The following is a 104,722-nucleotide window of genomic DNA, read 5'->3' as shown; positions in this document are numbered from 1 at the left end:
TAGCGTACTCTCCGTAGGGCTTAATAGAAGCTAAAGATCGGACGTACACTACCTATTCTTACAAGATTCTGGAATACTGGCCGGGAGAGAAGCTCTTTGAGAGCAGATGCTCTGGAAAGCAGACCAGCAGGAGAAAAGCTGGCATCCCGTTGCACCAATGAGAAACCCAGCAGGCTTCTCCCCCGGGAGAGACTCATTCCGTCTCTAAACGAAGGCATGGTGTAGGGTTCCTAGGCTAGAATTAGATTAAAGAACAACTTTGACGACAAACCTTGGTCAAATCCAATAAATTTCTGTGTCACAGAATATAGACAAGATGATTTTGGAAAGTCTCAATTGTCAGGCCATGGCTATAATGAGTAACTGTCTTTAGAGATACCATCTGGAAACATTCATTAACAAACCTACGTATTGAATAGTTACAATAAATTTACTATTATCTTGTGGCTGTGTGGAGCGGCTTAATATTTTTTTGAGTCTTTTGGGGAAACAGTGGAATACATATAATATATACTAGGGAAAATTCATTGGCAATTAGAAGGAAAAGAAAAAACATGGCAAAAAATAACTTGGGACTAAACATCATCATAGGTGATGAAATCCAGGCTACGATGGTGATGAGGAGGAGGACGGCAATGACATTGATGATCATGGCTGAGGCTTCATCAACTCCTCCTATGTGCCAGGCACCGTTCTAAGTGCTTGGCAGACCATATGCCATCAATTCTAAATGGGTAATGTTCCCTCGGAGTGACTACTCTGTGTCCAGCACTTTGTCCGGACATCAAATCTAGGATGTCAATTTGCACTTATCTCATTCTCATTCCACAGATGAGGAAACCGAGCCTTAGCATAGTAGCTATTTCCTTGTACCTGAGGAGCTGGGATTTGAACAGCCATCCATCCTCCTCCTGAGCCCACGCCCTGAGACCACACTCTATGCTATAAAACATATACTTGTATGTGCATAAAATTTTATAGGAAAATTTTCTTTTAAAAAAGATGACTTAGAGATTTATTTCTTGTGAATAAATTGCCCGCGGTAATTGCTCTGCTGAGCGGTGAAGTGGGGATGATATCTATATCCTTTAGCAAGGGGGAGGGAAAGCAAGGCCCCGATGAGTCATTCCCTGTGCCGGGCCAGCTCCTCATTCTTTGGTGCCGAGAGGAAAAAGATCTGACCCAGAATCACCAAACTGTTTGACTCTCTGCTCAACTGATTCCCAACAAAACCATTGTCTGGGCCATGTCCCACATCACCTGATTTATCTCAGGCATCGGATCGTGCTCTTTCTTCCCACTCCTCTCTCCAAACCCACTCTTACTCCTCTGCCCTTTGAATTCTTTGTCCCTTCCTCCCCCAGCCTGTCCAGGGGTTTTTCTGGCATCTCAAGTTCATTGTCAGAGAAGGTCACATTGAGCCCTCAACGACGTAACATGGAGCGTGAGTCACGTTCTTGCAAGCAGGGCTTTCATTGTTCCCTGGTGGCCTGGGCGGCACCGTCTCCCATCACAGCTCTCATGTCAGGATGTTTAGAGAGCAACCTCAGAGCTATTTCCATCCACTTCGGTGGACGAAGCAGGAGTCTGGAGGAGTAGCTGCAGTATCTGGGGTAAGTTCCCTTTTGCCAAAATGAAAGAACAAAAGTTTGGTATCTGTTCTACGCAGTATTTTCAAATACCATTTTGTTCTTTAAAGTTGTGTACTTCGGCTCTAGCTGGTTGGGCTCAGTGGATAGAGCAATTAGAAGGAAAAGGAAAAGCATGACAAAAAGTAACTGGGGGCAAGCAGACCCAAGGATCCCCAGTTCGGTTCCGGTCAAGAGCACATACCGTGGTTGCAGGCTCCTCCCTGGCCTGGGCCCTGGTCACGCAGGAGGCAATCAATCCATGTGTTTCTCTCACATAGATATTTCTCGCTGTCTTTCCCTTTCTCTAAAAATCAATGGAAAAATATCCTTGGGTGAGGGTTAAAAAAAAAAAAAAAAAGTTGTACACTTCCTACTGTCTGGGGCCCGTGGCAGGCTGCCCCAGGATATCCCACAAGGGCATATAATTATTTCAAGCTAAAATCTCCTGGGAAGAAGCAGGAATGAAAGGAGCTCTCTGACTCTCCTCCATTCCCCGAAAGCAGGCAATAAATCTCATGTGATAGGTGTCCTCTCCACTCGTGAGGGCTGAGAGATGGCAACCTTATCACAGAGTTATAAAATCCAGAGTCGAACAGCCTGTATAAACAAACCTTGTAACGTCATTACTAATTTACTACCTGAGCCCAAACCTTGCTTAGCTTCCCTTCTAATGAGCACTCATTTTCTTTGTCCTGTCAATTTCTCAACAAAGTATTGTTTCTTTGGCTGAAAAGGTATAAAAAGGTGCCTAGTTCAATCATTTCTTTGAGCCTCATTTTATGATCTGAATAGCATATTATAATTCTCCCGTGTGCATGTATTAAATTGTTTTTTTCCCCCTGGTTAAGCTACCCTTGTGTCAATTTTAGTATTTTATTATTAGTCCAACCGTAAGAACTAAAGAAGGGAGTGGGGAATTGTCCCCCTCCAAACACCATTGGTAGGCACCATTGAAGAACAAGCAAATAAAAGTACATGAAGAGCCTGGCCAGTGGTTGAACATCAACCCTGGAACCAAGAGGTTGCAGGTTTGATTCTTGGTCAGGGCACATGTCCCAGTTGCAGGCTCAGTCCCCAGTAGGGGTGTGCAGGAGGCAGCTGGTTGATGATGTTCCTCTCCATCATTGATGTTTCTCTCTCTCTATCCCTCTCCCTTCTCTCTCTCTAAAAATAAATAATAAATAAATAAAAATAAATCCTATACAATAAAAGGCTAATATCCAAATAACCACCAGGGGCCAGACGCTTAACTCAGGAGCCAGGCTCACAGCTGGCAGAGTGCACTGGTGGTGGCAGGAGCCTCTTCTGCCTCCATGGTGGTCAGACATCCCCTGAGGGCTCCCAGATTGCGAGAGGGTGCAGGCCGGGCTGAGGTACACCCTCCCTCCAGTGCACGATTTTCATGCACCGGGCCTCTAGTAAAAACATATTTTTTAAAAAGCACATGAAGAATAAAATCCAAGTAATTTATGATATCTAAAAACACCTCGGAAGACATTTGTTAGTTATTTAGTTTAAAATATAGATTCTATAGTATGCTGTTCCAAGATTTAATTTAAAAAAATAACAATAAAGCCCAGAATGTTCTGAGCTGTGATTATGGAGCTGTACTTTGCAACCCTTCTATATTATCCATCACAGAGCAAACGGAGATTTGTCCTCATCCTGTCTTCCGTCTAGCCTGACATTCCATATCTGCCTTCACTTCCATTCTAAGCAGACAGTCTATAAGGTTTGCCCCTCTTTCTCTGAAGCAGTATCACTTAAATCTGTTAAGAAAATCACCTAATATAAAAGGGTGGAAGAGCACAAATATTTATAGCAAACTTATTCCATGCCAGGCAATTTCACATTTTACAAATGTTATCTCACTTAATCTTCAGTAGTAGCCCATTAAGCTCTCCCTCATCCTCCTTTTGATAGGGGAGGAAATTTAGGCCCCAAATCTTTAAGTAATTCACCGCAAGTCATACAACCAGTTCACGGTGAGCCAGGATTTGAACCAAGTCTATCCAACTCCAAAGCCTGTGCTCTTTCTTCTCTATCCGTGGCTCTCAAGCCCGGCTTCAGACCACTCTCACCTGGGGAGCTTCTAAGACCATACTGACACCTGAGCCCCACTCTAACCCACTTACAGGATCTCTGAGATTCTTAAAGCTCCCAGGTTATTCTAATGTGCAGTGAAGGTTGAAAAAATCTGTGCTCTCTGCTCAGCTTAACGTTAAATGTCAAGGTTGGAGAATGAACCAGCTGTTACAGAGCCAAAAGTCTGTATGTCTAACTGCGACAACTTGTGTAGGATAAGTTGTTTTGACACTTATTCCCAAAGAGCTTTATTTCCCATTTGACTTGCTGCTGCTAGAAATGCAATCAGCATTGTCTTCTCCACCTTGAACTCAGGGTAGGAGCTGAAGCTATTTCCTCCAGGTGGCCTCGGGAGCAGACAGAGAGCTTGGCGGGAGAGTCAGAGAGCTCCCAGCCTTTTGTGCGATCCCCGGAGCCCCGCAGCTTCTCCTGACCCCTGCCCGCCCAGTGTGGCCCCGCAGCCTGACTCCCAAGCACCAGGGGCAAGCGCATCTTAAAGGCGGGACCAGGCAGGAGTGGCTTCCCAGTGACAAGGAGAACCTTGTTTCAACACCCCCGTTTCTGAAAGACTTACTCAAAGCTAAGGAAACGATGCCCCGGCTTGCAACAAAAATGTCCCGATAAGGACGAGAGAGCTAACGAGTTCTACCAACTGTGGGTGCACAGAGATGGAGGCTGTTGCAGAAGGCCCCATGAGGCTGTGTGTGAGTCCTCGGAGGCGGGAAGGTACTGACGTTCCTCTCATGTCATCTTTCCTTCTCGGGACCTTTCGAAGGCGTGCGGGTATAGAAGCCAAAGATCCTTGAGGTGGGACCGCTCTGCGGCCTGCAGATGTCAGGCAGGGGGAGCCTAGAGGAGGGATTGCCATGGGGACGAGAGGACTCCTTTCGAGGAGCAGAGAACACCTTCCAGCATCCAGTTCCCAGTCCTTCCCCCAGTTCCTGGGACTGCCCTTCACTCCGCAGGGGCCAGGAAGAGACAAACAGCATTTGGAAGAGCTTGGTCTTCTCGTGGAGTGAAGGCAGGGTCCTTCAACGTATGTCTTCTGAACCAAAGAAGTGAGTCCGAGGAAGGGGTGGCCAGGCGGCAGCAGGCTGGGGAGGAAAATGCCTGGAGCGGGCAGGGCCTCCTAATCGCCCTCCAATCATCTCCGTGGGAGCATCTGCTTTGCCTCCCGTACAGCCAGGTGTGCTGTCAGAAGAAGGTCACGGGCGGCTGTCAGAAGAAGGTCACAGGAGGTGTCAGGCCGGAGCCCAGGGCTAGAGAGGCCTAGCGACCAGGGTGGCAGCTGAGTTAGAGCCATCGCCCTGTCTCCGAAGGCAGGAAAATGCACCTCCCCTACCTGTACCCATGGGGTAAGTTGCCCCCACTCCCAATAGCTCAACATAAAACAGCCCAACGACTCGAAGCATCTTGATTTCCCCGAGAGAAAAGGAGTATTTGTAACGGGCAGAAATATCACAGGCCATAAAAGCTAGATAAAAGGGGCTATCAACAAACACTTTGAAATACATCTTTGTAATTGGAAAAAAAAAAAGAACACTTTTTGGTTTGTTTGTTGTTAGAAGAGGGGTCATTTAGACTCAACAACAAAACAGAAAGCGGTGAGTCCATTTTTGGGGTGGACCTACCTAGTCTTTTCCCCCAGTAGTTTCCGATCCTGCACGGCTTCCCGCCCCTTCCGTCTGGCTCCCTTCCGTCTGGCTTTGGCGTTTTAAAGGTGCAGTCCCGAGAGGGAGGGGCCCAGAGATCCCCAAGACACCTTGGTAGGATTGAAGTGAGACGGTGAGGGGAACAGAGGTCTTTCCCAGGTGAGTCCCCAGAGGACGGCAGACAGTGACGGCGAAGGGGCAGCATGGACTGTCTGGGCCTCTGGGCTGGGGGCCCAGAATAGCCCACTGATGCTACTGAGCCCGCCTGGCACAGAGCCGAGGAATCAGCCCACAGGCCCCCTAGCTGCACCCAAGCACATAGGGTCTTAGCAGCACAGCACTGCTTTCCTGCGCCCACATGGCTTAGATGCCGCAGAACGTTTCCAAGAGAATGTAAGAGAACCACTGACGGGACCTTGCAGACTGGAAGGGAAAACCGAGCAGCCCAAAGCCCCCATGCCCTCTCATGTATCCTCCCCACCCCAACGTGTGGCACAGCTGGTGTGCGGCTGCAACTCCTAGGAAAGGTGGGATCCCTGAGTAGACCGAGGTTACACTTCTTTATTATTATTATTATTATTATTGAAGGGAGAGGGATAGAGAGTTAGAAACATCGATGAGAGAGAAACATCAATCAGCTGCCTCCTGCACACCTCCTACTGGGGATGTGCCCACAATCAAGGTACGTGCCCCCTGTCGGAATCGAACCCAGGACCCTTCAGTCCGCAGGCTGACGCTCTATCCACCGAGCCAAACTGGTTTCGGCAAGATTACATTTCTCCCACCTGCACCAATGAAGACTACATTGCCATCAAAAGTAGAACTTGGAAAGAAAATGGTTACATTTCTCGAATGCCTGTTTGCAGGCTGATCTTCGTACCAGCTGCGGTGTTAGGCCTCACCATTTCCCATGTGAACTCAGAATCTGCCACCGTATGTGATTATTATGATGCCCAGCTGTCCAGGGCTTCTCGGCCTCTCCCTGCCGTGGGAAACATACCTTTAGTGGAATTCAGAGGCGTTTGGGCAAAAACAGAAAAATACAGTCTGCTCTTTATCTGCTCACATTTTCATATACAAAGGAGAAAACATTTTCACATCCTATAATTTGGGTCTATATTATGGTGAAAACATCTGTGTTAGGAATTATTACATTTCCAGAAATCGACCTTCATAATCTTTCCACAAAGTCGGGAGAATGCTTTGCTTCTTTTTCTCGCTCTAAATTCTTTAAAATCACAGCACGACCCATTGCAGCATTCTGGGCTTACGGCTTCCTTGTCCTAATAGTTGCGTGGAAGCTTTAACATGGTCCTTCTTTCCTGAGTTATCGCCTGGAATATCTTATCTCTCCTCGCTGAATGATTTCTCTAGGTCTAAATAGCTCTGCTTCCTTTGGGGCTAGGTCTTCTGGCCAAGAGGCAGATTCCCACAGCTCTGTATCAATAGTTAAGTTCCTAGAAACCTGTGTACAGTCCAGGGGGTCCAGAGGCCTTCAGATATAGGATTGTTGCCTGGAAAGTTGAGATTGCAGGCCAGTTGATATCAGAGTCCTGGGTTTAAAAAGTGGCTAATTATATGACCTTACCCAAGCTATGCAACAACTCTTTTTTTTTTTTTTAATTATTTTTTTCAATTATATATGACTTTGTATTCATTTCAGGTGTGCAGTCTAGTGGTTAGACAATCATATACTTGACAAAGTGTTCCCCCTGATATTCCCAGTGCCCAAATGGCACCATTATGCAACAACCCTTAACTTTCCTCACCTATAATGACATCCCACAATATCTCTGACAATGAGATAATGTATATACATTGCTTGGACCTTAGTAGGCATTCAACAATAAAGAATTCCTTGCTTCTTTTTCTAAGCTAATACGGCTGGGTTTGTGTATTTAAATGTTGGTATTTTACAAAGACTAATGTCAAATCTTTTAAGCCATTTTATTATAATCAGTAATAAAGTATTTTTATTCGTGTTTATTCATCTGCTGACTCCCTATTATGTATTTGTCACATTATATTGTAGCTGTCTGATTATGCCAGGGGATCATTCAGAGTTGGAACTCTGTCTAAAATTCTCCCTATATCTCCAGAACTTAGAAAGCACGCAGTAAATGTTTCATAAATGAACAAAGAAATTAATGGATTCCTAATTAAGCATGTAGGTCATGGACTTTGCTAATGCCTTACGTCCCACGAGTGCTTTCAATCGAATAAACATTTTCTGAGCAAATAGAATGCTCAACATCATGTGTTCCATGCAGTTAAGAGAGTTCTTACAATAAAGTGAAGTATCATAATCATGTCATAGACAAGCACAAGAATGTCTATACCATGTATATAACTATAACATGGAGAGAGAGAGAGAGAGAGAGAGAGAGAGAGAGAGAGAGAGAGAGAGCGAGCTGGGCATTAAGGGGAGAGAGAGATTGTGTCTGGGTAAGAGGATTAAGAAATTTTCACTGAGGACTGAGGTACCACTGGGGCTGACCTCCGGAGAGGAATGAGATCCCAACAGCAGTGGGGAGAGGATGCTCCAGCGGGGATTTGTGCCAAAGGCAGACAGTGCGATGGGCAGTCAGAGGGCTGCAAGTAGTCCAGTTTGAAGGACAAAATATGTGCAAGTTGGTTAGAGCTGTAAGCAGGGAGGTCTTGGAGGACCAGCCAGACTGAGAAATTGATTCTCTGCGATTATTTTTCATTATAGTTGACATACAATGTTATATTCGTTTTCCAGTGTAAAACGTAGGGATGCGACATTTATATACCTTACAAAATGATCACCCCAATCAGTCTGTTAGCATCTATCACTGTATGTGGTTATTACAACGTTATTGACTCTATTTCCTATGCTGCACATCACACGCCCATGACTTATTTTATGATGGGAAGCTTGCACTTAATTCTCTTCCCCCGTTTCCACCCAGAAATGAATTCTTAAATGAGGCAATGGGTGCTACAGAAAATTTAGAACAGGGTAGGTTCAGATTTAATGAATGTTTAGCAAGTGCCCTTATTTTACAGATTATGCAAAGGAGGCTCAGACAGATGAAATGATTTGGTCCCTGATACTTCCAGCACATGATGGGGACTCCTTTGGAACAGTGGTCAGCAAATCGCGGCTCGCGAGCCACATGCGGCTCTTTGGCCCCTTGAGTGTGGCTCTTCCACAAAATACCATGGCCTGGGCGAGTCTGTTTTGAAGAAGTGGCGTTAGAAGAAGTTTAAGTTTAAAAAATTTGGCTCTCAAAAGATATTTCAATCATTGTACTGTTGATATTTGGCTCTGTTGACTAATGAGTTTGCCGACCACTGCTCTGGAAGATCACTGTGCAGCAGGGTAGGCTGGACTGGAGGGAGAGAGATGGAAGCTAAGGGGATTTTTTTTTTAAAGGGGATTTTCTTAAGTCATCTCGTGGGCCACTGCCACAAACAGAGCAATCCCAGACAGAAGGTTCTCTCTCCTTTTCCCAGTGAGAAGATTCAAAAACAGTTTCTGATCTGATGTAGACACTGACCCAAGGCGATGGGAGGAACCAGGTTGTGAAGCAGGTATTTAGAAGCCAGGCTGATTGCAGTCTCCATTTTGAGGACAGCTAGTGCTCTGGTCAGATATGTGTTTTAGAAAGGCAATTTTGTCAGCAGTGTGGAGTCTGGATTAGAGGCAGGTTGGGAGGCAGAGAGGTAAGGAGACTTCTGCAGAAATCCAGGAGGTGTGGTGACCAAGTGAAGGCGGTGGTTGTGAGACACTGAGCAGAAAAGGCAGATGGAGAGAGAGTTGGAAAGTGGATGAGGCAGGATTTGAAAACAGAGTTTCTGTTATGAGCAGTTTGGTGAAGAGTGGGCCATGGACTGTGAGATGCAAGGCCCATGGATGAGGACAAATGTACAGGGCTAGGAAGCGGTATTAGGAAGGGAGAGATAAAGGCCGAGGGTGGGGGAGAAAGGATGTTACAGCATTATGAGCAGAAGAGTCAGGAGGAGTAGCTGCTCAGGAGGAGTAGCTGAGGTGGGGAGAGGCAGCTCTGTTTGGGGAACTTTATTGTCTCCTGCCCCTCTCCTACCAGCTTAGATTTCAACACTGTCGTCGGGGTTAATCATGTGGCACCATCAGAATGACTCTCCTTGCTGCTCTGATTATTCCAGGGGGAGCAGGAAAAAGATGGCAATTACTGCTTCGTAATTTCCTCTCAGGAAAAGCTGTAGCTCCTTCTAAATGAATCATAACATTTCATTGACAGGAAAAAAAAATTGAACAGAATGAAAACAATCTTCCTTTGAAGACAAGAATAAACAAAGTCACTGACTGTAATCACTTCCGTCTCAGCTGCCATCACCAAAGGAGAAAACGGCTAGAAGATCATTGGTCCAGGAATAATAGGTGATCAGTTGACCTTGCGTGGTTTTAGCACTGAAAATCCCACATCCCACCATCCTTCCTCGGTCACCCTCCCCAGGAATTAGAGGGTCATAGAGGTGAAGGTTAGCAGGGCTTAGCCAGGCAGGGCGAACAGAAGCGTGGTCGGGGAGGTGGGGCAGGGCTGGGCAGCAGGAAAAGGGTGAGCATACAGTCCTTCGCCTGTGTATCCAAGGACTGCTTGGGGCATTGGCAGAACAGAGAGGTCCCTGGTTGCCATGGTTTCCCTCACCTGTAGGTCTCAGCAGCAGTTCTGAGGGGTGCAAGTCCAATCCTTCGAAGTCTCTCTTCTTTCTGATCTTCATTAAAGTCTCCCTGTCACAGTAGGTCAGAGTCACCCCTCTTGGGAGCGGGGATAAGAGAGCCTGAGCCACACACAAAACCCCTCAAGAGCTCCCTAGCCCTCTCCAGTTACTGCCGCCACCCCCTTAGACTTGGGATCAGTGTTGTGTCCGGCTCCGTGACAACCCCCCCCCCCACCCCCACCCCACATGGCTGAGTCTCCCAGCCATGCCAGCCCTTCTTGCCAGGAGAGGTACCATGTTATATGGTGGGAAAAGCACTGGATTTGCAGACCAACTTCCCTCACTTGCATCTGCTCCATCACTTACCGGTTGAGTGGACCATAAATACCTGTATAGCTGTAACTTGGCGCTAACAGTGTTCTCTTTACCACCTCACAAGGCCTTTTGGAGGAGTCATAGGGATCACTTATGCGAAAGGTCTTTGCTTAAACGTGAAAAAAAATCTAAGCATCTCTACATACAAATGTAAGGTCTCAGTAAAGATTCTTCGTAACTGTCCATATGTTTGAAATTGATGACTTTATTGACACAAACTTTGCAATAGAAAGTGTTATGCTAATAGGGTAGTAAGAGTCAGTTCCCATATCACATACACATGAAAAGATTGCCAGACAAATTTCCCGTAACATTCCAGAAATGGTCTTGGTGACATCCAGATTGCTCTGCAGAGGGGCGGGTCACATATGCCGTTTACCCGCTTCTGCCCCAGGAGTGAGAAACTGTCTCTATGTGAAACGGAGACACCCTCTCAAGCTGATCAATCCCAAGCAACATGGAGCAGGTAAGTGATGAACATCAAGGTTGTGCAGAGAAACGAGGCTTAGCCTGTGGCTGACAGCAGTGCCGGGTGAAGGAACACCCTCCACACACACACAAGGCAGGTGCCCTGGGACAGGGAGCCCTTGAACTTGCAGGAGAGACGCCCACCTGTGGCAGTCGGGGCTCCTGCTCCGTGATGCCGGTGGGGACGTAGGAGTCACAGGTTTTGCTTTTATTATTATTATTATTATTATTATTATTTAACATTTCAAAACATGAAGTTGCTGAAAAGCCCTTTCTCAAAGAATCAGAAAGTGACAGAGATTTGAGGAAACTGTCATTTTGAGTATGGTGAAAGTCTCGTGTGATCAGAGTTTAAGACAGAAACCTGCCCTGAATATACAAGTGAGATCACACTGCAGGGCGATTCACAATACACGAGACCTCAGCGTCTCCGTCCGTCTCTGCTTATTAAGCCCACGGTCAGGCCCGGAATATACGATGGTGACTGGCCAGACGCCAATCTCTCAGCATCTGCGAGGTGCCTGGCTCCGGGCTGGCATTTAATGTTTAATGAATAAATATACAATCTCCTGAAGGAGAGGAGGAGGAAGTGACGCTGCCCATTTGTGTCTGAGGAGTAACAGAGTTGGCAGGTAAGGAGACTGAGGATCTGGACTGGAACCTGCTGATGCCAATTGTCTGGACTGTGTGGTATAAGCACACAGCAGCAGGCTGCCAGTTTCTGCTCCACATGGAGCGTACTGGTATCATTTGGTACAACTTCAGGCCTATCTTTCCCAAGCCCTTGCTACATGACTTTGGAGGCAAATACTCCATTTAACCCTTTAAAGAAATTCTAGAAATGTGGATTCCTAGAAAAACCTTTTTTTTTTTTTTTTTTTTGCTGCATCAGCTACCGATTTCTAACACAGTGCATATCAATCTAATGTCAATGTGATTGCACGTCCACCAGGTACTGACTTTCTAAAGTGATTCCTCTGCAGATGCCAAAATGGCAAAGTCCTGGGGCTGCGTACAGAGAGGGTAGGGGAAGCCCTGTGTGCAGCCAACATGGTCTGATAATCTCCCACTCGTGATCAGCGTCCGCTCTTTCAATAACAATTGCAAATGACCCGATTGTGAGAGAGAACACTCGAGAGCACAAGCAAAGGGAACTGGAAAGCTATGAAAAATGCAATGTCTGGCTGAGCCCGCAGGGGTGTCCTTGGTTGGATGCACCAACCACAGCGGCTGTGATATTACAGTTCAAAGGCTGCTGTGGACACCAGCATGGGGGCGGGGGCATGGAAGGCTGAGACATGGGTGTGACTGCATCATAGAGACCACCCCCCAAAGACACGCCAGGGTGTCGGTGGGCTTTGAGCTCAGGAAACAAGAATAACAGGGAGTTTTCCTGTTTCTTGATTTCTCATGCATCTTGGCTTCAAGTTAGGTGAGAGCCAACTTTTAATCGCACACAGTAAGCTTGGTGATGGCGGCATTCAAAAAGAAAGAAATGAACAGGCTTGCCAGAAACGATGCACATTCCCGTGGCCAGGAGAGCGTGGAGCTGACACGTGACTCCCACCCTTTCTACTTTATCTGCTTCATAAGCCGGCCTGTGGCTTTAGCTCAGCCCTTCCAAGCCAGACCTAAGCGCAGGCATTGCAAGGCAGCAAACTGAGCTGCTCATTTGCAGCTTATTAGCCTATGTGAGCACTGTGCCAATACATTTATGCGAAAACCAGGAGGCTGAGAATGTCCGGAGAGCTCAGGCAGCTGTCGGTTGCCAGGCCAGACAGTCTCTCAAGGCACTCAGCTGCGTTCACATTCAGCAGGGGACCCTCCTCTTCAAGGTTCCTTGTGGGATCCAGTATGTGATGGGCACCAAAGAAGTCCATCTGCCCTAGTGGGCACAGTTCTCTGTGATTCCTCGACTTCCTCCACCTGTCGGATGCTGCTCTGTGACACTGATGGTGACTTCTTTTGCAGGCATGCGCTTAGCATCTCGTTTAGCCTGTTAAAAAGTGTAGCACAGTGAACTGAGTTACTGGGAGATAGCCAAAGGCCTCCCATTGCATTCGTCTCCCGAGAGGGTTGCACACACAGACACACGCATGCACACGCAGAGGCAGGAAGAATGGCCCCCGGGAACACATGCGCGTGTGCTCCTTCTCATGGGAATCTCTAACACCACAGAGCCTGGCACGAGGCGTGCTCAGTAAAACACTGTCGAGTGAATGAACGAATAAGCTAAGGTCCATCAGAGGGTAACGTGAAAGGTTTCAGTAGAGTAGTTAAGGGTTTGAGCCTTGGAGTCAGGCAGACTTTGGCTATGTAATCCTGACTATGTAATTTCACAATGGACAGGTTTTTCCTAACATCTCTAACCTGTAGTTTCCTCGCCTGTAAAACGGGGAATAATAATAGTACCTTTCACAGAAGGCTATTAGAAGGATTAAATAAGATAATTCACGGAAGGTGCCTAGGCCAATGCCTGTAACTTAGGCCATGCCTGTAACTCAGTGGTTCTCAACCTCCCGCATGCCGCGACCCTTTCATACAGTTCCTCATGTGGTGGTGACCCCCAACCATAAAATTATTTTCTTTGCTACTTCATAACTGTAATTTTGCTACTGTTAATGAATCGTCATGCAAATATCTGTGTTTTCCAATATCAGGTTGAGAACCGCTAGCAGGGTCGCCTAAGACCATTGGAAAACACAGATATTTACATGATGATTCATTAACAGTAGCAAAATGACAGTTATGAAGTAGCAACGAAAATAATTTTATGGTTGGGGGTCACCACAGCATGAGGAACTGTATTAAAGGGTCGCGGCATTAGGAAGGTTGAGAACCACTGCTGTAACTGAATAAAAATGAAAAAAAAAAAAAAAAAAAGACTTAGTAAGTATAATAAGTAAAAAATAGGACAGCGTATCCCCTTCTAAGTGAAGATACCCAAGGATAAAATTCCAGACTTCGTATTAAATACTAAGGCATTGACTAAACTGTAAGTTCTTCAACCATATGCGCCACCTCCCCCCCGTCCCTTCGAGAGGAAACAACTTTAACTAGTGAGGGGCATCTGTGCCATCCCACTCACTGGCCATGTGCTTGGAGCGAGTGTGAGACGCGCCCTGTGATGCCTTCATCGAGGGCGGACAGAGACGTGCCACCAATCCCAACCCAGGAAGGACCTGCTGTCCAGCTGCAGGGGATACAGTCAGCAAAGAGCCTCCAGTTGTCCCTCCAGAGTGGCCTCAGCTGCAGAGCCATGTGACCCAGGGCCTTGCCCTTCCCAAGGTGGACCAAGGAGGGGGGTGGGCCGCGAAGGCAGGCGTTCAAAAGCCTGGCTATTTGGCCCAGAGCAGGCCAGCTCCGACAGGCCGATTATCTCCAGAGCTCCGCATGGGGTGGGGCCGGTGGGGTCGGCCGAGGCTGCCCTCAGGTCTGCATTGTGGCTCAGCTTCTCCCTCCGCCCGCTCCTGCTTCCAGCTCTCCCTCCCCCGGTGTTGACAGGGAGCTTCCCAGTGAACATCCTGTCTCATGTCATCTCAGAGTCTGCTTCCTGGGAAGCTCAGTCAGGCTCTGATCTGCAGGAGCATCTCCCAAGGCGTGAGCCTCTCCCCGTGCGGGTGTGAGTTACCGACGACAGACGCGTGCTGTTTATGCAATACAGCCCCCGCACGCAAGGCAACTGCTTCCTCTGTAGTGCTTCCAAAGAAACGGTGGGCTGTGCACCCCTGGAGCAAAAGAAATTGCTCTGTTGTCTTTATTAACAGATGGCGTGCAGGCTTCTGTCATGTCACACAGACCCCGCGAGGTGGCTGCTGGTGATGGCCCTTGACGTGGCAGGTCCATCCATCCCCCCGGCTGCTGTGAGTTTCGGCTGCCAACTGCTCACAGCAGCACCCTGCCTGCATCTGATGGGAGCCACTTCGCCAGAGATTCCCAAGAGGTTTCACCCTAATTCCTGGACACAGCCCCGAGCCAATGCCTGATTGTAGGGGACACAAAAGGCCGCCCCCTTTGCCTCAAGGGGGTATAGATCTCTGATGCCACTCATGCTCCGGAGTTCCCGTGGGATCAGGCTGAGGCTGCGCTATAGCCGTTCAGCTGGGCTGATGTGTTTGCTGAACTTGGTCCTCGGCCCCACCCTGCTTCCCCACTCGTACCGGTTTCACCTGAGACTTTCAATCACTTGGTGAGAATCCTGATCGCAGGCCCTGCTTCTAAGGAACCTGACCTAAGGTCATACTCTATAGGTGATTTAAGAAAAAATTTTTTTTATTTTTTTTTATTGATTTCAGAGAGGAAGGGAGAGGGAGAGAGAGAGAAAAACATCAATGATGACAGAGAATCATTGATCAGCTGCCTCCTGGACACCCCCCACTGGGGATTGAGCCTGCAACCTGGGCATGTTCCCTGACTGGGAATTGAACCCGTGACCTCCTGGTTCATAGATCGGCGCTCAACCACTGAGCTACCCACCGGCCAGGCTAGGTGATTTGAGGGATATTTAAGGATAATTTGACTACATGCAATTTTAGCCTTATTCATTGACCGCATGAGAAAGGATTTCAGTTTTCCTCTTCATGCCCCCAGGGCCCAGCTCGGTCTGAGACACAGTAGGCTCTCTGTTTAACTCTGGCTGAGGACATGGATGAAGGGGCACACAAGCACCACACGTGTCCGTGTCCCCTTGCTTTAACACCCGTGGTCGGTGCTGTCTAAGGAGTCAGCCTACACTCAGCTCTTTCACGCCTGAGCTGGCACCGGGGCCAGCGGTGCCGTCTATGGTTTTATTTTTCCCTAAACGCAGGAAAGTCATAAAGTCCCACAACCACACTTGTTTCCTAAAGAAAAGTGTGGCAGTTATGGGGCTGATTCCATGTGAGTTCAGGTGTTCTCGAAGGGACGCGGTGAGGACGGGGCACGGCAGAGAGACACAGAGGCCTTGTTGAAGCGGGCCGAGTGGACGGCAGCGTTCCCCTAAACTGGTGGGCGGGCCGAGAGCTTTCCAGAACGGAAATGTAAAGTTTCTGAACGGCCTAACTGCTTTCCTTCGAGTTGTTGGCAAGATTTCACAAACGGTTAGTAAAGATTATACACAGAAAATGTTCTGCTCTATATTTCAGTCTGTTTTTCTAAGCTTAAATATCCCAGCAAATATTCAGTAGTCGGTTGATTCTTAATTTCCCAACCTAAGTAAAGAGTCAAAGGCTATGAAATAGTCATTCCCAGAACAGCCAGAGAACATGTGTGGTGTGAACCTCAAGTACAACGGGGCGATTTCTTAAATCTGTACATCAAAAGCCTGCACAAGGGAACTATTCAAGGGACAAGTTTTGGGCCAGGCAGACCTAGATTTAGCACAAGGCTTTGCCACCCATCCCTTTGCTGTCACAAGACCTGTTGCTCTAAACTCTGAAACTCAGTCAGTCCCCTTCCCTGAAATTGGGGAAATAATGCTCGCTTCTTAGTGTGTTTTTTCTGAGAGAATTATGCATGTCACTTAGCATTAATAGGGTGACCAGCTTCTCCCGGTTTACCCAAGACTGACCTGTTTTAAACGGAAAGTCCCAGGCCCTGGACAGGTGGCTAAGTTGGCTGGAGCATGGTCCCGCACACCGAAAGGTTTTGGGTTTGATTCCTGGTCAGGGCACATACCTAGGTTGTGGATTTGATCCCAAATCAGAGTGTATATTGGGAGGCAACCAATTGATGTTTCTCTCACATCAATGTTTCCCTCTCCCTCCCTCCCTCCCTCCCTTAGTCCCTCCCTTCCTCCCTCCTTTCTTCTCTCTGAAAATCAATAAGAACATATCCTCAGGTGAGAATTAAAAAAAACTGGCAGTCCCACATTCTGGGAGCCTCCCCAGGACAGCGAATCCCCCCAATGATAGCCATCAACATTAATTATACTCGCAAAAGGATGTCAGGCAAACAGACCAAATTTATGTAGAAAACTCTAATTCTTCTGAAACTATGACTATTGCTACTACTTCCTTTTCCTCTGTGTGTGTGTGTGTGTGTGTGTGTGTGTGTGTGTGTGTGTGTGTGAATCTTCACCTGAGGATATTTTCCCGTTGATTTTCAGAAAGTGGAAGGGAAGGGGGAGAGACAGAGAGAGAAACACCGATGTGAGAGAGACACAACAACTACTACTTTTAAATAACATCAATAATCGCAACTCTAGAAGACATGCACTTGGATCAGGGACCAACTGGAGTTCTGTCTTCCCATGATGGGCACAGAAGGTTCCATGCCACAAGTAAATCCATTCTCAAATGATGACAGTGCATTGCATTTCGAAAATTAAACACCTGGGATGACAATGCGTTTTCTCGGAAGCATTTTATAAAGGAGAAGCTTTCACGTCTGAGGCCTCAGGGGGAAGGTGCCCACCCCTTTAACAGCAGCTCCCCTATTCAGGGGTCGGTCGTCCCTGCAATGTGGTTACAACCTGGACACCTCAGGCTTCAAGCCCAAATGAGAGGGAGAGAGAGAAGACAAGGAAGGGAACTACAATGCCAGATTATTTTCTCTAGGAGTTCCGAGAAGTACGTTGCTCTGCCCTCCTATGAGAAAAAAGCAATACAGATACACGAAATAATTATACCATTCTGTTCCTCCGGGTCTATGGCATCTTGTATATCACATATGTTTTCCCCTCTGATGTGGTTTCCAGCCAGCCAAACCTTTTTATGTAACATCCCACCCTCTTGACTTAATGACAGGAAAAGAAAACGTGTCCTTATTGTAATTACTGGCTTAAAAAAATCTGATGGTTCCCAACTCAGTGATGACAGAAGCCTGTTTGGCACCTTGAGCTTTTTCAGCCTTGTCTGCTAATTCAATCCTTCTCCCACTTCTAAAAGTCTTATTTTGTGAGTTTCAGCACCACCAACTCTTGTTAATGGGCCACCTCCTGTTTCTCACCCAGTTTTACAGCGTTTCCATTCTTCCCGGGCCTCATTTTAATTTCTGCAGGTTTAGTCCTCTGTGAATCATTGATTTTAGTCCTCTTAATCCTGCCTCTTTAATGAGGAGTAATTCATAGGCTGAGGTCTCTCAAGGGGAACCAGATTGACTGTGATATCTTCCCCGTAGCCTCAAACCCAGATTGGACTTTTTTTCTTGGGGTTTAAAGTCAAGGCCCCAGCTCATTCGGGTGGAAGTGGGGATGGACTGGCTGCTCCGGGGAGGCCTGGACTCAAGACTGGCCTAAACCTGCTCAGCCTCTTCTCTCACTTTCCCCCAAAATGGAAGCAGACGTGCTCAGCTTAACGCTGACTCTGCAAATATATCTCTACCTAACATGGTATGACCCCTTTCAGTCCCTTGCAGACAACTAAGAAAAAAAGGCCGAGATTACAATTTATCAGACAACAATTTTTCTGTGTAACTAGTATTCTAATGATAAAAGCAATACATAGCTATGCTAAAGGAAATTCAGAGTGGAGAAGGGCACAGTGAAAAGCAACACTTGCTCGCCCTGGCCGGTATGGCTCAGTTGGTTGACTGTCATCCCGTGCACCGAAAGGTCGCCAGTTCGATTCTTGGTCAGGACACATGTCTAGGTTGCAGGTTCGATCCCCACTTGGGGTTCGTACAGGAGGCAACCAATCAAAGTTTCTCTTTCCTTCTCCCTCCCTCTCTCTCTAAAATCAGTAAAAACTTACACTTGCTCCCACGCTTTGGCCACCCTTGGCCTCCCCAGAGGTGTTCGGTGCGTGATTTTATGGAATATGGCTGGGTTTCCTAGGACATAGGAGCGGAGGACCATCTCACTCTCTCTCACACTCTGTACTCCCTGGTTTTTAACCGTGGCTTGATTATACACTGAGTGGCCAGATTATTATGATCTCTGAACACATAATAATCTGGCCACTCAGTATATATATATATTAGAGGCCCAGTGCATGAATTTGTGCATGGGTGGGGTCTGGCCAGCCTGGCCAGGGGGAGGGGACATGGGTGGTTGGCCGGCCTGCCTGCTGGTCAAACTCCTGGTCGAGGGGACAATTTGCATATTAGCCTTTTATTATATAGGACTAGAGGCCCGGTGCACGAAATTCGTGCACGGAGGGGGTGTTGTCCCTCAGCCCAGCCTGTACCCTATCCAATCTGGGACCCCTGGAGGGATGTCCGACTGCCCGTTTAGGCCCGATCCCGGGCAGTCGGACATCCCTCTCACAATCCAGGACTGCTGGCTCCCAAGTGCTTGCCTGCCTGCCTTCCTGATTGCCCCTAACTGCTTCTGCCTACCAGCCTGATCACCCCCTAACCACTGCTGCCAGCCTGTTTGCCCCCAACTTCCCTCCTCTGCCGGCCTGGTCACCCCTAACTGCCCTCTCCTGCAGGGTTGATCACCTCCAACTGCCCTCCCTTGCAGGCCTGGTCCCTCTCAACTGCCCTCACTTGCAGGCAGGGTGCCTCCCAACTGCCCTCTCCTGCTGGCCATCTTGTGGTGGCCATCTTGTGTCCACATGGGGGCAGGATCTTTGACCACATGGGGGCAGCTATATTGTGTGTTGCAGTGATGATCAATCTGCATATTACTCTTGTATTAGATAGGATAGAGGCCTGGTACAGGGGTGGAGGCCAGCTGGTTTGCCCTGAAGGGTGTCCCTGATCAGGGTGGGGTTCCCTTGGGGCATGGAGCGGCCTGAGCGAGGGGCCTGTGGTGGTTTGCAGGCCAGCCATGCCCCCTGGCAACCCAAGTGGAGGCCCTGGTATCTGGAATTTATTTTCCTTCTACAATTGAAACTTTGTAGCCTGGAGCGGAGCCAAGCCTGGGGCTCCCTCTGCGGCCAGCAGCCATTTCTGTTGGGGTTATAATCGAAACTTTGTAGCCTTAAGCAGAGGCCTGGGCCTGGCCAGGGTGTGCAGAAAGCTTTGCTTCCCCTGTTGCCGAGGGCAACCCTGGCCTGCTCTCTCAAGCTCCATTCTGCTGCCATTTCTGTTTCGATTTGTTTACCTTCTATAATTGAAACTTTGTAGCTTGAGTGGAGGCTTAGGCCTGGCAAGGGCAGGCGGAAAGCTTGGCTTCCTCTGTTACCTAGGAAACCTTGTTCTCTGTGGCTGTAGCCATCTTGGTTGGGTTGATTTGCATACTCGCTCTGATTGGATGGTGGGCGTGGCTTGTGGGTGTGTCAGAGGTATGGTCAATTTGCATATTTGTCTATTATTAGGTAGGATATACACTGAGTGGCCAGATTATTATGTGTTCAGAGATCATAATAATCTGGCCACTCAGTGTATATTTATTATTCACTTGCTTGCTTATTTTCTATGTCCTTATGAGATTATAAACTTCAAGAAGGTAGGGACCCAGTCTGTTGTGTTCACCGCAGTATCCCAGAGTCTAACTTAGTGCCTGTTGCAGAACAGACACCCAACAAGTAATCTGATGAAGAACGCATGTGTGAAGATAAATCTTCAGAGAGAGAGAGAGAGAGAATCCCTAGAAACAGACCTGTTTACATTGCCCTGACTAAACCTCAGCTTCCCCACAGGGTTTCAGTTATGCTCCTGATTGTCCCTGGCACTGCCCCCCTTGGATGACTGGGAACGGTACGGTGCCCCCTTTCCTGACGAGGCAGCTGAAGTCACCCAGGCCGTACCATTCGCCCAAGGCCAATGTCAATATAGGTGGTGAGTTGAACTAAAAATGGTGGCTCTGGGTCCCACATCCAGCCTCCCACAACTGCCAGAGCTCACCCCAAATCCTCCGCCATCTGGTTCCAGGTAGTGGGAAGGAGGAGCATGGGGTCTGGCGTCGGACGGACCTGGGTGTGTATACCCCAACACAGCCACGTCCCGACTCCCTGCGCCGTGCTGGCCGAATACCACCTTCTGCGCCTGTTTTCCCAGGTGGGGAGGGACCTGCTCACCTCTTAGAGTTCTGAGGGTTAAAGGTAACACCAAACAGAGTGTGTGTTTGGCTCAGAGTAGACCCTCTGAAAAGGTCAGTTTCCTCCTCTCCTCCTTCCCAGAAGGTTAACAACTGAGCCTTGTCAGCTGTAACTCAAGAGAGTTTTCTTCTTTTCAGTCAAATCCCGTTCAAGAGAGACACACGATAACAGACCTCTAGCTGTTCCTGAATCCCATGACTTACTTGCTGCTGCTGCTTCATCAATTGTAGGGCATTCACGCGAGGTTGGTCAGGAAACATTTCATCTCAGCACATCCACCGAGGGCCAGGCTGCTGGCCTCCAGAGGCAGGGCTCAGAGCACACTGCAGGCAAACCCCTCCAGAACGCCCCAGGCCGGAGCAATCCTGCGCAGTGTGCCGCCCCACACAAGGCGCTCGCCTAGGCTAACAGCCTGAGGTTTTTCCTCTATCAGGTATCAGGTGTCCCAAGCAGGTGTTGCTGTGCAACTTGAACCTCAGATCCAACAGCAAGAAGGGAGGAGAACCTGCTTTGGGAAAGCAACTGGGCTCCCACAGAATCGCCATCCATCATGTGATGGTGGTGCTGGAGCGGGGATGGGTGGGAGGGGAGCCGTGGGAAACCTTTCTAGTTTTAGAGAAGTATTAGGCTGGTCTCAGTCAATCAACATGTAGTCAGTGAGCACATACGAGGCAGGAGTGTAACTCGGAAGTAGGCTCAGCGGGCAAGGGAAGAATACAAAGAAGGAGGTTTCTAATAGAATTGGTTCCTCATAGAGGTTCCTAATAGAATTGAGTCTTGCAATTCTTCATCTACATAAGGAAGCAGCCAATATAAAGATACTCCGTGGAAATCCCTACACATACACATACACCCTACATCTTTAGACTGCCAGGATGGAACTAGTGAGTACCCCCAAGTACCTTCTAAAGGTCTCCCTCTCTTTGGTTTTCCCCAATAGTTTATTCTCGTCTCCCCCTCCATTTAATGTCTTGCTTTTGTTTTCCTAGGAGACACTCATATTTACTTTCCAAACTCTTCTCAGATATCTCCTATTACTGCCATCCAGGAGAAACGGGGCTGGCCCTCGCCTCCTTTCTGGGTCAGGCCTCCCTCTCTGGCCACAGCCATCTTTCCTGGATGGACCAAGCCTTGCCTGCGGTCAGACACTGCAGGCTGGGAGGGAGGGAGGTTGAGAGGGAGGCCGAGGAGGACGCTTAGGTGAGAACAGTCCGGGCACTGGCTAATTCCATTAAGTGTGGGCTGGTCACGTTGCCAGGAATAATCAGGCAACTCGGACAGATGCGGTTCCTGATGACATGAAGCTCACTGGGAGGCCAGCACATGTGCGGGGCTTCGTCTACTCGGAGCTACAGCCACATCGATTTCTGCCCCAGCTGAATACTTGAGGAGGTCGTTCTGGGAGAGAAAAACAAGTCCAAAGCCTGAGGAAAGGGGACGTTCAAGATGCGGAGTGGATAATCTTTGGAGGCAGCCAGCGTCCCCGAACAATTCATTAGCAAGAGAGAGCAAGCAGCGACCGCGCTTCCTCTCGTGTTGTTTGCTGAGCTCAGGAGAGGAGCTGGGGGAAGGAGACCCAGGCAATGATGTATCGATGCTGGGGAGTGGGAGAGTCCCAAGTGGCCAGAGGAAATCAAGGTGCCACGGGGAAAGAGCAGGAGCTCCCACTGAGAGAGCCCGTTCCAATTTGTGGAAGGTCGTTTTTGTCACATTCTTTTAGCCAGTTAGCACCGAGGAACAGCAGGCATAAGGCAGGGGCCAGAGAAAACGGACGGAGGGGAGGCGAGGCTTGTTTGGTGGAACCCGAAGAGGAGAAGGGCTCTGAACATGAGATGCCCTTGCTCACAGGCATTAGCAGCCCCTCATCACCCTTCAGAGAGCGACTGGACCTGTGGGCGATTGTATCTATGTTAAGCAGAGTGGTTGCTATTACCTACCAGTGGCCTTTTATCTCCGTCCCAGCACCACTTAGTTTATATTATCTGGGACCCCACCCTCACCCCTCATTAACACGGCAGCTACTTCAGAGCAAAGGACCCGCGTGCCTTTTCCACTCCTCGGTGGTTGGCACTGGAACCTGGATGGTGCCTGGTACCTAGACGGTGCTCAACAATGAACATTCGATGAATGAGCCCAAAGAGTGCTTCCAGAAACTGGTGGGGAAATTCCCAGGCCTAGCAAGGGTCACCTGTAACGCACAGGCGTGCTGGAAATCTGAACAGGGTGCTGCAGTAGGCACCTACGCCCATGAGGACGCATGCTCCATGAAGGGTTCCTCTGGAGAAGGGAAGCTTTAAAAAAGTGACAAAGGACCGTCAGCCAGGTGGGGCCAGGTGATGTCCAGGGGAAAGCTGTGAAATGCTAACAGGTCATCTTGGGGGAGCAGAGGAAGACAGGGAAGAGGTGAGTGGATACTGCCTGAGCCAGATGCTGAAAATGCAGGAAGCTTTGGTCCAGAGGCTAAGAGACAAGCCAGGAAGAAACAGTATGTCCAAGGCCCTGGATGGATTAGGAGGAAAACCAAGTTCCTTGGACAGATTCTAGGTAGCCGAGAGCTGTTTTGGTATGAGATGGCTCTGCTGAAAAGAAACGGAAATCCGAGGTAAACCTGTCTTGTGAACTGACACCTTAGATGGAAAACCTTTGCCACGCCAGTCAGGGACCCAGGACATCTGGTGGCTGGTGAGCTCGCAGCATAGGAAGACCGCTGATGCATTTAGCAGCGCTTACAACTAAAGCTATCTGCTCCCTGATCTTAGTTTGGAAATAGCTCAATGTAGCCATTGTTCATTGAATTGTGAACACAAAAGCAGCCTGGCTGGCTTATCAGTATGAGCCATCTGCCCTCTGGTGCTTTGTGTGTGGTCCTCACTCCCCGGCAATAGTTTACGCTGCTGCTGTGGTCCCAGGGTCTGGCTCCGCTTGGCCAGACTTTAATAACAACACGAGATCCCAGAGTGCATGTGAGTGTGGACTGAGGAAGTGCTCTCCCTCGCTACCTCAGGGTCTCCATTTCCATTTGTGGACTGGAGACAACAATATCAACATTTCAGAGTCACCGTGAGGATTGAGTGAGATAATATCGCAATGTCCTAGCGGCCTAAGCCATGTCTAAGAGGACTAAGCACAACTAACTGGCTTTAAACGCTTATGTTCCATAACCAGAATTCATATGCTGCTGGTGAGCGTGTAAGCTGGTGTAACCACTTTGGAAAACTGTTTGTTAGTGTCTATTAAAGTTGCATATATCCCCATCCTATGAGCCAGCAATGTCACTCCACGTATATACCCCAAAGAAGTGTATGCCCACAGAAGGGCATGCACAAGAATGTTACATGGAAACAACCTAGGTGTCCTTCAACATATGATGTGGTATATACAAGGGAAGACTCCTCAGCCATAAAAACAATGAAATGTTGCCATTTTCGATAACATGGGTGGATCCTGAGAGTATCATACTAAGTGAAATAAAGTCAGATGGAAAAAGACAAGAACAGTATGATTTCACTCAGATGTGGTATGTAAAACAGAAAGCAGCAATGAACAAACAAACAAACTCATAGATACAGACAATAGAACGGTGATTACAGAGGGGAAAAGGGTATGGGGAGGATGAAGAGGGTAAAGGGGGGGTCAAATGTATGGTGATGAAAGCACACTAGGCGTGGGCCGGTGAGCACAATGGAGTATAGAGATGTATTATAAAGTTGTACACCTGAAACTTACATAATGGTATTAACCAATGTTACCCCAATAAATCTCAATTTTTAAAAGGCTTAAAATTTAAAAAATACACATATAAACAACAACAAAATATTAATAGCTGCATTGTTCATAATAGCCCCAACTGAAAATAATCCAAATGTCCTTCCAGTAGAATGAAATATACATACGAAAATGAGGAAATGTTGCCACTCACAACAACATGGATAATTCCCACTGGCATAATATCGAGCAAAAGAAGCCAGACACCAAAGAGTGCATGTTGTATAATTCCCTTTATAAAAATCTTGAAAATAAACAAGTGCTGGAAAGTGGTTATGTTGGGGGGAGGGGGTGGTGGTGACTGGGGAAGGGCATAGGAGGATTTCTGGGGTAGTGATAATATCTTCATATGGAAGATGGTTACATGGGTGTGTCACCTCATAAAATTCATTGAACTATGACTTGTGCGTTTTTCTGTATGTATGTTATATGTGGTAGGTTGCATTATTGCTCCTATCTTTCCACCAGGGACAGAGTGTACTTCCTTGCCCTATTGCTGTAGAGCTTGTCCCATGTGTTGTGCTTTGGCCAACAGGAGGTTGGTTGGTAGGATGTGAACAGAGACGTAAACGTGTTTGAACAGTTTGATTTCGCCCTCTTGGGTTTCTGCTGTCAGGGAGGAAAATATTTTCCTTCCGCCCTTCCGGGTTCTTCTGGCTGGTTTAAGAATCAAATGGACATGAGACAGATTGACAGGAGGAAATCAAGTTTGTACCTATTGGGGTCTCACAGATATGCAACCTGAAGAAATGACCAAAGCAGGCAGCTTTTATACTTTTTTTTTTTTTACAAAGAAACCATAAATTCATGAAGAACTGACAAGACTAAGAAACTTAAGCTTAGGTGCTCAATTAGTGAAGAATCTAAGCAATGCTGTTCACACAGCCCTCGCAGCCCCGATTTTCCTGTCTCGGCGATGAGGAGTCTCCCTGCCTCCCGGTGGGGAGGGCACCTTTCACACAGGAGATTTATTTCCTGCTTTCAGAGACCAAGGACAGTCAGCGTGCTCTTTTAGCACCATCTGTTTCTTAAGTAACTTTAATTAAAAATAATCAATATAGCCCTAGTCGGTTTGGCTCAGTGGATAGAGCGTCAGCCTTCAGACTAAAGGGTCCCAGGTTTGATTCCGGCCAAGGGCACATGCCCAGGTTGCGGGCTTGATCCCCAGTAGGGGGCATGCAGGAGGCAGTCTATCAGTGATTCTCTCTCATCATTGATGTTTCTATCTGTCTCTCCCTCTCTCTTCCTCTCTGAAATCAATAAATTTATTTTTATTTTTTAAATTACTTTATTGATTAAGGTATCACATATTTGTCATCAACCCCCCCCCCCTGAAATCAATAAATAAAAAAAATAAAAATAAATAAATAAATAAAAATAATCAATATGCCCAAGTGGCATATTTTGGGGCAGCCTGCCCTGAGCCCCAACACAGTCAGAGTCTTGAGGAGAATATACCTCAGAATGCTTCTGCGCTTTTGGCCCGATTCCCAGAACAATACACGTGGAAAAGAAGGTTCCGCGAGACCCGGAGCCTGGAGCCTGAAGTCAGGCCGGGATCGGTCAAGTTACCACTGATTATGAGGAGGAAAAGGATTGCTATTTTAAGCCAGTGGCTGTTGAAGTGCTTTGTCATGCAGCATTATTACGACAATAGCTGACTAATACACATTATTCTTCAGCAAAAAAAGTACTTTCTGATCTCTATGCTCCCCCGTTCTAATAGTCGCCTGTTTCAATTTAAAGTTACTGGCACCCACCTCCAGCACTTAAACAGCCAATTCCTGTCAGACAATTACTAAATGCAGCCCAGTTTCCTTGTCTATCAAATAAGGATGACGCTTACTTCGCAAAATGCTCTTGGGAAGATTTACCGAACCAGTAGATCCAAAAGCACTCTGTAACTCACAGAACACAATGTTAAAGTGATGGATGATGGGGCAGGCAGGGAGGTGGGAAATCAAACGTGTGTGCCACGTCACGCACCAGGCAAAGCGGCTTCCTCCCTACCATGCACATCCTGGCTCAAAGGGAAAGGGCACAAGTGTGGGGAGGAGGCTAGGGGGCAGATGGCAGGGCCCATACTGGAGCTTCTGAGTGTAATTCTGTGGGGCCCAGTCTGCCTTGGGAGATAGCAATGATGATTAGTCTTCTAGAAGGCCAGCTGATGCACAGGCGAAGTAGGCACTAGGAATCCCAGGAAGGGCCACTGTGATCCTCAAATCTTCTCCCTACCCATTACCGTCTACTGTATCTGAATGGCCACCATCGGTTTTGCATAATTGGGTTATGGGCCCGGCCAGCATTGCTCAGTGGTTGAGCATTGACTTATGGACCAGGAGATCATGGATTGATTCCTGGTTGGGGCACATGCCTGGGTTGCAGGCTCAATCTCCAGTGTGGGGTCTGCAGGAGGCAGCTGATCGATGATTCTCTCTCATCATTGATATTTCTCTCCCTCTCTCTCTCTCTCTATCTTTCTCTCTCTCCCCTCTCCCTTCCTCTCTGAAATCAATAAAAATATATTTAAAAAATAATAATAATTGGGAAATGGCACTGTGTGCCTAACCATCCCTGTTAATCCATCCCGCCTTTCTGATAATGCTTCTCAGTTTACAAAGAGCAGGCCCATCTGCTCTCTCATTTTGGCATTATTTCCATTGTGTGGATAAGGAACCTGAGACTCTGAGAGATTAAGTGATTCCTGCAAGGCTACTTCCTTAATGAGAGTTAGAGCTGAAGTTGCAACAGGTTTTTTGACCAAAGCTTAGAGAGGTAATGCACTGATGTGAGCAGAAATTCCATCATTAGATGACCAGTTGTGCCCTCAGAAAGCAGGTGTCATTGGCTTGAGAAACAGGACCAGTAAGTTATAACAGGGAAGAGGGGAAAAATGAGTTTGGAGCATGCAGTAAGCAGTGGACTTTGAACGGAGGTGGGAGATGGGAAAGATGAGGAAGTGGGAGGGAGACAGAGAGTGGAAGGAGGAAGAGGCTGCAGAGTCTGGGCTGGCCTCCCAAGGGCATTCGTTCCCATGGGAGGAGCACTTCCCAACAAGAGCTCAGAGAGGGAAGCAAGGATCAGAAAGGATGCCAGCGAGGCCAGGGACCCCGCAGCCCTACTTCCTTTCCAACAGCAACATTCTGTGGCAAGAGTCCCCCTTAGGGGCTTCGCACAGCCCGCCTGGTCCTCTCTCTCCTTCCCTATCTACTCCCCATGCTGCCAACCCCTAAGACGGGCCGACTGCCTGGCCTAAGACTGGTTGCTCCAGCCAGCACAGTCCTCATGATCAAGATGGTGAGACCTGACACGGGAAAGGAGATCCTTGAACAAAGCTGTCTTTAAGCAAACACACTTCCGTTAGAATGCCAACATCAAGGACCCATTTCAGCTGATTCAGCTAAACCTAGCAACCCTCAAGGCAGGGGCTGGGGTAGGTATTGGGTCTTGCTATTTTGTTTGCAGCAATGTTCACATGGGTGAGGCAGAGAATTGCCATTAGCAAGGCGAACCTTCCCTGTCTTTCCCAAGGGCACAGTCTCTCCCTTTCTCCAGGCCCAAGTTGGTGTGTGGCTGTGACCTACCTACCTCTGTGGTCCGAAGGCCGTTGTGTTTCTGGGTCAAAGTGCCTGAGCTGAGGCTCTGAGGATTCGAGCACTGGGTCCCACAGCTCGTCTTCTTCTCTGGGTTGGATATTCCACCTGGGGCTGTAGATCGGGGCACGCCATTGGAGGACAGTCCATCTTCCAGCACCCCTGGGGGAGGGAGACAGAGCATGGCGCTAGAGTCTTGCCACAAACAATCCCCAAGAGCGTGGAAAACTTTCAGCCAAAAAGAAGAAAGGAGAGTCACCAGAAACCCCACCACGCCAAGTGACCCTTTTCGATAAGAACATGCGTGTTGTTGTTTTGTTTTTACAAAGATGAAATGTTTAAAAAAAAAATTTTCATAACCTGATCATTTTACTTAATACATCCATGGCATTTCCCCATGCCATTAAATGTTGTCATACTGCTTTTTACACGGTCTGCTGTTATGGGAATATGTCACCATTTACTTTACTAATCCCTCCTAGTGGAATATATGTTTTCAAAATAAATGTTACTGTGACGAAACTCTTCGTAGTTAAAGCTTTACTTTTAATTACTTCCTTAGGATGAATTCCTAGAAGTGGATTACTGGTTCGAAGGTTATACAGGTTTTTACCATAATTCCATCTCAAGGTGTTGGAGTATGTCCCTCCCATAACAAATGCCAAGAAATGATAGAATATGTATAAACACACAGCCTCACTGAAACACCAGAGGAGGACTACAGTGAGGAATTCACGGATAAAGAGCAGCATACAGCACGAGGGAGAGTCCGAGAGGGAGACCGGAAGTGGGCAGGGGCTGTGCGATAGGAAGGCCAGGGGCAGCCTGGTGTGCTGGCCACTCTGCTCCCCCACCAGCTGAGGCCAGTCAGCAAGCATGGAGCAGTCTATGTGATATAATGATATGTATTTGGTCTTCATCCCTAGTTCTTGGCACAGAACACCTAAAACCCTTGTAATTTCCTGAGTGATGGAATGATAGAGCACCTTTGGTTATGACCGTTGTCTTTGCTCCTGGCTCCTAATATCCTTGGAACTTTGGGAGTAATAGGCAAATTTGTTCTAATGAGGCAACACATGCCCCGATTCCCACAGCTTCAGGATGAGGGCTGGTTGCCAGAAAGACTTAACCTTGATCAGGAGCTTGGAACCTTCAGTCTCACCTCCCACCTCTCGGGAGGGGAAGAGGAGCTAGAGATTGAGTTAATAATTGATCACACCTAATGCTCAAACCTCCATGAAACCTCCTAAATGATGATGTGTAGGGAAGCTTTAAGGTTGGTAAAAGCACCCCCATGTGCCAGGAGGGTAGTGCACCTCAACCCCAGGGGGACAGATGCTCCTGCATTTGTGACTCTTCTGGACCTCGCCCTATGTTACCTCTTCATCTGGCTTTCCATCTGTACCCTTTACATTGTCCTCTACCGCAAGTGTAAGTAAAGTGTCCCTGGGTTCTGTGAGTCATTCCAGCAAATTATCTGGCTTAAGTAAGTATTTCTCAGAACAGAAGAACAATGTGAAACTGAAATAGCCTACCAAGTACTTGGCAGGATAAATAAAAAGAAAACTAACCTAGATAGATCTTAGTGAAATTTCAGAACGTCACTGAGAACAAGAAACGCTTCAGAAGAGGACAAAAATCAAGAATGAGGCTGACATCACCGTTTGCATCAGCAACCAATGGATGTAAGAAGACTGAAACACTGTGTTCAAGATTTCAAAGGATACGCACATGTTAAGGTCTTTTGCAATGTATTGCTACGTTTATCCCTATCAATCTCCAATTACCCCATTGCCCTTTTGCTAAGAGTACATGAAATGCAATATTACCCAATCCCTCACAGACACTGAATATTTCCTTTTTTGCTTCCCATCTTTGCCAGGTTAAGAGGCAAAATAAAGCATCTCATTGCCTGGATTTACACTTCTTGACTTAGTAGAGATATTACATTATTTGTATGCCTATTAGCTAATTAGGTGTTTGTTTTAAATTGTCAAATCATTTGCCTATCTTTCCTTTGGGGCGTTTGCCTGGGTTTGTTTGCTTTTCATCACACTTAAGGAAAACAAACAAAACCCTTTCCCAGAGTGTTGAGGCGGGCATCAGAAGCACAGTGTGTCTATACTGAGGGAGGGAGGGGTGGCTGACTACACCGAGTTGATGAGGCTCCAGTCCCAACACTGAGGAAGCAATGAGCCAAATGTCACATGTCACCAGTGAGTCCATGTGTTACCCACCTACTCTGCAAACTGCTAAGAGGCTCTCGATTGTGGCCATGGAGAAAAATCAGAATTCAAAACGTTGGAAGTCACAGCAGAAAATGCCTGGCCCAGAGTTCCTGACTGGCAGGCCCTAGTACATGGGAACACTGTAAATGGGTTCCAGATGTACAGAGAAATGGGTTCCTTCAGCTGGGCGTACCCCAAATCTTTGCACCCCCTTCCTCCACCAGCCAGCAGTCTGAACCCCTTTTCTTCCCATCTCCCCTCCATCTGGCACCAACAGGGCCTCAGATGCCTGCGTATGGACAGCCCAGCACACATATTCAATCTTCATCTTTGCTGCTCCCTCTAACAGCTGGCCCTTGGCCCAGGGGTGTGCAAACCTTGAGAATGAATCAGGAGACGAGGCCCATGAAGAACCTGGAAACAGGCGTGCTGTGACTTGGGCTGGTGACTCCAGGGCCCGGAACCCACATGAGAGTCTAGAACAGAGCTTCTCAGTGTGGCCTGGGCAATAGTTGGGGAGAAAGAATGACTAATGGACTTACACAGTCTAGAAGGACAACTGCAGCACTAGCCTGTCAGTCCCCAAAGGCCATGGGTCCTGACCAGGAGGGCTACAGTCCCTGAGATGAATCACCAGCCTGTCCTACCCGCACTTGGCCGTGGGGGTTGGTGGTGGAAATGGCATCCCCTCGTACCCAGCAGCGTGCAAGAAAGACGCCTGCCGAGAGCAACAGCTGGAACAGAAAGGACAGCAGGAAGGAGCATGCAGAGTCCTGTCTGTCCTTGGGGAAATCAGGCCTGAAGTCTTTTCTCCCCAAACAGACACCCAGGAGGTAAGAAACAAGCTGATAAACTGGGAGGCAGCCACAAGGGAAAGTCAACATCTCACCTTTCTGTCCCCTGCAGACACCCTCAGAATCTCCCCGTGTTCTCCGAGGGCTCACCTTCCCTGTCGCCCTTTGATCAGATCGGCGGCACCTTCCTTTCTTGAAGTTTCCACCTCTGCTGTTTTATTTCTTGAAATTTAAAAATGGTCCAAACCAATCAATCCATCCTCTAGCCTCTATCTACTAGAGCCTACCCTGGGCCTAGCACTGTGTGCCATGAGAGGATACAAAACACTTACGCCAACCCCCTCTGCTTCTGTAGTTTAATTGGGAACTTGACAGGTTATGTAAGGACGACGGAAAAATAGAGCCATGCAAACTTTCAATAACAAGATATCATTTCTTACCCACCAGAATGGCAAAAGTTAAGAAGTCTGCTAATATTACACGTTGAAAGGGTGTGGGTTAATGGGTCCTCTCACATATTTCTGGTGGGAGTACAAAGAGAACTATCTATCTTGGAGGACAACTGGCAGAATCTGTTTTGAGCTGCACACCTTGATGCCTTGGCATTCCAGTCCTCTGTGCCTCCCCTAGAAAACCTCCCTCCATTGCAGAGCCTGTGGGGGACGCTCTCTAGGCCACTGTACGAGTGAAGAGTGGAATCGATGTAGCCACTCGTCAGTTAGATAATTAAATAAGCTGTGGTTTCCCTAGATTATGGAATTCTACTGTCGGAGCCCGGAGCAGGCTACCCCAAATGATCTCACAGTGGGATGTGGGTGACTTTGATTTAAAGTTTCTTGACAAGCAGCCAGGGCCAGAGGGCAGGCTGGCCCTCCCTTGTCTCCTTGATGCAGGAAATACATCTCCCCTGGGGAAGGTGCCCTCCCTGCTCCAGGGGGACTAAGAGAGACACCCTTTGGTGAAGGCCTGGGGTGTGTGGTGGGGGCAGGCTAGAAGGGGTCAATGGGGGAAAGGGGACATATGCAATACTTTCAACAATGAAGATTTAATAAAAATGAAAAAAAGCTAGCGTGAAGGAATCCAGGGCCAAAAAGCTGACATAAACAAACCTTGTTACTCCTTTTCTAACTTACTACCCAGGCCCAAACCGTGTTGAGACTCCTCACTAATGAGCACCCAAACCTAAGTGTCTTTGTCCTATCAACGCTGCACAAATTTATGGTTTCTTTGTTTAAAAAGGATAACAAGGCAACTTGTTCATTTCTCTGAGCCTAATTTATGATCTCCTGTGGGCATGCATTAAATTGTATTTTTTTTCCTGTTAATCTGGTCTTGTGTGAATTTTATTATTAGTCCAGCTAGAAGAACTCAAGAAGGGTAGAGGGTAGACTTCCCCCTGCCCAACACTACACAACAACCTAAAAGTATAGAGTAGATTTATATAGATAGACATCTAATGAATAATAATCAGTAAAAAAAAAAAAAGGCAAGTAGATGGTAAAAAGAACTTTCATATGGGAAAAAACTATTATATACCATGTTATCATAGTTATATATTTTATGCAGAGATACATACACACACACACCTTGATGCCTTGGCATTCCAGTCCTCTGTGCTTCCCCTAGAAAACCTCCCTCCATTGCAGAGCCTGTGGGGGACGCTCTCTAGGCCACTGTGTGTGTGTGTGTAATAACAATATTTGTCTCTGAGGAAAAGACAGGGGACCAAAGTCAGAGGGGGAGAGGGGTTCATGGGGCCTTGTCTGTAACATTTCTACTTTTTAAATATATGACTTGTGAAATAAAAGTGATTTTTAAAAAAATAGAGCTATGTCATATTCTGCTTCTTCTTATTAGTAAAGGCTTTGTACCCACCCAGAGTACTTGCCTATGTAATTTTTAGTTATTAGATTACATTTAATCACCAATTATGCTATCAAAAATAGTAATAAAATATAAAGATACAAGAACAACATATAAGAATCCATACCTTGCTATTCGCCTAATTTACAAAGAAAGTTCCATCCCTTAAAATGAAGAGAGATGAGCTCTCGGTATGACATCTTGGCGAGGCAGCCGTGGAGGCCCTGCTCCCTGAGTCTGGCTGTGCCGCCCAAGGACAACTCGGAGGAGAAAGATGCTGGAAAGTCAGCCAGGAAAGACAAAGACCCAGTGAACAAGTCCAGGGACAAGGCCAAAACGAAGAAGAGGTCCCAAGGCAAAGTTCGGGACAAGCTCAATAACCTAGTCTTGTTTGACAAAGCAACATGTGACAAACTCTGTTCCCAACTCTAAGCTCATAGCCCAGCTGTTGTCTCTGAGAGACTGAAGACCCGAGGTTCCTCCACTAAGGTCCTATTGGCCAGGGCAGCCCTCAGGAGCTCCTTAGGAAAGGACTTACTCAACTAGTTTCAAAGCACAGAGCTCAAGTGATTTACACCAGAAACACCAAAGGCGGCATGGCATGCCCAGCTGCTGGAGAAGATGCATGGACAACAGGCCCCACCAGCTGTACATTTTGAAAAATACAACTTTATCAAATCAATCAATCAATAAAATGAAGAGATGAGATGTCTGACCGTCTGTATGGCCGTCGGAAATGTTCACTGAGATACCCTAATGGCTAATGTGGATGGGTGGATGGGATACAATATAGTTGTTCATAAGAACCTGGGGGTTGCTGGCGGGACTGAAACCAGCCACGGTTAGTCCTCAGGAAGGAGGGGATTGTTGAACAGTGCTTGAAAGGAAAGCCTGGGGGTGCGGCATGGAGGCTGATAGAAGAAATGAAATGAAATTCACACTCGTGGGCTCCTGCTGAGGGCCAGCCCCAAGCTCAGAGCCAAGGATGCAAAGAAAGGTTCCTGAAACAAATGGTAACGAAGAGCGTGGCGTGGAATTTGATTCCCAGCTCCACTTCATTGTCCCATCAACCTTGTTGGTAAGTGCTACTGTCCTCCTCCTGCCCCCCTTTTTTTCAGAAGAGGAAACTGAGGTTCAGAGACGTTAAGTAACCGGCTTGAGACCCTACAGCTGATGCCAGAGTCAGGCTGCCACGCAGGCCTGCCAGGGTCTAAAGCCTTTGTTTCCACGCGCATTTTGTTTACCCACATCATTGAAGAAAGCTCTTCAGTGAAGCATACGCTTCCTTCCAGGGCCAGGCAAGGAGGAGACATCTGGTGTCATCAGAATACATGAAAGGCTTTTTGTGTGTGGTTTTAAAGCTAATCCACAGCTCAAAGGTCTTCCTCCTCCAGGGTGGAGCAGATCTTTCCCGGTAACTTGCCAGCAGAGGCAAGTAGGTCACATGGAGGTACAGACAGCGAGATGAGTACATTTAATTCAACTTCCTTGGCGTGTTTTCTACCCCTCAGTCCCCTGCAATGGTCCTCCTGCCGGGTGCTCAGCCCTCGGGTCATCCACTCTAGATTCACCGTTTCTCCTCTAACCCCCGGGAGCCACAGCCAGGCTCGGTTCCCCATAGCTACTGTTTCAGGGCTGCAGCCAGGTGGCCTCTACTCCAGGCAGGGTTCAGGCCCTCAGCACCTTTCTGGAGCCCCCTCCAACCTGCTCCCACTCCCTCCGAGGCCTTCACCACACTATTGTCCTTGTCCATGGGTTATGCATATACGCATGTAAGTTCTTTGGTTAATCCCTTCCTGTCCCTCTCCCCTTCCCTCTGAGATTCGTCACGCTTCCGTCTCTCTGGGTCTATTTTGTTTGTCAGTTTATTTTGTTCCTTAGATTCCACATACGAGTGAGATCATGCGATACTTGTCTTTCTCTGACTGGCTTATTTCACTTAGCATCATACTCTGCAGGTCCCTCCATGCTGTCTCAAAGGGTAAGAGATCCTTCTTTTTTTACAGCGGCATAGTATTCCATTGTGTAAAATTACCACAGCTTTTTTTATCCACTCATCTACTTGGGATGATTCCAGATCTTAGCTATTGTAAATAGCACTACTATGAACATAGGGGTGCATATATCCTTTCTGATTGGTGTCTCTGGTTTCTTGGAATATATTCCTAGAAGTGGGATCACTGGGTCAAATAGCAGTTCCATTTTTTATGTTTTTAAGAAACTCCATACGCTTTTCCACAGTGGCTGCACCAGTCTGCATTCCCACCAGCAGTGCACGAGGGTTCCCTTTTCTCCACATCCTCACCAGCACTTGTCCTTTGCTGATTTGTTGATAGTAGCCATTCTGGCAGGTATGAGGTGATACCTCGTTATCATTTTAACTTGCATCTCTCTGATCATCAGTGACTTTGAGCATTTTTTCATAAGTCTCTTGGCCATCTGTATGTCCTTTTTAGAGAAGTGTCTATTTAGATCCTTTGCCCATATTTTAATTGGATTGTTTGTCTTCCTTTTGTTAGGCTGTATGAGTTCCTTATATTTTTTGAAAATTAACTCCTTATCAGATGTATCATTGGCAAATATGTTCTCCCATACAGTGGGCTCCCTTTTCATTTTGTTGATGGTTTCTTTTGCTGTGAAGAAGCTCTTTATTTTGATGTAGTCCCATTTGTTTACTTTTTCCTTGGTTTTTCTTGCCCTAGCCCTAGGAAATGTATCGGCAAACATTGCTACGAGAGATGTCTGAGATTTTGCTGCCTGTGGTTTCTTCCAGGATTTTTATGATTTCATGATTTACATTTAAATCTTTTATCAATTTTGAGCTTAAAGCCAAGGTTATAACAAGAGACTGACAGCAATACAGTCATAGTAGAGAACTTCAACACCCACTGACTTCACTGGATAGATCTTTCAGACAAAATATATACAAGGAAACAGTGACCCTAAGTGATATACTAGATGAGATGGACTTGACATTTACAGAACATTTCACCCCAAAGCTTCAGAATATACATTCTTCTCAAGTGCACCTGCGGCATTCTCAAAGATAGACCACATGTTAGGACACAAACTAAGTCTCTACAAGTTCAAGAAGACTGAAATCATACCAAGCATCTTCTTGGATCACAATGGCATGAAACAAGAAGTCAACTACAATAAAAACTTTCAAACACATGGAGGATAAATAGCATGTTATTAAGCAACGAATGGGTTACCAATGAAATCAAAGAAGAAATGAAACACTTCCTGGAGAGTGCAGGATGTTAATAGCTTTTTATTCTTTATTCGGTATCTCTGAATCTGACTCCATTTTGAGACTGAACCTCTTGGGGCTCTCAGTGTCTGTGAGTTAAATGATTTAAATTCATGTTCACTCAACAAGCATCACTGGCAACCAGCTCGCTATGTGCCCAGCAGGAGGGCACTACAGTGGGGCAGGCACTGCCCTTGGAGTCAGGCAGGCCTAGGATCAAGTCCCAGCTCCAACTTTGTAAGCTGTGTGACCCTTCAGAAGTGACTAAGTAATAACACTTCCCTCCCCTCCTTTATTTTGGTCTATAATGTGTCAAGCTCTGCTACGATTACTACCATTTTACACACGAGACCACGGTGCCTCAGAAAGGCCAAGAACTTGCTCAAAACAACCAGCCAGCCAGTGGTGGAGCCAGGACTTCAGCACCCAGACCTGTGTGACTCCAAAGATATCCATCCCCAACTACTGTCTCTGTCACTGCCCCACTACTTAGCAGCACTAAGCCTCAATTTCCTGGGGTATAACATGAGAATTATGATCTCTGCATCAAAGATTGGTGATCCAAGAAAAAGAGAAGGTAAGCCTGGCTCTGAGCCTGGCACACAGTGGGGCTCATGTCACAGCTTCCCACGCCAGCCTGGCACACAGTGGGGCTCATGTCACAGCTTCCCACGCCAGCCTGGCACACAGTGGGGCTCATGTCACAGCTTCCCACGCTCTGAGCCTGGCACACAGTGGGGCTCATGTCACAGCTTCCCACGCCAGGCACAACAAGGGCACTAGGTGGGTGAAAGAAAATAGAGAAAAGGCATACGAACAAGAGAGTATCAGCAAAGATCACCTTCGCCAAGTCCACAACCCTGTCCCAGATCCAGTCAGGGTGTAGCAACCCCTAAAGGGTCTAAGGCCAGAGACGAAGGGAACCCAGGAGGCCAAAAAGGTTGAGCTGAGGCGGGAGCCCCAGATTACAGGCTGACGGCTGTTACATAGGGTCTGTTCACTGCATGTTATTCGAGGCCTGACATGTGACAAGGATGAAAAATAAAGCATCGTATTAACAGGCCCTTCGTGTGTCTCACCTCCTTCAGGAGGACAGGTAATTTGGAGCTTAACCAGCCACTGGGCCCCTGTTGTGCTGAAGAGGAGTGGACAGCGCCAGGGAAAAGCAGGCCATGGGGAACAGCTGGTGCCGTCCTGAGTATTTATTGCATCTCTCTGGGGGGCCAGGCCCCGTTCCAGGCCCCGGAGGCAGAAGGGAAGGACAGAGACTCTGTCCTTGCCATTTGGCAGGATATCTGGGATGCAGGGAAGAGAGATGTCCAAGAGGTATTGCTGGTGAAAAAGAACAAAACAGCCAAAGGGAGGCAGAGGCCGAGTCACGAGCGGTCATATGGCCCTCGTTAAGGAGTCTGGACAGTGTCCTGTGGGCCAGCGCACCTGGGACAGCGGAGGGTCCCTTTGAAGGGCTCAGGCCTGGAGGCAGGGCATCCAGCAAGGAGAGAGCCTTGCCCTTGGGGATCCGCCTACTCCAGAGGTTCCCTTCCCGGTCTGAGTGCATTTTTGAAATGACTGTCTTCCCCGCTGGACTCTCCAAATGGGAAACCACTCTCCGAAGGCTGCAGCTGGAAACGCGGCCGCTTCAGAAAGATGGCTTTGGCCAAAATGCACACCTAGTACGTGCAATTGAGTACTTGGAAAGAAGGGGGTGGGGCTGGAGGAGTAAAACAATAGTACATAAATTAGGATAATCATCTATAACCACAATCTGGATGGAAAGGTTTCCAGTGACCGTTTCAAAAGGACACGGCCAGAATGAGCAGGATTCAGCTTGACAGCCTTCTCGCTCTGCGACTCGCTGTTCGTGCCTCAGTAGCTGGTGGCGTCCGGCATCTCTCCCGCAGCAGCCGCACCGGACAGAGGTGCTGTGGGTTTTCTGCCGGAAGCATACATCAAACTTCAGTTGGGCAGATTGGATTTTGTGTTTCTGGAATGCAGTAATTGGCTCTCAAATCCCCAGTTCCTGTCCTTGCAGCTTTCCCTGGCTAGCTTTAAAAGCAGGTTTAAGCTCCCTTTATTTTATTTTATTTTTTCTGAGAAGTCAAGTTCAAGCTCCCACTTTTGACAAGTTCCTGCAATGTCCTGGAAGCAGGTACCGTTGGCTTTGATTTAAATCATATTACCATCCTTGATGTTTACGAAAGGAGGTGGCTTTTCCGATGGAAGAGTTTGGACAGCATCATCCGTAAAGTCAATAACCTGCTGTGTGGCCTGCCCCCACCCCAAATGCACAGATTCCACTGTGAGATAGTTCTGCTGGGCGTGGTGTAATAGACACAGGGACGTGACGCCTGAGAAAAATCAATGTCCTTTCAGGGGTTTTCCTCTAACTCAGCTTTTTCTTCAAGTTTCCCATCCTAAACATCTAGATCTGACCTCAGGGATTTAATATATATATATATTTCAGAGAGAGAAAGAGAGAGTGAGAGAGTGAGAGATAGAAACATCAATGATGAGAGAATCACTGATCGTTTGCCTCCTGCACACCCCCTACTGGGGATTGAGCTCCGAACCTGAGCTGGGAATTGAACCATGACCTCCTGGTACCTGGGTCAATGCTCAACCACTGAGCCACACCGGCCGGGCAGACCTCAGGGGCTGATAAGAAGGCAGGGAGCCCTGTGGAAAACTTCATGAAGCCAAGGTCATGCAGGGCCTTAGGTGACGCAGTACGGGGACTGGCTCGCGCAGGCCCCACACCACGGACCCACGGCCTTGTCGTTCCTGTCCAGAAAAATCAGTCAACGGGGGGCTCAAACATCCCTGAGGAGAAGGAGGCCACGCTACAAATCTGGTTCCCCACTCTGTGTTCTAACACTGCCCTCTCTCAGAGAGCATGGCCACCTTCCCTCATTTTTAGCGCACATCGGACACCCAGCTCTCTGCTTCTCCTGGTCATCTCAGCCAGTGTTTGCTGAAGGCCATCACACCCCCCAGGCGTTCCCCCAGGCTCTGGGACGCACAGAGGCATAAGTCGCAGTCTCCACCCGGCAGGTATCGTGTCTCGTAAGCCTCTCTGACAGTGGAGCCCCACAGAAGAGGGGGCTTGAAATGTGAAGAGGGGGACGGGGGTGCTGGAGAGCACCTGAACCTTGAACTCTGCCTCACCCCAAGCCTGCCTACCCTTGGCCTTTCTGCTCCCCGAGCCAACAGTCAGTCCCTTTTGCTGCTCACAGTTCTGTTCCGGTGGATGTTGACTTGTTCGTTCCTTGCTGACAAGAGAGTCCAGCTGACACCGGTTTGGCTCAGTGGATAGAGCGTCGGTCTGCGGACTGAAAGGTCCCAAGTTCGATTCCGGTCAAGGGCATGTACCTTGGTTGCGGGCACATCTCCGGTGGGGGGTGTGCAGGAGGCAGCTGGTCGATGTATCTCTCTCATCGATGTTTCTAGCTTTCTATCCCTCTCCCTTTCTCTCTGTGAAAAATCAATAAAATATATTAAAAAAAAAAAAAAAGAGAGAGTCCAGCTGACACAGGGCTAAACCACAGCTGTGCCTGCCATAGCGCTCCTCCACGTTCATAGCCCCTGGACATCGATTCACAAAAGACTCCCCCTCTCCTTTGAGCTTAAGCTGGGACCTGCCCTGGAGTTCAGACGTGTCGGGACAGAGTGGTGGGGTTGGCAGCGTGTTGGCATCGGGGACTGAGGAGCCTCCCCGAAAACAGCTCGCCTTCAGGGAAGGGCGCCAGGCCCAGCAGCCTCACCCAGCAGAGGGAGAGCCAAGCCTCAAGGTCAGAGGGGAGGACAACTCCAAGGAGAACCGGCGTGTGTCCCTCAGATCTGTCCTCTGTCCACCACCTGACCCCATGGAGAGGAGGGGGCCGAAAGCAAAATCTCGGGAAGCGATTTGCCACGAAAGTATCCACGATAGGGTATAAGCAACGCTACGGGGGACCCCCTCTACAATTACAGCACAACACGAAAAGGGAGAGGTCTCCCGACTTTAGAATGTCGCCCGCCCATTCTGGGTACGCCGCTCTCCAGCAGGGCTTTCCACCTCACAGCGCTGACGCTGGGGACGGGTCATTCTTTGTTGGGGAGCGCTGTCCTGAGCATTGCACCCCTGGTCTCTCTACTCACCGATGCCAATAGCAGGCGCCCCCAACTTGTAACAACCCCAAATGTCTCTAGATTCACCAAATGTCCCCTAGGGGGCAAAACCCACCTGGTTAAGAACCACTGCTCTAGAGTATCGGTGGTGGTGGCAATAATTAAGAGTGCAATCACTTCAGTGCCCACTGGAAGTTGGCAAAATAAGTGCTGCAAAAATAAACGTGCCTGGCCGAAACCGGTTTGGCTCGGTGGATAGAGCATCAGTCTGCGGACTGAGGGGTCCCAGGTTCGATTCCGGTCAAGGGCATGTACATTGGCTGTGGGCACATCCCTGGTGGGGGGTGTGCAGGAGGCAGCTGGTCGATGATTCTCTCTCATCGATGTTTCTAGCTCTCTATCCCTCTCCCTTCCTCTCTGTAAAAAATCAATAAAGTATATTTTAAAATAATAATAATTAAAAATAAAAAAATAAACGTGCCTGGACCATAGGCCAGTGCCCGGGATGTGCGGGGGAGGGGCCTCCAAGGGAGGGGACACTTTCTTAAGCAGAAAGAGAAAAAAACAAAATGCAAAAACAGGACCCCGGCGGGTAGAGAACAGCAGCTGGCAGGTCTGACTCAGGAGCCGCACCCGAGGACGCCCTGAGATGCTTTGGGAGACTGCAGAGGGCTCGGGGTCCCGGGAGAACGGGGGTGGCAAGGCACAGTGTTGAAACACGCGCTTTTCTCTTCACGTGAGCACGTCTGCAGCCAGAGAGAGGGAGACCTGAGACCATTTGGATTAACTTTGCAAAATCCCATAACCTTGAACCGTATTCAGTAGCTTGGTTCACAATTACCCACTGCTGTTCTCCTAGTCACAAGTCAATTTACGGAGGGCCACAGGGTAATGAACTCCAGACTCCATTTCTGGGGGCAGAGAACAGGGCGGTGTTACCCGGGCAAGTTTAACCAACAGTCTCTAGGGCAGCAGGGAGATTAGCTTGGGTGAGAGGAGGCACTGAGACAGACAGAAAATCATTCCTGTGCGCAATGGAAGTGGAGTTTGGTGACAACAGGCAAGACCCTTTGGGAGTTTTAAAAGGAACCGGATTAATTTATTCACTACAATTTGGGGGGGAGGGGGGCGCTGATACTGAGGTGCTAGAGTGCAATGAGAATTGGCTTTGCTGTCAGACAGACTGGGGCTCAATCCCCTCAATCTCCTCTACTGGTTATGTGATATTGGGCAAGTTACTTCTGTCTCTTCACCTTATCAAGATGACTACCATCAAAAAGTCAAGAGATAACAAGTGTTGGCCAGGATGTGGAGAAAAGGGAACCCTTGTGCACAGTTTGGGAATGTAAATTGGTGCAGCCACTATGGAAAACAGTATGGAGGTTCCTCAAAAAATTAAAATTAGAACTGCCATATGATCCAGCAATCCTACCTCTGGGTATATATCTGAAGAAAATTGAAATCACTATCTCAAAGAGACATCTGCATCCCCATGTTCACTGCAGCACCATCTGTAATAGCCAAAACATGGAAACAACGTAAATCAATAAAGAAAATGTGACACTGACACACACACACACACACACACACTCACAATGGAATATTATTCAGCCATAAAAAGAAAGAAACCCTATCATTTGCAACAATATAGATTAATTTGGGGGGAATTATGCTAAATGCAATAAGTCAGACAGAGAAATATAAATATTGAATCATCTCACTTATATGTGGAATCTTAAAAACAAAAGCAAAAACTGAACTCGAGGATTAAGCCCTTAGTCTGCTCTTGCAATTATTCAAAAGATTTGCTTTTGTAAAAACAATGAAAATTGTCATCTAGCCTTCTGAAAATAAGTAAATAAAAATTTAAAAACTGGACTCATAGAAACAGAGTAGAATAAAAAAAGAAGAAGAAGAGGAAAAAGAAACAGACTAGAATGGTGGTTGCCAGGGATTGGGGTTGTGGGTGAAGTTGGTCAAACTTTCGGTTATAAGATGAATAAGTTCTGGAGGTCTGTGTGTGTGTGTGTGTGTGTGTGTGTGTGAGTGTGTGTGTGTGTGTGTTTATGGTGAGAACTTTTAAGATCTACTCTCTTAGCAACTTTTGATTATACAATACAGTATGATTTACCACAGTCACCAAGCTTCCTACATTTGGACCACAGCTCTTACAGGTGACATAATGTGGCAGGCAGAATGATGCCTTCTCCCCCAAAAGCCAATCTAGGACCTATGAATATATTAGGTTACATGGCAAAGGGGAATTAAGGTTGTAGATGGATTAAGGTGGCTCATTCCAATTAAGGTTGTTATTTTAAACTGACTTTAAAGTAGATAATCCTAGGTCAGTGATGGGCAACCTTTTGAGCTTGGTGTGTCAAACTTCGCCCAAAAACTGAGCATAACTCGGGTAGTGTGTCACTTTGAGGAAAAAACTAACTCCAAGACTCTAGTCGCAAATGTTTCATCCTCAGGAGCAGCAAATGTTTCATCCTCGGCATGCGGCCGCGTGTCATCAGAAATGGCTACGCGTGTCAGTGCTGACACGCGTGTCATAGGTTCGCCATCACTGTTTATCCAATGTAACCACAGGAGCCCTTAAAGTGGAAGAGGGAGTCAGAGGGGAATCAAAGGGCAAGGTGACTGCTAAAGAGAGGCCCGGAGAGATGCAATGTTGCTGGCTTTGAAGACGGAGAAAGGGGCCACGAACCAGGAACCAGGGGCAGCCTCCCGAAGCTGAACAGGGCAAGGAAATGACTCTGTCCTACAGCGTCCGGAAGGGAGCGCAGCCCCGCGGACACCTTAGCCCCATGAGACTGCATCGGGCTTCTAACCCAAGAACCACAAGATCATAAATTGTGTCGTTTAAGCCACTAAGCTTGTGGTCACTTGTCTGAACAGCAGCAGGAAACTAACACGCCTGGCATGATGGGCGTTTTCCTACCCTGCTTTCAGGGATCACGCAGGGGAATTCAGTTAGTGCCTCGCAGCGCTCTGCAAATGTAGGTATTCCAGTGACACCACCATGACTTCCACGCCTGGGGCCAGTGTGCGTTATTATGGGCAGTATTCCTCATGGCTAGCGGGACAGACTAGAGCAGGGGTGGTGGGGCTGGACCGTTGTTCATGCCAACCTCTTTTTATAAAGAACCGGCCCTGCTGGCGACTCCGGGGCAGCTGTCCTGAGGCCTAATACCCACCTGCTCCAGGCACCCTGCCTCATGACACCTGGGAGGCTGGCCCCAGGTCTGGACCCCCTGCCCTGCGCCCCTCCCCAGATCTAGCCCTCCCATCTCTCCTCTTCCACCCGCACGTGGGGGGCGGCCTGCTACCCGTGCGGCACCTCGGGAACCAGCAAAGCCTTTGGATTAGTGTGTCTGTGTGACCTCCGAGGCAAGAGGTCACAGGGCTGATGGCCAAACCCAGGGGAATAAGGACAATGGGATTTGGTGAGGGAGCCCGTTTGGACCTGAAAGAGAAATAAGAGGTTCCCTTTTACCCCCACTTCCCATCCTCTTTGGATCTCTTGCTGGCTGCCCACCCAGCAGCCCGTCTCTTCCTTCTGACTGACAGACCCCCACCTCCCATGACAGACCCCCACCTCCCATGACAGACCCCCACCTCCCATGACAGACCCCACCTCCCATGACAGACCCCACCTCCCATGACAGACCCCCACCTCCCATGACAGACCCCACCTCCCGTGACAGATCCCACCTCCCGTGACAGACCCCCACCTCCCATGACAGACCCCACCTCCCATGACAGACCCCACCTCCCGTGACAGACCCCTACCTCCCATGACAGACCCCCACCTCCCGTGACAGACCCCACCTCCCGTGACAGACCCCCACCTCCCATGACAGACCCCACCTCCCGTGACAGATCCCACCTCCCGTGACAGACCCCCACCTCCCATGACAGACCCCACCTCCTGTGACAGAGGCTGAAATGCCCTAGGGGACATGAGATAGTCATGGTAGTGCCTTCTCCTTTCCTGGTGATCTGTTCTGGGGTGAGCATGTCCCATGAGCTGTAAATGTCATCTTCCAGGGGCTTCTGGGAAAGAGACAGAGGCGGAAACTGCATTTCCTGCCTAGGAGCGGTGCTGTGTGCGGAGTGAAGGCCTGTCGTCACGTCACGGGGGAGGGGATGGAAGCCTGACCTCCCCGCTGTGGAGTCTGGCTCCTCTGCAGCGACCCTGCCTCCCAGCTGCTTGCCAGGGGACATGACAATTCCTACTGTCCAGCAGCCTTGGGGGGGATTCTGTTACTTGCAGCGGCAAGCTCTCTCAGGGACAAGCATTGGGGAACTAGCGCAGACCTCAGGGGTTCCTGGTCCGTTAGCTCCTCCCGATGGAGACATATGAACTAAGCAGACAACACCATCAGCGAGCCGGTGTCCCTCTCTCAGGACCCCACAGTCCAATGCTATGAAGATGGAAACCACTTCCCACCTGCCCCCACCTCCGGATCCCGGAAGTCATGAAAACAGTGCGTGAGTCCTGCCACTCCATTTCCAACCACAGTTAAGTCTCACTGGAGAGTCTTCGTTTTTAGATGGCAGACTTGTTCTCTTAAAAGCCCAGCTGGGTCCTGGGACACAGCTTTAACCTGATACAAAGTGGGCCCTGCCTCCTGCAGCACAGAGCAATGTCCGTCCGAACAAGGTGCAACCTGGGCCGGGCCACACAGCAGGGGACACAGCCAGAGCTAAGTGTGACCTCACGCAGCAGGGAAGTCACCTCCTGCATGCAGCTACGGGGGGGGGGGGGGGGGGGGGGGGGCCTTGGGCAAGCTGCTTATTCTCACAAATCATTCGTTTCCTGGTCTCTAAAATGTGATCACAGCACCTACTTCATAGGATGGGTGTGAGGACCAAACGAAACAGTCCACGCAGCATGTCTGGCCCCTAGAGAGTGCTAAGAAGTGTTTGTATGTAACCGCGACTGTTAACCAGATTCTCTTTTATTCTGTTTTGGCTATTAGGTCCAAATCCTCCGTAGCGGTGGCCCCTAGATCCTGGGGAAATCAATATACACTAAGACAGATATGATTTAACTCCAGCATGTGGGGAATTTTATTAGTCGGTGGCAGAGTTACCTCAAACCACTCTTGCTACTCCCCAGTCACAGCCTGACCCACCAGGGAACTTTTGCAAAAATTAATGTTCTAAAATGACAACTTCTCCCCACCCAACTCAGCCTCTCCCCTGTCACCCCCACTGCACAACCACTCACATCCCTATGACAAGGGGAGTGGTAGGGAGGGACCCTTAGGGGGAAGCCAGTGGCTGCTGCACCTCTATCTTTGTCCTGAGAATGTCTCTCTTCCTTTTAAATATTCCAAAAGGCCTGAAACCCCAGGGGCAAACCTAAACTCTCCCTCTTTTATCGCAGGGAGGGGAAAACCACCTCTCCTCCCCTGTCCCTACGAAGCTTTGTTTTCAGGGATGCTGTCATTGAGGTTAGAGTCCTAATTAATTATCCAGAAAGGAAAGGAGTAGAAGGGCCATTACAGACATCTTGGATTATGCAGAGTCACCCGCCTTAAAGAAGTTGGGCTGATAAAATCCGAGGATCTGGAAATCCTTGTCTTGGTTCATTTTCAATACCTTTATCTTCATACTAGAGGCCCAGTGCTCAAAATTCATGCACTGGGGTTGGGGGGGGGGGAGAGGAGTCCCTCTTGCAGTCTGGGAGCCCTCAGGGGATGTCCAATGGGGAGCGGGCCTAAGCCTACGGTTGGACATCCTTAGCAGGAGTGGGAGTGGCTCTCGACACCGCAGCTGTGCTTGCCAGCCGTGAGCCTGGCTTCTGGCTGAGCGGCACTCCCCCTGTGGGAGCGCACTGAGCACCAGGGGGCAGCTCCTGCATTGAGCGTCTGCCCCCTGGTGGTCAGTGCATGGTCATTCCGCCATTCAGTCGATTTGCATATTAGCCTTTTATTATATAGGGTAATCATTGCCGATTACACGAAAGAGTTTTCCCAGGAAAGCTTGCTAAACACCAAAGAACTTTTGAGCACCTCACCTTGCACCTCACTCTCTCCCTTATTTTGTCTGATCCGCCTCTGAAGTCCCACTGGTCCCTGTTTCCCACGTTACTCTCCCTGGACCCTGCCAGGAATCCCAGGAAGGAGGCCAGGGCTGGAGGCTGCTGAGGCTGGAAGACCGCCTCCTTACACTGCTGCAGTGTGTGAGGGAGGCCGGCACGCTGCATATAAAATACCTTGGAAGCAGCGTCTGTGCCAGCCTGGCCTGGACTCATGCTCTGCCAAGTGTTTGTTTGAGGTTCGCATCCAAGTCTCAGTTCCAGAGGCCATATCCTCCCCGGGGCCCAGCCCACAAGCCCTGGTGCAGCCAGCCCCGAAGTCCCAGGTTCAGATTCCTGTGCAGTCAGCTCCCCGAGAACCCGTCATGACTAGTACCAACGAGCCACTGGCACCACCATATGCTCTAAACACTGAGCAGTTTAACCCACTTGTTTCCTTGGCCCTGGGGCTCCAGCTGCCTTCCGTTCTCCATCTTGCAATTACATCCCTCGCACTAGCCCACCCTGTCCTAGCTTTGGCCTTATCTCATGGCTATCAATATGCTCCCTCATTTTCCCCAGCTCCCCATTTCTGCAACCCCCTCTCTTACCATTCTCCTCTGAGCCTGCCAGTAATCTCAGAACCTAGCCCAGGCCTGACCTGGGCCATTAGACTCCCGTCATTAGACTCCCCGAAACCCTGGGACCCTCTACCTTCCTCCACCTACCTTCATACCATTTCCACTCACTGCTGAATATTCGTCTCCAGTAATGATCTGCCCACAGCCTCATCATCCAGTAAAACCATCAGTTCCTTCAGGGCAGGAACCCAATGGGAGTTATCGGCCGAGCCTGGAGCCTAGTACAGTGCCTGGCACGTAGTTGGTGCTCAACAGTTTCAATGACTCCGTCATGACTGCCTCAGATCCGTTTGGGAATAAGATGAGGTTTAACTGCACACACTCTGCCATGAACTAGCCGCTTGCCCTTGGGGAAGCCATCTCCACGCACATTGCTCAGCTGTAAAATGAGGAGGTTGAACCAGGACGAGTGACTCTCTGAGGCTCCTGTCCTGCTGTCTGTGACTCCTGAGAGTGAGGACTTCTTTTTCCATCTGATAGAGAACCCCAAAGACTATGGGTCTTTCCCCCTCATAGGATATAACAAGTTTTGTATTTAAGTTAGTAATCTTACCTCAGCTTCCCTTCTTTCCACTGCCTACTTAAAACCACCACAACAAAACAACAGTTCCTCTTATTTTCTTTTTATCTGAGTTATTTATTTTGTTTTTAAATTAAACTTTTTATTTTAAGATCATGTGCAGAGTCACACACACACCTGTAAGAAATAATACCAAGAGATCTGTATGCCCTTTACCAGGTTCCCCAGAACTGTAGTACAAGGTCACATTCAGTGTTGACAGCGGTACACCCCACCCATCTTACTCAGATTTTCCCAGTCTCACTTGTACTCATTTGTGTATTTGTATTTGGTCCTATGCAACTGTATCACATGTGTAGGTTCATGTGTCTACCACTGGTCACAACACAGAGAAGTTCTGCCAGCTCAAGGACCCCTCGTGTTGCCTGTTTTTTGTTAGTTTGCTTTTTAATATATTTTTATTGATTTCAGAGAGGAAGAGAGAGACAGAAACATCAATAATGAGAATCATTGGTCAGCTGCCTCCTGCACGCCCCTCACTGGAGATCGAGCCCACAACCCTGGGTATGTGGCCCTGGCTGGAATTGAACCCAGGACCCTTCAGTCCACAGGCTGACACTCCATCCACTGAGCCAAACCAGTCAGGGCTATCGTGTTGCCTGTTTAATAACCACACCCTCACACTCTCTGGCTTTATCATCCTGCTGGGGCACTCATTAATGAGTTAAACAGGTAGCTGCACCTGCTTACCCTTTGTATGAACATTAAGATTTTAATGTTTTGAGGAATATACTTTGATATATTCCTTTGGCATTAATGAAATTATCCTATTAAGTAGCAGCTCCAGGCTGAGCCCTGATGACAAGGGTAGACCAGATGGTTCCTAATTCTCCACTGGAGACTATATTAATGAAAATCATCACACTCTATGCCAGGAGCCTGGGTGATTTAGAAAGCTGCTTTTCTTCTTTGTGATTAAGTTTTTTCTTCTGTAAAATTAAAACAATAACAGATCCTATTTCAAGGAGTTCGTGAAGAATTCAATTACAGATGCACCTCAAGTTACGATGGGGTTACGTCCTTGTACACCCACTGGAAGTTGAAAATATACTATGTTGGAAATGTGTTTAATACACCTAACCTACTAAACGTCATAACTTAGCCTAGCCTACTTTAAATGTGCTCAGAACACCGACATTAGCCTATATTTGGGCAAAATCATCTAATATAAAGCTTGTTTTGTAATAAAGTGTTAAATCTCTAATGACATTTCTTATGTGTGTCACTTTGGTACCATTATAAAGTAAAAAAAATCATTTAGTCAGACCATCTTAAGTTGAGAATCGTCTGTAGTGAATACACAGAAAGCACTTAGAATAGTATGGTATGTATGCTCTCTCATTTCATACCCACAACAACCCTTATGAGGTCAGTACTCTTATTATTTCAATAAGCAGCTAAGAAAACCAGAATGTTTAAGGAAGTTCAAGTATCTTTCCCAAAGTTTCAATCTAGAATTGTAACTCTGGACGCTGTGATTTCAAGTATCGCTTTGCCCGACTCACTTCATGAGAATATTGGGGAGCTGTACTCAATAAAAACCGGAAACTCAGGTTCCAGAGGAGCCCGGGCTGCTGAGAAGGTGGGGGGTTTTGCACGAAATAGGTGGCTATCAGGAAAACAAATTCTGAGATCCAAATAGCCCACCATCTTACTTCTAGAGTTTGAGAACTATCCCTCGGGACAACAACTTCAACAACAAAAACCCAAAGGAAAGCCTTTGTGAAATGAGTGAAAGAACATTTTGTCTAAATTTGCTTCCCACACAGAGCTGGAAACACATGGGGAAAAGAAGCCGGTACTCACCAGCTCCAAAACTCACTTAGCAAAGGGAAGGCAGCACAGTAGACGAGGCCCCAGAGCCTCCTCCCTCAAAAAGCCAACGTTTGTGATTCACAGTTCTTCCTTAGAAATGGTGATTTCCATCGAGGCACCATGAGAACCTTCCCGGATCATGTCTTAGGCAAGATAAGACTTCAGCCAGTCAACAGCCTAGGACAGTGGTCGGCAAACTCATTAGTCAACAGAGCCAAATATCAACAGTTCAACGATTGAAATTTCCTTTGAGAGCCCAATTTTTTAAACCTAAACTTCTTCTAATGCCACTTCTTCAAAACAGACTCGCCAAGGCCATGGTATTTTGTGGAAGAGCCACACTCAAGGGGCCAAAGAGCTGCGTGTGGCTCGCGAGCCGCAGTTTGCCGACCACGGGCCTAGGAAGTGAAAGCTCATCGTTGGAAAAGGCCGGGAGGAAAGGAACCAGAGGCAGAGCTTGAACCATCCTCACCAGTCCCTCCCATCTCCCCTTCCCTGGAGCTGGGAGCTGGGCCACAGGGATGAGTGCCCACATGCTGGTACAGTGAGAAAAAGGAGTTACTATTGTGGGAATGTTCCTATGGATGGGGGCTAAGATTGTCCCCGTCCTTTCTTGGCAAGACTCGTATGCTTTCGCACTTTCTCAGCAAGGGCTTCCTCCCCCACTCGTATCCCCTTCTTCCCTGCCCAGTTTTTCCCCGTATAGCACTCATTTCTAACATACTGTGTCCTTTCCTTCTTTTTAATTAACCCATCATGCCTTATTTCGGAGGGCGTGGATTTTCGTTTATTTTGTCACTATTATATTCTGCAGTGCCTAGAACAATGAATGCCTGGCACATCACAGGTGCTCCATAAATACTTGAATTAATTTAGAAAAAAAAATTTTTTTTTCATGTGTGTGTGAAATATCCTTTCCAATGAAATGGTAATAATAAATGACAAGCCTTTGTCATGCCCTGATGGCAAAATAAAAAATTAGCAACTCTATATTAGCATGTGCACACATTCACACATTTTTTTTTCCTTTTTAATTTTACACAAATTATTTTTTTAAATTTTGCTGGCCCATGAATTCTAAAAGTCTGGGACTCTAGGTCCTCAGGAAAGGGCTTGGAGTAAGGCAGGCTTGGCTTGAGTCTGGCTCTACCAGCTGTGTGATCTTGGGAAAGTTCCTTTACACCTGTAAGCCTCAGTATCCTCACCTACAAAACAAGAATAGTCATTGAGAGGGTGATTTCTATACAGCAGGGACCTGGTGCGGAGTAAGTTTAGTTCGATGAGTAAGTGACGCTCACCACTGTGGCTCAGCGGTAGCACAGGCAGGCCTCCTCAAGGCCTTGTCCAAGGCCCTCCTGGGGTTTGCCGACAGCTGGGCCAAGCCAGACCAGGGACACCCAAGGCAGTTTCCTGGCACTCACAGGAGCTAATCTCAATTCACTGTTCAACTCCTTTACTATAAATCTGAGTGATTAAATCAAAAGGATTCAAGGCACCACTTCCAAACTGCTGCACTCTATCTGCCTGGAGGTGCTGACTTCTAAGACCCTTATAAGTGAAGGGACTGGTAAATGAACTCCTTCCCCTGGCATAACTAGGAAAGACAGGAATCAGGTCAGGAGCCATGGCCTAGAGGATAGCCTTCAGAAATGATGACACAACAATGCTGAAATTGTAAGCGAGAAAAACAGCCTTTCAGAGCAATTCGATTTGCACACATTTCCAATATTGAATGTTTTGCTTTTCTTCAAGCACAACCTTGCTTTTTGCTAGAGTTCACACTGTTCAAGAGCCATGTTAATAAAGGGAAATGAAGTTGTGGAGACAGGAAGGGTGAAGACAGAGGTGAGGCCTGCTGCTTGCTTAGCCTTGAGAAAAAGAGAGCTGAGTCAGAGCAGAGAGAGAGGAGTCTCTGGACTTGCAACTGTTTGGGGAGGGCAGAGAGATGAGCAAGTGGGGAGGGTCAGGCAGTCTGCCACATTCTGACAACAGGCTCTGCCCCGGAGTTATCCTGGGTAGGGATCAACCTGTACAATCCCTTGCAATGAAGATGGAAGGGGGACATTTCCTCCTTTAAAATTCTTGCCTTAGAGACCCTGACAGTTCTTCCCTGCTGAGGGTATGCTTCCTAGCCTATTTAGAGAGCTTTGTCCCTTAAGGATTTCCCTGGGACATTGCCTTTGGTGAGATCCATGGAGGTTAGAATGGATTTGAGGGAAGGCTAAATAGTCGAAACCCCTGCCCTTGTAGCCCACAGACTAGTATTGAAAGGGGTGAGTTGCTGAGCAGGCGACCCAGAAATCCTCTGCAAAGGTCCAACTGTGGGTGTCGATCCTCCTCCCCTGAGAAAGCAGCACCACGTTGGAGCACAGGACCACACAGTCCCTGGAAGTGGCCACTGCCAGGCAGAGCTGGAAGCAATGCGGGTGATATCTGAGAACGGTGTGAGCACCGAACTTACGAGGGACTAAGAGACCATCTAGACCTTCTGACTAGCTCTGTCCCTAGGCCTCCTGGCATTCTTGGTGCAGTCCAGCATTAGCAAGAGGGTTCCCCCTACAAAGTGACCCTGGGAGAGATCACAAGAGCACCTGAGAAGCTAAGAAGGCACCTCTGTGAAAACATGTGTGGCTTGTGTGGTAGATGGAAATGTCAGCAAGCTCTGAATATTACATCTCATCCTATATAATAAAGAGGTAATATGCAAATTAACTATCATGCCCTCACAAGATGGCTGCCTATGACCAGGCCGGCAGGAGGGTTAGTGAGGGACAACCAAAGGACTGAACCGGAAGTCAGACATCCCCCAAGGGATCCCGGATTGGAGAGGGTGCAGGCTGGGCTGAGGGGACCCCCCTCCTCGTGCACGAATTTCGTGCACCGGGCCTCTAGTAGATATAAAATAGTTCAAATACATAATGGGTAAGAGGCAGCCGGAAATGTCGGGATGCCCTTTCTGATGGAAGGACCAAAGGAAGGCACATGGCATGGCCATTCTGTGGACTCCGGTGGCCTAGGGTTGGACCCAGACCTGTAAGCGTCCTCAGTGGCGCCATTATGGATCAGTCATTCATAAAAATCATCTCAACTGCTGTCTCCCAGAGTGGATTCCTCAGAACCTGAAGTTTACAGAATGATAATTGATGTCCTGTTGTGTGTAAGTTTGGACAATTCTGTGTTAAGGTATATTCACTTCCTGAGGCTACTGTAACAAATGACCACAACCTTGGTGGCCTAAAACTTACAGAACTTTATTCTCTCACAGTTCTGGAAGCCGGAAGCATAAATTCAAGGTGCCAGCAGGGCAGGGCCACATCCCTCTGGTCTTCCTTGCCTCACCTGGCATCTGGTGGAAGCTGGCATTCCTCTGCATTCCTTGGCTTGTGGCCGCATCACTCCTCCACAGCCAGCTTTCCTCTGTGAGCGAGGAAGTGTTGGAACTCACTCTGCCTCTCTTTTAAGGTTACGTGTGATTGCGTTCACAGCCGATCCTGATAATCCAGGACAAACCACTGCTCTCAGGATCCTTAACTTTCATCACGTCTTTTGTCACATGAGATAGTAGTCACCCTTTTTCCATATCCACCAGTTCTGGGGATGAGGACTGTTGACCTGGCTTTGGCGCCACTGTTCAGGTAAACCTTGAGGTTTAGCCTTTAATACGCTAAAGCACATTGTGACTCTCTAAGAGGAGCTCACAGCATGAAGCATTTCCCGAGCTTATCTAACCACAGGTGCTGAGCTATTTACAGGTGCCTTTCTGCTGGGAAGAAGCGGTTTTTGCTTTATCTCAGGTCTTTTCCAGGCCCGAATCTCTCTCTATTTCCAAACACACTCATCCAGGGTGTCCTCTGGCCCTCGTCCGCATCTTGGCAGTTCCTAGGGGTTGGCAGAGGCCCAAGGTCTTGGAAGAGCAGCACCTGTGCCGTGAGGGTCGGGAGGAAGCCCTTCCCAGGTCTTGGCCCCGAGTTTGCTTTGCTGTCAGGCCCGGCAAAGCCTGCCATGGGAAGCTGCAGCCCTGACGCAGTTTGTTCTCACCAAACACACAGATGACTTTCTCCTTTATTCCCAGAACACACTGGCACTTTTTTTTTCTTTCTTTCTTTTTTTTTTTTTTGATATGCTGTAGGAGTTTCCCTGGCAACCAAATTGGAATTGGTGTATTTGTCCTTTCCTGTGAGAAGTCCATCTGATGGAGGAGGTTGGAGGAGAGGGTGCAGGACCCAGTCCCCTTTCAGTGTCCAACGAGTCATGGGTTTCAGGGCTTGAATCCTCCTAAAGTGGTGCTGGGTCCTGGTTGTGTAACTTTCATTTTCAGGATTGTTTATGGCTCAAGGCACCAGTGTTCTCTGCAAGGACAGCCCTTGCCCATTGTGAGAATGGTATCTTTTTTCATAGCCCCTTCCTTCCTTCCATCCCTCCCTCCCTCCCTTCCTTCCTTCCTTCCTTCCTTCCTTCCTTCCTTCCTTTCTTCCTTCCTTCCTTCCTTCCCTCCTTCCCTCCCTCCCTTTCTAGTTTTTGTTGTTGTTGTGTTTTTGCTGTTGTTAATCCTCACCCAAGGAATTTCTCCATTGGTTTTTAGAGAGAGTGGAAGGGAGGGGTAGAGACACAGTGAGAGAAACATTGATATGAGAGAGACACATCGACTGGTTGCCTCCTACAGGCACCCCAACCAGGGCTGGGGATCCAACCTGCAACCAAGGTACGTGCCCTTGACTGGAATCAAATCTGGGACCCTTCAGTCCTCAGGCCAATGCTCCATCCACTGAGCCAAACTGGCTGGGGCATGGGGTATGTTTTTTAAAATACTTTCTCAAGGGCCTTTGGTTGCTAGGGAGGTTGCAGGACTGTGGGGCTGGACCATAACTAGTGTTGCATCCTGCAGGGCCCTTTCCTCACTTCTGCCACCCCTGTTCCTGGTACTTAGATTCAAATTCAACTTGGTCAAGGTTTGAGTTGAGCAATATTTCTCCTAATCCCTTTTTAATACGTTGAAACATGAGATCATTGATACTCAGTGGATCTAAGTATAAGGTTAGAAATGTCTGGCCTTAGTAGATAGTTTGGTCATACATTTCATAACAACTTTGCTTTACCAAGGGCCTCCTGCATGCCAGATGCTTGCCTACATTTGGATCAATGTACCTAAAAATGCAGGGCCAGCCAACTCCTGGGGGGACTGAGGATATACTCTCATGCTTCCATTTGGATAATGGGGGGGTAATTATACATATATTTGTGCTCGTCAATTTAATAGAATTCCACAATTTGATGCCCACATTTGTATTGTTTTGAAGGCTGCACTGGCACCAACTCTTTTAAGTCTTAAATCTGAAGAAAGGAATCTATAAACGAGACCTCTGATGTCTGTGAAGGGGAAAGGACATCATGGAGGTCATTTAAGTAGAGAAAAGGGTGGGAGACTTGAATAATCACCCGGCACAGGAGTGCTGGGCTGTGGACGACGGCGTAACCGGCGTAACCGTTGTGCGCAGGTTGGTCCCAGCCCCCATCCTTAGAGGCATGGATTTGCAGGAAGTGTAGCGGAGGGTGAAAGAGGCATCGCTGTGAAGATGAAAAATAACTGTGATGATGATGACGGCCACTCCCGTGATGGCCCACGGCGCTCCGAAATGAAAAGCACCGAGTGGACCAAAGTGAATGGCAAACCAGCAAACACGTCTTCTTATCACAAAGCCAACAGCTGCAATTCCGTTTTTACGAAATTATCTGTCAAATTAATGGGATGGCTCAGAATGTTACTGGCTTTCTAGTTTGTGGGTCTCTCCTTTGTAAACTGTTTTTTTGGTCTTATGACTGTTTATGAGCTGTAAGGAATAGCTTTATCTAAGGTAGATTATAATTTAAAAATAAAACCTGTTTAAGATATCTATGGGATCAATTCATGTTTACTCCTGGGAAGTTGGCATTAATAGCCCCATTTTATAGGAAAACTAGAGATTAGGGGATGTAGAAATTTGCCTGGGGGCGGGGGGGGGGGGGGGGGCAGAGGGAAGCAAGCCAGAATAGAGTTCAGGCTACCTAATCCTCCCAACTGTCTACTGACTTCCTGAAGTGAAAGATGCTTCCTTTCACAGGATGTTTGGCCCCTTTGTCAAAAAAAAATAATTCACCTAAAACCAATTCACTGGAAGACCAATTTGCCAAAAGCTAATTATTCAAATATTCTTCACTGGGAAAAAAGAAAGAAAGAAAAAAAGAGCCCTACCTGGCTTGGCTCAGCAGTTGGAGTGTCGGCCTGAGGACTGAAAGGTCCTGGGTTCGATTCCAGTCAAGGCACGTACCTTGGTTGCCGGCTTGATCCCAGGGCAAGTGTGGGAGGCAACCAATCGATATGTCTCTCTCACATCGATGTGTCTCCCTCGATCTTTCCCTCTCCCTTCTACTCTCTCTCTAAAAAAATAAAAATTAAATCCATGGGAAAAATATCCTCAGGTGAAGATTAACAACAACAAAAAGGGCGCAGGACCGAATGACCGACCACCTAAGCACTGTTGGACAATTAGAAAAGTTGGCTGTCTCATGCAGAAGCAGACAAGGGCAGGGGCAGGGTTGGAGCGGGAACAGGAGCAGAGCAGATGTCCAAAGACAGAGCGAGGACAACAGACATCATTTACAGGGAAGCCCAGTCACTCCTACTTAAGAGAATCCTGGACTAGCATGCTGAGCTCAAGCAGGGGCAGCCAAGTCAAGGCAGACCCTAAGCTGGAGGTGTGCAGTGGATTCACTAGCCAGCACATTAACGTAGGGGCAATCTGCCTTTGGACGGATACAGAGTCAACTCTCCTCTCGTGTGAAATCTTGATGTTCAGCGGGAAGCCCATCTTGCCTGGGCTGCCCGAGTTCAGCCAGGTTTTCATTCTGATGTGAGAGGCAAACAGAGGTGGGGAGATGGAAAGTCTTCTAGTGGATCTTTCCTCAGGGCTCCCCTTTCCTCGCTTTGCTCCCTGCTTTCCGCAGGTCCCGATGGTCGCCCGGCTTTTATTAACATGTCCTTTAGAATCAGTGTTCCCAGGGCAACTGAAAAAGCCCCGTGATGGGCACCAGCCCAGGTGGAGGTCTAGCTGTCATCCTAATAGAATCTCCATTGTTTCCTTTTCCCTGAAATGACCGCACGTTGTGGGTACAGGACGCAGCTCTGTCTTGGCGAGAGGAGGTCATCTCGGCGCAAGGTCCTTTAGGGACCCAGAATTTCAACTCTGACCACTCCATGTCGTGCTTGATTCTAAGCCTTCACTTACTTCTGTAACCACGGCAACCCTGGCTTCTGCCAGTCTCTGCTCCTGAAACGCTGCGGGGCTGCCCTGCCGTTGTTTTTCTTGCAGAGAGCGGGGCGGCATGGAAGGGAGCCAGATGAAAAGAAGGCAGGAGCTTAATATTCATCATCGAAAAGAGAGCAGTAATGGGCGGATGACAGTCAGACCTGGGAACTCTGAAAGGAGTTGAACTTGTACAATTAGATGAGCAAACCGAGAAGCGATCGTTGAAGGGGAAAGTAGGCATTTACGCCACCTTTTCAGGGAAACCGAGTGGGCCATAAGGAGAAGTTATAAAAGAATTCCAGCTGAGAAATGTTGGAACATGGCCATTTGCAATTCCTAATGAAATAATTCGCCCTAACTGGTTTGGCTCAGTGGATACAGCATCGGCCTGTGGACTGAAAGGTCCTAGGTTTGATTCCAGTCAAGGGCATGTACCTTGGTTGCGGGCACATCCCCAGTAGGAGGTGTGCAGGAGGCAGCTGATCGATGTTTCTTTCTCATTGATGTTTCTAACTCTTTATCCCTCTCCCTTCCTCTCTGTAAAAAAGCAATAAAATATATATTTAAAAAAAGAAATAATTCATGTAGATAATGGTTACTGATGACTGAGAGCTGCTGAGGAACTTGATAATGGATGGATTGGGTTGTCTCAGCCAATACTGACATCACAAAAAGAAAGATAACCAGATAAATACCAACCAAATACAGTGTGAGGACACTGTATCCCAATCCAAACAAGCCATTTGTAGAAAAGACACCTATGAGAACATTGGGAAATTTGGACAATGACTGAATTTTGGTTATACCGTTTTAGAGGAATTTTCATTATTTTTCAGGTGGATAACGGTATTGTGATTATATGTTAGTCTGAAACATGCAGAATTGCTGATATTACACCATTTCAACCTACAAAAATGATAATTTCATATGGTTCAATCTTACATATTTTTTAAGAGTCCTTATCTTTTAGATCCATACTAAAGTATTTACAGATGAAGGTACAGGACTTCTGGAATTTGTTTCAAAATAATCCAACTGGTGAAGGGGAATGGAGATAGAGATGAAACAAGATTTGCATGTGTTAATAATTTTTGGTGCTGGATGATGGTTCTTTATACTAGTCTCCCAATTTATATATATGTATGTATGTATGTATGTATGTATGTGTATGTGTGTGTTTGAAAATGTGTCTGTGTAATTTTAAAACTTTTAAATATATAGATGTTTGAAATGTTATGTTTAAAACATACCTACAGCTACAATTAAGGGGTTCCAGAATTGTTCTGAGCAATTGCACCTCCATGGTGTCTGCTGGGAAGAGACAATCCTCGTCAAGATATAGTTTCTGGTGTATGTCCATATGTGTGGCTGTGTGGGTGGGTGGGTGTGGTAGAGGGGTGTTTAAATCAGCTTCTCCTAGGAGTTTTTGTTCTATTCGCCACTGGTTTTTTTCTGCGTATGGCCATGGGATTTGGGGATTCTAAGAATGCTGTAGTCAGTGTTTGCACTTTGAATTCATGTGCACAAGGAAGAAAAAAACAAGGCTTACGGGCATGGCACTCTCCCTGGGTGCCTTTGTCAACATTTTGGCAGCGCTCTTTAAAGGATGCCTTTTCTCTAAGTTCATTGGATGTTTTCTGAAGCCTGCGTAATGGCGAGAAGGCTCTGTCTCTACAAAGGAATACCTGATTCAGAAGAGTAAACATCGTAACAGCAACCTATTCATCAGCTGCCAGACCCAAACCAACCAAACGTGGAGTGCTCCAGCTTGGGCCTTACAGCCCCTGGCGGTGAGCGAGGGTTAAGGAAAGGTGAGTGAAGCTCAGAAGCTCAGCGAGATACAGAGAGACTAGGATTCCTCACGCCTCCTGGCAGCAGCTCCCCATCCTTGCAAGTGTGGAGGGCCAGCTGGGAAGGCACCTCAGGCCACACAGCAGCTGCCCTGGAACCTCTGAATCAACAGGAACCTGCGATGAAGAGACAGGAGGATCCCAACATTCCTGGGAGCCTGAAGCCGGGAGAGCTCCTGGTGATGCCAGGATACTGTCTTCTCCCCAAATCCCACTCAAGCCAAGAGCATGATTTGCGTAATAAAATATCTAATGCCTTCATAACCCAATGTTACCAGTCACACTTTAATACCCTTAAAAACTGCCTTCGAAACGAGACATGTACTTAATCCCATTTATTTGTTCATTCCACAAACACTGTTTGAGGGCTCTATGTGCTGAGCTACTTACAGGTGCTTTTGAGGGCTGGGACGAGTCCCTGCACGTCCCCTTCTCTCCTCTCTCCCACACTCCCTTCCCGGTTAAAGACAGCAGCTCCTAACCCTGGCTGTCCCTCAGAATCCCCTGGGACAGGAGCAAGCACTGGGACACCGCCATGCTCATTCACCGATATATGGTCTGTGGCTGCCTTGGTGCTAAAAACAGCAAACTTGAGTAGTAGCACCATTGGGCATGTGGCCTGCAGAGCCTCAAACGTTTACCATCTGGCCTTTACAGAACAGGGTGGCCAGCTTCTGACAGCAGCATCACTTAGGAGCTGTTAGAAAAGCAGGGTCTTGGGTCCCCGCCTGGACCTATGGAATTCCAATCTGCACCCACATGCAGGTTCTTTGGCCCCACCCCACGCTACCATCAGAAGCCGCCAGAGTGGGGCCTTTACTGTATGTTCCCCAAGTGCCTCTGACAGATGAGTAAGGTGCCGAGGCGCCTGGGGTGACCTCCCTGCAGACCTGACACCAGATCCTCCAGCTGCCAGGGGAGGTGAGCACTGAAGGCTCAGGCGTGAGTGAGTGGACGCCTCTCTGGGAACTGCCCTCTGGGGGAGAAATGGCCCCACCCAACGTCACTTCCTCTAGCTAGAGGCAGCCTGGATCTCACACCTGGGTGATGTGGGGGGGAGGGAGCGGGTAACAGCCTCTCACTGCCACAGCTGAAGGGCCATCCCAGCTCCAGAGCTCCCCAGGGGATCAGCTGAGACTCCACTCTCCCCCTGCCCTGTCCCGCCTCCCTCACCCGCACACTGTCCCCCAGCACAGTGGTCGGCAAACTCATTAGTCAGCAGAGCCAAATATCAACAGTACAACGATTGAAATTTCTTTGAAGAGCCAAATGTTTTAAACTTAAACTTCTTCTAACACCACTTCTTCAAAATAGACTCGCCCAGGCCGTGGTATTTTGTGGAAGAGCCACACTCAAGGGGCCAAAGAGCCGCATGTGGCTCGTGAGCCACAGTTTGCCGACCACGGCCCTAGAACTCTCCCCAGTTAAAGTCCATCTCGGAGTCCTTCCTGACACTGTCTTTGAGAGGGGACACAGTGTGAGAGCAGAGAGCAGGCGTGGCCATAAACAAGAACATTCCAAACAGAAGAAGAGTCCTGGGCGGCAAGTGCTAGAAGGAAACCGGTGACCGAGGCGGGTGTGCAGGAGCTGTGGGGCTCTCAGGGGTGTGGGGGCGGCGGGATAAGGCAGCCCCTGAGTCCGGCTGAGTGGCGCGGACTGCAGTCAGCGAGTGGAAGGTGAGGCTGGAGAGAAAGCCTTAACTGCCAGGCTAGGACAATTGCATTCAGTGGGCAAAGGGACATCATGGAAGGCTCTGAGCAGGAGAAGCACACAATCGTGATCCCAGCTCTGCTTCAGGAATCTTCACCTGGCGATGGTGTGACGGGGATGGCAGAGGCAATGACTGGAGCTGGGGGGACCCGGTCAGAAAGCCATTGCAAAGGACCAGGTGAGGAGCAAAGAGGTCACGAGCTAGTGGTCAGTTAAGGGGCTGACAGAGGAAAGACCACGGGGCTCAGGATAATCGAGGCCTGCCTTCCCAACCCCTCTCCCCCACTTACAACCTACATGCACTTGGGCAAGCACCTCACCTTTGTGACTTTCCCGTCTGTAAAATGGGGATAACAGAATCAGGTACTAACTATGGACTGCCTGGCACATGCTGGGCATGCAATGAACTGAGCCATGCTCACGAGGCATGGCTGTGTTCATCTGTGTTTGCGCACACATCGCTTGTCACCCCTCCAAGCAAACAGGAGCGTGTGCTAGGAAGGCTGGCCTTGTAAAGTGGTGATTATTGGATGTAATAATTTAATGAGGCCTCAATTTCATCGTTTATGGAGGTGCTTAAACCGGAATCGTCCCTCTTACAGTGCACAGGCGATCCCACTTCCATTGTAACCGCTGCCTGCCCTGTTGTTATGACGACTGGTTTCCCAAAAGCCCCGTTATTTTCTACAGATCCTTTCGGCTTTCTCATGCCTGAAAGTCCATAACCCTAGAGACAAGAGCAGGGTGATAGTTTTGAACGCCCACAGGAAATATTGTCAACTCCTTAAATTAGCCAATTGGCTGTCTGCTGCTTCTCCGACAGAAGCCCGGGCCGGAGCGCCAGCGCAACCCTCCATAAATGGGCCTACTCTTTGGAAATTGGTGCCACAGAATATCAGCTGGCACGTCAGCTTCCTGCGGCATTAACTCTGCAGGAAAACGAAGCAGAAAGCGGAGGAACGTCCACCACGTATCTCTTGTACACATCAGTCTGATGCCAACAGATCATTCTAAAAGATTTAAGTTTAGGGTATTGTTGTATTATTTCTAAAACTAGTTCAATATTAACACATGTTTCTTTCAGCAAATAGCTACCTTTATGAACTCACTTGACACATGGGAATATTATAAACACAGTTATTATTTTTACTAGAGGCCTGGTCCCTCAGCCTGGCCTGCCCCCTCTCACAGTCTGGGAGCATTCAGGGGCTGTCCTACTGATGGCTTAGGCCCACTCTCCATAGTCTGGCCTCCCTCTGCAGGAGGTGACCGGGCTGATCAGGGGAAGGCGCTGTCCCCATCATCCTGCTGCTGCTGCTGCCACTGCCGGCCGCGGTAGCTGCGAGGCCTGAGCCCTGAGCCCTGGGCTTTGCAGCCACCAGGGCTCACGGCTGCCTGAGCCCCCAGGCCTCTCAGCCACTGTGGCTTTGTCTGGATGGACTACAGAAGACATCCATCCTAATTAGCATATTACCCTTTTATTAGTATAGGTTATTTTTTTAAATATACTTTATTGATTTTTTAAAGAGAGGAAGGGAGAGGGATAGAGAGTTAGAAACATCGATGAGAGAGAAACATCGTTCAGCTGCCTCCTGCACCCCACCCCCACTGGGGATGTGCCCGCAACAAAGGTACATGCCCTTGACCAGAATCGAACCTGGGACCTTTCAGTCCGCAGGCTGATGCTCTATCCACTGAGCCAAACCGGTTTTGGCGTAGTATAGATTATTATTGCACAATGTTAATACCAGTAGTTACGTCCCCATGGTTTTCAGCAGAACATCTCCCCTCCTCACTCACCCACTTCCTTTCCTCCTTCTCCCTTGCTCCTGCTAAGCTTCTCTCCCCTCTGACATACCCTGCTCGCAGCCTACCCAAAATCTGTTCTCCTCTTTTTCTTTCCTTGCCAAAAGGACCCAATACTTTAAGGGTGGTATGTGTCTAGCTATTGTTGTGATTTCCTTCCCTCTTGCAGCCAGATAGCCGCGTAACATGGTCTTGGCCCAGGAGACTCAAGCAAGCTGACTGGGTTTTGGGAAAGCTATTGTTTTACAGATTTTCTTTTAAATTGCTCTTCTCTGCATTCCCTCTTCTTTCTATCTAAGATAAGATGCTGCAGCATCTTGCAGCTGGAGGATGGAATCCACACACCAAGGATGGAAAGCAATAAACTCCGAGAGCCAGCTTCTCGCCAGCATCCCTGAGCAGTGCAGCTGCCACCTCCCGACTTTCTGTTAAGCGCAAAGATAAGCCCTCTAACTTGCTAAGCCACATTGGCCTGGTTTCTGTTCATGCCACCAAACACAATTCCTACCTGATGCAAAAGGTGAGGAGGGCTCCCTCCTTCAACAAATGCTTGCTGAGTGCGGACTCTGTGCTGAGTCAAGAGATGGACAATAAATGAACAAGACAATGGCAGGCTGTGGTATTAGGAAAGAAATAACCAGACAGTGACTGGGGAAGGCTGGCCTCTCTAAGGAGCTGATATCTGAACGGAGAGCTGAAGGGTGAGGTGGGCGCACCCATGTAATGAGTTGGGGGAGGGAGAGCACATTCAGGCAAATGCAAAATCCTGGAGACAGGAAGGTGGTGGGGTTGAGTGGGAGGTTCAAAGAACAGAGAGGAAGCTGGAAACACAGAGAGGAAGGAAGAGAAGGAGGGAGGAGGGAGGGAGGGAGGGAGGGAGGGAGGGAGGGAGAGGGAGAGAGAGAGAGAGAGAGAGAGAGAGAGAGAGAGAGAGAGAGACTGGGTTAGGCAGGCCAAGGGTTGGAATTTTATTCTATGTATAACAGAATGGAAAGCTACCAGAGGAATTAAACAAGAGAATGACAAGACCTCATATATGTTTTAAAAAACTTGTTCTCCCTATGACATGATGAATGCCTTGTCAAGGGCACGAAGGGACCCAGCCATTGCAGGGGTCCAAGTACAAGAAAACGGGGCTCGGGCTGAGGCAGGGCCGGTGGAGATGCAGAGCAGCCGCCGCCCCGATGGAACTGCCCGTGATGTCCTCACCCGTGGTTACAAGGCCCCACCTGGCCAGCGCACTTAGAATCCAAACAGGCAGGTTTGAAGAGGCGATGGAGAAAGATAGTCTTAAAATCCCGAGGCGACAGAAGGAAATACAATTATAAGGTAATTGGAGGAAGAGATGGGCGACTTCACAGCACATGTCTTGATGTTTTAGTATTCAGAGGGGAAGAATCGGATAGTGTCGGAGCTATTCCACGGGGACTGTCACAGCATATAAACAAGGAATTAACAATTTCCAAGAGGTGGTCAGAACTCTGAGGTCCTAGATCCCCATCGCCCTGGCTCTCTCCAGCAATGCAGGCAGCTGGGAAACAGGGATGGAAGGAGCGGAGGGGAGGGTGGACCAGGTGTGTGACTGGAAGGCGAGCCCAGTGCAAGACTGAGGAGGGGAGGGGGTCCTCGGTGCCTGGGTGGGCAGCACTGGAACACTGCCCCTCCCTACACGTGAACACATTCATTCTCCAGCGAGTCCCACCCCACCTTGTAGAAACGGAAACCCAGGAAAGCGGAGAAACGTGCTCACTTTCACACGGCTGGTAGATGTCTGTTGTTAACATCTAATTCCTTCACCACTGAACATACCGTCTCCAATCAAAATAACAAGGAAGATGGTGATGAAAAGAGCGGAAAAGGTCCGGGGACTGGGGGTCACGATGCGTGTGAGAACCTGTTACTAAGGAAGGTCTCTCTGCCCAACGCACACAGAAGCCAACACTATGGCACTGGCAGCGGCGGGTGTGGGTGGGGGGCTTTTACTGCGAGTTCAACCAGCAAGGAGACAGGAGTCAAGGCTCAAATTTGCTCCCCATCCAGGGTTCGAGGTGAGAGTTAAGGGGTTTCAGCACCAGATCATTCAGGACAATGGACCCTTGGCTTCTGAACGTATCCAGGCACTCAGGTACCGGTCATGTCCTGGGCTCCGCGGCGGGGAGCAGTTAAGGTTTCACATGGATTACTCGTGAGTAGTGTTCACGAGCGTCCCTCATAAACAGTTCTGGACGCCGTTAGAATCAAGGCAGGACCAGTGTGAGCTGAGCTATGGTCACAAAGCTGGCGCGCTGGAGGGCAGTGCATGAAGCTGTGAACTGAGAGCCCAGATCTGGCTGGGTTGTCCCATGGGTGGTGCCGGGGCTCGGAGGACAAGGTCAAGAGGCTCCAGGTTGGGCCCTAACTGGTTTGGCTCAGTGGCTAGAGCGTCGGACTGCGGACTGAAGGGTCCCAGGTTCGATTCCAGTCAAGGGCATGTACCTTGGTTGTGGGCACGTCCCCGGTGGGGGGTGTGCAGGAGGCAGCTGATCAATGTTTCTCTCTCATTGATGTTTCTAGCTCTCTATCCCTCTCCCTTCCTCTCTGTAAAAAAAATCAATAAAATAATATTTTTAAAATTTTTTTAAAAAAGAGGCTCCAGGTTGGACATTCAGGCTGAAGGGCATCTGGCCAGGAGCCACTGACTCGGCCTTGCCCAACCTCCCACTAAAATGCCCACGAAGTCAGAAGAAGAACAAGACCCACAGCATCACCCAAAGCAAAGACTAACAGACAACCTCATCCCAGATTCTGGGAGAAACTGGCACCACCTGTCAAGCAGACGGACCTGGATTAAGAAAGATCTACCCAGGTTTCTGGCTTTGCTTCGTCACACAGAAGCCACATAGCAAGATGGAGGCAGATAGTCTGTCCTCATCCCACCTGACATGGAGACCCAGCGCTGTACCAACCAGAACACTGGGCAGCCGGCCAGCATGGCCTCAGGGGCATCTGAGACTCAGACAGAGAGCTGGTCCCTACACACACTCACCACACACACACTCACACATCACACACCGCACACGCACACACACACCCCGGCCGGGTTTCTACATCCATAAAGCGATGGTAAATTCCGGAAGACAGCAGGGCAGAATATAAGCAGCCGAGCCAATTACGGAGGGTGGAGGGTAGGAAGAGGGGGACGCGGGGAAAGGATACACAGTGGAGTCACAACTTGCATTTACCTGGTCTGTCATTTACCTGAGTCCGACTCACAGATGTGCAGTACTGACACAGAACTGAGCATGGCCTTTCCCCCAGCTCTCCCACATTCAAGCTAGACTTTAACTCTCACAAACTTCAAATATTCTCCTAAACACAAAGAGAAACTAAAGCTTTTTTCCCCACCAGCTCTGAGCTTCTAAGCAATTAAAAGGATCCTCCCAGGAACCTCCAACTCTACACATGACCCCCAGCGAAGAAGCACCAGGCACCCTAGACGCAGGGCCAGAAAGGACTTGAAGGCTGACAGAAGCGCCATTTCCTTCTGTGGGCTTCTCTATACTTTTCTAAATTTTCTGTAAGGAGCATGTGTTTGTTACATTTGAAACCAGAAAAAAGTGTTATTTTGCACAAAGACTGTTCACCTGTGAAAAGCCCATCAGGTGCCTGGGATGCAGGTGATGTTCTGAGCATCCCCTCCAGCCCTGCTCAGGCACTCAGCACAGGGAGGGGCTGCAGGCGGTCCCTCAGGACCCGAGTCCTCAGCCTTGGAAACGCCAGCAGGAGGCCCCCACTCCAAGTGGTTCATATTGTCAAGGAAGCCAAAGGCAGATGGGGTGGAGGAGGGAAGTCAATTCACGCTTAGCAGTTACAGTAACATGGACACTGGCCTGGATTTAGAAACGAGAGACCTGCATTCTGAGCCAAGCTCTTCCCTTCCTAGCTGGGTGGCCTGGCTCAATCTCTTAATCTCACTGAACCTGTATCCTCACTTAGTAAAGGGTGATAATAATGGGTGTTTAGGTTTTTAGAGAGTTATATAAACTAATATTAAAAATAAAAATTCCCACATGTAGCAGATGCTCAGTAAACGCTATTTGAATTTAAATGATAAGAAAATAGATCCAATCTCAGAAACAGTGTGAGGTAATGACAACAGAAATCCTCTCTAAAAAAATTAAAAAATCAATTGAAAAAATATCCTCAGGTGAGGGTTAACAACAACAAAAAGGGCGCATGACCGAATGACCGACCGCCTAACCCGTGGTCGGCAAACTGCGGCTCTCGAGCCACATGCGGCTCTTTGGCCCCTTGAGTGTGGCTCTTCCACAAAATACCACGGCCTGGGCAAGTCTATTTTGAAGAAGTGGCGTTAGAAGAAGTTTAAGTTTAAAAAATTTGGCTCTCAAAAGAAATTTCAATCGTTGTACTGTTGATATTTGGCTCCGTTGACTAAGGAGTTTGCCGACCACTGGCCTAAGCACTGTTGTTGAAGATACAACCACAGGTGTGGCAGGTGTATAGAGAGAGCTGGGGAGAAGGAGGCTTAGCCATCAGGAAGCCCCAGGTGGGCTCTCCACAGGTGCTCCCACCTCAGGAAAGGAACCCAGACGGCCTTCCTTCATTTCTTCAGGCTGCGAGGGCCTGCAGGGGTCCGTACACACACTACTCAGACATACACTGCTCGGTCCCCTACTCCTCCCACATCTCTCCCTCATGCTGTTCCTTTATGTCTGTCTCCCCTGTATTATTCACTTACTCATCTATGTACCAAATGTGTATGGAATGAACAAAAGAGCAAACAAATGTCTTCTATCCTTAGTCTGTCAACAGAGGGAAATAAAGACCTAGAATATTGTCTTCGTGGCTCTATCAAAATGAATCAAGGTCAGCAAGTTTCAACATTAATCTGAAAGCAACAAAATTAATTTAAACAAGAATAAATACAAAAATCCCAAATCTGGGTTACTGAACTCAAGAGTATAACTGCAAGATACAAGGAGGGTGGGGGTGGGGGAATTCACTCAACAAACATTTATGGAATGCCACCTATATTTCAGTCACGGTTTCAGGTGCTGGGTGCATAGCCCTGAAAATACCATGTCCCTGATGTCATAGAACTTTGACTAGAAAGAAAGGTCTAAGGGTTTTAACTAACCACGAGGTTCATGTGAGGCATCAGTATGTAGCTTGGAGCTAGCCATAGGTCCCAATGAATTGAGAGAGACTTTGACAAACCAAACAGTGTTTGGAGGAATATGGTTAAGCTCACAGAGGACCAATGAGAAATGAGAAATGACCGGAGGACCAACGGTGAGAGGAGATGCAATAGCAGTCTTCAAGTATTGCGAGAGCTGTCTGTGCAGACTTGATTTCAAGGGCCAGATGGAAATTACAAGGCAGCAGGAATAGTTTCTCACAAAGGTAACTGCTCCACGGAGGTATGGGGTGGCCTTGTTCCCTACGGAGAGGTATCCCATCCTTAGTGATGCTGCAGGAGAAAACTATGTTGTCTGAGATCAGACTAGACCCATGGTCAGCAAACTGCGGCTCGTGAGCCACATGCGGCTCTTTGGCCCCTTGAGTGTGGCTCTTCCACAAAATACCACGGCCTGGGCGAGTCTATTTTGAAGAAGTGGCGTTAGAAGAAGTTTAAGTTTAAAAAATTTGGCTCTCAAAAGAAATTTCAATCGTTGTACTGTTGATATTTGGCTCTGTTGACTAATGAGTTTGCCGACCACTAGACTAGACTATCAAGTGATCATCAGCTCAGCTTGTGTGACTCCGCAGTTGAGTGTCTACCCAGGAACCAAGAGGTCACTGGTTTGATTCCCGGTCAGGGCATATGCCCAGGTTGTGGGCTCAATCTCCAGTGGGGGGTGTGCAGGAGGCAACCCTGATCGATGATGTTTCTCTCTCATTGAAGTTTCTATCTCTCTCTCTCTCCTTTCCTATTAATTAATTAATTAATTAATTAATTAAATATATTTAAGAGAGAGAGAGAGATCAGACTAGTCTCCATCAACAGTAAAATCAAGAATGTTATAGTTCACCCCCCCCCCCCATTAATCGGGAAGGCAGTATTCAGGAGTGTGGGCTTCGGATTCTGGTCCTGGACTGGGACAAGTCTAAACCGTGTCCCCTCCCTTGTGAACGGGGGATAGTAATAGTTCCCACCCATCTCAGCTTGAGGATGAACCCAGGTGATTTACATTCAGTGCCACTGATACAGTGCCTGGCCCTTAGTAAGTCATCAGTACCTATTAGCTAACGGTGATATTAAGTGCTGTTCATTTTATTTGATTTTTCAATTTATTCATGTAAATCATTTTGCTTCGAGTCTCTAATTCTGCAATCTTTCATGTCGCATTTACTAAATCAATTATTATAGCAATTGAAACCTGTAAAGTGGAAGCACTGTAGAGAAATGTTTTATATTCCCTGGAGAAATTAGAGAAAAAACAATAGTATTAAAGGGGATGTTTAAGGATGTAATGAGAGGGACTTGTGATTAAATCAAAGTGAAGCGAGGGAGCGATTAGCCTGCAGAATGGCTGAGCCAGGCAACCTCCGTCTCCCTTCTCCTCGGGAGACCCCCATCAAGACGACAGAAGTAAGCATCAATCCAGCAGGCCTATTTCATGGGGAGTAACTCACGCCAGACCAATTTAATTTCCTCCTGTGACAGAGACACGCCTCGGTGACACAGCGAGGCAATGGATATCCGATACTGTGGCTTCAGCTAAGTCTTTCATTCCAGCCTACAGAACAGCTAAATCTCAGAACGTAATTGAATTCTGCTGGCTAGTGGAAGTGATCTCCAGAAATGGGAACCAGAGGCTCACGATCTCCCTTTGAGTAAGGAGGAGGCAAGGAGCTCTTTCCTTTGTGGGACTGAGGAAACACCTGTGTGTGTGTGTGTGTGTGTGTGTGTGTGTGTTGTGTGGGGGGGGGGGAGGCATGCTCCCCCTCGGTGCTGGCAAAGAGGACACAGAGATGAGGGCTCACTCCCTGTGCTCAGAGCTCCTGAGGTTGGGGTGACCAGCAGGAAGCGGCTTTGACACTAAAGGAGAGTGGCCAGGGGCTCAGAAAGAAAGGATCTTGGAAGACAGGGGAACATGGGGTAAGAGCTATGAAGTAGTTGAGAGAATGTCTTGACGGGGGCAATGTAATGGAGTCCCGTCTGCCTTGAATTAGTGACCTCCAGAGACCCTCTCCAGCTTGAAAATTTGAGTGACCAAGACATTTTTGGACTCTGCTGAATCCAGCCTTTCCTTTCGTCCCCCATCAGAAAAAGGTCGATCGAAACAAGAAAAAATGCATTCCAGCTTCATATACAACACATTCACCGTGGGCCAGCAGGTGCCCCCCGACACACACACACCCACTCACCAAGCTTGGGACTGAGTTCATGGGCTGCCCTAGGTTTGGCAGGGTACCACAAATGAGCATGCTTGTCCCAGGCCCCACCTGTTGCAGGGACCAGATCTCATGATGCATGATGGGATCTGACTCAGGATGGCAGAGCAATACATGAATAAGCCTTGGAGAGGAATAGCTATGTACACATTGAGCCAGCACACAATAACTCTCTCATATGCATAAATAGAAACACACACACACAACACACACACACACACCATATACTCCCCGTCACCAAGGCAACCATTCCCTGGTGCTGCACTTTGTTGTTTTTCCGACTAGATCTTTTTCACCATGTTTCCTTGGAGGGCAGCTCTGGCCTCTGACTCTGCTGAGCGGTACCATACCTCCTTGGGAAAGGCTGTTACGTATACCAGTTCCCAGGCCCGCTTCAAAGGCTCGCTACGTCCTATCCTCCTTCTGACACTGAATTCAGCCAGCGGGTCGCCTGCAGAGTTGCTGAGAGCACCAGCCACACAAAATAACCGTTCTATTGAATAACTGACAGGTCTCACTTTTATTTAAAAAAAAGTGGGGGATCACAAAGTTCACGTGAAAAGGGAGCCAGCTTTGGTCCTACAAGACGGACAGACAGATTCTCAAGATTAAAATGACAGCTCTTCTTGAGGAGGCGTAGGCTTAGGATTCCAGGTCTTTTAAGAGCAGTTCACATATCTTTCCTCCTCCGTAGAGTGTACGTTATACTTCAAATTAATCTCATTTTCTATTTTAGATGTCATTATTTTAAAATGCCAGTCACATCAAGGAGTCGATAAATGGTTAAAGCATGTTAATCCAAACATTAATCTGTTTGTTTGTTTTTTACAACATCCGTGTAATAAGTAGTGAGATTTTTGCCTTTTCGCATCACCAACAGGTTTATGATTCAAGTTCAGTTCTGTGGCAACAGTTAAGTCTATTTTCCTCTCTACCCTACAATTATTAGTGTCTGCTAAAATAATAATAATAATTATTATTATTATAAACAACTTGATTTTGTGACTGGACCAGAAAGTCCTTTGCACGCCCTTCCATCGGAATCCTGCTGGGGTGGGGGTCGGGGGTGTGTGTGACCTGGGTTTCCGCTCACTGCCTGGCCCCACAGGGAGCACTGAGGCCCCAGGGGGAGGGCGGTGAAGCCAGCCTGAGCGTGAGCTTCGGGGCAGAGCTCCTGCGGGAGCCAGCGGGCGCTTCCCCTGCCCTGAGCTGGGATTCAGGTTTGGGAATCTATCGAGGGGACGCCTTCCCAGTGGGGAGGAGAGGGGAACCGCGAAGGAGGACTCCACCCAGACAATCTGGGCTGGGCGCTGCGTCCCTAGGTCCCGGGAGAGAGAGAGAGAGAGAGGGCCAATGTCTGGAGGAGAGACCCGGCTGAGTACACAGGGGGCAGCGGGGGGCATGGACCAAGGTGGGGGCGGAGCGAGCCCCGGGGGCCGGGAGCGCGGGTGGAAGGCCGGGCAGGTGTGCGTGCCCGGTGGGCAGGTGTGCGTGCCCGGCGGGCTGTCCTCGCACCCCAGCCGAGCGCGGAGCCGGTCTCCCGCCCCCTCCCCTCCCTGCAGGAGGAAGGAAGTGCTGGGCTGCCCAGCCACAGGGGTCCGCCGGGGACCCGCTCCCGGGCCTAGGTCTGCCGGCCGGTGCGGGCACTGACGGTCTGCCCGCCCGCCCCTCTCCCTCCTTCCCTCGCCCCACCCCACCCCACCCCGAATTCTCGGCGGGGACAGCGCAGCCCCTGGCGCCGCCACCCCATCCTCCCGCGTCCCCGGGGCCCGGCCTCCTGCGCCGGGGTCTGCGGGACCCGCTCACTCACCCGCGTGCAGGCCGCCCGCCTCGGGGCCGCTGTCGGGGGCGGCGGCGCTGGGCGGCGGGTCGGAGTCGGTGTAGGTGAGCCAGGTGGACTCGGTCTCCCGCGTCCAGCTCTCGTAGTAGCGGGGCTCGATGGCATCGGCCCTGCTCCCGCCGCAGCCCATCCTCCTGCGCGGCGGGCTCCCCGCGGCCGCTCGGCTCGGCGGGGGCGGCGGCTCAGCCCCGGCGGCGGGGCCCGGGCCGGCGAGACCGGGGCGGCGGCGGCAGCATCGCGTCCCCGAGCCGCCCGCACCCAGCGAGGCTCCCGCTCCCGCCGCGCCCTCCGCGGCGCCCCCTCCCCGCGCGCCCCTCCCCTCCGGCGCCAAGGCCCGCCCCTTCCCCACCGCTCCTTCCCCGCCTCCTCCCTTCAACCTCTCCGCTCCCCCCGCCCCCCTAATCCCCTCTCTCCCACACCCCCTCTCGGAGCGCCAGAGGGGGGACCCCCCACCCCCGGGGATCCCCACCAGGGGTTCCGCCGGCACCGGCTGGAGTTAGGGCTCTCCGGCCCTTGTGCACTCACCCATTCAAACACCCACCCTCTCGCTCGCTCCCTTCCTCCTTCCTCCATCCTGGGAAGCGGAAGGGTTTAGGAGGGACCCCAAGCCTGCTGGCCGCCGGTGTCAGTGGCCGTGGCCGTGGCTATTGCTCTCCTCACGTCCTAGTTCAAGCAGAAGGAGTGCCCGAGCCGGGCCGGGCCAGGAAGTTCTGCAAAAGGAAAGGAGGCCCCTGGAGCCGCACACTGGGGGCCAAGCGTTGCCGCTGAGAACGACGGAGCAGCCACGCCAGGCAGCCCCTGTCCTGGCTGGTTTGGGCGAAGGGAATGGGACCTGTGCTTTCCCCAAGAGCTGGCCGAGGCTCTGTCCCCGCCGCCCATTCCAGGCCTGCCCCTTGCTGATCCCAACTTGGTCCCCAGGAAAGCCAGAGAGGACAGGAGCCCTGGGACATCCGGGCACCCGCTCTGAGCGGGGCTGGGAGCACGCCGGCTTCCCTCCAAACTTCCCTCCAAAGGCAGCCTTGGCACTCCGGGGGCCCCTGCCCCGCTCTTGGCCTGTTGTTCCCTGTGCACCCTCAGCTCAGGCTTGGGTGGGAAAACAGATGCACCTGTCCCAAAGGAGCCGGAGCACCTGGCGGGAGGAGGGAGCACCTGGTGAGAGGAGGAAGCCACCCCTAAAGAAAGGGCTAAAAAAGGAGGACTAGGAGATTAAACCCTCAATGTTTCATTCATCCAACCTGTGTGCACTAAATACCCATTATGGCAACACACTGCCATAAAGTACACAATACAGTATGCGATGGCATACCCACACACTATATTGTGTATATTACCCATTGTCTATAGGCCAGTGGTTCTGCGATGGTCTTAGGCTCTACAGCAGCGGTCGCGACCCACAGGTTGAGAACTGCTAGCAGGGTCGCCTAAGACCATCGGAAAACACAGATATTTACATTACGATTCATTAACAGTAGCAAAATTACAGTTATGAAGTAGCAACGAAAATAATTTTATGGTTGGGGGTCACCACAACACGAGGAACTGTATTAAAGGGTCGCGGCGTTAGAAAGGTTGAGAACCACTGCAGTATAGGCTGTAGTGTGTACTGTTGAATACATCTTATAAAATATACAGAAGATATGTATAGTATTCGTTATATCCTATAAGATTATAGCAGTGATGGGCAACCTTTTGAGCTTGGTGTGTCAAACTTCGCCAAAAAACTGAGCATAACTCGGGTAGTGTGTCACTTTGAGGAAAAAAACATTATTTCGCAAATGTTTCATCCTCAGGAGCAGCAAATGTTTCATCCTCGGCATGTGGCCGCCTCAGAATTGAACCTGGGACCTTTCAGTGCTGACACGCGTGTCATAGGTTCGCCATCACTGGATTATAGGATGCAGACTAGAGCACATTGTCTATAACGTTTATTATGTAGCATCCAGTAAATAGGCCAAGTCCAGGGCATTGCCTGGCACACAGTAGGCCCTCAATACATGTCCACTGAATAAATAATCTTTCTGTATAGTTCAATTCACTTCAATGATTACAGTTTAGGCTGAAGAAAAGCCAGTGCAGGGCAGAGCATCAGACATTCCTCTGGCAGACACTGATCAGAATCCGGAAGGCAGAAGTGAGCTAAGACTCTGAGCCAAGACCAGCATCCTGAGCCTGCTCCCACCACAGAGCCCAGGCTGGCCTTCCCCTGCAGGCATTGCTCCGCCTTTGAAGATGGCCGCAGCAGGGAACCGGGGTTCAGCTGTGTGAGGTGGTGGTGGTGCGGTCATCCAGGATGTCCCAGTTGCCCCAGCCCATTTGGGATTCGGATGCCTGTACCCTTTCTCCTTTCCCCCTGAATATTTTGGTTTAAGAAGAACCAGCTTGCCCGGCTGGCGTGGCTCAGTGGTTGAATGTAGACCTATGACCCAGGAGGTCACGGTTCGATTCTGGTCAGGGTTGCAGGCTTGATCCCTGGTGTGGGGTGTGCAGGAGGCAGCCGATTAATGATTCTCTCTCACCATTGATCTCATCTCTCTCTCTCTCCCCCTCCCCTCTCCTTTTCTCTCTTTGAAATCAATAAAAAAAAAAATATTTTTTTAAAGAAGAAGATCCAGCTCTCTGGGACAGAGATCTCAGAAGGAGCCCCTGCTTCCCTCCGTTTTAGGGTGAAGTGCCCCTTTCATAAGCAGCTACTTTGTGATGTCACCACCTGCAGGTGACTTTACAGGTTAGGCTAAAAGGATTTGGACTTCACAGTAAGAGCAGTGGGAAACCTGGGAGGGCTGTATGCCATACCACCAGCATCAGGTCTGCTTTAGCAAACTCACACTGAGGGCAGGTGGAGACTGGGAGGGCAGAGAGGCCAGAGTGGGTTCTGGGAGAGCATTCTGAGACTCCCAGGGAAAGGCAATGGTGGTGGAGGATTGGAGGAGCTGGGTGGATAGGATTGCCAGCCACGGAGGAGAGGAATACTGGAGGCAAAGCAGCCAGTTGTATCAGGGTGGAGAGGTCTGGAAATGGCAGGTCAGTGAGGAATAGTGTCCTGATTGAATTTGAAATGCCTGTGAAATTTGAGTTCACATATGTAAAGCAGTGAACGCAGAGCCTGGAATATAGCAAAAGTAGCTTTATAAATGCTAGTTTTCATGATCACATGGCTTCCAATCTGGAACGCAAGAGAGAGGTTTCAGCTAGCAAAGCGGATTTAGGAGGCAGCAGCATATGAAAGATATATGACGAAATGTCTCCTTTCCCAAATAGCTGGGCCTTTCCTGATTTGCTTTTGTAGTGCTCACACTTCTCAGCTCCTAGTACCCCACTTCCTGCTCCATCTCTCCCGTCCCCAGTCTTATCTCTGTCCCAGCATCTGACTCCAAGTTTGATATTCCAGCCACTGCTTCTCACTTTCTCCAGGTACATCAAAGACTCGATGGATGAAGATACTCAGCACTCAGCTTTGACAGGTCCTCCAGGTCTCCGTGCCTCAGTTTTCTCATCAGTGAATGGGGCTAATGAATTGTGTGAGGATGTGGAAAGTGCTTGGAAGAGTGCCTGGTACATAGAGAGCCTCAATCAGTGTTAGCTGTTGCTGCACTTTTGGGGCAAGGAGCAACAGAAGAAATACCTGACATTAGTGTTTTTCACATGAGATCATGTCTGTGAATTTGCTTAGCACACAGCAGAAGTTTGGTAAATGTTAATCTTTTTTCTCTTCCCTCCTCCCCCCCCTCCCCCGCTTCCTTTATGATGTTCCTACTAACAGCCTTTCTGCAAATAAGATTTCTCACCACCATTGCTATATAATCATCGATGAAACAGCCATCTGGGGTTTTTTTGTTTTGTTTTTTTTTCATTGAATCTGTTCTTGCTATTACATAAAACCGCAAATTGAGAATCACCCAAAGTCATGGAGTAAGTTGTTATCTCTCACAGAGCTGAAGTTTTAGCAGGAGCTCGGAGCCTCTGACTAATGGCTCAGCGTTCGTTTAATTACAAGTCTTTAGCTGGTATTGAATTTTCTCCCAAAACTTCAGGGATAAATGCAATAAACTAGACACAAATATGTAAAGTGTAATAAAATGATCTTAAACCATCTCTTTCAGACTCAATCTCTCCTGTTTCCAGTCTTGCTTCCTCTCTTATGAAAAGCAAAAGAATTGGTCATCTTTTTCCATCAATTTTCAAAGCAACAACAACAAAAAAACGATTCTAAAGGAGGGAAGCTTGTAACGGGGAAATGAAACGCTTTAGCCAAAGCCATCCAGAGCAACACAATACATTATGCCTTTAAAAGCTATTGCTGTGTGGTATTTATTACCTGATGGGATTCTCAAAATAATGTATCTGTGGCTTTAAGACCCTTTGTGGTGAGTACTGCCCTGGCTCATTTCCATGGAAACCGGAGCAGTGGTCTAGGGCCTTCCAGGGCTTATTTCTGTGGCCCAGCATCACTGGGCTCTGCCCAACTATGCTGAGCTGGGGAAGGAGACCTTCAGTGAGGCAGTGAGTGTCCAGGACAGAACACAAGCTCCACAGACCCTAAGCCTGCTGCCAGGATCAGTCATCTAAAAAAGAGCGAAGAGCGATTCACTGCCTTCTAAGTTTCATTTTTTCCACATGAAAAACTAATACAGATAAGGAGCAGTAGCAGCAATCATTCTGGGCAACGGGGTGCAGACCCCAGGTCCTGAATGCTATACCTCTGCAAGTACCCATGGTGCTCCATGCCCTCCCTTTGGAGGATTTTAAAGCAGTTTCCACTGAGCACCGACCCCCCACCCCACCCCTCGACACACACACACACACACACACACACATACACACACACACCCTGCCCCAGTCCCCAGTCCCAGTCCTGGCTAGCTGACGCATGCTCATTGATCTACAAAGTGTAATCTTCTGGTAAAGGAAGAAAGCTCGAAGTTAGCACCCCAAAGCACAAAATCTGATCCCACTCCCACACCTGGGTAAGAAAGTCAGCAAAGTGTCATTTGACACAGGCCCGTTCATGCATCTCTCGCCTTTGAAGAATGACTCCATCCCCTGGGGGAAACGTGTGGTACACCTGGCGTTGCAGACAAAGAGGGTAAACAAGGGAAACTGAAATATTAAAATGGCAAGAGGATAAATGAGTTTTTGACTTGGTTTAAGAAGGTAGAAAAGGTGAAAGAGGAAATTGTGCACACACACAAAAGGAAGTAATGGGATATGTTACCGTGAAACATTTATATGGGAAATGAAATTTAAATGTGAAACTAAACACTATAGAGTAAATTCTCCCTCCACTAGTCTTTTTTTATATATATATATATATATATATATATATATATTATTATTATTATTATTATTATTGATTTCAGAGAGGAAGGGACAAGGAGAGAGAGATAGAAACATCATTGAGACTCATTGATCGGCTGCCTCCTGCACACGCCACACTGGGGATTGAGCCTGCAACCCCGGCATGTGCCCTGACCGGAAATTGAACCGTGACCTCCCGGTTCATAGGTCGACGCTCAACCACTGAACCATGACAGCCAGGCTCCACTAGTCTTTAAGCCAAATAATTCTCATGAGAAGAGAGGTCTGCTCCTTTGGGTTCATTCTAAAGAGATTCAGCAAGTTTGTCCTTCCTCCCTCCCTCCCTCCCTCCCTCCCTCCCTCCCTCCCTCCCTCCCTCCCTTCCTCCCTCTCTTCCTTCCTTCCTTCCTTCCTTCCTTCCTTCCTTCCTTCCTTCCTTTGTTAATCCTCACCCCAGGATATTTTCCCACTGATTTTTAGAGAGAGTGGAAGGGAGGGGAAGAGACAGACAGAGAGAGGAACATCAATGTGAGAGAGACACATCGATTGGTTGCCTCCTGCATGAGCCCCGATCAGGGGGCCTGGTGCCAGGACCAGGGGACCTGCAACTGAGGTACATGCCCTTGACTGGAGTCGAACCCAGGACCCTTCAGTGCACAGGTTGACACTCTATCCACTGAGCCAAACCGGCTAGGGCTTCAGCAAGTTCTTTCAATGTCTTCAGAATCTGTCTCCGCCTGTGTTGACGTCCTGTGGCACTTTATCGTTCCCCAGATGCAAACCCAGGAAAAAGCCGCTGCTGATGTTTCAAGTTTCCGATTTCATTATACCTCCTTCCACTGAGAAGATGTAATGAATAACTGATGTGTTTTCTCACCAGGGACTGGGAGCCGCCTTCGGCTGAAAATGGCCTGGAGGGAGAAATCTGGTGAAGATGAGGTGGATGGGCAATTTTTTTTTAAAATGACAGAACAGCTCCAAGTTGTGCATTATAATAGAAGAAAAGGGGACCGAATAGAAAGCCATATTCCCACAGGACTAATTCCAAAGAGAATTCTGAAAACCCAGAGAAATTCTGATAAAACATCCACACAGCATTCCATATTCTTCAGGACCTTTAGAGCCATCATTATCTGTATCTTCTAACACTGGAGTGGGGGGATTAGTAAGATTGGCCTCTGCACTTCCTCTTCACCTGGAACAAGGAAAGGATGAGTAATTTGCCGAAGGTTAGGTTTCCTTAAACCAGCGGTCGCCGACCTTTCGTTCCTCATGGACCACCAGTTGGCCATCGCTGCTCTAAATGTCAGGGCCTAGGTCTCCTAGTCCACATGCATGGAGTCTTACTGCTCTTTAGGAAAAAAGGGGATGGTTTTCCATGGATTTGAATAATGCCTTCTACAATGTTCATTAAGACGAAGGGTCCCATTCCCATGCACCCGCTTTCTCTGATTGTCTCTTCACCTTGAACCCATGAAGATTTTGATAGCATGTGAGGCTGAAGAGTAGTTTGAGACTCAGCAGGCATCTGTAAGAATATAATCTGATGAGAAGAGAAGAACGGAAATAGATGGAATGGATTTTTGGCTGGCCCTTTTTGGCACAAGATGGCTAGTTTGCCATGCCAGGAGCCCAAGAGCACAGGGCTTGGGTTTCTAAGGCAAAGCTCAAGATGAGGAATAGAATGTTCTCACCTCTGACCGTGGCCAGAAGCGTGGAGACAAACGAGTTTCCTGGAGCTTTTGAAGGTTCTCAGAAATGTTTGCGTGGCACAAAGTAGGCCAGATCATTGAGATCCTTTCTCAAAGAGAAAAGAGAACGCTTTCAGACAATGTGGATTTGCTGTTTGCTTAATTATAACCTGGACCTCCCATCATTAACGAGACGTGGTATTCATTTCCTTTTGCAAAGAGTTGCTTTGCAAATCAAAACGAGTCCCAGGCAAGTGGGAAAAACACACATTTATTTTCAGGTTGATTGTACTGCTCCTAAGGTGGGGCGGGCGGTTCACTGTACTTAAGTATAAAGTTAGACCACACCGCAGCGAGGCTCGGGGGCACGGATGGTGACTTTCATTCATCATTTCCCAGGTAAGGGGCAAGGGACCACCGTCATTCACTGTCAATGCCATTTGGGCTGTTGCTGCCTTGAGTAATGATTGAGGCAGAGCTATGACGAGAGGGGTAGAGACGCTGGGACGTCAGGCTATCTCTCAATCCCATCTCCCTAAATTATTGTGGAAATGAGGCTCAGTCTGCTTTCTGCCAGTCTTCAGGCGACAGAAAAGTAATTGCCTTCTCCTCAGTGAAAAACATGACTTCCTGATTATAGTAAATAGGGGGAAGAAAAAAAAATGAACAGAGCAGACAACCAGGTCTTTCATTTGTAATTACCCGGTGAAAACGCTGCCTGGAGGGCGGGGCGGGGAGGGGCTCGGAGCTGGCGGCTCAGGAGCTGATGGAAAAGAAGACGAGGTGCCCACAGGGCATTTTTGAAGGCGGAAGTTGTCCGTATGCACGAAGCTCCCTGCACACTGCCCATTAGAGGGGTAGACCTGACTCTGCCTGTGCTTGGGGGTAATTAAAGCAAGAAGTTAGAGTGTTCTTTGCATTCTTTCTCCCCTCAAACAAACCTGTGTTCAAATTCTGGCTCCGACGCTTACCAACTGTAACACCCTAGGCACCTTTCTGTCTTCCAGTCTCACTCAGGAAATGGAAATGAGTATGGAACCTGCTTCACGGTGCTGCCGGGACGACGGGGCAGTGCATGGTAAGTTCTGAACTCGCTGGTGTTTTAACCTTTACACATGTTGTATTCTTGTCGTTGTCATTTCTTGATGGACTGGGCCAGCAGGGTCTAACTTCTGTCCTGCTTTTGACCTTGCAGGACTGCCTTTGCCTGCTCCCTCACAGTGTCCTGGAAGTCCTGGCATCCTCAGAGCAAGACAGAGTTCACCCCCAGAGGGTCTCCAGGAGTGTGGAGGCAGCTCTCCCTTCCTTGGTGTCCCCACCTCCAGGCAGAGAAGCAGAGGTCACAGTGAGGACCAGGTTGCTGCACAGATGCAACTGCATTTTGCACCCAGAGTCAACCAGGGGAACCAACTGGAGACGCTGGCGGGTGACATCCCTCCAACGACACTCCTTCTGGTAAACAGTGAATCAGCGGGACCCTAGGTGCCCTGGAGCAGGCTTCTCAGGCTGCAACAGGAACCCTCAGAGGGAGGCCCGGTCCTCCACCCAGCTCTGATGACCAATAGCTAACATTTATGGAGCACTTGCACTGAGTGGCCAGATTACTATGATCTCTGAATGCATAATAATCTGGCCACTCAGTGTATATCCTATATAATAAAAGGCTAATATGCAAATTGTCCCCTCAACCAGGAGTTCGACCAGCAGGCAGGCCGGCCAACCACCCATGTCCCCTCCCCCTGGCCAGGCTGGCCGGACCCCACCCATGCACGAATTCATGCACTGGGCCTCTATATATATATATAATATACACATACACACACACACACACACACACACACACACACACACTGAGTGGCCAGATTATTATGCATTCGGAGATCATAATAATCTGGCCACTCAGTGTATATGTTCCAGTCTCTGTATAATAAGTACTTTGAACATAGGTCAGCTCATTTAATCTTCACAGCAACGCTAGGAGGAACTCATAATGAGAACACTGAGCCTGAGGAAGGTTAAATGACTTGTGATCTGTCCCATGTCAACCATAACACCAAAGCCAAGATTTACATCCAGGTCTACATGACACCGAAGTCCATGCATTGATCACAATGCCAATCTCCCACTTGAGAACTGTTCCCATGGGGCTGCAAACATCTAAGTCGATGTGTATGCCACTGGCCCAAGCGGAGAGCCCAGGAAGTCTTCTCCAAGGCCAACCCCATTATAGGAAAGTTCCATGTGCTCTCCTACTCAAGGGAGGGAAAATGAAGATTACTAAGGGCCTTGGGAGAAAATTTACAATTTCAAGCAGTATCTATGCTGTGAGTAATCCTGTTCTGAATTGAGAAAAATAGAGCAGTTACTGGAAATAGCGTGAAAAATAGTTCCTCCACAGTTTGGAACTCCCTCATAAACATATAACCAAACCCAGGAACAAGCGATGAATATAAGGACAACGACTTGATTGTGTTTATTATCTATGTTGCATAGGGTGTTATCCTGGCAGCGCTGGGGGAAAATTGGCCTAGTAAAAATTGTATGGGCTGGTAGAACCCTTAAATTATTGGCATTGTTGATTTTATCTTCTGACAGACCCTTTCCTAAGGTAAATTAGCTGATGTGCATTTCAAGTTCTCAGCTAACCAGCAAGCAACTCACTTATGAATCTCAAAATTGCTGCCATCTCAAAGGTAAGAAAATAGATGGCTTCGCACTTATCAAATAAGAATAGAACTTTAGTACCATTAAAAAAAGAACAAGAAGAAGAGCTCTGGCCGGTTTCTCAGTGGTTAGAGCATTGGCCCACAGACCCCAAGAGTGGAGGGTTCAATTCCCGGTCAAGGGCACATGCCTCGGTTGTGGGTTCATCCCCCAGCCCTGGTTGGGGTTCATGCAGGAAGCAACCAATTGATGGGTCTCATGTTGATCTTTTTCTCTCTCTTTCTATCTCCATACCACTCTATTAAAAATCAATGGGGAAAAATATCCTTGGGGGGGTGGGGGGGGGGGGAGGAGAAGGAGAAGGAGGAGAAGGAGAAGCACCTTACTAAATAAGCCCCATGCAGCAAAAAACAGTGTGTCTCTTTTGGACACTCAGTATATATGCAGATATTCTAGAGGGAAAGTGGGAGGGGAGTTCTAATTACAGAATTAAAGAAAAGTAGGTGGTGGTATCCACCTATAAACAAAGATTCTGGTTTGCTATGTGCTTGAGAGACTGCGAAGTCTCTTGGGGGAAAGATTTAGGGAAAGCAGCCTTCAAAAGGCAAAGTCTTAGCTTTCAGGAAGAGGGATGGTTCTTAGTGCCACCCAGTGCTGTTCCTCAGACCCACCTCCTGCCCCACTCGTACCCCCAGCCTCCCACACTCCGAGCCTCTGTGAACTTGTGTCCAAATCCTGTAGAAAGGAGGAGGCTAGAAGCAAAACCAGAAAACAGTTTCCCTCAAAGCTGTTTTCTATGAGGCATAAATTTCACTCCCTTGGCACTCTAACCAGGTGAAACACACACACACACACACACACACACACAAAACCGGGAGAGATCTGTGCTCAGGCACCTCTAGGGCCCATGTCCCAGCAGGAGACTGTGGTACCCAGAAGCAGCAACCAGGGAACTAACAAGGATGCCCAGTAGAAAAGCCATGGTATCTGATGTGGAACATGGCCACAAATTCAGATTTTAAGAACAATGAAAATATTTTTATCAGAAAAGGGAATAATCTAACTTTTGTTTTTTTAAAGACCCCTTGTGTTGGGGGGGCAGGTTTAAGGGAGCCAAGGGGGAAAAGTAGGAGACCAGTTTGGAGAGTGTTGCAATAGTCAAGGCAAGAGATGACTGTGGTTGATAGACTGAGGTGATGGCAGTCAAGAGGGAGGAAATGGATAGAGTGGAAATAGTACAGAGTCAGGAAGGCGGGCTAGTGTTTGGGATATCAGGAGCAAGGAAGAGGGAGAAAAGGAGAATGACTCTGATTTCTGCTTGCATATCTGCGTAGGTGAGGAAGGCTTGATAAGGAATCAACTTCGAGGGGGGAAATCAGGAGTTCTGTTTTGCAACTCAACAAAATTATGAATTTTTTTTAAAAGGAGACATTGCAACGGATATCACAGATATAGAAAAGTTCATAAGAGGCTACTAGAAACAAGTAGCCACCAACAAATTCCTGGACAACCTAGAAGAAACGGAAAAATTCTTAGAAACTTAAAACCTACCAAGACTAAATCGGGAAGAAATGGAAAATCTGAATAGACCAATCACTAGTAAGGAGATTGAACCCGTAAATCAAAAATCTCCCAACAAAGGAGTTCTGTTTTGGACACCTTGAAGTTAAACATGCCTGGGAGATACGTAGGCAATCGAATAGAAAAGGCGAGCAATCAAAGGAAGGTCTGTGTTGGTGCCTCGCACAAAGGTGTGAGATTCCCTAAGGAGACCGTAGTTAAGTGTGGAGGGAGAGAAGAGATCAAGCCCCAAGGGAACTTCTCTTTAGTGAATGGACAGAGGAAAGTGAACTTGAGGAGAAAACTGAGAAGGGGAATCAGAGAAGCAGGAAGCAAACCCAGCAGATGTGTTGTTCCGGGAGCCAAGGAGAGAGCCTGCCAAGGAGAGAGTACTCGGTTCTAACTGAGGCTGCTGAGAGTTGGCGCCAGGCAAGGGTGACACTCCGCCTGGTGGATGTGAGTACAAGGAGGTCACAGGTGACTTGGTGGGAGGAATATCAGTGGAGGAGTGGAGTCAGAGCCAGAGTTAAGGGGGTTAATGAGTGAGTGAGCATATGATTCTAACTTTACTCGTTTTTGTTTTTTTTTAATATATTTCTTTATTGATTTCAGAGAGGAAGGGAGGAGAAAGAGATAGAAACATCAGTGATGAGAGAGAATCACCGATCAGCTGTCTCCCGCACGCCCCACACTGGGGATCAAGCCCACAACCCAGGCATGTGCCCTTGGCCAGAATTGAATCTGAGATCCTTCAGTCTGAAGGCTGACGTTCTATCCACTGAGCCAAGCCGGCTAGGGCACTTTATTCGTTCTTGAAACCCCACAAAAACAACGTAATAAAGTGATTGTCTTGAGCATAAATCCATGAGGAGGGTGAAATGGGGAGAGGACAAAACAACCACAAAAATTCGAGAACTGGACACCAGTTAGGTAAGTTTTAACTTACTTAGGAGCCTGAAGAAAGCTGAATCCTAAGTCAGTAGTGAGGAAACTTAAAAACCAACACAATTTACACCTTCAAGTTTTCAGGAAACTTTGAAAGTGGAGTTGATTGCCTGGCCAAGGTGGCTCAGTGGTTGAGAGTTGACCTATGAACCAGGAAGTCACAGTACGATTCCTAGTCAGGGTACATGCTCGGGTTGCAGGCTAGATCCCCCGTGTGGGGCATGCAGGAGGCAGCCGATCAATGATTCCCTCTCATCATTGATGTTTCTATCTCTCTCTTCCTCTCTGAAATCAATAAAAATACTTTAAAAAAACAACAACAAAAAACAACAACACAGGATGGCTTTGAAAGAGGCATTTTAATTTATCAGGACAATACCCCCCATTTAAAAAAAAAAAGAAAGTGTAGGTGAGGCAAAGGAACTAAGAATTGGCATTAAACCAGGAAAATTTGGTTGAACAGTTTAAAAAGAAATTATATCTGCAGAACCTCTACCATACTCTGAGTATTCTTTTAGCAGTTCTTCCCCATCTGGCTGAAGATTGGATTTGTTCTCTGAAAAAAAACAAAACAACAAAAAACAAACCCCACAGTGAGGCCCTTAGATGGGGGTACCAAATGGGAAGATTAAGAAACTATATGCTGCCCGGCCTATATGGCTCAATGATTGAGCATCGACCCATGAACCAGAGGTCACAGTTCAATTCCCAGGCAGGGCAAATGCCTGGGTTTCAGGCTCGATTCCCAGCAGGGGGCATGCAGGAGGCAGCAGATTGATGATTCTCTCTTATCATTGACTAGAGGCCCAGTGCACGAATTCATGCATGGGTGGGGTCAGGCCAGGCTGGCTGGCCCTGCCCCTGATTGGGGGTAAAGGGGCAGATTGGGGGGCAGGGGCCAGTCGTGGGAAGGGGCCGCAGGAAGTGGGCAGACCCCCACCACCACCACCTGGTTGAACTCCAGATGTACTCCCAGTCCAGGGGACAATTTGCATATTAGCTTTTTATTATATAGGATGTTTCTATCTCTCTCCATCTCCCTTCCTCTCTCTGAAAGCAATAAAAACATATTTTAAAAAATAAAAAGGAAATAAAACACTTGTGTTGCTTTCCCAAGTCTAGCCTGTGGGACACGTGTACCACTATCACCTGAGTGTTCACTAAAACACTCCTGGATCCCATTCCAGACCTACTGAGCCTGGCCTCTCGGGGTTGAGCCTAAGAATCTGTATTAAGGCTCAGTCCCCACAGAGGGAAAATTGGACACAAAGACCCAGATTTCCTTTCCACAATCATATTCCTGTAGCTTTTGTCCATTCATCACGGTATGAACACAGCCAGTGCATCCAATATAAAGCTAAAGCAAAACTAAGAAAATAGTAGCTAAAAAGATAGCACCCCCTAGTGCCAACAAGACATAGGAACTGAATTGGCTTGGGCGCTGTCTGTCTCCTGTCAGAACCACAGCATGGCCCTAGTCCAGGCCTGAGCCCTGGAGCCATTGCTGTGCTGGTCACAGCTCAGTGATTATAATGCACAAAATAATGTGATTGAAGATAATGGGAAGCGGGGGCCATAATAAGAGCTAATATAATAACTTAATGTAGACTGTGTTCACCAGGAATTTGGAAATGTTTCGAGAATCCATGGCTGGGCAGTCAGGAGACTCTTTGCAGGTGGGACCCAGGAGGGGCTGGGAGAAGAACTCACTCTAAAGCAAGGGAGAGTCAGACATCGGTTGGGTCCAAAGAAAATGAACCCGTTTCAAATAGAAGAGCTAATTTTGAATACAGCAGAAGCTGATTCTAAATTTCCACTTCTTTTTTAAAAAATGTATATATTTTTTTAGTTTCAGAGAGGAAGGAAGAGGGAGAGAGGGATAGAAACATCAATGATGAGAGAGAATTATCGATCAGCTGCCTCCTGTATACCCCCCATCGGGAACCAAATCCGAAACCCAGGCATGTGCCCTGACCAGGAATTGAATCTTGACTTTCTGATTCACGGGTTGATGCTCAACCACCGAGCCACACTGGCCAGGCACTCTTCCACTTCTTAAGCACAGACCATGTGCCACTCACTTTGTACCCACAAGATGGGGGGGGGGGGGTATTATCATCCCATTTTACAGATGACAAAAACAAGGCTCTGAGATGTTAACTTACACGAGGCTATAATACTAAGCAGTTGACAGAGCCAGGATTTGAACTGAGCTCTGTTCTGCATGGTTGCCTCTGTACCAGGCTGTCCGGAAACCGTAGCTTGTTGTTGAACAAGCCAGGAGGCGTGGGTCACCCTGGACTCTCCCCACTTCCCCCACCACACCCCCACTTTCCACTCCAAAGCAACTCCAGAGCCAAGCCAACCAATTCTACCACCTAAATGTTTCTCAGGTTGCACCTCCTCTCCATTCAAAGGCCACTCCCTTAGTTCCGCCTCTAAATTATTTCTCCTCCTTTACAATTCTTTGTCCCTAGCAACACCCCTACTCCAAACCCTCTCTCCGTGAACGAACTCTCTCAGATACACCTGACCATTGTGCTCCCCCAGATGAGAGCTTCCACAGGCTTCCTATTCCCTTGAGGATGAAATCCCAACTCCCTGTTCCTGACACTGCCTGTCCCAGGTGAGCTGTTGTTGGGTCTCTGCAAATCCTGTGACATAATTAATAAAAATGGGCTTCTCTCTTGGACGTTCCCATTAACTAAGCCAATACGACCTAGAGCATCACTTCCTCCATACTCCGTTGGTCAAGGAAATCACCAAAGCCCAACCAGGTATAAAGGGAGAAAACATGAACTTCATCTCTTGATGGAGAGTGGCAAGGTCCTAAAGAATATATGGGGCCCGGCAGGTGTGGCTCAGTGGTTGAGCATCAACATATGAACCAGGAGGTCAAGGTTCGATTCACAGTCTAGGCACATGCCCAGGTTTTAGGCTCAATCCCCAGTAGGGTCCGGGTAGGAGGCAGCCGATCAATGATTCTCATCATTGATGTTTCTATCTCTATCTCCCTCTCCCTTCCTCTCTGAAATAAAAAATACATATATTTTTAAAAGAATATATGGGATGGAAAAATATTGTTATGACCTTTTTTGGAAAATACAAATTGATGCAATATTATCATACCTTCCATTTACTAAGCACCTGCCATATGTATGCCTTGTAACTTCAATGAATTGTCTTGAAATATCTTTTTTTTTAAATATATATTTTATTGATTTTTTACAGAGAGGAAGGGAGAGGGATAGAGAGTTAGAAACATTGATGAGAGAGAAACATCGATCAGCTGCCTCCTGCACACCCCCCACTGGGGATGTGCCCGCAACCAAGGTACATGCCCTTGACCGGAATCAAACCCGGGACCTTTCAGTCCGCAGACCGACGCTCTATCCACTGAGCCAAACCGGTTAGGGCTTGAAGTATCTTAAGGCACTGGTTTGGCTGATTAAATTGTAGGCTTAGGAGCTGAGCGTGGCAATATACATAAAATAAGGATCTTAATAAACCACAGAAAATAAAATGCTTTTCCACAGAAAGGGGGTTTAGGGATAGTTCTTCATTATCAAAAACACAAGAGTTACACACAACCCATAACTCAAATTACATTCAATTACTCAAAGTAAACCTCAGCAAATTTTGTTTAAACTGACTACTTGAGAAAATTAAACTAACTTATCTGTACCAGCTAGAAGTGATTTGATATATTTTGTTGTTGTTGTTGTTAATCCTCACCCAAGGATATTTTTCCATTGATTTTTTTTTTTTTTTAAGAGAGAGTGGAAGGGAGAGGAGAGAGAAACATCAGTGTGAGAGAGACACATCAATTGGTTGCCTCCTGCACGAACCCTGACCAGGGCTGGGGAACCTGCAACCAAGGTACATGCCCTTGACCAGAATCGAACCCAGGACCCTTCAGTCCACTGGCCGACACTCTATCCACTGAGCCAAACCAGCGAGGGCGATTTGCTGTATTTCTAACAAACAGCATCTTGGAGGCTCCGGCAGCCTGCCTTTGTCTTACTACGCAGTGTTGAACGGCATCGGTCTGCTTTTGCTCTTATTCATGAGTCCCTTTAACCTTCCCCCTGGCTCAGGTGGGAAGGTGTCCAAGGAAGAAGGAACATACAAGCACTCCCACGTGGTCTCACACGTGGACAGAGCACCCAGATGGCTATGTCTATGGCATGAAAACCAGCGGTCAGCCACTGGGCCTGAGATCGCCTCCACTTCTGACATTCCCGACAGGCCTTTCGAGGAAGCATGTTTATCTAAACCCGTGGTCGGCAAACTGCAGCTCGCGAGCCACATGCGGCTCTTTGGCCCCTTGAGTGTGGCTCTTCCACAAAATACCATGGCCTGGGCGAGTCTATTTTGAAGAAGGGGCGTTAGAAGAAGTTGAAGTTTAAAAAATGTGGCTCTCAAAAGAAATTTCAATCGTTGTACTGTTGATAGTTGGCTCTGCTGACTAATGAGTTTGCCGACCACTGATCTAAACCAAGGAATCGGTTATCTGGGAGGGAAACACTTAACTAGATAGCATCATAGGGGATTCATTGATTTTACCAAAATCCATGACGAGGCATTGCTGCCTATCAGAATGCTGGCCCTGAGGGTATGGATGATGGAAAGGCTGGCAGGGTGGTGTGGAGCCGGGGGCACTGATTAATTGCAGAAAGTATTGGGGGGTCAGAGCCCTGAAAGGTGGCGTCCTGGACCCCAGAACAAACTTCATCTTCTACCACTTTTCCCCACAGCCTGCCCTGCACGTGATGACCCGTCTCAAAGGAATGTGTGTCAGCTGGGGGCCAGGCAGGAAAACAAAAACCACATGAGTTGTTCTAACGGAAAATTTAAAACAAGTATTAAAAGGCTTGGAATTTAAAGAGAAAAATGGAGGTCACAGGGAGATCGTAGATGCAGGAAGCAGCCATCACCCCTAAGATTAGGAGAGAACGCAGATGAGTTTGGGGTTACCAGAAATCCAATGCTTAGAAGAGGGGCCCCCAAAAGCTACAGCAACAGACCTCCAGGGAAGAGACACGGCCCAGCTCTCACCTGGGAGGGGAAGCGTTGAGAGAAGTTGAAGACCAGAAATTGCAACTGCCAAGGGAAAGGGCCAGGGAAAATGCTGGAATGGGGAGCGAACAAAAATGAAGTCCCTTGTCCATCCTCCAGCCTTCCGGGCTCCCTCCGGTGCCTAGAGGTACAGCCTACAGGAGACCAGCCAGCTGGAAGGGAACCCAGTTCGCAGAGCGGCCTCAGCCTCACAGGGCAGAGCACGGAGGGCCTTGGGGCTGCGAGACCATAGATTCATGCCCTGCACGAGGTGTGCTTCGGGATGTGCGGGGCCTGGCTCCGAGAGCCTCTGGCAACATCATGTGGCAACGCTTCAGGCCAGTGACTCGGCTGGCAACCACTTGGCTTTCCTTTCTGCGTTGGTTGACAATAAACTTTCGTTAAACTTTGCCAAGTAGGATGCACCATCTTTAACTTGAGTAATTTCTACCGGATTCTATCACTTCACAGGCGTTCCCCTCTTTCATCTCCGTTGTGCCGTTAAGCCCATCACTGAATTCATTGACTTCACATCTCGGATTTTTCAGTTCTGTGATTTTCATGGGGTTCCTGAGCCCTCTTACCGGATGGGCCCCTCTCCTCGACCCGCCACTAGGGGCCACTCCGACCAGGCTCTGCCTTCGTGGCCTGAACTGCGGCTTCAGTCTCAGTCCTTTTGCCCCTCCCACTCCAGAGGGCACCTGTTGAGCTCCCTGGGGGTGCTTTGAAGCCTCAAAATCTCACTGGCTAATTGTGGGGCGGGGGTGGGGGGGGTGGGGACAGTCAGGGGGGCCTAAGTGGAGAAGCACCTGTCTCATTCCTCCAACAGCTCCCACTCTAACCACCCCCCGCCCATCACTGTCCCCCAGCCTCTTCCGTCGTCTGCAGGTAGGTGACAAGCCAAAGGTCTCCACACGGATTTCATAATGTTCCGATTTTCCTTTCCCTCTGGGGTCTCTGCCGAAGCTTGAAACAGCAGGAGTGGCATCTCACACCGGGTAGGTATGAGTCACCACAGGCCCTCTGCTCCTGACGCAGCCTGCGAGCAGCATCCTCACGGTCCTCTGTGCTGCAGATGCTCCTTCCACCCATCTGAATGCTCTTTTTAAAAAATATATATTTTTTATTGATTTCAGAGAGGAAGGGAGAGGGAGAAAGAGGTAGAAGCATCAATGATGAGAGAGAATCAATGATTGGCTCCAACTGGAGATGAGCCCGCAACCCAAGCATGTGCCCTTGATCGGAATCAAACCCCGGGACCCTTTAGTCCGCAGGTCGATGCTCTATCCACTGAGCCAAACCAGCGAGGGCCTGCATGCTCTTTCACTGGTAAAGTCTAGCTGGGGCCACGTGGGCTCAGTCCCCAGGGTGCGGGTCACAGCAGCCCAGCCAGAGGGGATGGCGCAGCCTCTTCTCACGCATGACCTTCCTCCAGACACCCTGGGCGCGCCTCTGTATTAGCTTCCTGGGGCCCCTGGCACAAAGGGCCCCTGTATTCGCTCACAGTTCTGGGGGCCGGACGTCTGAAATCAAGGTGCCCGCAGCGTTCTGAAGGCGAATCTGTCCCATGCCTCTCTCCTGGCTTCGGGGGCCACCAGGAGCCCTTGACTTATCGATGCATCGCTCCAGTCTCTGCTCTGTCACTGTCTGCCCCAAGCCTTCAAGCAAGCCCACACCTCAGGCGGGTGGAAATCCCACGAATGCACAAAGGCCCCTTTCAAAAGCTCTCCGGGATCCCGCTCTGATACCTGCTGGCTTCGTGGCGTGTTTTCACCCCCTGGATTACAACTCAGGCCCCTCGTCCCCTGCCTGAGCCTCTGTTGAGGGTTGGAAACCCAGTCAGAGGACGATGTCACCGCCTTCCTTCGCGGCACGGGAGCGATGGCTCCAGGACACACAGAGTGGGTGCTTTTCCTGGCCCCCACAGTCTTGTTCTGGAGGATTTGTCTTAACCACATACACAACCTGACAGGTATTTCCCCCAGAGCATCAGTGGGGAGGAGCTGAAGTGACATTTTTTTTCATAAAGAGATGTAATATTTAAAGAGAGAGTTTTCTATTTCACCCTCTCGGGGAAGGGAGCCCTTAATATTCCCATCAACGCTGACACGTGTGAATCACAGCCGTCTCGTTCCTCTAAAAGCATCATGATTCATCCCGACCCCGCCGGCTGTGGGCTGCACATTCTTCTTCCCACAGTGCAGGCTCTCCCCGGGGGAGCACTCGGCGCGCACCACGCCCAGCCGCGTGGGACCACGGCCAGCCTTCTGTGTACTTCTTCCCAGACGCTGCGGCTGGACTCGGATAACCTTAGGGCCACCTGGAGCTTGTGACGTGTTCAGAGGGCTCTGCAGAAGGGCCACCCCCCCTCATCACGCAAACCAGGTCTCCGTGGCTGAGAAAGCAAACTGCATTTTGGTTTCTTTTTCAAATGTTGTGCATAAGGAAAAAAATTTATTATTTCTTGAATAAACTTCACTGAAGTATAAATCCAAATGGCATGGGTCCCTGTGGGATGGGTGGGATGGCAGCAGTACAGCGCGCCCTGGAGTACGCTCTGGATTTAACCAGTCCTTGCTGTTCTCCAGTCTGCATGAGCTGGGCCAAACCCATTGCCTTCTGGGACCACCACAAATGGAAAGTAGAGCAGGTTCTCAAATAACATCCTTTCACCTTAACGTCATTTTGATATGTTAATGATATACCTTAGGAATGTATTAGCCCACAATAAAGGATGGTTTCTTTGTTTTGTTTTGACTTTTCAAAGTCATTTTTTTTTCACTTAGTTGACATACGATATTATATTCGTTTCAGATGTACATCCCAGTGATCAGACACACATAACGTACTAACTGATCATCCTGATAAATCTCATACCCATCTGACACCATAGCAGGTACATCGTTATTAGAATATTATTGACTCTATTCTCTAGGCTGTACTTTACACTCTGATGACTATTCTCTACCAACCAATTTGTACGTAATTCCTTCACCTTTTTCACCCATCTCTCCAACACTCCTCCCATCTGGCAACTATCAAAATGTTCTCTATATCTATGAGTCTGTTTCTCTTCTGCTTGTTCATTTATTTTGTGTTTGTTTGTTTGTTTAGGTTCAATCATTGATAGGTATGTATCTATTGCCATTTTGTTGTTCAAACTTTTGATCTTTGTATTTTTCCTCTTCTTAAAGAAGAACCTTTAACATTTCATGTAATACTGGTTTGGTGGTGATGAACTCCTTTATCTTTCGCTTATATGGGAAGCTCTTTATCTGACCTTCAGTTCTAAACGATAGCTTTGCTGGTTAGAGTGACCTTGGTTGTAGGTCCTTACTTTTCATCACTGAGTATTTCTTGCCAATCCCTTCTGGCCTGCAAAGTTTCTGTTGAGAAATCAGCTGACAGTCTTAGGGGAGCTCTCTTTTAGGTAACTAACTGCTTTTCTCTTGCTGCTTTTAAGATTCTGTCTTTGTTTTGAACTTATTGCATTTTAATGATGATGTGTCTTGGTGTGGGCCTCTTTGGGTTCATCTTGTTTGGCCTCTCTGAGCTTCCTGGACTTGTGTGTCTACTTCCTTCTCCAGGTTAGGAAGTTTTCTGGCGTTACTTTTTCACATAGGTTTTCAGTTCCTTGCATTCTCTCTTCTCCTTTTGTTACCCCCATGATGAGAATGCTGATAAGCTTGAAATTGTCCCAGAGGCTCTTTACACTGTCCTTATTTTGGAGGATTCCCTTTTTTTTTTTTTCCCCTTGTTTTGATTGGGTGTTTTTTGCTTCCTTATATTCCAAATCACTGATTTGATTATTGGTTTCATTTACTCTACTGTTGATTCCCTGTAGATTATTCTTTACTTCAGTTAGTTTATCCTTCATTCCTGACTGGCCCCCCCCCCTTTTTTTTTCTTTTTTTTAATGCTGTTGATATTCTCACTAAGTTCATTGAGCATCCTTATAACTAGTGTTTTGAACTCTGCATCTAGTGGAGTGCTTGTCTCCATTTTGTTTAGTTCTTTTTCTGGAGTTTTATTCTGTTCTTTCATTTGGGACATGTTCTTTTGTCTCCTCATTTTGGCAACTTCCCCGTGTTTGTTTCTATATATTAGGTAGAGCTGCTACATCTACCAGGCTTGGTAGAGTGGCCTAATATAGGAGGTGTCCTGTAGGGTCCAGTGGCTCAGCCTCCCTAATCACCTAAGCTGGGCACTTAAGATGCACCCCCTCTCCCCAATATGGGCTGTGTACACCCTCCTCTTGTAATTGAGCAGCCTTGATTTCTGTTGGCATGTCAGTGACAGGGATTTACTCCCAGGTGGATCAGCTGCAAGGACTGGCTGCAACCACTGACCACCCTCCCTCCACACTGTGGAAAATCAGCTGTCAGGGGCCTGTTCCACAGAGCCGGACTTACTTCAGCAGGGCTCTAGTGCCCACTGAGTCTGCACCTTGAGTGTGTCACTTGTGGAGGTGGTTGGGTGGTGGTGCTTTGATGTGGTCTGAAGCTGTCCACCCGGTATGCTAACTCTGGGGCCTCCCAGGAGGAGCAGGCCAAGGTCAGCCACCACCTGTGTTCTGCCTGGGGTGACCTGGCAAGAGCTACAAAACAATCTGTAGATGGCTGCTACTTGTGCTGGGCTTAGAGGTGCCCAGGTGAGGCCATGCTGCGAGCCAAAGCCAGCTGCTGCTAGTACCACGCCTGGGGCCACTTAGTGGGAGGTACAGAGCATGCTGAGGCCAGATGTTGCTTGTTTGAGAGATTTTAGGAAAGTCTGAAGCATGAGCCAAGACAGGGCATTCATATGGAAAAGCCACTGGAAACAACTTGGGTGGGCCTGAAAGTGGGATGGGGCCTCAGGGAATCACCAAGGCGGGGCAAACAGTGTGAGCCAGGGTGATGGAGTCTCAGATATGGTGCCCATTGGCTCTGTGGGGGAGAGAGCTAATCAAAGGAACAATGACCTCTGCCAGCACTTCTATCTTGGAGAAAGCTGTTCCCCCACCTCTTGCCCTGATGTTGGACAAATTCATTCCTCCCTGTGTGTCTCTGGTGCCTTTTAAGCTACTGCCACAGCACTGGAGCTCAGAGGGAGTGAGTCCAAGTAGGTCTGTGCATGGGCCCTTTAAGAGGCTGCCTGGGACTCCAGCAGCCTCTTTTTCCCTCAGCCTCAAACCCTGCTTGTTTTTACAGCCAGAAGTTAAGGAAATTTCTCTTCCTGGCACTAGAAGTCTGGGGGTGGGGGGGGGGGTGGGGGGAGGCTGCTACAGCTGAGATATCCCTCCCAATTTTTACTGCCAAATGTGGGTGTGGGGCCAGCCCATTTTGCATCTCTGCCCCTCCTACTGTGGTAGGCAGTTAGATAGACAAGAACAGAGCAAGGATGATGGGCCAGCTGGGTGCCTAACAAAGGACAATTGTAGGGTGGGACCTCACCCCCAGGGGACCTTTCCTTCCCTAGCATATTGCTGGTCATGCAGTTTGGACCCCCTGACCTTTCCTCCCAGGAGACAACATCTAGGCCTCAGTTGTATTTCAGCTCCAGGCCCAGAAGAGCAAGAAAACCAGACAGCTGACCTCAGGACCAGCCGCAGCTACATTGAATAATGACCCCCCTGGTGCAGACCCATCAACTAGTGGAGACCACAACCCTGAAAAGGCACACATGGAAAGTGCTGAATATTGAGATCTTCCCCTGGTGCCTCCCCTGAAATCTCCACCCTTAGAAGCCTTAGGATGGAGGACCCCCTGCACTCTCCCTCCCGGGAGCATGCCCCTGCCTTCCCCTTCCCCTTCCCGCTCTTCTACCCCCTCCCCTGTCCCACCGGCTCATTACCATTACCTTCCTTACTCCCAAGCTCCAAGGGTCCTTCCTTTACCTCTATAACTTGTTTCCTAAGCCCATTTCTCCTAGAAATTACTTTTTCTACCTCTGTGATTTGCCAAATAAATGTTCTCTTGTAGTTTGGGTCTTGGCTCTGAATTCTTTCCTCGCCAGAACTCAAATAGTGAGGTTGCTGAACCCAGGTCCAATCTGACCCCACCAATCTAACAACACCCAGTGCCATTCCCATGGCCAACAACACGACCAGTTTTAATGTGGCTTCTTTAATTCCCTGGTTGTGGGACTTCCAGATTTCAGGCGGTTCTGCGTGATGGCTGTTCTGTGGTTTAGTTGTAATTTTGATGTGGTTGTGGGAGGAGGCGAGCTACCGATAACAGCTGATCCTTATTTCACTGCACTTTAAGATCATGTCTTGGAAAATGTTTGGGTCCTTTAAGAGAACTTCAGCTATAAAAAGCCAAGGTGATATACATTGTCCTTACAAATATGGACCGAGTGTGGGAGGTCAGGCACAGAACAGGCATGTGGTGGGTTCTGTTGGGGAAATATAACTAAAGCCAAAATCTTCTCCCAATCCAGAAATCCCCTCCATAAAGGTGGTAGAGAACAAAATCGGTGTTCTTCCTGAATAAGCATTAAATCAAAATGGGATGCCTGGCACAGGCAGTCCACTAAGAAATGCAGACAGAAAGGAATCTCACCTTTTTATAGAGCCACGCAGATACTACCCATACAGACATGTTCTCAAGACATACCAGCACTGTAAGAGTGGACTTGGCGCACCCTCTGTCACACCGAGTTCATCCTAACTTTACCTGGTAAGGGCGGTCACCATCTATTAGCTAACTGGCTTTATCCAGAGGGAAAACAAACGTCTACTTTAAGACAGGCGGTTATTTTGCAGCCTGGAGGAGGCGCCCACTGTGTTGTAGCATAGTAAGAAGCTGGGAAAATTCCAGGACAAGCGGAACAGGGAAACTAAGACAGATAGTTAAACAGCAGTTTGCAGCCACCTAGCAAATCCTATCTTCCCTAAACCAGGGACACTTAATAGTACGTGGTTTGCACTTCTCCTCCCCAGCCAGAGGGGAAATAGCTGAAGTCATCCCACTCAGAGAGACAGAAAACAGAATCCAATTAGTGCCATTTGCCAACCATATCCAAAAGCAGACAAATTAAGAGAATAAATCTCATTTTGGTCCATCAGCATAAAGCTGATGAATATTCTGTTGATTCTCCCTTAAGACCTCCCCTAAACGTCCAGCCTTTAAAATTCCTGAAAGGGAAGGTCCCAGTGCACTCCCCCTCCAAGGAACATGCCTATGCCATTCCCTTCCGCCTCTCCTTCCCCGACAGGGACCCCAGGAGACTTGCAACCAGGTTAACAGTGGGCAGCGTCAGCTCATCCCAGGCTAACCCCCCGAATCTGTCTCCAAGGCCCCCTTTCCTCTGACTTCCCAGTGAGCCAAAGCAGCCCAGCCTGGGCTCTCCTGTTGCTGCTTCTACGCTAAGCCCTTCCTTGTCTCACGGTCCTAAGCATAGTTTTGCTGTGGTCAATCCATTCTTGCTTGCTTTTCTACACTTTCTCTCTTGATTGAAATCGTTCCCTCAAGCAGACAAGAACCGAGACCTCATTGTTTCACAGGTAACAACTGAAGTTGGGCTCCTACCCTCCCACCTAAGCTGGGAGACAGGGGAGCCATCTTCCTCAATGTGTGCATTTCGAAGTGACGGCTCCCAGGTTCCTGAGGAAGACATTCTTGGGTCATAAAGCTGACAGAATGCCAATCTGGTCTAGAAAAGGATGGATGTATCTTTCACAGAGGGGAGGGGGAACTCCCCATGACAAGCTGTCTAAAGTCAATTGTGGAGAGCAGCTACAGCGTTTGGACAGGTTCAAGCCTCAGACTAATGAGAGGGCACAGTCCTCTTGCGGCAAAGTCACGTGCAAGTCCCAGCTTGGAGGGCAGAGCCCTCCCCGCACAATGATAGCCAACAGCTATAGTTGTAAGCTTGAACCTATGGTCCGAACACGTGGCCCCATGTGCCTGAGTGATGTGGGCTTGATAGAGTTCAGATGCATGTAATTGATTTGAAACCCACAAGAACGTTGTAACCACACCCTTATTTTGCCTCGTGGCATCTGCTATAAAATAAAGAGACTGCTTACAGGCTGTGGTAGTGTCTCTCTCCATCAGAGAGGGCAGCGTCCCACCAAGCCCCAGCTTTCTTCTCTTGTCTGTCTTTTCTAACTCCTTCACCGCCCGCTCTCCGGTTCACCCTTGGCCTTGCTGGCGAGGCACAGTCCATGTTCAAAGGAAAAGGAGAGGAGGGAGGGAAACGGCTTCCTTTATTTTCACCAGCGGAAGTAGACCTCTTCTGAATTTGCATTTGTCCTGAGAGCTCACAATGAACGTTCCTTAAAACGATGGAACATTTTCGGTCCCAGATCCCAATATGGAGCCTCAGGCTTTGGGACGGGCAAAGGTGAGGATGGGCGTGAGCTCCAACCCCCTGCAGCCTCTGGCTCAGGCAATGGGCCTTGTGCTCAGCATCCTTCTGTCCATCCAACTCCTTCCATCTCCACCTGGTTTTGTATCCGAGGCGGCTGCTCCTGAGAAATCCCCCTCCTCTCTCCTCCCCACGGCTAGTAGGAAGGCTTTGAGTTTTGTTTGGGTCCCTGCAATCCTTTCGATGCCCCAGCAAAGTCCTTACCAGACCCCTCTCCTCTGGAGGCACCTGGGGTCAAGGGCCACACAAGATTCCCAGGGTGGCCGGGCACTTTTTGGTCCCCTGGGTCAACCTCTAAAACGCCAGTCACAGGAAGCTCCTGAGATCCAAACCGGGCCTTGCCCCGCGCCCTCTTTCCTGAGCTGATTCCCCTATTGTGCTGCCTGAAAAGGGACATCTGTAAGCTGCCGGATCCAATTACTGCCGTTTCTCTCTGAAACGCTACCATTTCTAAACGTTTTCCACTGAAATCGGGTGGCTTCCCTTTCTAATTAACTCAAGTGGCCTCTTCCCTGGTGGTGGCAGCTATAATTATGCCCCACTTAACTCAGAGAGGGCTGTTCAAAAGAGGGGGTGTACAAGGTGACCTTGCTGTCACTCCTTGTTTATCTGGGCTTGGATTCTGGGGAAGAGAGGGGCATTGCTTGGCCGACGGGTTGTTTTCTCCCCTCGGCTCAGAGGGATGGGCTGACATCCATGTGTCAGTCCCTTCCTTTCAGCCCCTTAGAGCAGCCGACTCGGCGAGGGCAGGCCCAGGGTGTGTGTTCGGGGATGTGTGGCTGCGGGAGGAGGAAGACGGCTGGTACTGCCATTATTTAACATCACTTCCACCCACGGGGCTGAGTCACCGGAACGTCAGGGCCTGGGGTTGGCGTCCGTCTCTGTGGAGCTTTCCGCGCTCGGGCGTGTGCCCGTGGCTCACTCGGGCCCCTTCAGGGAAGGCTGCGGGGCTCTCACGCACAGCTGCTGCTCTCTCGGGTGCCCAGATGGTCCCTCTTCCTGACAACAGCGATGCCCACGCTTGTGCAGCACTCGACGTTGCCAACCTGAGCTCTCGGGGAGGCCGTGGGACACCCACTTCACACAAGAAAACGACCCAAGGCCACCGGACAGCAGTCTGGACCAGAATCCAGGTTTCCTGCCTCCTAGCCTAACCCTGGACCAACAAAGGACCTTTCGGTTTAAAAACACAGACCCCCTGGCCCAGCCGGAGTGGCTCAGTTGCTTGAACATCATCCTGTGCACCGAACCGAAAGGTTTCCTGTTCGATTCCCTTCAGGCTGTGTACAGAAGGCAGCTGATCAATGTTTCTCTCTCTCTCTCTCTCTCTCTCTCTCTCTCTCTCTCTCTCTCTTCCCCTCTCTAAGCATGACCTCCAGTGAGGATTTCAAAAATTAATTAATTAATTAATAATTAAAACACAGCCCCCTGTTTTCAAATGCACCTGCAGCAGGCCAATGAACAGAGATGAAAATCCACTGTGGCTGAAAGGATCTGAACACCTGGCACTTGATTTCAGATTTCAGAACAAATAAGGCCATTTCCTTTTTTCCCTTGAACCTCAGGTTATGATAAATAGTCTCTTCCTGATCCTCAAAATCCAAAACAAGAATATAAAAGGCTTGGCTGGTTTTCAGTACACTCAGGACTGTTCAAAAGGAAAAGAATGACCCCCCTAAGCAGCGAGTGCTAGTGGTTCTGGGAACACAGCCCTGGGCCGGGCAGGCGTGGGGAAGAGCGTTGTGTGACCTGGGGCAAGGGACCACGACTCTGGATCTCATTACGTGTGGTTATGGCCACCACAACATTGTTATAAAGACTAAATGAGATAATGAATGTAAAGCTCTTAGCACAGAGTCTGTCACTTATCAAACCCTCTATAAATGTTGGTGATGTTATAAATAGTCAATAATTGTCTCCTGCAACATAGAGATACATACTGAGTAAGTAATGGCTCTGGCCTCACTTTTTTTTAATTTAAATTTCCGATTAACTAAGTCATTTACTTATTTTACAGTCAATATTATTTTGTATTAGTTTCAGGTGTATAACATAGTTATTAAACAATTATATATTTTATAAAGTGATACCCCCCTCCCCCATATTTCCGGTACCCACCTGGCACCATGCACAATTATTACAATATTATTGACTATATTCCCTAGGCTGTATTTTACATCCCCGTGACTATTTTGTAACTAGCAACCTGTACTTCTTAATCCCTTCACCTTTCACCCAGGCCCCCAACTCCCTCCTCTCTGGCAGCCATTGGTCTGTTCTCTGTATCTATGAGTCTGTTCCTGTTTTGTTTGTTCACTATTTATTTTTTATTTTTTTAGATTCCACATATAAGTGAAATCATATGGTATTTGTCCTCTGTCTGACTTATTTCACTCAGCACAATACACTCTAGTCCAACCTCTGGTCTCACTTTTTTCGTTTTTTTGTTGGTTGCCTCCCATTCACCACGTTGGTTTTCCTCAAACGCTAGGTCGGCAAACTGCGGCTCCCGACCCACATGCGGCTCTTTGGCCCCTTGAGTGTGGCTCTTCCACAAAATACCACGGCCTGGGCGAGTCTATTTTGAAGAAGTGGCGTTAGAAGAAGTTTAAGTTTAAAAAATTTGGCTCTCAAAAGAAATTTCAATCGTTGTTCTCTTGATGTTTGGCTCTGTTGACTAATGAGTTTGCCGACCACTGGTCTAGGGGATTCCTGGATGCTAGCTCATCTGTGTGCTCGAGCGTCCCTCTAACCAGGGGTCCTCAAACTACGGCCCGCGGGCCACATGCGGCCCGCCAAGGACATTTATCCGGCCCGCCGGGTGTTTTTGCCGCCGCTGCCTGTCCTGCTTAGCAGCCGACTCGTCCCGGGCCCGCAGTGCGCATGTGTGGAATGTGCGCCGCACTCTCCGACTCCCCTCCTTCTCTCTGAGGGACAGTGAACTGGCCCCCTGTTTAAAAAGTTTGAGGACCCCTGCAGCCTGTCTGTGGCGGGGGGCCTGTTTAGCAGACAGCCTCAGGGACAGGCAGAGGGGAGCAGACAGGACTCCCTGCTCCCCTTGCTGCGTGTTGGAGCCTCTCAGAACTGCCCTGCCTCAGGGCCAGCACTCGGTGTCCTGCCGGCATCTCCTTACCGCAGCTTGGCACCGAATTATTAAGGAATTTAAAAATGAAGGACCTACCACTGAAACTACATGTGTCTCTCAAGAGAGTCTCTTCCACTAAGTTGTAGGAGCCATTGATCCTCAGATAAACTCCAGAGAAATAGTAACAAGCCCCACAGAGAGTATAAGATCACTCAACATCTCAGTGAAGGCCTGGAAGGTGGAGCTACAGGACCTGAACACACAAATCCCGTGATTCCACCTTCGTTCACTGTTTTAGGACGACAGTCATCACAAACACAACTTAACCCGGCTAAGGCCAGGAAGGGGAAGGTGTGGGCACCCATAACTTCCAAGGCAGGCACGCCTCAGGCTTCAGGCAATTCTGACTCCAGGGGCTCAATCTACTGGTTTCCACATTCCCCTTTTGTTGTTGTTAATCCTCACCCAAGGATACTTTTCCCATTGGTGTTTAGAGAGAAGTAGGAGGGAGGGAGGGAAGGAGGGGGAGAGAGAAACATCGATTGGTTGCCTCCAGCAATTTTAGGAATAAATGGATGGGATTTGGTGACCAGTTAAAAGTGAGGAAGGTTGAGTGGGAGGGAGAGGCCTCCGCTTGATTGACTAGGTGTGCCCCAGGGGACAGGGGAACAGGATGGGGGGATCCAGTGCTTCTCAGCCAGGGGCAGCACCGCACCCCTGGGGGCGTTTAGAAATGGGGGGAGGGGTGTTTGGGTTGATCCAGTGAGCAGACAGGACCAAACACCCTTCAAGCCACAGGGACAGTCAACTCCACGGAGAACTGTCTGATCCCCAAACCCAAAAGTGCCCCTCTGAGACATGCTGGCGACGATCTCAAAGGACACCCACCTGCCAGACTGGGGAGCTGTGGGAATGAGTGACCAAACCTCAGAATCCATGTGATAGACGGATGGCACGAAGGAGCGCTCACAGGCCAGGCCATTCTGAAACCCCAGCAATGTCCATGTCAAGGCGTGGTCTCTGGGCAGCAGCACGTGACCCATCAGCATCCCCTGGGATCCATTAGCCGCAAAGCCGTGGGCCCCGCCCTCACCCGCTGAATCAGAGGCTCCAGCGTGGGCCCGACCACCTGTGGTGTAGCAAACCCTCCAGGACAGGTGACTCTGATGAGCAATCACGTGTGAGAGCCACTGGAAAGCAGGGCACGAAAGGAGAAATGAGAGTTTCTGAAAACAACAACAACAAAAAGGAGTGATAAAAAGTGACAAATGCTATGGAGCCAAGCAGAGCAGCCACTACATTGGATTAAACAGGATGCTTTCAATGACTTTACCAAGACTCGTTTCAGCGGATGGGCCCACAGTGGCGTTCAGCAGGCTGAGGGCTGACTTGGAGGTAAAAAGAATAGAAATGGGAAGTGAAAGCAACAGGAGGAAACAGTAATAGCTCTAGGAGGACATAGGGCCCAGGAGAGTTCCCAGGATGAATGAACAGACGTATGCTTATATAATACAGATATAAAGAGAAAAAATAAACTGGAAAGAGGAGAAAATTATAGGAGTAAAAACAGAGCGGAGACCTACGCACCAGGAGGCGGGCGCTGGGTGGTAAGACTGGAGCAGAGTGTTGCATGCGGAAGGGGCAGGGAAATGCTGGTTTGAGCAGGACAGACCCTCCCCGAAATGGGAGGGCAGAGGCACAGCAGTCTGGAGGTGTTGGAAAACAGGGCGTTTGGCACTTGGCATGAGCACCAGTAGGCTCCCAGGAGTAACAAGCCCAATTGCTTCCAGTTAAATCCCAGTTTGACCATTCAGTAGCTGTGTGACCTTAGGCAGAGTCATTAACCTCTCTGAATCTCAGTCTCTCCCACCTCCCTGTGAAAGAGGAGGGCCGATCTTAGGCGGAGAGCAAAGGGGCGGGAGTTGGGACGGGGCCTTGAGAAATGGGGAAATTTGGAACGACTCCTGTGGGGAATGGGAGACGGTTGACCAGAGACCAGTAAAAAGAGCACATACAAAACCTGGTGAGAGGGTACACGACCAGAATGCGAAACCAGGGCGACGAAAAACTAAAAAACCCCCACAATGTCACAGCTCTGAACTCAGATTTCAGTTTTTTCTCTTTTGATTCAGCTTCTGTGTATATCAAACAACAAATAACCAAGAACCCCCAAACCCAGGGCTGTGTGGTGACTGAGAAAGCAAGTGCTGTCTGTGATGAGTTAATCTGATGTGTCAACCTGACTGGGCCTGGGGTGCCCAGATAGGTGGTCAAACATTATTCTGGGTGTTCCTGTGAGGGTGTTTTGGGAGGAGATTAACATTTGAATTGGTGGACTTGAGTGAGCAGATGGCCCTCCCTGATGTGGGTGGGCCTCATCCAATCAGTTGAAGGCCTGATAGCACACAAAGCTGACTCCCCCCCAGGAAGGAAGAATTCTCTTGCCCGATGGCCTTTGATCTGGGACATCAGCTCTTCCTGGTTCTAAAGCAGCTTCTGGACTTCAGTGGGCTATTGGCTCCAGATATTTCGGACTTTCCAGCCCCCATGACCCTATGAGCCAATTCATTATGAAAACCCCATATACAGATCTCCCATTGGCTTTCTTCTTCTGCAGAACCCTGACTGATACACTGCCTAATTGCAGGGTCGAGCATGCTCCCTCTCAACTTCAGAATATATTTGAAATGGCTGCTTAGTAACACGAAGTTTCAGGCATGAGAGCTTTCTTTTAAACTGCAATCCTTTCAGGAGAAAAGGCAGGTTTGTTGGAAAGGGGTTCTGAAATGAAGGGGGGCAGGGCGGGGAGGGAAGAAAAAATAATCAGAAGGAATTACCCAGATGAAGACTACCAGAGTGTTAAAAAATTTTTTTTATCTTATAAAATTAAGAAGCAAAGAATAGGAGGGGAAACTAGAAAACCAAAAAGAGCAATAAAAATAAGTTAACAAACAATGGCATTAAAGAGAGTCTAGTGTTTCTGTGGCTTTACAAGTTTAATGTGGGATTCGGTGGGTTTGGGGAGGCTGGTTAAACCAGGACAATACTGCACCTCCTCAGAGCTGCAGAGCTGACTCCCCAGGCCGGAGGAACTGCCGCTGTGTGCCTGGGTGTACAGATAAGAGCCTTCCAGACCACGTATTTTAGAAAAGAAATCCTGACGCAAGGGCAAGCAGCCAATTAAAATCTGGAAAGCTATGACTGTGGAAAATTTGACATTTCCTTTCAACATCAGTACCTGATTACACAGCCCTATTCCAGAATGGAGCACAAACACTTCTCAATTCATACATCCCGATGCTATTTCCTCTGGAAGAATGGGAGGGATCCGTTATCGCTGAGACAAATGACCACCTCAAATGACTTTAGAGGCAGAGGCCACAGAGAGGTTGAGTAGCAACCATTTAATGATAGATTTACATTTCTCCTATGAATGAGTGGAGGTCATAGCCACTTGACTCCCAGGAAAAGGCTGTAACAGTTTGAAGCTGTTCATTATAAAAATAAGAAGCCAGGGCCCAGCTGGCGTGGCTCAGTGGTTGAGCATTGCCCTATGAACCAGGTGGTCATGGTCCGATTCCCGGTCAGGGCATGTGCCTGGGTTGCAAGCTCGAACCCCAGCAGGGGGCGTGCAGGAGGCAGCCAATCAATGATTCTCTCATTAATGTTTCTATCTTTCTCTCTCTCTCTCTCCCTTCCTCTCTGAAATCAATAAAAATATATTTTTTTAAAAAGAAGAAAGGAAGGAAGGAAGGAAGGAAGGAAGGAAGGAAGGAAGGAAGGGCGAGCAGATTAAAACCTGGCCGATGGGGCAGCTCCTAGGGGCAGGAGAGAAAAGCAGACCAGCCCTGGGAACATTCACAACCAACACCCCGTGATCAGTTCCCCATCAAAGAGACTCTGGTCCAAATAAAAAACAAATATTGAACCAATATTAAACAGTATTCTGATTTTAGAAAAGACACAGAGAGGCAAATTAAAATTTCAAAAAATAAAGGAAAAATTCCCATTTGGACAAAGGGACCCTCTCCTGGGAGAAGAAGAGGAGGGCCTCCGGACGTGACTGGGGCCTTGGCATGCCTCTGTCAGCGGTGCCAGGGTTGTTGGGGCAGCTAGTTAGTTATCAACCAAAGAGAAGGCGCCTAAGCCTGATTGACTAGGAAGCTTCCAGACACTCCCGGGATAGGACAGCTGCGTTGCGGGCCAAGGGGATTAGCCTCCCTCTGTGCCCCGCTGAGGAGGGAGGATTCCTGGCAGGGGGTGAGGGGGTGGGGGGGATGGGGGGGTGGTAGTACCAGAGAAATTCCTCTGCTGAGGCCTGTGCAGAGGCTAAGATGGTGCAGGGGAAGGCCCAGCACAAGCCCTCCATGAGCCAGGAAAGAGAATGGGTAGTTTGACAGAAAGCTGACTCCTTCCCAAACCCAAGGACATAGAACCAAAGCTTAACCAAGGCTTGGGGTTTGTTCATTCATTGGCTCCTCCGCCATCCAGCCTTGGTGGCAGATGTGCAGATGGGGAAGTGAGACACAGGCCAGCGCAGCCGGGAACAGAGACCAAGCTAGACTAGGGGTCATGGCACAGCATCCCCGGGCCCTGGCCCTTCTCCTGGGATTGGTGAGGACAAGTGCGGGCCGGCAGCTCCAGCGACTGCACTCCTTTCGACGTGAGATGAGCTAGGGCCATGGGGCACCTGGGGACAGTCTTTGTTTTCGCTCCCATAACTTTTGCCAC

The 104,722-nt window shown here is 48.6% G+C and overlaps 1 protein-coding gene and 1 pseudogene across 1 annotated transcript; one reads left to right on the top strand and one right to left on the bottom strand.

Moving 5' to 3' along the window:
- Positions 1 to 12,764: 12,764 nt before the first annotated feature.
- BAALC (BAALC binder of MAP3K1 and KLF4) lies at positions 12,765 to 71,471 on the bottom strand. The gene is made up of 3 exons (XM_054708745.1): positions 71,312 to 71,471; positions 28,138 to 28,304; positions 12,765 to 12,875 (listed from the first exon to the last, which is right to left on the bottom strand). The coding sequence occupies exons 1-3, from the start codon at positions 71,469 to 71,471 to the stop codon at positions 12,765 to 12,767; spliced, it is 438 nt and encodes a 145-aa protein (XP_054564720.1).
- LOC103292367 (40S ribosomal protein S25-like) lies at positions 33,208 to 33,686 on the top strand (annotated as a pseudogene).
- Positions 71,472 to 104,722: the final 33,251 nt, after the last annotated feature.

The sequence above is a fragment of the Eptesicus fuscus genome, chromosome 19 (assembly GCF_027574615.1).
Source record: "Eptesicus fuscus isolate TK198812 chromosome 19, DD_ASM_mEF_20220401, whole genome shotgun sequence".
Taxonomy (NCBI): domain Eukaryota; kingdom Metazoa; phylum Chordata; class Mammalia; order Chiroptera; family Vespertilionidae; genus Eptesicus; species Eptesicus fuscus.
The sequence above is the reverse complement of the archived record's forward strand: the minus strand, read 5'-3'. Positions and strand labels throughout refer to the sequence as shown.

Coding starts and splice junctions, on each gene's coding strand:
- BAALC (XM_054708745.1), bottom strand. CDS start 71,471: ATGGGCTGCGGCGGGAGCAGGGCCGATGCCATCGAGCCCCGCTACTAC. Junction 28,305..71,311: donor GGCGGGCGGCCTGCACGCGG/GTGAGTGAGCGG, acceptor TCCCTCCCCCAG/GGGTGCTGGAAGATGGACTG. Junction 12,876..28,137: donor ACGGCCTTCGGACCACAGAG/GTAGGTAGGTCA, acceptor ACTTTTTAACAG/GCTAAACGAGATGCTAAGCG.